Source organism: Podarcis muralis, chromosome Z (genome assembly GCF_964188315.1).
Source record: "Podarcis muralis chromosome Z, rPodMur119.hap1.1, whole genome shotgun sequence".
Taxonomy (NCBI): domain Eukaryota; kingdom Metazoa; phylum Chordata; class Lepidosauria; order Squamata; family Lacertidae; genus Podarcis; species Podarcis muralis.
In genome coordinates, this window is record NC_135673.1 from 48,070,422 (window position 1) to 48,192,317 (window position 121,896).

The 121,896-nt window shown below is 44.8% G+C and overlaps 1 protein-coding gene and 1 pseudogene across 12 annotated transcripts; one reads left to right on the top strand and one right to left on the bottom strand.

Annotated features, from left to right (window-relative positions):
* LOC114588895 (sentrin-specific protease 6 pseudogene) overlaps window positions 1-342 on the top strand; it is a 1,306-nt pseudogene extending 964 nt beyond the window's left edge.
* Window positions 343-43,197: 42,855 nt separating this feature from the next.
* On the bottom strand, window positions 43,198-121,322 carry KLHL13 (kelch like family member 13). Of its 12 annotated transcripts, XM_077922426.1 has the most exons (13): window positions 121,129-121,321; window positions 119,052-119,205; window positions 103,640-103,693; window positions 99,189-99,279; window positions 98,627-98,689; window positions 84,419-84,463; window positions 83,753-83,866; window positions 68,005-68,146; window positions 63,131-63,263; window positions 62,723-62,919; window positions 57,683-58,478; window positions 50,495-50,608; window positions 43,198-44,865 (listed from the first exon to the last, which is right to left on the bottom strand). In XM_077922426.1, the coding sequence occupies exons 5-13, from the start codon at window positions 98,665-98,667 to the stop codon at window positions 44,378-44,380; spliced, it is 2,070 nt and encodes a 689-aa protein (XP_077778552.1). In that variant the 5' UTR covers window positions 98,668-98,689; window positions 99,189-99,279; window positions 103,640-103,693; window positions 119,052-119,205; window positions 121,129-121,321; the 3' UTR covers window positions 43,198-44,377. The 12 variants fall into 12 exon arrangements, with proteins under 12 accessions (XP_077778552.1, XP_077778551.1, XP_028571368.1 ...); XM_077922425.1 differs by lacking the exon at window positions 99,189-99,279; XM_028715535.2 differs by lacking the exons at window positions 99,189-99,279; window positions 119,052-119,205.
* Window positions 121,323-121,896: the final 574 nt, after the last annotated feature.

Genomic DNA, 121,896 nt, shown 5'->3' on the forward strand with positions numbered 1-121,896 from the left:
AAGTCAGGAGAGGTACCAAAAGAAGTTTCTCTGAACATGTTGTGAGATGTTTATACCTGGAAGTGCCACAACAAAACAACAATAGCGATTGCGGAATTTATGTGCTACAATATGCGGAGAGCTTTTTTGAGACTCCCATTCTAAGCTTCGACACACCAATGAATTTAACTGACTGGTTTCCAGACTCAAGAGTGGAAAATAAGCGAGAAGAAATACGAAACTTAATCCTCAGTCTGCAATAGTTTCTGCAGGAACCTTTGGTTTCATTGTTGCTGTATGATTTATTTGGCCCCTTGGCTATGCCCATAATTTCTGAGACCAATTCAAGACCAAGGCAATCCTCTTTTAAGAAGGCTTTTCCTTTATGGAATAATGATCACAATCATTGCCTTTACTTCTGTTGTTTATTTCACTTTGTTTACTGTGCACAATTCTGTAACTTTAGGTTGTAAAGTACTTTTTAATAGCTGCAAATAAGTAAACATTAACTGCAAGTTCACCTTGCCATCTGTGTTATTGTTTTGATTCAGCACATAAATGAATAAGCAAAATAAATGCATAAATAAATGAAATTATATGGATGGGATGGATGGGAGTTGTAGCCCACCAGCATCCGTTGGTGTAGGAAGGGCCGGCCCAAGGTATTTCGGCACCTGAGGCAAACTACAAAATGGCACACACACACCTGGAAAAAATGTGTGAATGAAGAACAGGAAATCAGTAGTAGGAGATCTGCCACCACTTTGGGCTAGCCCTGGGTGCAAGGGTTACAGAGAAAACCACTCCAAGCATTGAATGGTGGTTCTTCAAGAGGCTGAGCCAGGCAATCTCAGGACTTGGTGGGAGGAATGGGCCTTCTCCATGTCACTTGCTCACTGCCCCACTAGAGGCACTGTCTATTTACTCCCCACTTTCCATGTTGAAACATTTAGAAGCCATGAGTGGATGGAATGAGGGTGGAAATACAGTCTCGTTTCCTAAGTCTTCTGCTGCAGGGAACATGCCTTGCCTCTGCCACAAACCACTCCTCGGCCCCACCCCATACTAATGGAGTGTAGAAGCGAGAGCATTTGATTGGGGAGACTATGTTGCAAGCAACATCCTTTCCCCCCAAAGCACTCTGGGCACTGCAGTTTAAACCCACCAACCCATCCTCCAGGTTGAAATTCCCAGCAACCTTTAGCAAACTGCCATCTCCAGAATTCTTTGAGGGAAAGGGTGAGCTTGAAATGTGCTTTACAGGTTAAACAAAAAACGGAAACGGGGAGGAGGATGAGTAGAGGAGCTCCGTCCTAGTTTGTTGTTTTAGCAATAAATCTGAAATAATTAACAGCCAGAGTCTCGCGTTTGTGGGAGAGACCAAGCCGTAACAGTAAACAGTAAACGGTGAAACCCACGGCTTTCAACAGAACATTAAAAACAGAACAAAACTTCAAACATTAAAAACTTCCCTAAACAGGGCTGCCTTCAGATGTCTTATAAAAGTCAGATAGTTGATTATTTCTTTGATATCTGGTGGGAGGGCATTCCACAAGGCAGGAACCACCACCAAGAAGGCCTTCTGCCTGGTTCCCTGTAACTTTGCTTCTCACAGCAAGGGAACCGCCAGAAGGCCCTCGGTGCTGGACCTCAGTGTCCGGGCAGAATGATGGGGGTGGAGACGCTCCTTCGGGTATACTGGGCCGAGGCCGCTTAGGGCTTTCAAGGTCAGCACCAACACTTTGAATTGTGCTTTGAAACGTACTGGGACCAATGTAGGTCTTTCAGGACTGGTGTTATGTCGTCTCGGCGGCCACTCCCAGTCACCAGTCCAGCTGCTACATTATGGATTAGTTTCCAGGTCACCTTCAAAGGTAGCCCCACATAGAGCGCATTGCTGTAGTCCAAGCAGGAGATAACTAGAGCATGCACCACTTTGGCAAGACAGTCTGCAGGTAGGTAGGGTCTCAGCTTGTGTACCAGATGGAGCTGGAAGACAGCTGCCCTGGACACAGAACTGACCTGCACATAGCCTTGGGTTCATCTTACAAAGCCAACCGAGTGACCCCAAGCTACTCAAAACCTCTCACACATGGTTGTTTTGAGGATGAAATGATGGCAGAGGGAGAACCATGCACATGACCTCAATCTCTGGGGTATTAGCCATTTCTCATTTTAACTAGCAATAACTTGCATTTGTTACGTTTGGCTGCTGATCTTCCCCAATAGCACAGCTGGGAAAGACCTTCTTCAGGCAGACAAAGGTTTCCTTGGTTTCAGCTTCTGCCTGTGATCCTGGGCACCCTACATTGGGAGGTGGTAGCTGGGATGCCACGAGGCCTGATCCCCATATAGTTCCCTTCAGGTTGCGATTTAGGTTGTGAAAGGAGGTGGGGGGTGTATGTGGTGCTTGTGAAGGACAGAGAAACAGGTTCCTGCTTCAAGGGGCTTATGATCTGTAAATAAACACAGTGGAGACAGAGGCAGAGGGTAAACAGAGGGAGAGTATGCCATTTATTTCTGTTACGTGCACTGTGTACTCATCCTAGCTGCAGTAGGGCAGTCGTCACCAAGCTGGTGCCCTCCAGATGTTGCTGAACTAAAGCTCCCATTCATCCCATACCATTGGTCTTGCTGGCTGCTGGGAGTTGGAGGAGTCCAACAACATCTGGAGGGCCACCGGTTCCCACTCCCAGCATCCCTGCCCTATACTTAGTCAAACTGTTGGTCCCATCTAGCTCAGCACAGTCTATTCTGACCAGCTGTTTGCTGAGATTAATGTTCCTCATTCTTCACTGGAGATGCTAGAGAGTCTTCATGGGACCTTCTGCATGACCAACAGATGCTCAACCATGGGGCTAAGGTGCTCCCCCCTCAGTAAGACAGCCCCGCCATTGCTTCTTACAGCATTGCTTCAGGAGCTGAATAGGTTAGCCAATTTATTTATTTAGAGCATTATTTGTTTCCAGTAAAGTGGGGAATAACTTCCTAATAAATAACTATGTAAAATGTATCCCTTGGAGCATTCTACTGTAACAGTGGCAGCAATTCAACCAAATTTCAGCTAGGGCTCAGGAACCGTATGCAGGGCATCAGTGGCGTAGCGTGGGTTGTCAGCACCCGGGGCAAGGCAAGTAATTTGCGCCCCCTAACCCGTGGATTTGCGCCCCCTAACCCCCAGATGTTGCGCCCGGTGCGGCCGGCCCCCCTGCACCCCCCACGCTACGCCACTGCAGGGCATGTAGTTGAAGGACAATATTTTAAAATGTGCATATTCCACCCCCAAATCCCACACAAAGGGCTCCCCCCCCCCCACTTTGTGAGAATTTATCATTGTAGTAACCAAAAGCTTCCACTTGTTAAAAAGCAGAAGGAAAAACTGTAATGTTTAAGTGAGCTAGCACATTTAAAATCAAAAGAATGGAAAAGTGGCAGCCTGACTATTTCAAAATGGGGGTCTGTACAATCACTTCTATTCCCCTGCTCAAGAAATCTCCATATAAAGTGGTACTTCTAGATTTGAACTGTTTACCCCACTGGTTCCCTGCAGCCTCTGATCAGAGGGTGGGATTCTGGAGGCTGCCATCTATGGCCTCTATGCCCAGAAAGTCAGCTGACACTAGAAGGCCAATCCAGTGCCACTCCCTGGTCCAAAAACACCCTGAGCTGCTACCTTCCCATCAGTTTGGGAAGCTGCAGCTGAAGAGCAGCTGGCTGGATCATTCTATGGCATCACCTTCAGCCTAGCTTGAACCCGGAGGCTCCAACCTGCTCTTCACGAGGTGCTTATGCCTGCCACTCACCCAAAGCATCAGAAACATGTAGAACAAAACCAAAAATGGCATGATCAGTCTGAACACACAAGACCTTAGAAACACTTGCCATTTGCCCAACCTTCCAACATGAGCTTATTTTTGGGACCAAACATCAGAACCAGGTGCCAAGGCTGATTGTGATGTATGAATCTGAACTGTGTAAGGTGAGTTTTGTTACTTTAAATTTCTGCTGGGGTTCTCTCGTCAAACTGTACCTGCCCCAAACTTGGATCTTTACATTCTGGAATTCTCCTTTTTTATATTTATTTTTTATTTTTGGAATCAACATATAGAACATAACATGAATTAACACAAGAAGGGGCCTTTTTTGCAGTGGCTCCCCATTTGTGGGGAGCCCCAGGAAGGTTCACCTGGCACCTTCATTATACACCTTTAAGTGCCAGAAAAAATGTTCCTCTTTAACAAGCCCTTTGGCTGATTGATATCTGATGCCCTTTTAAAATGTGTTGGGGTGGAGGGGGTGTTGGGTCCTTTTGGTTTTTATTTTGATTATGTATTTTGCATTTTTATATTCTGACTGTATCCTGTACTGGTGTAGGGTGGTGTACAAATTTTAATAATAATAATAATAATAATAATAATAATAATAATAATAATAATAATAATTTATTTATACCCCGCCCATCTGGCTGGGTTTCCCCAACAACAACAACAACAACAATAATAAATCCGCAGAAACTTCAGGTAAATTCCTGAGCAGCTTTGCTGGCAGAAGACTGGGAGTCCTTCAGGGAGTTCTCCCTGTGTGTTTCAGATATGACAGCTCCAATGCTTCCACCTCCTTGTGGAAAACTAGAGAGTTCCAAAGTGCTAAAGCAGAGGCAAGATATGATACTGTGAAACTCCTTGTTTTGAAAGGGGTGATGTAGTCCAACAAGTCACCTCTTTAGCTAGGTATGAGTTATGTTATTTCTTAGCATGCAGTGCTATCAACATGCTGAGAGCACCCAGCCCTATCTCTGTCTCTTCAGGATTAGAAGAGGCAGGAAAGCTCCTGGAGACAGTAATGGGCTGGATGGGAAGATAGATAGAGATAGATGACTCCCACTTCTCAGATCTGGTAGGGTTGGCCATTCTGGATGGGACTGAACTTCCACCTCAGGGATAGGTTGCTAAAAGCATCATTGTCACTTGAGGCCCAGGTGACCTCAGTGACGAGGATTGTCTATGGCCAGCTTCAGCTGGTGGATCAAGTATGGCCATTTCTAGACATGGATATCTTAATTACAGTTGTCCACACAATGGTAAACTCCAGGGTAAACTACTGTAGTGCACTCTGCATTGGGCTGCCCTTGAAGATGATCCAGAAGTTGCAGTTGGCGCAGAATGGAATAGCAAGTTACATGTGATAAACATCACTCTCAAACAGCTCCATTGGTTGCCAGTTATCTTCCAGGCCCAATTCAATGTCTTTAGGTTGACATTTAAAGCCCTGAATGGCCGGGGCTCATATATCTATTATTATTATTATATCTATTATTATACGTTCTCCTTTACCAACCTGCCCCTGCTTTTCTGATGTTCCCTGCGTGAAATGAAATGTGTGACATGGAGGCCCGTGGAAGCACCTTCTTGGTGGTGGCTCCACAACTATGGAATTGTCTCCCCTTTGAAGTGCCTCTCACCCCAACCTAATATTTTTTTTAGATGCCAGGTAAAACCCCACCTTATTTCTCAGGCTTTTAGAGGCTGATGAGTTACATCATATTGTTGTTAATTATGTAACTTACGATAATTCTTGTAACAATTCTGTTTATCACATATTATGTATTTACATTAGTTTTTGCAAACATCCCTGTGATTCTTTCGATGAAGGGTTGAATTGCAACCTCAACGAATGAATGAATGAATGAACAAATGAAGAAAATACAGTCCCCATCAGCTTTGCCCCCAAAACCCTCCTCAAGTGTATAATTAAATTTAATAGGAGCCACCCACATTTTCCAGCTGCCATGGAAAAGTACTTATGTCTAATCGGTGCTCTGGCTTCAGAGCGATAATGGCTTTCATTTCCTTGTTCTCCATTATTTATCTCTCACCTTCTTGCAACCACCTGATCTGATTTTGTATCATTATGAAAAAGAAAGATCACACAGGAATAGCAGAGAGGAGAGTGCGTGCTCAGCAGAATCACTTCAGCTTTTGTCAGAAAAAGGATCCCCCCCCCATAGTGCCACTGACTCATAAAATCGTGAGGGCCACTTTGAAAGTTGGGAGGGAGCCAGTGGATTGCAGGTAGCTGGAGTGTTGGCTTGATTCGTGGGTTCCCATCATGGAAATGCTGCTTGTATATTTCCAAAGCAAGGTCCCTGTTCCATTAATAGCTGTACGAAATGGGCATGGCTGGGAATAACAAGTGGGGAGAACATGGTCATTCAGTCATTACATTTATGCACCACTTTTATCTTCTAAAGATCTCAAAGTGTTTTGCATGCTTCTCCTGCATCCTCACAACAACCCTGTGAGGTCTCTCTCCCATTCATTGTTGCCAACACTGTGAATTCCTCTTCTTATCTGAGTCTGAAGTGGGGTCCAAGTCCTCCTGACAGCTCATGCTGCTGGAGGACCTGCTCTTCTTGCCTGATCCCTGCAGGGCTTCTAAAAACACCCTCTTTGGACGTCCTCCTCTGACTCTGATTGCAAAACTACAAAGCAGGCAAGGCACATCCCTCATTGTTCTAGCTTGGTTGCCAGCCTATAAGACACAGCCGAATAGATGCCTACCTGTCATTCAAGATGCTCAAAACTATTTCTATCTAGGGCAGCACAAGGATCACCAAAGGCGCTACATACTCAGGAACTGCTTGGCAAATGGCAGGATGCAGTGTTCCAGGGGCAGGAAGGTGAAAATTAAGAATCTGTTAGCTAAAGGAACAAAAGGAATGTAGCAAACACGGGGTTGGGTGCCTGCAGGCTTCTGCTCCTGAGATGGCACAGCAGCTTAAAGCATCCCAAGAATAGGTAAAGGTAAAGGTACCCCTGCCCGTACGGGCCAGTCTTGACAGACTCTGGGGTTGTGCGCCCATCTCACTCAAGAGGCCGGGGGCCAGCGCTGTCCGGAGACACTTCCGGGTCACGTGGCCAGTGTGACAAAGCTGCATCTGGCGAGCCAGTGCAGCACACGGAAACGCCGTTTACCTTCCCGCTAGTAAGCGGTCCCTATTTATCTACTTGCACCCGGGGGTGCTTTCGAACTGCTAGGTTGGCAGGCGCTGGGACCGAGCAGTGGGAGCGCACCCCGCCGCGGGGATTCGAACCGCCGACCTTTCGATCGGCAAGCCCTAGGCGCTGAGGCTTTTACCCACAGCGCCACCATACCTCTTCCTTATCCCACCACCACCCACCTCTGTGCATCATGTCTCTTGCTCAGGTTAAAATGAAACAAATTCTACATGTCCTTATGCTAAGGCAGGAAAGGGGTGCATAAATTCATAATTACCCATGCATAATTTAGGTATTATTTGCATACCATAAACAAGCCATCATTCTAATGAAATGTCAAGCAGACTGGGGTGTTAATGAGAGTAAAGGGAACCAGTGAGAAGAACAAAGAGGCTGCAATGAAGGAGAGCCTTAGAACCACGTTTGCCTTTGCTGTTGGTTCATAAACAGAATGGATAATTTAAATGCACTCATTATCTTGACTTTAAATGCCACTGACTTTGGCAGCAAGGAGAGAATGCTTTCCACAACCTAGCCCTGTGCTGGTGTGGAGGAGAACCTACCAAAAAAAAAACCAGCTAAGTTATGGAGAAGCTGAAACAACATCAGCCCATATGAAGCCCTTCACAATGCGGGTCTGCGAAGGCCAGCCTTGCCTCTCTCCAAGATTCCAGAAGAGATCTTGCCATTTAAGAACACAAGTAAAGCCTGGCTGCTGGATCAAGCCAAAGAACATAAGAAGAAGCTGCAGGATAAGGCCAATGGTCCATCTAGTCCAGCCTCCTGCTCTCACAGCTGCCAACCAGATGCTCAAATGGGAAACCCTCAAGCAGGACGTGAATGCAGCAACCACTCTCCCCACTTGTGAGTCCCAGTGAATGGCATTCCAATAATAATAATAATAATAATAATAATAATAATAATAATAATAATTTATTATTTATACCCCGCCCATCTGGCTGGGTTTCCCCAGCCGCTCTGGGCGGCCTCCAACCGAATATTAAAAACAATATGCAAGGTGGGGCCCTTTTATAAACCTCAAATGCCAGGGAGTCAGCCCAAACTCCAGCCTTCTTATTGAAAAGCCTCTCTCCCTTCTTCCCTTCTCTAATTTCTAGGTTTCGTAGCAGAGGGGCTCTGTAGTGGAACTACCTTCTTTCCAGCTGTGTAAACCAAGAAGAACCTTGGATGTGCTGCCTTGCTTCTGACTGAGCATATCTTGCAACCCTCCAAAACATCTGTTAGCTTGAAAGGGCCTTGCAGGTTCACTTCCTCCCAACACAGTTTCCCAGCTTGTGTTTCGGACACATAGATAATGAGGCAGCCAAGAAGAAGAGATGCTTGAATGGTCAGGTGTATCATATGAAACACAGGCCATGGGACCTATGGAAGATACACATCTCATACTTGCACCTCACTCTTCTGAGGTTAGTTTCAGTGTCATTTCCAACTGTGTTCTGGCCACATCTGTACACGTGTTACCAAAGCACATGCCAAGGTAGCAAAACAGGGTTGCCAAGCTCTTTGGGACCAACAGCACATTTGCAAATGTAGGTACCACCCATTCTAGACTTTCTAGAAAAGCTAACCAATAAACTGAAACTGACATGGGGACAAACAGAAGAAGATGCCTTCACCCCAGTATGGCTCCCCTTCATCACATATACAGCCCAACAAGACAATGAGAAGAATCCACAGACAGTGTTAGTTGATGCAGAGAAGGCCTTTGATAATTGAAATACTTTATTCTCACTTGTACAACTTGTATACAGTGAGATTACACAAGCAACCCCCCCAAGCAGCTCTCTTAGTCTTAATTCTCCTCGTTTACTGATGCACACCCACCAAACCTGAAATTCAGTTGCCCTGTTGTTATCTTTTCATTCAGCAGCCTAACAGCCCACGGATAGAAGCTGTTCTTTACCCTGTTGGTGCGACTAATCATGCTTCTATATCTTCTGCCTGAGGGCAGGAAGTGCCGGCCAGGATGTGAATCATCCCTGAGAATTTTCCTCACTCTCCTGAGGCAACGTTCTTCCGCTATTTCATCCACGGGACAGCCCATAATATCTTCTGCTGTAATTACCACCCTCTGTAAGCACTTCCTATCAGTTGATGTCAATCCCAGCGTACCACACCGTGATGCAGTATGAAAGGACACTTTCTATTGAGGATCGGTAGAAGGAGATCATGAAGTGTTGATTGACATTGTTCTTTCTCAATACTCTGAGAAGATGGAGTCTCTGTTGGGCTTTATTAATCACCTGGGTTGTATTTATTTTCCAAGTAAGGTCTTCACTGAGCTAAACTCCTAGGAATTTAATCTATCTTGGAAATTCCTAAAAAAGGTTATCGACTTATCTGAAATGGGAGAAACCCATCTATGAAATACAAAAAGCCAGCTTAATCATGAACAATGAAAAAGCAATTCATCTATAGAAAAAGGAACAAGACAAGGCTGCTCCCCCTCTCCTCTATTATTTATACTAATACTAGAAATACTAAATTCAGAAATAAGAAGGGAAGAAGAAATTAAAGGGATATCGCTGGGAAAAAGGCCCTTCAAACTAAAAGTCTTTGCGGATGACTTAATATTAACATTAGAAGATCCAATAAAGAGTATTCCCAAAGCTCTAGAAACCATAACAGAGTATGATAAGGTCTCTGGGTTTAAACTCAACAGACTAAAAACAAAACTCATGGTAAAAAAAATCTACAGAATCAGGAAAAATGGAATTGGGGGATAGAACAGCATTGGAAGTAGTGAAAAAAGGTAAGGATTTGAGGATAGAGGTTACAATGAAAAATTTAAATTTGTTCGAAGATAATTATAAAAGGACCTGGAAAGAAATTGAAAGATACTTGGATATCTGGTCAAGACTGAAATTATCTTTCTGGGGAAGAATTTCGGAGATCAAAATGATTCTGCTGGAAATTTTAGATATCCTGGACTTGGAGAGTTTCGGCAAGAGATTTGGGTGGCATGCCTACCTAGGTTACAACAAGGCAAAGGTCCACAAAGGCTTCATGAATCACATCATTAGAAGCTCTTTATATAAGGTGTGGACCACTTACCAACATTTGTTGGAACCGTATACAGCATGGTGGCTGTCACCATTAGAAGCGTTTTCAGTTAAAAAAATAAATATATCAGGGAATTGGGCAACGTATAACCAGCTAGTAAGTATTTTTTACTCTCTTTTTTGCCAATGTGAAGAATAAAAACAAAACAAAACACTTTTTTCCCTCTCCCCCCCCCCCACTTTTTCCTTTTTAAAAATATCTTCTTCTTTAAAGGGGGCACAGCCGCTACAACCACCTCTCACCCGTATTTTTACTTTTTAAATCTAAATTCCTTCCCCCTCCCTTTAAAAAAATAAATAAACAAACAAATAAAAAGTATTTCTTAAAAATACGTTTTTTCCTCCTCCCATTTTTTCTTTCTTAAATGCTTTCTTTTTTTTAAGGGGGACACTTTCACTACAGCCACCCTTCACGCATATTTTTACTTTTTAAATTTTAATTCCCTCCCCCTCTTTTTAAATAAATAAATAAATATTATTTCTTAAAAACACGTTTTTTCCTCCCCCCATTTTTCCTTTTTCCTTTTTTCAATATTTTCTTTTTCTGGGGGGACACCACCGCTACAACCATCTTTTACTCATATTTTTATTTTTTAAGTCTTAACTCCCCCCCCCTTTCCCCCCTTTTAAAACAAAAACAAAACACATTTTTCCTCTCCCCCCCCCCCCACTTTGAAGAGCTGGACAGTGGTGGGAGTAGAAGGGTCAAGGATCCAAAGAGGGGGTGGCCAGCCTGCAGCTAGGAGATGTTGGACAGGGTTTAGAAATGCCAAGGGAATATTGGAAAAAATCACCCCAAAATTTCTGATGCTGAAAAGAAAAAGAAACCATGTAGACACCTTCACTGTCATGGCTTCCCCCAAATAACCCTGGAAACTCCAGGTTGTTAAGGGTGCTGGGAATTGTAGCACTGTGACAAACAACAGGACTCCTTGTAGGGTGTTGGAAGGTCCCCCTAACAAACCTTCCATTGTTGCAAAGAAGCGGTGCAGGGAGGTGCTTGGAGCAGGTCTTCAGTTTTCAGCCACATCTGTGCTAATCTGGAAGAATCTGGCTGTCATCCCCCAATTTGGCACAATGGTTCCAACCTGCAGCAGTTTGAATGCCTCTTGAGATATCACTGCCAAACTGCACAAGGATTCCTGAGCCTGATGCTGTGTTTCTCAGAGGTGGGTCCCCAGCTGTTGTTGCACTAAAACTCCCATTATGCTGCTCACGTTCATTTAGCCGCCACACAAAAATTATGCCAGCAGCAGCTCAAAGTGGATTTTTGGTGATTAACTGCCATAAAAGGTTTGCGATAATGCTGGGCTTACATAATAAAGAACCACAGCATGGCTTGTTTTGTGCAGACCACAACCGTGTCCACGACAGCAGTTGCAGGGTTCTTTCACACTTCCACTCATCCAGTACCTAGAAAGCATGGGTCCAAGTTGTTTTCCCCTTGCCCCATTCCAGGCAAAGCTGCTAGATCAGAGCAAACATCAATGCGGAGGAAACCCAAACTGCTTTGTTCCAACAGAATGCTAAAGAGTGGTTTCCCCCGGGAAGGAGCAGTGGAACAAGAGGAATTATGGATAAGCCCCTGAGCGAGGCACCTTGGGGTTCAGTCTGCACACTCTGAACAAGATGGGACTGCCTTGTCTTTCTGTGTGAATCATTCTCCTTTATCTGCTTTTATCAGTACATAGGAAGAGCAGACAGTTGTGCTTCCATGGTGACCCTGCTGAAGCAATGTCAAGGATGGAGTCAGCTTTCATTCCAGCAGAGAGATTGCTCTTGGCAGTTGCCTCAATCCATATCGCCATCAATCCAAGACATCCGCCTGAACTGCATCCCCCGCCCCACTCGCCCACTGCATCTCTTGGAAAAAAACACCCTCGGCCTGACAAGGCTGGCCAGCCCAGACAAAGCCCCCTGTGTGTGGTGCTGCAGCGATGACGACGCACAATTCCCATCAAAATGGGGTTCTTTTATTAATTATGCAAAGCAGACGTAAGCAAATCCCAACAAAGCCATTATTGAAAAGGTTGCCCTTTCCTCACAATCCACAAGTTGGCTGTAAGTCACCCTCACCCCCACAAACCACTTTCCTTTTCTTGCACCCATCAACAAACACAGCTGGAGTCATAAAGCTGACATTTTTAAAATAGAAGATTGCAACCTTTATTGTGACTTGATGAGGAATTACGCTGAGATTTTTTATCCTATTAAGTTGTGACCCTCTAACAATTTGGCATGATTTGTTCAGCATTCTAATCTGCAGGGTGTGAACATCCCTCTCTCCCTCTTTGATCTGAACGACATCTCTGAATTTTAGTAGTTGCTGGGGGAGCAGAACTGGGGGGGGGGGGAGGAAAGGCAGAGAAAGATGAAAAACTCAATTTTCACAGGGGGAAAAGCCAGGGTTGTCGCCCTTTATCATAGATTCACGGAAGAGAAAATACATTCCTCCTGGATTCACCACCTTCATATCCATCATTCTCACTTCCCTCTAAGGCAGGAATGAGGAACCTGCATGGGCCTCCAGAAATTGTGTGGACCTCCGGCAGGGTCGTGGTCTGGGGTGATGGGAGCAGGGAGTTCAAGAAAACTTGCAGGGCCACAATATCCCCCCATCACCTCTCCTCTGTCAAGTTTTGCACCATAAACCTGACCCTGTTAATAATATTTGCCTGCCTCACCTCAGATGCCAGAGGCATCCTTAGCAGTGTCCAAGCCCCACCAGTAGCGGGCGTAGGCAAAGGGACCACCTTGCAAGAGAATGCAAATACCTATTTCAGCAGTTAAAAATCTCTATCCGCACTCAGCTTATCTATAGAACCTATTGGGACAAGGTTGCATAACCTTAAAAGGTAAAGGGACCCCTGACCATTAGGTCCAGTCGTGACCCTCTCTGGGGTTGCGGCACTCATCTCACTTTATTGGCCGAGGGAGCCGGCGTACAGCTTCTGGGTCATGTGGCCAGCATGACTAAGCCGCTTCTGGCGAACCAGAGCAGCACACGGAAACGCCGTTTACCTTCCCCTATTTATCTACTTGCATTTTGACGTGCTTTCGAACTGCTAGGTGGGCAGGAGCAGGGACCGAGCAATGGGAGCTCACCCCGTCGTGGGGATTCGAAATGCCGACCTTCTGATCAGCAAATCCTAGGCTCTGTGGTTTAACCCACAGCATCACCCACGTCCCATAACCTTATGGAACAGTTATTATATCCAGGAGTGCTTTAGGTAGAGTCGATCTTCCCGTTAGCAAAGAATTCACTCTCAGGCTGTTTACATAAAACAAGAAAATATAAGGCTAACTCACATCAAAAGTCTTGCCGGTTTTCAACAGATACAATGATAAAAATCAGGCAGACAGTAAGCCATAAAAATTACAAAAAGTTCATAGCCTAGTTCAAAATGGAGTGTGCTCTCTGAAGGAGATCTCACAGACATTCTCCTACCCCATTCCATGTAAGAAACAGTATGTATTGTGGCATGAAGTAAGAGATAGGGATTAGCCCATTTTCTTTTTCCCACCAAAGGTTGTGGGGTATAGGGTACCCACTATACAGGTTCTGAAACTCCTTAGTGCCTTTGCCCCTGTTTGTGACTCTCTAACCATCATGCATTTGTGATTTCGCCCACAGGAAGCCACCATTATGGGTGTTTGTACACAAAAGGGACCCTCCTCAGGCTCTGGCCAGCACTCCTGTGTCTAGTCCTTGATGTAGGATTCACGCTGCCTAATAGGAGGACCAAACCTTTTTCACTTGCTAGAAGTACAAACCTAAACCAAAAAAACAATATATTGGACAGGCCTCCAGCTCCAGGGAACAGCTGCTTCACACAAGGCAGATGTGAACTCCACATGGGAAGACAGAGACTGCCGTGTGAAGTAGCTTCACATCCCTGAGATGAAATACTTGGCACATTTTAAACTGGTTTTCAAAAATACTATATTTGCTAAAATATTCTGCAAGCTTCCTTATTCAGCAGGGGCTGTGGCACAAACAGCAGCTTTCAATCAGGTCCTCACTCTTGCTCAGAGGTAATAGCATGTGTGTCCCCTCCTATGGAAAACTTTCACTCCCCCCACAAAAAAACCCACTTTTCCTGAGCTAGTCCATTCACGTCAAGCTTATTTCTGCTTATTCACAACACCCTGCAGGCATTTAATCTCTTGCAGGGTGCAGGCTGTTGAGATCCAAATGCCACATTTGCCCACTTGCTGCTGGAAGCCAGCATTTTTGGAAACAAGTCTCCATTAAGTGTTGGATTATCCCATTGTCCAGGCTAAACTTTAATCACTAACTGTTCCAGGCTTTTAATAATAATTCTGGCATAAATCACCATGCAAATAAATGAACAGCTTCACTTGGCAGCATCATCCAGAACCTAACCCCTTCACAGCATAAATAAAGGCTTGAGGTACTGAGGATTATTACTCAAATGGCTCTTCCACATTGATTTTTCCTTGGAAGTATGAGCTCACACTGGCATTCGCCCAAGAAGGGAGAGAGCGGGTTACAGCCTGCTCTGCCTTCGGTCAGGTCAATCAGGATCAGGCCCCAGCTGGGATACAGCACAGCCAAAGCCAGAAAAGTTTCTAAGAAGAGCAGCTCAAATGATCAAGGGGGTAGAGGGACTCCCCTATGGGGGAAGGTCACAGCAACTGGGACTTTTTACTTTAGAGAAACAAGGTGACATGACAGAAGCTTATAAAATCATTCAGGGCTTGAGGGAAGTGGACAGGGGACGGATTTCTCCCTATCTCCGAATGCTAGAAGCCAAATGTCCAGTGAAGCTTCAGGGCAGAAGTTGCCATTAGTTAGCTCACTTAGGAAATTATGGCTGAGGAGAGCTGGTGGGCAGAAATGAGGAATTTGGGGGACTGGGCAGTAGGGAAGATTGGCTTTTCATGAGTCCAGTCCAGCTGCTTTTGATCATATAGCTGGGGGTGGGGGCGGTGGCGGGTAACAAGGAAGTCAGCTTGCAGAGCTTGTGCTCAGTCACTGAGTGATTCCCAATTAGAACATTGCAAAATAGTCACAGGTTATATACCTATAAGATGTGTATTAAATATTCCTAGAAGCTCACAGACAAAGAGTGAGCAATTATCTGAAAGGTGAATAACGGTCGGGGGGGGCTGCTGCAGTCCATGCTTTCATAGGAATTCACGGGTTGCAGGGAAAGGGGCCATGTGCCCCTCTTTACAGCACAGTCATCCCTTTGAAGGGACCCTCTGTTTAAAGGGATACCTTGTTTGTTTAGAAGATGACGAACCCTACAGAAGGAGTCTTGGAGTCGCTCATCAACAGTCAGTACCTGGATAGCAGACTCCCCTAGTTCTAGCGGTCAAGGATTTAGGGAGCTCTTGTGTTGTCCTGCTAATTAATTCAGAGCAGACGTGTGGACGGGTTTAGGGGTTGGATTTTGGGCCCTTTACATGTGACCCTGGTAACGATGCCAATTCCTCAGTCTGTGGGACAGCACAAAACGTGGGGTTTGCAGCACAAAACCAGCACAAAACTTTGCACCAGTTTGGAGTCACTCGGGGCAAGGTTGGAATGTTGTTGTTTTGTTGTTGTTGTTTTTGGCATTCACTTGTGACCCTGATTTGCTTTGTCAATTACTCTGTTTGGGGGGCAGCACAAAATGTGGGGTTCACAGCACAAAATGGCACAAAACTTGGCCATCAGTTTGGGGGAGGGGATCAGAATTTTGGGGTCACATATTCATGAGGCTGATTGAGCAGAGACTTTGGGCTCCTCCGCTCCTCCAAGTTTTCCCCTTGCATCTTCCTTTTGCAGATAAAACCCTCTCTTTAAATTGGAACAAACAGCAATCTGCAAAAAAGGACTTTTGCCGTTTGCCCCATTGAGCACTGAAGAGGAGTGGGGGTGGGAGGGAAACAGTGGAGCAAGAGGAGCTGGCAATAAGCCCTTTGTGAATGCCCTGCATCTTGCTGGTTGTTATCTGGAGAATTAAGTGTTCTGGAAACAGAAGCCGCCCCCTGTAGGAATGTTATTCTTTCATCTAAGTCAGGGGTCTGCAACCCGCGGCTCCAGAGCCGCATGTGGCTCTTTTACACCTTTGCCGCGGCTCCGGGGTGGATACTAGCGAGGGGAGGAGGCGCATTGTGTGCCCCGACACTCCCCACTGTTTTAAATGTCACAATGGTTTTGCGGCTCCCAGTTGTTTTTTCCTTCGGTCCAAGTGGCTCTTTTTGTCTTCAAGGTTGCAGACCCCTGATCTAAGTTGTGGCCTGACTGCTCAGACTTCGTATCTCGTGCAGAGCATCTTTTTCTTACATCCCACAATTCTATTAGTGCAACAGTTCACAGCTGGGGTGTCACCGAATTATCACGTGGTCAGGGCAGGTGTGCTGGTTAAGACCAATCCCTCATTCCTGCTCAGTACGTGCTATCTCTGCTGAGAGAAAATGGGTGTAAAACACTTTACCTCATGCTTCCTTTCTTTCTGCGGTGCTTTAAATCGGCAACCCCCCACCCATGTCAGCTTATATTGCATTGGGTCTTAGTATCCTCTTTTGTCTTTCTTATTCTAAATGAAATATCACTGCTATGAAAAAGTCCAATTTCCCAAAGTGCTGGTCCTTAAGCCTGCTGGGGGAGGAGTCCCCCATGCCACTTTCTCGTGGGAGCCAGGGGAGATGCTTATGTGAGCACCTGGGTTGACCCTGGGATCTAGGATTCTATACAGTGGTGCCTCGGGTTAAGTACTTAATACGTTCCGGAGCTCCGTTCTTAACCTGAAACTGTTCTTAACCTGAAGCACCACTTTAGCTAATGGGGCCTCCTGCTGCCGCTGCACGATTGCTGTTCTCATCTTGAAGCAAAGTTCTTAACCCGAGGTACTATTTCTGGGTTAGCGGAGTCTGTAACCTGAAGCATATGTAACCCGAGGTACCACTGTACTTTTAATTCCCACTGGCTAGTAAAAGCATCAGGGAGTGGCTTTAAATGAGAAACTCTCGTTCTGACAGTAGTTATTTGCACCTAAACACACAAATTAGCATATGCAAATTTCAGGCAAACCCGAGTCCCCCCTTTTTGGGGTGATGCCTAAGTGCTCCCCCATCCTTAGCTGCAGGATACCTGAAAGTTTTTCTCCTGTGGTTAAAAATGGCCTCTAGTTGCAGTTATTCCATCCCTGCATGAAACAGGCTATATTCACCCAAGAGGAATGCACTGGGCAGATGGGTTAGCAGTGATTTGCAACGAGCACTGACTTAGTTTGTGATGTGGATTCTCACTGGACATTTCTGATTGCTCATTTTACTTGAAAGAGGCAATGGGGAGAAGACAGACAGACAGACAGACAGACAGACAGACAGACAGTGACTAAGAATCTTTCCTCATGCCTTAATTAGACCAGAGCTTCCAGAAGATCAAAGTGAAAGTACATTTCCATATTATTCTGGTGTTGAGACACCATTATGAAAACTTCAAAGATGTGTGTGTGTGTGTGTGTGTGTGTGTGTCTGTTTTAACAGCCCGTCCTTATTTTATGCATAAATTAATTACGGAAAGTATAGTCACAGACCTCTGAAACAACAACTACCCAACATTCTTAGTTATTGTTCCTGAGAAAGACAAAGCTATTACTCCAGGGTGAGGCTGGGGGTGGAGGTGGGCAATTAACCCAGAAACAAGTGGATCAGCTGTTCCCAAATAAGACCGGGGTGGGGTGTGGGAATCTGAGTTTCCTATTCCTATGGTAAACAACAATAGACCCCAATAAGATTGAAGGCAGAGTGAAATTTCAGTGTCTATATTTGGATTCGGATAGCATGAGTTTGACCAAGCTGCAGGGGGCAGTGGAAGACAGGAGTGCCTGGTGTGCTCTGGTCCAGGGGGTCACGAAGAGTCAGACACGACTAAATGACTAAATAACAACAACAACAGGATGCCTCTGACAAGGACTCCAATGGACCAGGAAGCTCCATCTCTGCATGGCTCAAGCCAAGCTCAGATCTGGGAGGCAACATACAAAAAAGGCTCTATAAGACCACCAAGTCCAGGGTCTAAAATTATCGAGTTGTACCACTGTACATGAATCCATACCACCCAGAGCCCTAGCTCACGCTGTTGGTGGCACTGCTCCTGGGTATGTAACAAAAGCCTGGTGAATCAGGCCAATGGTCCACCCAGTCCAGCTTCCTGTTCTCACTGTGGCCGACCGGTTGCCCAAATGGGAAGATGCCCACAGGAAAGAGCAAGAGCAAGAGAAAGTCCTTCTCTGCAGTTTCCAGCACGGTGCATTTGTCCCCCTTATTATTAACTCTCAGGAGGAATCTAAAAACATTCCTGTTTATCCAAGCATTTTATGCTTAAGGGGTACTAGCTCCTGCCAGCCTTGAAATTATTGGCTATGAGAATATGTGATTGTTTTTGAATGTTTTAAATATGTTTGTTCTCAAATATATCTTTATTATTTAATCAATCCTATTTATTGGTAACAAGCCTTCCATATGTCAGAATTAAGACCCAGCCTAGAAAACAACATTAAAAAGTCCTCTTTGCATCCACTGTAAATGTTTTATAAGCAAACAGCAACAACGAAATGAACAGCTGCTGGGGGTGTTTATTATGAGATGGCAATTTGTGATGGAGGGCAGTTAACCCTTCTCTCACTCGCTGAGCTACTGGCAAAAACTGCACCCCTGACACTGTTATTTGCACCAGTGGTTGCTGTTTGCATTTTTTTTTTAAGAGCACTGAAGGCAAAGATGCATTTTGTGTCATATTTCCTTTGATTTGATGAGCTATGGGGTTTCTTCCACACTGCCCTGCATGACATATCTTCATTAGATGCAGAGAAATATACAAGGCTGACTTTAGATGACTGGAAGCTTCAACAGTCTTATCCTGCACCACAGCAGCTTATCTTAAGGCCACCATAAGGTTGAAATGTATTTGGAACTATTGTTCACCTTTTCATTCTGTGTCTGTACAAAGCATAGTTATCCAGACTCATTATGTACTCCAGACATTTTTGTACTAAATTGTTGTTTTATTTGCATCTTTTAACATTCTAGCATGGCTTGTAACAAAGGTTTATATGGTATTCCAAAGCAGTTTATTGTTGTTGTTGTTTTCTTCGAACCTTTACATTGTTGCTGCAGCATGAAATATCAGAACTGAAATTCATACATCTCCTTAATCTCTTTAGCCAAGAATTTATTGAAATTCAGAAAGGCCTTTTGCTCCTACTACTGTTCCAATGAGATTCAACTGAATAGTATCTCTCCACCAACTCCCTATTGCTTATCTCCAGGCTTGAAAGAAAATTGAATTGACTTTTAAAAACATTTCCTTTATGGGTTCCACTCCAGCCGTATCAATCATTATTCCAAAGGAGTGGAGAATGTCGCAGTATGTTGCAGTATCTTTTGACGTATTTTGCCAGGATATGCAGAAACCAGCTCATCCTGCTCATCTCCATCCATCCACGGGTCCAGAAGATGATCTTTGGGAGCTTAGAAAATAAATTGCCCACATTTCTGAGCGCTGCTGAAACCGTTAATGTTGAAGCACCTAATCCATGCACAGCGATCAAGAGTCATTTCCTTTTTCCATGAAAGGCTTGGCTGTTTTAGCGCAGCTAAGTGGCTACATAATCAAGTTGGATTTACGACCTGAATATTTTCTGGAATTTGTAATCACCTCCTGTTGGAGCAAAAACTGTACTTAGTGTGGCTCAAGCAGGAAAATTGCCTTGGTGCTTTGGTACTTGAGGACTGGCAGGGAGTCCGCAGCTGGTAGCTACTGGCACAAAATGAACTTTTGTTTCTTCTCTCACCTGGCAGCGCTTGGGCTCCTTGCAGTGCCAGCTATGGCCGGCCCAACTGTGCAGCCACCTCTCGTTAGTCAGGACTTAGCTTTGCTCTGCATTTCTAGGCACAGAAACGTGCTTTCCGGGTCCGTGGCTGAGCCCCCACCCCTTCTGCTTTCTTTGTGAAAACCCACTTTTTATTACTGAATCAGAGCAAGCAGCAATCTGCAGAAAACCTGAATTGATGTTTGCTCTGATTGCTCCGATTCTGTGGTAAAGATTGAGTTCTCCTGGGGAAATGGGGGGGGAGGGGGGACGGTCAGATTCAGACCTGGAAAGTGCAGACCTGTACCTAGAAAGCATGGGGCAAAAGATTGTGGATAAGCCCTCACTGAGTGCAAGTAGTTGCCGTAAGGCAGGGGTAACCAACCTTTTTCAGCTGTGGGCCAGTCCAACACATGGTGGGCCACACTATATTTGGGGGGGAGCGGATGAATGAACTCCTATGCCCCACAAATAACCCAGAGATGCATTTTAAATAAAAGGACACATTCTACTCATGTAAAACACACTGATTCCCAGACCATCTGCGGGCCAGATTTAGAAAGCGATTGGGCCGGATCCAGCCCATGGGCCTTGGGTTGCCTACCCCTGCCTTAGGGGCACTAAGGAAGCAGCCATGAGCAATATGAGAGGAAGACACCCCCCAAAAAACACCGTTTGGATTCTGTGCTGCTGTGATTGATCCAGGAATTGTTGCACCTGGGCACCATTGGCACCCGCTTTGTAGAATTTATATGCAACAGTAGGAGTTACCTTGAGCACAATGGATCCTTGCTTGGAGCACCCCATTGACTGGAGGCTTTCAGACTGAGTCTTCATATAAAATATGAAGTGTTTATTATGTGAAGTACAATCTTGATAGGAAAGAGTTCTATAGTCCTAGGTAACCAACTGTTTGGAGAAACAAAGAAGCCATGCTTGCCCCTTTGGTCTCAGCAGCTGAGGGGGGCTTAACCCTTTACTCTCCAGCCACAGCCTCTAGGACAACTAACAAACAACCCTCTTCTCTTCCCACAGCAAAGAACAGGGTAATTTCCATGAGCTGTTTAAAAACAGAGATGTAAACTTTGGCTAAATCTCATCCTCCCTGAGAAGGGAAGTCGATATTAAGCAGGAAGGGGAATCCCCCCACCCAGATGTTGCTGAACTACAACTCCCATCATCCCTGACCATTGGCCATGCATGATGGGAGTTTTAGTTCAACAGCACCTGGAGGACCAGAAGGTCCCCCACAGCTGATATAGAAGATGCCACATCTGAAAGACTGCAAGTGGTCTCCCAAGGCACCTTTTGTCCACTGTGGAGGATAATGGGGGTGGGGGTTATTCTGGGGTATACAATTTACACAAGATGTCAGGCGTTCACAGCTCCCATTCCTCACCCCAAAAAACCCTTATCAAGTGGCATTCCATGCACGATACAGAAGATGTCTGAGTCACACTGGGTCGCCCATAGCATTAACCTAACAGGGACACATAGCCAAGCTGTGTGTCACTATGCTGCCATGAAAACACTGCCCACCTAGCCGCTGAGAGTCCTGTTCAACTGTGAATGCTTGCATGTCCAGCAGCACTGGATTTCAGGTGGTACACTCAGCTCCCCTGCAGAGGATGCCAAGCCAAGGGGGCACAAAACCAAGAAGATCTATAATTGAGAAGATCTATTTGGGGGCACCAAATCTGGGGCTTGCTCAGGGTGCCATGTTACCCAGTGACAGGTAGATCAGACCTCAGTTCATGCAAAGCACGCTCACTTTTGACCTATATGAATTCAAGAGTGCCCCACCTTCCAAGCCAACCCCACACAGCCCACATAGCAGGAAGTGTTGCTTAAGTTTGCCCCCCCCCTACACCCCCGGGCATCAACAATATTTTTGCAAAGCAACTCACAGTTCTGCTGGCCCATAACTTGAGAGCTCGAGCGGCAGCCTGAAGAGGAAGGTTTTGCTACATTTAATGCAGGGTGGGGTGGGAAGAAAGCTGTTTTTCATAGGAACTGATTGCCTGCTCCCATGAAGCAGAAAATTAGAGTGACATTTGAAAGAAATGAACACTTGCTCCCTCGGTATATTTTTCTCCCCCTGCTGTGTTCAAATTACATACGAGCTACCTCTGTCTTGGCACGTGGGCTCGCTTAACGAACCTGGCTTCTGCCGTGGAGGGGGCTGCAGGCAGACAACGCAAATTTCTGTTGCTGGCAAGAAGAAAGAGCCCCGCAATCAATGAAGGTAGCTAAGGTCTGAAGGCACCAGGCTTAACCCCCGCAGAATATTGAGGATGAATAAGGTTTGACGGCAATGCACAAAGAAGTTTTGTTTACTGTTGATTTAGAAGATGAAGATGATGACGATGATGAAGAAGAAGAAACAACTGCGGAATTAGGGTCAGATGGATTTTTTAAAAATCATCTTAAGGCAGATTGTTTTGCCCATGAAGTTAAAATAGTGCAGCTTTGGGCAGCCTGAGGAATGTCATCCACCTTTGGCCTGCCCATATAAAGCAGAGAGAGAGAGAGAGAGAGAGAGAGAGAGAGAGAGAGAGAGAGAGAGAGAGAGATGTCCACTGTTCACTGTTACCAGGAATTCTCCTTGTGAAACTACAACTGCAGACATAAGGGAGAAGCAGAGTTGCGTGTCACCAGCATATTGCTGACAACCAGGGGTGCCAACTTGAATAAAATACTGGGAGGGGGCCAGGTAAGCCCCACAGTATATAACCAATCACAAGACATGGCACATGCACACAATTTGCATGACAATGCCAGTCAATTTTTGGGGGGACTTTTATTGGGAGGGCCAATTGGACCTCCCCCCCCCCCCCGAGTTGGCTCCTATTCTGACAGTGAGCTCCAAAACTCTGGATGACCGAAGTTAACCTTTCCTATTTGGAGAACATCTTTCACTCACAGATATGGACACAATTTGTGTGGACCCTGGGTGAGAACCTGGAGGCTAAGAGGGAGGGTGTGTCAGAAAATGAATTACAATGGTACCTTGGTTCTCGAACTTAATCTGTTCCAGGAGTCTGTTCGACTCCTGGAACCCTTTAAAAACCAAGGTGCAGCTTCCAATTGGTTGCAGGAGCTTCCTGCACTCAATTGGAAACTGCGCCGGACGTTTAGCTTCCAAAAAAATGTTCAGAACATTCCTGGGTTTGAGGTGTTCAGGAGCAGATTTGTTCTGCAACTAAGCCATTCAGGAAACAAAGTTCTACTGTAATACTGGTTTTTATATATTGGTAACTTTGTATTAATGTAACATTTTATATGGAACTGTGTATTTTTGTAATATTTTGTTTAAGTTGTTGCTTCTGTTTTGTATACCACTTAGATATATTTTAAATATATTGTTATAGAAATTGTGGTGGTTTTTTTAAAGTATTACTAAATGCCAATAAGCAACACATTTCCAAAAGGGAACCACACAGAGGGAAGTCCTCTGAACACTTCCCACCCTTTACTGTGAATTAGGTTGGTTCACATTAATGCAAACTGAACAAATTTATTGCTCACCTCTACAAAAGGTACTGCAGGAGGAGTAAAGGTAACAGAAAATGGGATGCTGCTGGGCTACAATGATGGAGAGCTACTGTTATTTGACAATGAAAAGACTTCTTTAGGATACTGAGTGCAAAAAAAGTTGCAGTGCAATCCTAAATGACAGAAGTAAACCAGACTGAGCTCAATGTGACTTGCTCTGAGGAAAGCATACATAGGAAGGCTGCAGTCCTCCCTCCATATGTGAAAGCTGAGTCCCACTGGACTCAACAGGGATTACTTTTAAGTAGGCAAAGATAAGATTGCAGTGCACAGTAAAAGTGAAATGCATCCACTGCAAACAAACAAAAACCAGCTATGAAAATTAATCTGGAGTGCAGGATATTTGTATTTATGCCTTTATTTATTATTTTCACATGATGCTTTCCAAGATCCCATTGTGGTGATATTGCAGATTTTTTTTTTCCCTGGCGTTTTATCAAAATGTAAATATACAAAACAGAAGAACAGCTTGAGGGAGCAGGCAGCTACTTCTTCAGTGTGTGTGGCAGTCATGAAAAAGGCAAATTCCATGTGAAAGATCATCAGGAAAGGAACTGAAAACGAAACAGCCCAGTCATAATTGTGGGAATGTTCAGGGAGGCAGGAGAGGATATATTATTTAATTATATCCTTTCCAACTTGCGTTAACAAGTTCTATAATTTAGCAGAGTAACATTCCCCTTTTAAACTTACACAGTGGATAGGTTTGCCAGGCTTGCTTAAGCCTCTAAAATAAATTTCCTGATAATTCCCCTTTAAAAAGGTAAAGGTACCCCTGCCCGTACGGGCCAGTCTTGACAGACTCTAGGGTTGTGCGCCCATCTCACTCAAGAGGCTGGGGGCCAGCGCTGTCTGGAGACACTTCCGGGTCACGTGGCCAGCATGACGAAGCTGCTCCGGCGAGCCAGAGCCGCACACGGAAACACCATTTACCTTCCCGCTAGTAAGCGGTCCCTATTTATCTACTTGCACCCGGGACTGCTTTCGAACTGCTAGGTTGGCAGGCGCTGGGACCGAACAACGGGAGCGCACCCCGCTGCGGGGATTCAAACCACCGACCTTTCGATCGGCAAGCCCTAGGTGCTGAGGCTTTTACCCACAGCGCCACCCGCGTCCCTTGGGAATAATTATAAAGGAATAATTCCCCTTTATTCCCTCCTAAAACGAATAGACACGACACAGTCTTGTATAAAAGTATAAAATAGTTTACTCACACATTTTGTTCACAGATGGATCCCAGAAGGCAGACTTAAGTTACAAAATATTTACACTTGGAATCTATCCCATAAGGAGATAGTCCATTTGTCCACTCTTGGCTGGAAGCCAAGAGAGCATCTCAGGCTGATGCTTCTTTGATGAAAGCAAAATGGAGAAGAGAGAGAGATGTGGTGGCCAGCCCTGTGCTTTTGTTACCTGCACAGGTGAGGTCACACCCACCTATGGTCAAATGTAGAGGAAGTTTGTCCCAGCCCAGGAGAAAACAGGAAGTTTATCTACTGGCTGGACAAACATCCCTCTTCATGTCTAAACATGTCCACTCTAGGAATGTTATATCTGACTGCTCTGTGTTTCACACTCCACAATAATGCCATTATATAAATTTATATGTGTGCCACATTCGGAGCCCCATGCACAGTTCTGGTCGGCTCACCACAAAAAGGATATTGTGGAGTTGGAGAAGGTTCAGAGAAGGACAACTAAAACGACCAAGGAGTTGGAGAAACTTTCCTAGGAGCAAACCTTGAGGTGTTTGGGTCATTTCAGTTTGGAGAAAAGCTGAGTAAAAGGTGACATGATAGAAGTTCATAAAATTGAATGTGGCATGCAGAAAGTGGGTAGAGAAAGTTTTTTCTCCCTCTCTTGTAACACTAGAACTCGTGAGCATCTAATGAGGCTAGAAGATTCTGGACAGAAAAAGGACTTCTTCACTGTAGAACTTGCTCCCTCAGGAGGCAGGCATGGCAACCATCTTGGACGGCTTTAAAAGAGGATTGGACAAATTCATGGAGGAGGAGAGGGCCATTGATGACTACTAGCCGTGAGGGTTGCTCTCTGCCTCCACAGATGGGGGTGGAAATGCTTCCAGATACCAGTTTGTGGAAACCATGGGAGGGAGAAGAGGGCTCTTTTGCTCCTGTTCTGCTCCCTTGTTTCCCACAGGCATCTTGTGGGCCACTGTGAGACCAGTACTTAGATGACCACTGGCTTTCCTTATGTTCTTGGACTCCACAGACTGCCAAACCTCTTGTTGGAAGAGAGTCACAGTTATTAAAGATGGAGTTACTGCAGCTGAGAAACAAACACAGCAGCAAAGGAGGTTGCAGCACTCAGATTAAAACCTACACGCCAACCTTTCTTACCCTTGGAGAAAAGTCCCCAGAGAAACAGCTAAGATCTTAATTAGCATGCTGTCTTTATTGGTTCCACCGCAGAAGAAGCTTCCCATGCACCAGCAGAAGACATGTGGGGTTATGAGTGGCTGGCAGAGAGAGAGGGAGGGAGGGAGGGAGCTAATTGTACTTGGGCAGTTCCCTGGATAAGTGGACAGTAAGTATTAATTATGATTACAGAACAGGATTCAGCCACCTTTGTTAAATTCAGCAGTGCAGAGAGCCTGCACTTTTCAAGAGGAAAGGAGAGTTGAGATTGGTTATTTGCAAAGTGTGTCTTTTCCAAGAACCAGACAGGACGACTGGCAACATGTAGGCCATGAAACACAGTGTGTGGGTAGTTGTTGGGGGGTGAGGGTGTTTGCCAAAATTCTGCAAAGAGAACAGCTGGGTTCTGCATGGGCTAGAGAGGGAAGGTTTTTTTAAAAAAAAATATTCAGACAACATATAGACCACTAAATTGCAACTATGTCTTGACTGGTGTACAATGAACATAATACAATGAGGATAAACCTATAAAATCAGGTTGCAGTTAAATGGCTGCTGGAAGGAGGGAAAAAAGACAGAAGACGCTGGAAGTGAAATAGAGTCTCAGGGGTCTTTTTTTAAAAAAAGCAATCTAGTAATACTTCAAAAAAGAAACTGATAATCAACAATGAGGACTAACCTTCCTCTGCCCTGGGCAGGATTGGAGAAGGAGAGAGGGCTGTACAAGGATTAATTTAGTCCCATGCTTCCTTGTTTGGGGCCAATTATTGCAGTACCTTTAAGCCAGAGCTGGGGAATAAATTTTATAACTGCAAAGATAACACAGGGAGGGGAACATCTGGCCAAAAGTAGTTCACAGCTGCTCAGCATTCCTAGTTAGAGCTTGCAACTAATTCAGTTTTCAGCCCCGCCCCCCAAACAACCTACCATTTTTCTGTTGTATGGAAAAGAAGCATGCAGTTTCCTTTTTGTAAGGCAGTTAAATTTCTGAGGATGAAAATCTGCCATTCAGCTGCACCTTCTATTCTACTTCAACTCCGAGCCCATCTGTATGGGGCCAGGTGTGCTTCCCAATGATGGATGGAGAACATCTATCAGCCTCCGGATTTTTCTGGGCTCCAACGCCCCTCAGCCCCACCAGCCAGCCTGACCAGTGGTTGGGGGATGATGGAAACTGTAGTCCAACCACCTTGAGAACCCTGCAGCCCCCATCTCTGCTATACAATACAGAAGAAAGCCCTTGGTACAGTGGTGCCCCGCAAGACAAATGCCTTGCAAGACGGAAAACCCGCTAGACGAAAGGGTTTTCCGTTTTTGAGTTGCTTCGCAAGACGATTTTCCCTATGGGCTTGCTTCGCAAGACGAAACGTCTTGCTAGTCTTGCGATTTTTTTTCCACTCCCCCCCCCTTTTTCTAAGCCGCTAAGCCGCTAATAGCCTTTTAGCAGCTTAGCCGCTAATCCTTTAATAGCCGCTAAGCCGCTAATAGCGCTAATCCGCTTAGCCGCTAATTGGGGTGCTTCGCAAGACAAAAAAACCGCTAGACGAAGAGAATCGCGGAACGGATTCTTTTCGTCTTGCGAGGCACCACTGTATATGATCAGATTGTCATCTTTAAGCAACCAGTGCTTATAGTACTGCCTTGTCTTGGTTTTAAGCAACTACATAAGTTTTCTTTCACTGTCATGCAAAATCTGCACCTGTTGGATTTTCCACCTATTTTGTTGGTAACACACTGAACCTCTCTTTTTGTGTATGTGAGGGAAGAGGATCAAGGTTGGAAGCAGCAATGCCACTAAGTTCCAGGACTGAGCTAACAGTTTGTTTAATAGGCAAGCACTGCAAACAAAAGGGAGAAGAGCTTCTGGTCACGCTCTGAAAAATCCAGCCCTCATCCAACTAATGTGGGTCACAAGTGTCATACCTATGGCAACTGCAAAGGAGGAGCATGAAGTGCAGTTGGTGGTGCCCATTGCTCAGCCATAGCAGGCCAGGTTCAAGGTTCTTGTATTAATTTACAAGGCCCTTTACAACTTGGGTCCAGGATAAGTCAGGGACCACCTTATCCCCTATATCTCTGTCCAATCACTGAGGTTTTTAGGGGGCTGACTATTAGTGGTTTTCCATGGCTTGAATGCACAGCTTGTATCCAACAGCCAACATACATTTAGTACTGTAGGCCCAGTCTTGTGGATCATGGTGCCCACTGAAGATTTTTTTGCTTCAGCAGTCATTTTAATTGACATCTCTTTTTATTTTTTTAAGTGCCTCTAGCACTTCCCGTCTCATGCACTTCGAACTGCATGGTCGACGGTTCGAATCCCTGCGGCGAGGTGTGCTCCCGTCGTTCGGTCCCAGCGCCTGCCAACCTAGCAGTTCGAAAGCACCCCCGGGTGCAAGTAGATAAATAGGGACCGCTTTCTAGCGGGAAGGTAAACGGCGCTCCGTGTGCTGCGCTGGCTCGCCAGATGCAGCTTGTCACGCTGGCCACATGACCCGGAAGTGTCTGCGGACAGCGCTGGCTCCCGGCCTATAGAGTGAGATGAGCGCACAACCCTACAGTCTGGCAAGACTGGCCCGTACGGGCAGGGGTACCTTTACCTTTACCTTTAGCACTTCCCGTCACCTTTGCTAGCTGCAAGTATTCTATCATTAATGTTGGCCAGTCTGCTATATTAGGTGTTTTAGCATTTTTTCAATTTCTTGCCATTAAAATTCTGGCCACCATTACCCCATACATGAACAATGGTCTTTTCAATTTTCCTATTTCAGTTGGCAATATACTTAAAAGAAATATTTCTGGTCTTTTTTCAAATGTTATTTTAAATATTTTTTTTAATTCTTCATATACATTACTCCAAAATTCTTGAATTTCCACACAGTTCCACCACATGTGTAAATAAGACCCATTTTCCTTATTGCATCTCCAACATATGGATGACCTGTTTTTATACATTTTGGCAAGTTGTACTGGTTTTTGATGCCACCTGTGGTATCTTCAGTTTATTTTCTGTTAACAGATCTTAGTATGTGGCCCAATTTTCTTTCATATATATATATATATAAAGATTTGGAAATTGAGTGGGTTTCTAAAACCTCTGACTGCCTCCTATTATTTATTAATCTTTGGTTTCTTGAGATCCTGAGTGTTTTATCCTGAACTTCCAGATCCTGGATATTTTTCAAAAGTTGTTCTTTTAACGGGTGCCCCCCCCCCCATATTCTGTATTGCATTTCTTGTACGCCACTTAGAGATGATTGCAGTTAGGTGGCATATAAATCAGTCAAGTAAAAATAAATAAAAACATGAATAGCATACAGATTACTTGGGCTAGAGAACGGCGCTGGAAAATCCAGATATGTACAGAGTTCCAAAGGAGGGCTGTGTTTTAGTTTGTGCATCATTTCAGAAAGTGTGGGTTTCATAGCTATGCCTTTAAATGCAACCTGGATTCAGACAGAGAAGCAGGGCTTGATGCCAACCATCAGCAAAGCCAGGCATCAAGCAAATGGCCATGTGAAGAAAAACAGGCCTAGCACAACACACACACACACCTGGAGCTGCTGCAGTTCCAGTTTGCTAGCTGGTGAGTGGCTGGAGCTGATGCAGCTCAGAACTGCCAACAAACCTCTACCTTGCTGAAAATGAGAGAGCCAGAATCAGCCTCTGCCAAGTCCAGCTGTGGAGATGGCTTTGTTCAACAAGCTCTGGCTGCCCAGATCAAGTTTCTCTGCACAGCGACAAGCGATTACCCAGTTCCACACTGGATTGAAATTTGGACTCTGGCCTATGAGGCCATAATTAACAAGAGAACTGTGTCTTCAGAGATACTTGCACCACTCCAAAGACTGGAACACAGAGTTGCAGATGGTGTGTAATCAGGTTATCAACCAGGTGGCTGCCTAGGACAGGGCAAGATAGTCAGCAGCCAGAAGGACATGGACAGGACAGATCAGAGTGGTGTAGGCTCTCCTGAGGTGTGGGGGGGGGGCGTTAGGAGAGGGATGGTACCTCTGGTGAGGGACATGGTGTGCTCCTTCTGAGGTAGTTTGTCCGCCTTTGGTCCCCACTCAGCTCTTACCTGCAGCTCCTAGAAGCCGTCAGCATTTGACAGTAGTCACAATCCTGGGAACAGCTTTGACTGGCCAGCTGAACCAGGTGAGAGTAGCCAATGGGTCTCAAACCCTCAATGAGTTAGAGACTTCTAAAAGACAGGCTGTGTCAGATTGAGCAGATGAGACTAAGGGTGGGCCCCACAGTCAGGAAGGTGGTTTCTGCATGTCCTGTAGAGGAAAATGAGGGGCCGATAGGCCTGGTCAACCTGGGAAGGCACCCCATCTAGGAGAAGGAAGACTCTCACCGTAAACCTCTGCTGCCTTGCATGATATATTCAGGAGAAGAGAAGACTAAGGAGTGAACCCTACACAAATCCAGAGTCGAGTTCCTAAGATGGTTGGGTGGTGCCTTGTAGGCCTCCTTCTGGCAACTCCTGCAGCCAAGCTGGTGCCAAACGTATTGTTCTGCTTTCCTTTGGGCCACATCAGTGAGAGCGAGTCTTGACATCTGGACAGCCCAGGACCTCCAGACCCAGTGCCCAGCTAGTGCCCAAGGGAGGTCAGTTTGGTGCTGCTAAAGCAACAAGTCTGGCTTCACCTTCAGAGGCACTCCATTGCCTCTTGAAACAGACAGATGCCGACAACAGCATCCTGGATTTCTTATAATTTGTAACTGGTTTAAACATTAAAAGGGGCAGGCAGGGGGAGAATCAGAATTTGAAATGAAGGCATTTTTTAAAATAGCTTGCAGAATTAAGAGCTGACCTCTGCTCTCTTTTTAGGATTAATGATGTGACAACAACAGAGCAGCAGACAGTTCAGTGGCTGAGCATCTGCTCTGCTCAAAGCAGGGCCCAGGTTCAATCCTCAGCAGCACCAGGTAGGACTGGAGATGTCCCCTCCCTGAAACCCTGGTGAGCCACTGCCAGTCAGTGCGGACAATACTGGGCTTGATGGATCTCTGTATAAGGCAGGGGTCAGCAACCTTTTTCAGCCATGAGCTGGCCCACTGTCCCTCAGACCATGTGAGGGGCCGGACTATATTGGGGGGGGGATGAACGAATTCCTATGCCCCACAAATAACCCAGAGATGCATTATAAATAAAAGGACACATTCTACTCATGTAAAAACACACTGATTCCCAGACCGTCCGTGGGCCGGACTGAGAAGGTGATTGGGCCACATCCGGCCCATGGGCCTTAGGTTGCCTACCCCTGGTATAAGGCAACTTCCTCTGGCCCAGACCTCTCCAATGAGCAACAAACAGCTCTTCAGAAGCAGGGATGCCCACTTTGCACAGCACTGCTGTAGCCATCCTGAAGATAAAAAGATATCTATGTTAGGCCTGTATGAAATTCCAAAACTTACAAACTTCCTTTGTAAGCCAGAATGCTCTCAAAAGCTGTGCTGCTTCCTCTTTGAAGTGAGCAGTGATCTCTACCTGTTCTGCAGCCAGGTAGGAATCCCTGACCAAGTTTAAAATCAGTCTTGAACTTTCTGTATTCCTGCTTAATGTGCTTTTGACTTCAGAACATTGAACGAATGATAGAGGGATTGCTTCTTCTGTTCCATTTGGAATCTGATCTGACACCATGCGGCAGAAAACCTTTGCAGTTAATAAGAGCAGGATATGAGACACTGAACAGCCGTGCAAATTACAGAACTGTAGAATTGTAAGGTTGGAAGGGGACCATGGAGGTCACACATTCCAATCCCCTGCAGTGCAGCCAAACACCAGGAAGAACTTCCTGACAGCAAGAGCTTTTAAGACAGTGGAACCGACTCTCTCGGGAGGTTCTGGACTCTCCTTCCTTGGAGGTTTTTAAGCAGAGGTTGAATTCCCTTCTGTCATGGATGCTTTAGCTGAGATCAGGGGCATAGGAAGGGGGCGGGGGGTGACAAAGGGGGGTGACAAAAAGGTGGCTGGCTGAGGGCTACACTCATTGTAGGGCGGCCAAGGGCACACGCGCGCCATCATTATAGGCGCCACTCGAGCACCATCCGTATGGGCACCACTCAAGTGCTGTCCGTATCAGCACCGCGCATGCCCCGCCCCTCGACACCCAGCACCAGGTGCCGGAGAGCCTTCCTTCGCCACTGGCTGAGATTCCTGCATTGCAGGGAGTTGGACTAGATGGGGGTCCCTTCTTGGGGTCCCTTCCAACTCTACAATTCTATGATTCTATGCTCTACCGACTGAGCTATCCCTTCATCTAAGTTATTCTAGATAAGGAACCACAGCCCAGAGGCCAAATGTGCTGCCCCTGGCCTCTCTATTTACCTTTGGAGCACACCACAGACTGTGCCTCTCCCTGGTCTTCCACAAACTGCAGAACTGTGCCAGAAAGAGAGTTCCTGGGCTGGCTTATGCAAACCAGCCTGGCCAAGCAAGCCGTTAAGAGAACAACAGAAGGCCATTGAGGCAATGCAAGAGAACTTTCCCCTGCCCTGAGGTGTGAAGAGAGAAAGGGGTTTGAAGGGTTGCCAAGGAGATGGGGTGTGTTTTTCAAGCAAGGGGTTTCTGGGAGATAAAAGGAGAAGGAAGGGCAGTAATCCATCTTAGAGAGGGAGATGAAAGGTTCTCTGCAATGCTTTGGGTCATGCTGTAGGATCTGGACTCCTTCCATGCAGACTGAAGGTGTAAATAGGTGAATAAACCCTATGTCTTAAAGCACAACAGTCTCTGCCGTGTCTTCTGTTCTCCAAAGGGACACAGGCCCTTTGTGTGTTCCTGGGACCCCAGGGGCTATTGCCACCACTTGGCAGAGAGAGGGGCAGGCACCCAGCTTTTGTAAGAAGTCTTGTGCATTGCTTTCATTAGTTCAGAATGTGATAAGCCAGTCCTGCCACATTCAGATCCTTCCTGCAGAGTGGAGTCCTGGACACGGCCCTGAGTCCTGCCCTGGCAGAACCACTGAGAGAGGGGCTGGAGTGGGGGCAGGCTCCGTTGAGTGTGGGAGCTGAATCACCATCTCAACACATGTGCAGGCTGGGGAGGAGACAAGGGCTGGAGTGTGGTGCTAACTTCACCCTTCTGTTTTCATCATGCCAGAAACAGCAACTGGCTTCTGGTCAACAGTTGCTCGACAGGGAGGTGCTGGTGCTTCTTCTTCTTTTGAGGTAAATCAGAGCAGCCTACGCACAAGCAGTGATTACCCACATTGCCTTAGCTGCTGCCACAACTAGGGTCTTTTTGTTAAAACCTGTCATTTGTTGCAAACTGTTTTTAATGCCACATTCGTAAATTTTCGATGGCTGCAAACAGCCCCAGGACATGGTGGTGAGCAGCTGGTTTCTTTAAAAAGGAAAAAATCAAAGCACTAGCAGCAAAGTTGTGTCTCTTGGCCAATTTGGAAGGCAAACACTAGCCAGCAGAAGGGAGGAAGACACAGTGTATAGACTCCCACAGGAAGTTGTGGTGGCCACCAACTTGGATTGCTTGAAGACAAACTTGGGCAAGTGCATGGAAGAGAAAGCTCTCAATAGCTATTAGCCACAAGGCAAATGCTTCCAAACAGCAGTTGCTGGAGCCATGGAAGGAGAATGTTGCTCTGGTGCTCAGATCCTGTTTGCAGGTCTCCCACAGGCTTCTGGCTGACCCATGTGAGAACACAATGCTGGACTAGGTGGGCCACTGGCTTGATCTAGCAGCACTCTTCTTAGGTTCTCAATGCATCTCCCTCTCAGACACCAGAACATTTGCTTGAGGTTGGGTATCCTCTGCTGTCAGGATCTGCCTTGGCACCAAGGCTTAATGTGCTTAATGTGCTTGCTGCATTGACCTGCAGCTTCCTAGTACAACCAGGCAGTTCTTTAGCTGGGGAACACAATACTGTGGTGTTTCTTTCTCCTTGGCAGCAAGCGGTTGCTTCCTTTTTGTGGGAGGAAGGCTGTTCCCAAGGGGAGAGGGAGGGAGGGAGGGAGGGAGGGAGAAAAGTGGAAATTCAGCTTTGCCTTGCTCGGTGGAATAAAGCGCTTCCTGTTTCTTTGGGGACATGACAAGCTGGGAGTGGGAAATCAGCAGCGGCTGCAGCATGCCAGGGGTGGGTACCAATCAATGTAGCAGCCAGCCATGCTTTGCCTCCAAAGTCAAAGGTAGCAATGCTTCTCAGTGTCAGTTGCTGGGAACCACAGGAGGAGAGGCTGCAAGTATTGTGCTTGAATCTTGCTTCCAGGTTTCTCATGGACATCTGGTAGGCCACTCTGAGAATGGGATGCTAGACTTAGATGAGTCAGTGGCCTCTTCTTCTGCTCTTTCCTTTGGTCCTCCAAAAGTTGTTTGACTCCACATTCCATCAGTCCCAGGCTGCAGGCCCAAAGCTCAGTGCTGATGGGAGAAGGAGCCCAGCAACATCTAAAGCCACATCTTCCCCACCCCTGAAGAATACCTCTCAAATATGGTGCCACTTACAAGCCACAACAGGGCTGCATCCACAGCATGTATTTAAAGCACACCCCTCCCCCCCCATAAAAAAAGAATCTGGGGAACTGCAGTTTAAGGGTGGAGGGAAATGCAGCTCTGGGTTCTTTTTTGGGAGGTGGAGAGAGATGCTTTAAATGTTCTTTAAATGTATGCAGTCTAGAATCCCAGCTAAGGGCAAAGGTTGAGGGCTCCATCCAGCGAAATAAGCAGGAAGCCCCTGTCCCAGGCTATCCCTTTGTGCGCCACAAGTTGAGGTCATTTAGAGGAAGTCGGCACATGCCTACAGGGCCAGATCTATGGAGGTGTGCAGCATTTTAAAATTTGGCAGTCAAATTGCACACCGAGGGAAGTTAAATTGGTGACCCTGCCTAAATTATGCTTGCTACCATCTCATAAACCAGGGGGGGGGGCTGAGCAAGACTGAAGGCCATGGGCATTTGCATCCCTTCCCCCACGCCTAGCAAAACCAGAATGAATTGTGCAAATCTTAGGAATCTTGAAGGAAATCCACTCCGCTTACATAGTCCAAACGGTTTCAAGAATCCCTTTTTGCTGTTTTAAAAGGTAGAAGCTGAAATTCTCAGGAAGCTGGACCCTGTGCTATTGCTACTTAGACAGAAGCATTCACACAAACATCAGAAGCCTGGGCTGACCACCAGAAGTTGCTGGATCCCAGCTCCCTTCATTCCTGACCCAGGGCCAGAACAGCCTGTCACAAACAGCCCTCGTTTGGAAGTTCACCATGCTTTTAGTTTCTGTTGCAAGCTGCCTTGAATTACCCCTTTAAAAAAAGAATGGCATTTGTCAGAACTTGGAGCAAACACTCCCCAGTTGTGCCAAAAGCACCAAAATGGAAGTATGGCCTAGTAGCTCAATACACCCAAAATTCATTTATTTGCATCACCTGCTCAGAATTCTAAAATATTTTATTGCTCAGAAAAGTAGAAAGGGGCTTGGAAAGAACTAAAGATCAAGCAGCGTCATCATCACAGAACAGTGCTTCTTGGATGGCAGCCCAGATAATAAAACTGGAAGATGAGCTGTGCACCCACCCACAGAGGCTTCCAGTATGTTTCAAGAGACTATTCTCGTCAAAAGCATGCATCAGTAGAGAAGCCATCAGCTGGGGTTGTTATGGATACGGACATCAAGGCCAATCTGAACAATAGGCCAAATGTTGTTTATTTATTGCAGCGTTAAATCAGATTTCACTTGTCAAAGACTTTTCCAAGAAAGAAACAATCGCTAACGGGGGTGGGGGGTATATTCCACACATGTTTTTGAGGAATAGGTGGGGAACCTGATATTGCGACTCCAGAGGATGCTATGCCTCTTTCTCCTAATAGGCTCCTTTGATCTTTCAGCATATGAAAGGGAAGCATGCACCTCGTGGTACCATCTGACATAGAAACACAGAAGGCAGCTGCTTTATACCAAGTCAGCTCATTGGTGCACCTGGCTCAGTGCTGACCTTCTGCTGCCTGGGAGTTGCTCTCTGGGGTTTCATGGAAGGTTGTCTCCTGGCCCCAACCAGAGATGGCAAGGATTGGGTGCAAAGCAGGGCCTCTGCTGCTGCAAATCAAGATTCATAACCAGGATAAAAATGTTTTCAAATAAATAAAATTGAAGAACGAACTCTTTGTTCTGCACCAAGGCAAACCAATACTTAGTCAAAATAATGATTTCATTTGCAAATTAATTAGTTAACTACCTCTGCTTATTCTTCTACGAATAAGTGGGAAGAGAAAGAGTTGCAGAGCAATCGCCCCTGGATCTGCATTCAGGTGGTGCTCCTTAGCATTCCCAAGGGTTCTAGAGCCAGGTGAATAAAGGTGTAGCCAAGGATACAAGTGACATGGGTGATGTTATGGCTCATAGGAGGCTATGCATTCTCCATCTTGGCTGATCTACTTAGCTTGGAGAAGTACTAGCAAACTTTTCAGCCTGTTTGAGGGTCCACCACACCAAATGTTTTGCCGCCGCTTGTCTATGGGGGGGGGGGCAGAACCTGTAGCCCTGCATGGTAATTTTATTCTTTTTTATTTAGCTCCATACATGACACAGCATTGTTTCTTATTTCCCTATAATGGTGAAATCCAGATTAGACTACTGAAATGTGCTTTAAAGACAGTTTGCAAAATGAAGCCACTTGGCTCCTGGCTGGAATAAGGATAGCTGAGCATATTACACCAATATTCTATATTGTAATGGTTCTAAGGGTTGCCCGTGCGTAAGCAGGTGCCCACACCTGGCTGGGTTGCCTAAGTGAACCTTTTCTGTCCGGACAGCCACTCCCCCGTGGCTGTCTAAATCGCTGGCAGAATCCGTCAGTGGGCGTTTCTTAAACGTCTTCCAACAAAGAAGTTCTTTCACACCCAGTCTCCTCCTACTCTCCCTGCGCGGAAGCCTTCTGCGCAAGGAGGGCGTAGGCAGCGGAGGACCCTTCCTCCCCCCGCTGGTCCCCGGCAAGGAGTCATGTGACCGCCTTGCTGATTCCCCCATCTGCCCCCCTTCTCCACTGGAGCTACGCTGATTCCCTTCCCCAGAAGATGGGCTGCCTCTCCCAATCCCGGGACGCTCTCTGGGATCCCTCTGGAGCTTGCTCTCTCCCTCCGGCACTGATGGCAGTTCCCTGACATATATTGTATGAGTTCCAGTGGTTGCCCGTCTACTTCCAGACCCAATTTCAAGTGGTTACCCTTTAAACCCAAAATGGTTTTTAAAAGCCACCTTCAACTGTGTAAGCCAATCTCTGTCTGTTGAGATGCCCATCAGGCACACATGCCGGGACTTTTTCAGCCATGGCCTGATTGTGGAATATGATCCCCCTCCCACACACACATATGGTCTGATATATGTCGTGCCTTTGCTGTTAGAACCATTGCATTTCTCATAACATTTTTTAAAAAACCTAAGCTTCATTCTTCCCACTATCTGTCTCATTTATGAATTGCTTCTCGTGAAACATCCCGAAGTGATTTGCAGAACCGTATCATTTATTTTAAAAAACAGTTGCACATTTTATATATGTTATTATTCTGCAAATCGCTTTGGGGGAATTTCACAGGAAACAATTTATAAATGATAGAAAACAGGGGAGGAATAAAGCCTAGTTTTTCACAAGTGGGATACAGCTTCAGAGCCACACACCCCACAAGCTGAATCAGAGCCTCCAGAGTGGGCTGCTTTCTCCAGGCATCAACTTGGGATCTGAACTGAATCTTGTGGTTGTTGTCCCCAATGGAGTAGCTGTGGCACTCCAGTTGCTGTAGACCAGGCTTCCTCAAATTCGGCCCTCCAGATGTTTTGAGACTACAATTCCCATCATCCCTAACCACTGGTCCTGCTAGCTTGGGATCATGGGAGTTGTAGGCCAAAAACATCTGGAGGGGCGAGGTTGAGGAAGCCTGCTGTAGACCCACTGCTCCCGCTATCTTGACCACTGACTGCACAGCTGGTGGAAGTTGGGATCTAGGGACTCCTGGAAAGCCACTGCTTCCTCGCCCCTAATGTGTGGGGTGGTGCATGCCGCAATACAAGGAGAATTTGGGTAGCCACTATGAGGACAGATGATGGACTAGAAGCACCACTGGTTTGATCTATCAGGCTCTTCCGATGTCCTTAGCTACTATCCTTGAAGGATTGGGAGCAGGGAGCTGAGAAAGGGGGCACCACTGCACACAGCAGGGCAAGGGCAACCGAATGGCTGCTGCCAAGAATGAGATCTGCAAACCTAAACAGAAAGTAGGCGGGCATACCAGAGGAAGAGCAAATTCTAATTCAGACAATTGGCATCAATCAAGAGGCACTCCTAGACCAACATATGATAATGGGCTGCAATCAGTCAGATGCCGAAAGGACTGGGCTTGGCTCTTTGAAGGTATCTGAATGTTTTCTTTGAAGCTTGAGAATTCTTACAACAACTGGGAAAGGAAGAGGGAGGGCAACGTGCTTTGTGGTTTATAGTTTATGGTTTATGTGCTTTATGGTTTTCAGATGGTATCCTTTCCCCCTGTCCTCCCCTGCATAATGAAAAAGACGTGTGCAGCTGCTGCTATGTTATTTTGTTTGTTACTTCGGAAAAAAGGCGGGAAGCTTTTAAGTTATGCTCAGCAAGGAATTTAACAAGGTTTTACTATGCCCTCCCCCCTCGACTGAGGCTGAATGGACTTTATTTAAAATTATTCCTGGACTGCCATTGGAGGAATGCAGTGGGGGGGGGGATGAACTGCTGCCAGGCACATGTGGTAAAGAGGCTGAATTTGAGAAAAGATATTGCTTTTAACTGTGTGCTGAGGAAGAAATCCACAGTAGAATTTGGATATGCATTCTGAGCTATTTATGGCTGCAGCCCATACGCTAGTCTGTAAACAGCAGAAGGAATGGAATGTGACCTTACACCATCCAGATAAACACTGCAAAAGTGTTAACTCTCTCAGCACACCAGGTCTGCAATAATGTAGTACAGTCATACCTTGGGTTAAAGTCGCTTCAGGTTGAGCGTTTTCAGATTACGCTCTGCGGTGACCTGGAAGTAATGGAACGCATTACTTCCGGGTTTCACCACTCGTGCATGTGCAGACGCTCAAAATGATGTCACGCGCATACGCAGAAGTGGCAAATTGTGACCCACACAGACACGGGTTGCGTTCTGCTCTGGATGCAAATGGGGCTCCGGAACAGATCCCGTTTGCATCCAGAGGTACCACTGTAAATGAAGGACTATACCTGTGAAATAGATTGTTTATTTATAAGATGTAACAGAGGTGCTGTTTGCAAGGTGAAAAAAGAGGCCAGAAGGAAGAATGGTTTAACGGCAAGTGAAGGATGTCAACTGGACTCTAAATAAGAGATAAGAAATAAGACTCTAAATAAGAAATGATGCGACTATGCAAGAAAATGATGATCATATGTTTGGAACAGGAGCAGGAAACCTGATTTTAAGAAATTATATTAAATTAAATTAATTTGGTTTGATTTGATTTGTAATAATTTGGAAAATTCTCTTTCCCTCTACTTCATCCTTCATCAGCTCCAGAAGATCCGGTGTCAACAGCTGCTCAAGCTACTTCTTGCAGCTGCACTCAGCACCACGCATGAAACAGCTGCAACTTTAAACATTGCGCGTACAGGGTCAGAGAAGCCCCCTCCCCAGTAGAGCACGCTTCCAGAACAGCTGGGTATGCAACAAATGATTGTGTGAGTTGGCAGGGGAGAGAGAGGGGACAGCATTCAAGTTTAAATTGGAACAACAGAGCAGAGCAACGGCTGAAGTCCTGAAGCCTGTGATAACCTTGCCAAGTGCAGGAGAAAGATGTTCTAGCCTACCTTTTGTGAGCACATAGCTTAAAGGGGTTAGGGTCAAGACAGGGAGCAGTCCACTGGTGGACAATGCATGTGTCCAGTGGGCCACCTCCTGTTCACTGAGGTTCTTAGAAAGGCTGCTAGACTAGAATAATCTTGCCCTGATCCTGCAGGGCACTTGCACCCTCGAGTGAAAAGTGAAGAAGCCACTCCTGGCAAAACAAAACCGCTCAGTTACACCCTTGAAGATGGGGTAGGGGAGCTGCAGCCTCTCAGGTGTTGCTGGGCTGCAGCTGGTCCACCATCTCTGACACCTGGCTGGAGATGAGGGAAGATAACAGCCTAACAACATCACCAAATGGCTGTCAGCTCTGCTGTCTGAGATCCCAATTATGCATACTCTTGCTTTTAAAATTAGCATACATATTGACAATGGAAATTTCTAAGGAAGCCAGAAACCCACCACACAGCTCCCTTACAAAGGATTAAAAAATGCACAACCAATAAATGATCACTGAAGTCTTGCATTTTCCAATGAGATAACAAGGCAGCCTTTGACACTGGTCTCCACTACAAAAGGTTCTCCTGGAATCCAGTTTGACATTTCTTCAGCCAGGCGATGACCCTCCCTACAGTTTCTCCAGGCTTTTTAGATCTAATTTTGGTCCTGTTACTGTCATGTCAAGAAGCCTTATAAACCAAACATATATACAAAAATACCAGTAAATCCATAAAGCAGATATTGCTACTGAGTCCTCACCACAAATAATTCAGATCTAATTTCTGCGACTGATCGTTAACTGACTTTCAAGATCACCTTGCCTTTTAATTCTCATGATTATTATGACAATTTGAATTGCACTCTCTGCAATTGCTTTCCATCTGTAAGCCACCTTGGGAAATTTTGGGGAACAGCAGGATTAAAATATCTGTAGCAAACAATAAAATGGGGGGGGGGATGCAATATACAAAACAGCAACTGGCCTGCCTTCAAACCTTCAGAATTCTGCCAGTTGAACCACACTTAAAAAAAAAAAGAACGTAGAAGCACAGAGACAAACTTTTAGAGTAGGGGGCTGTAAACACAGAGCATGGCTATGCTTTGTCTTGTCATTGTTCTTGGTCTGCCTCCTCACTGATAAACCTAGAGCAGTTACACAAGCAGACACAGAACTTTGGATTCACATACTTTAATGCTTATATCATGCCAGCAGTGGTATTCGGGTTTCCTGGGACCACCATTGAGAATTACAGGTCCAGCAAATCCATTTTGGCATTGCCCTTATAAAATGCAAGAAGATGCACCCACCTCAATGGGCAAGTGCAGAGTATTTGCAGTGCAGAGTGCCTTCAGGCAACTTGTCATGAATGGACAGCAAGCAATGGGTCTCCACTATCCCAGATGTCAAAAGCAGGAGTGCCAAGGGGCTTAGAGAACAGAAGAGCCTGCGGTACCAGGCCACTGGGTCCATCTGGCCCAGAATCCTGTTCCCATAGTGGCCCACCAGATGGAAAACCCACAAGCAGGATCTGAGTGAAGCAACACTCTCCTCTCTAACAACTGGCATTCAGAAGCATGCTGCCTCTAACGGTGGAGGCAGAACATGTCTATCAGGGTTAGTGGCCAATTTTATCCCCATGCTTTTGTCTGGTCATTTTAAAGCCAGCAAAGTCTGTGGCTACCGCTGCCTCTTGTGGGAGTGATTTCCATAGTTTTAACTTGCCACCTCTTGATGAAGCATGCCTCTTTCCTTTTTGAGAAGAGCCATTCAGGATGACATTGAATGTTCTGGGAACACTGCAACCCTAGCAAAAAGAGTTTTGGCTGCCCCTGCAGATACACTTGTGCTGGGCTCTCCCAGAGAACTGCTTACGAAGTAGATCTATTTGCTTTCTGCAGACTTTTTGGCCTTCTGTGCAAAATCCTGCCAATGCCTCGCTTCTGAGAAATCCGCCCTGCCTCTGAACCTTGAGAGCAATCCAAACCCAGTGCTCAGAAATGCTGCATTCCTGCAACCTGCAAACATTATGCAATGAGAAAATGGGCATTGCTGATGCTTAATCTGGTAGACATAGATTTCCAGTCTTTGGAAAAACTTAAGTCACCACTCTCATCCCTCAGAAGAGAGCAGGCTTTCAAACACATATTTGCACCCATACGAACCACTTTATTTAATGAAAAAAGGAGGTTCTCAGAAAGCTCAGTTATGTAACCAATGCTTTTTCAATAGCAGTGCTTTTTCTCTGCTGCTGCAGAAGTCTATTGTTAATTTTAATGTTATTACTTCTTGTCTCACCTTTCCTCCAAGACCAGGATCCTCTCAAACCTTTTATCCTCACAACCCTGTGAGGTAGGCTGGGGTTAGGCAGGTAATACCCCCTCAGGTATTATTGGACTACTGTACCCATCAATCATGACAATTAACTCTGCTGGCTGGGGCTGATTGGTGTTGGTAGCCCAACAACAGCCTCTGGAGAGCATCCCACTGGCTGCCTCTGGATGAGCCTAGAGATTGGCCCAAGGTCCACTAGAGCAGTGTTTCCCAACCTTGTGCCTCCAGCTGTTTTTGAACTACAACTCCCATCATCCCTGACTAGCAAGACCAGTGGCAAGGGATGATGGGAATTGTAGTCCAAAAACAGCTGGAGGCACAAGGTTGGGAAACACTGCACTAGAGAGCTACGTGCTGCATCAGATCTAAACCCAAGTCTGCCTTGTCCAACTCTGCAAACCACATTCCTTCACTACACTGCCCATAGGAACTCAGGAAGCTGCCATGTACCAGTCAAATATCTCAAGGGCTGTCCCATGGAGGATGGAGCAAGCTTCTTTTCTCCTGCTCCAGAGGGTAGGACATGAACCAGTGGCTTCAAGTTACAAGGAGGGAGATTCCAACTAAACATCAGAAAGAACTTTAAGAGCTGTTCGACTGTGGGATGGAAAGGTGGAGGACTCTTCTTCTTTGGAGGTTTTAAAGCAGAGGTTGGATGGCCACCTGTCATGGATGTTTTAGGCGTTATACCTGTATTGTAGAGGGTTGGGAGAGATGACCCTTGGGGTCCCTACCAACAGGATCCATCTAGCTGTTTTGACCGCACTGGCTGGCAGTGGCTCTCCAGTGTTGCAGACGGGGCTCCCTCCTAGCCCACAACCTGAAGGTGCCCCCCACCACTGAACTCTAGCCTTTCCACTTGAGAGCCCTGTGTGTGCCTCAAAGCCACAGCTGACAAACCTCTTCCAAGCATGCCCCAGAGATTCTGCTCCACCTTGTGGGGTGGTTTATTAAGCTCAGCCAAACCGGCTTTCTGCGAATAACTTTTCAGCCCCAGTGCCCACCCCACCCCCTTGCAGACACAGAATTCACAATGGGCTCAGCCTGGGCTTCCCAGGGGAGCTGCTGGAAAAGTAGGTCAAGCATTGCTCTCCCCCCCAAAATTTGGAAGCTCTTACAAAACTGGCTTCCCAGCAGGTTGTGCTACCCACACACAAAGATACATACAGACGTTTCCTGGCAACAGGGAAGTGGGAGAAGGGAGAGAAGGTTAATGAGCCCTTTAAAACAATTAAAAATTTAAAAACCACCCAACTAATTGCCGTTAAAGATTTTATTGAACAAAAGAAACAGGGTAGTCTGAATTCTCTGAGCAAAAGCAGCTCTCTGTAAAAGCTGCATTTTGTGCTAAACAACCGTATTAACTGAGATTTTATACAGAGGTGTAAGAAGCAAGTTCTCTTAACCAACAAAAAGGTATTTGGAGGGGGGTTGTGGAGGGAGGAGGAAGGAGGAGGGGAAAGTAGGGAACCATTTGCTCAAAATTTTAGTGGCTTCAAATTAAGAGATTCTAGCCCTTGTTTACCCCAAAATCTAGTACAGGCACCGCACTGGGTTGCGCAATTGAACCAAACCCCCTCCCTCCAATGTATGAATTGCTCAGGCTCCCATGATGAATCAGAGCTTTTATTTTGGGGCAGAGTAAAGGAAAGGAGGAAGAGAACAGAAAGTAAAAACACAATTACAAATCTCCAGCACATTTCACTTTGCATGTGGAGGTTCAGAAAGGAAAAGGAAAAGAAAACCCCTTAATATGTTATTTAGAAAAACAACAACCCTGGTTTATAGATTCAGGGTCTGCTTATTGTATATCTATTAATGGTCTCAAAAAGGCTGTGTTTCTCTTGTCTGCCATATCCTCTGAAAAGCACCTCCAGTGTCAGGTCAGTAAACAGGTCTGAAATACTCCATTAGAAGAGGGAGGTAGCTGAGGCCAGATAGCTGCTAAAAGTTGTGTGCATCAGGGGCTCCCCCTCTCTCCAGAGGTGCAGCGAGGAAAGATGGTCCTCCAGCAACAGGGCTTAGCAAACAAGGTTCCCCATTCATTGCACACACACCCCGCCCCCCACTGGCTCAACTTACACGGCTTCTTGATCTATGTGACCCGTGCACCCAGTAGAGAACATCTATGCGCCTGATGCAAAGGTTTTTCTTTTCCTAAGACAATACCTCATTTTTTAAGCGTTTGCCTCAAAAAACAAAATGAAACAATAAAACCTCACTTTGCTTGGCACTTGGCTGTCCACTCGATAAAACTTTCTAGACCAAACCCCACAAGTGACGCCCATCTTCTTGTTACATCCCACCCCCAACTGTGTTACTGTGCCAGCTGCTTCAGGGTAAGCCTTGTAAGATACTACTGAAGACAAATAGGCGAATCCCTGATGCAGTGCAGTGGTATTGGAGCGACAACATGGTAAGTCCAGCAATGCCACGTCTCAAGGGGCCGAAAGAGGTGATTCTCTAGATGGTGAGCCTGTATTATCCTCGGGAGGGAAAACTGTCAGAGTGCAAGCACGGATGCCTCCAAGGGATTCTGGGAGGTCAAAGACTTTGTGCCACTCATCCTTTTCTGGGTCATACTTCTGGACTATTTCCACCATACAACGGTTATTCCACGAATATCCTCCCACAACGTATATTTTATTTTCGAACACAGCCACCCCGACATCACTCTGACCACGCAGCATAGCAGCGATTGGTGTCCACTGGTCTAGGCTTGGCGAGTAATATTCACAGCTTAGAACATCATCGTAATCACTGGTTCCTCTAAAATGGTTTCCACCAATGACGTAAAGCTTGTCACCGACAGTACACATGCAGTGAAGGCCCCTAACTGTGGTCATCGGAGCCTTCTGAATCCATTTGTCTGTGTCAGGGTCAAAGCACATTAGTTCCTTCTGGAAAGTGTCATGGGTGATGCCTCCTAGGACAGGGGAGAAAAAGCAAACACCTCATGTAAGAGGAATACTAATGAGATCAACAGTTAGAAGAACAGAAAGCTGCCTTACACAGTCAGACAACTGGTCCATCTTGCTCAATATTGTCCACACTGACTGGTAGCAGCTATTCCCAGTCTTTCAGGGGATAATAAAAAAATAAAAAAATAAAAAATACCCCACCCATCTGGCTGGATTTCCCCAGCCACTCTGGGTGGCATCCAACCGAATATTAAAAACACAATACAGCATTAAACATTAAAAACTTCCCTAAACAGGGCTGCCTTCAGATGTCTTTTAAAAGTCAGATACAGTGGTGCCTCGCAAGACGAAAAGAATCCGTTCCGCGATTCTCTTCGTCTTGCGGTTTTTTCGTCTTGCGAAGCAACCCCATTAGCGGCTTAGCGGCTTAGCGCTATTAGTGGCTTAGCGGCTTGGGGAAAGGGGGGGGGGAGGGAAAAAAACCCTGCAGGAACTCGCAAGACATTTTCGTCTTGCGAAGCAAGCCCATAGGAAATTCGTTTTGCGAAGCACCTCCAAAACGGAAAACCCTTTCGTCTAGCGGGTTTTCCGTCTTGCGAGGCATTCGTCTTGCGGGGCACCACTGTAGTTGTTTTTCTCTTTGACATCTGGTAGGAGGGCGTTCCACAGGGCAGGCACCAATACCGAGAAGGCCCTCTGCCTGGTTCCCTGTAACCTTACTTCTCGCAGGGAGGGAACCACCAGAAGGCCCTCGGTGCTCAATCTCAGTGTCTGGGCAGAACGATGGGGGTGGAGACGCTCCTTCATGTCTACTGGGCCAGGGCCGTTTAGGGCTTTAAAGGTCGGCACCAACACTTTGAATTGTGCTTGGAAACGTACTAGGAGCCAATGCAGATCTTTCAGAACCGGTGTTATATGGTCTCGACGGCCACTCCCAGTCACTAGTCTAGCTGCCGCATTCTGGATTAGTTGTAGTTTCCGGGTCACCTTCAAAAGTACCCCCACATAAAGCGCACTGCAGTAGTCCAAGCGAGAGATAACTAGAGCATGCACCACTCTGGCAAGACAGTCTGCGAGCAGGTAGAGTCTCATCCTGCATACCAGATGGAGCTGGTAGACAGCTGCCCTGGACACAGAATTGACATGCACCTCCATGGGCAGCTGTGAGTCCAGAATGACTCCTAGGCTGCGCACCTGGTTCTTTAGGGGCACAGTTACCCCATTCAGGACCAGGGAGGGGCATGTTTGAATAGGTGAGATCATATGGACACTAAAGGCAGTGATTTGGAATGTCCTCCTCATGGAGATCTGCTGGGCCCCTTCTACTTTAACCTTCAGGCATTTGACAGAGTTTTATTTACAGGCAATGACCGATTAATGCACGACTGAATGATGTGTGATCGCGCATATGCGCACATCACTGAACCTGGAAGTGACCAAAATGTCATTAAACATATCACCAAAACAGCAGAACGGGGCAGGGATGTGTTTATGTATGCTTTGCTGATGCAAAGAGGGGCCAGGAACAGAACCCCCCATGAAAAGGATGCCAACTGTATTTATTTCTGCGTGCTTTAAAAATGTTTACCATTTCGTCCTTGAATAGGTTCTTTCTTTTTAAAAAAAATGTTTGCTGGGTTCTGCTCCTAACACTTTGTTGATTAGTTTGTTTTGTACACAAAAAAGTATTTGATGATCTATTAAAAAGTATTTGATGATCAACATTGTAAGCAGCTTTAAACACACTGCAATTTTTCCAGCATTAAGGCAAAACTATTTTCATTCACCCAGTCATTTTGAGCTTTCAGGATATCTTAAGTTTTGTTTGTCTACTTTTATTACTGCTTATTTGTACTGTGATATAAACTGGTTGTACACCACTCTAAAATACAAACAGGATGAAGGGCTACATATAAATACGCAAATAGCAATAAATGCATTAAATAACTACCTATCAAAACACACACAAAAAATAATGCAGACACACTTGAAGATGGCACAAGTGCTAAAAACATGCCTCTGTCAACCTGTTGTCAACTCCCTACAATGAAGTGCAAGACTAAAAACATAAGATGATGCTGGATGAGGCCAGTGGCCTGTCTAGCCCATCATCTTGTTCTAACGGTGGTAACCCAGATTCCTGTGGCAAACCAAGAAGCAGGATTTGAGTACAACAGCACTTCTTCCTCCTGTGGTTTCCAGAAACTGGTATTCAGAAGCAATGCTGTCTCCAACCACGGAGGCAGCGCATGGCCACCCTGGCTGGCAGCCACTGACAACTTCATCCTTCATGAATTTGGTCCAATCCTCTTTTAAAGCCATCCAAGTTGGATGCCCATGAGTTCTAGGTGTCAAGTGAGAGGGAGAAAAACTTTTCTCTGTCCATACTGTGCATTATTTTACAAACTTATTATGTTACGTCTTACTCACTTTTCCTCATTCCCCAAAATGCAGCAACCTTTCCTCATATGGGTGTTACTTCATTTCCTTTATCATGCTGTTGCCCTTTTCCAACTCCACAATATCCTTTTTGAGGTGAGGCCACCAGAACCGTACACAGTATTTCAAATGCGGTCGCATAATCGATTTGTATTATATCATTACGATATTGGTAGTTTTCTCTTCAGTTCTTTTCCCTAACATGGAATCTGCCTTTTTAACAGCTGCCACACACCTGGTTGACATCTCCATCACGCTATCCACTATGACCCCAAGCTCTCATTTATGGTCAGACACTGCCAGTTCTGACCCTAGGAGCATATATGTGAAATTAATATTTTATGCCAGATGAAAAGGGCTTTGCATAGACCTTGAGTGCTGTGCGCACCATTTGCTGCCATAGTTATAAAGGGTTCTGTGGCACATTTTATGCTGTTATGGCATTCTCTGTAGAAGATGCTGCTAAAAACAAAAGGGCAGGATTCCTAATTCTGTCCAAAAACACCCACAGCCAGAGTAGGTTGCTAGAACCAGAGGCAGATACAAACTCATTTGAAACAACACAGACTTCTATAGGATCAGCCCAGAGTTGATTGGCAGCTGCCCTCCAGGGTCTAAGGCTGGGAAGGGGGGTCCCTCTGCACCTGCCACCCATGTCTTTTAGCTTTGAGATGCCAAGGACTGAAGCAAGGGCTTTCTGAATGCAAAGTACGTGTGCCATCAACTCGACCCTGCTTGGAAGCAGTACAGTACTCATGATTGCAGCCTGCTATGGGAGGAAGACATTTCTTTCATGGAAAAACTGATCCAAGAACAAGGCAGCTGAAAGGATTTGGGGGCCCCACCCTAGGCATTCCGCTCTGACACAGGTGCATGTGGCAGACGGGAGGCATATGCTCCTCTGGCTTCCAGCCCTCTCTGGGGGAGACAATTGTTCAGAGAATTGATAACACTGAGAGAATAAGCTAACTGCTGCACTGCTGCCAACTAAAATAGGTTTTTAAAATCACAGTGTTTTGATGTGAATCAGGCAAAACAGACTCTGTAGGCTGCTCTCTCCCTCTGATGACGTGTTTGAAGGATGCAATGATTTACATACGCTGGCTAGACTTCAAAGTTCTTGATGTTTACCCCAAAGATGCAGTATTTTTCTTAAAATGCATTGGATTTGCTAGGCCTCCCTGAGGTACAACTTATCCCAGTCAAAATGAGTCAGTTCTTACAATAGAGACACCTGTAGGATTAGAGACAGCATGGTGGCTGAGTTTGTGATTTCCTAATAAACCCTTTTTTGAAGGTTTAAGAAGAAGAAACACAAATAAGTTATTAAGGAGGTTGTTTCAGAAAATAATCACCTGCCAGCTGAGATAACTGTATCTAAAATGAAATCTGAAGATGTCATAGCATGTCCTGTTTGGAACAGTTTTGAAGGAAATTAGGATTTGTGGGGGGCATTAGAAACCAGTGCTTGGAAAGAGCAAACTGATCTTGATACAAGTTACTGGAATTACATTTTTAAAAAACTATGGGAGTAGTGGGGAGCAATCTCACTCAGAAGTAATAAGTTTTATAATAAAATGTTTTTAAACGGTTTTTAACTTGTGGGTTTCTTAATTTGGGTTTTTTGTTGAGGCATAGGATGTGCTTGCAAAGAGAAGAGTTGGGAAGAGCATGCCATGATTCAGGGCAGGGGGAGGGAAGGTGTGGGAGGCGGGGCAGGCCAGGTAAGGGGCACAGGGCACAGGCAGTTGGTGACTGTGCCGTGCGCTAGCCCCTCCTCCAACCTGGGGAATTATGGTTGCCAGACCATGGGTCTGTGGATGCTGTTGCCGAATGCTAGGTTGGCTTGGAGTAAGATCTGCTTCATCCACCAGTATCTTAACTCTGCTGTTGTAGCAGATGAATCTCAAGAGATGTCCAGAGCACTCCACAGTTTTGGAGTACAGTGGTACCTCGGGTTAAGTACTTAATTCGTTCCGGAGGTCCGTTCTTAACCTGAAACTGTTCTTAACCTGAAGCACCACTTTAGCTAATGGGGCCTCCCGCTGCCGCCGCGCCGCCAGAGCACGATTTCTGTTCTCATCCTGAAGCAAAGTTCTTAACCTGAAGCACGATTTCTGGGTTAGCGGAGTCTGTAACCTGAAGTGTATGTAACCTGAAGCGTATGTAACCCGAGGTACCACTGTACATTGTCAGCAATATGCTGATGACAAACAACTCTATTTCTCCTTTACATCTGCAGGTGAGGCAGTGGATGTGCTGGACCGTTGTCTCGTCTTAGTAATGGACTGGAAGAGTGCCAACAAATTGAAGTTCAATTTAGGTAAGACTGAGGCACTGTTAGTGGGAGGTAGCCTGCTCTTGATGGGGTTACACTCCCTCTGAAGGAGCAGGCACATAGCTCAGGGGCACTCCTGGATCCATTACTGTTGCTTCAGGTTCAGCTGGCCTCAGCAGAGTGCCTTCCATCAGTTTCAGCTGGTGTCCCAGCTACGCCCCTATCAGGACAGGGATAGCCTAACAACTGTTGTCTATGCTCCGGTAACCTCTAGGTTAGATTACTGCAACATGTTATACATAGGGCTGCCTCTGAAGACAGTTTGGAAATCTCTGCTGGTGCAGAATTCAGCAGTCTTGTTGCTCACTGGGTCAAGGCCATTTGAGCATATTACACTGACCCTGGCTTGACTGGACTGGCTGCCAATTAGGTTCTGGGTCCAATTCATAGTACTGGTTTTAACCTATAAAGCCTTAAATGGCTCAGGACCACAATATCCCAAAGACCGCCTCCCCCCAATTTATCGTTGGGATCATCATTGGAGGCCCTTCTTTGTGTGCTTTCTGTCCAGAAGGTGCCAACACAGTAACAGGCCATTTGTGGAGTGTTCTCCCCATGGAATCTTGCCTGGCACTTTCATTATGCACCATTACATGACAGGCAAAAACATTGCTTTTCAACAAAGCCTTTGGCTGATTTACATCCTGTATGCTTTAAAATGTTTTGTGGGAGGGAGGGATTATTGGTTTCTTTTGTTCTTGTTTTTATTATGTGTTTTATCTTGTATTTTTATGCTGTGAACCACTCTGAGATCGTTGGATGATGGGCAGTATACAAATTTAGGAGGAGGAGGAGGAGGAGGAGGAGGAGGAGGAGGAGGAGGAGGAGGTGGTGGTGGTGGTAATAGGAAGGCTTACCTGAGATATACATCAGCCCCCCATACACTGTTCCAGCATGGCCATAGTGAGGCTCGTTCATTTTTGCTACGTAGCTCCATTCGTTCATCCTTGGGTTGTAGCACTCCACTGTGGCTATGTAGAAGCAACAACAAATGAGCAGAGTGAGACATTTTAAAAGCAAAACAAAACCCATTGGGTTATGATTTCTCCCTTCCTTTCCCCCCAGATTACCCTCCACTCTACTTAGATCTAGCATGAAGGCAGTCTAAACTCTAATCATACCTGGAAGGGGAGTGCTGTTTGAATCCTGAAATCATTATCATTGGAACAAATGTTTCACAGACCTATGCATCAGACCAACCCAGGTGGGAGGTGGAACCAGAGCAGGGGGAATGTATTGGGGGAGGGGGAATAATGCTGGTTGTCAACAGTACGGATCACAAGTGGATGACTAAAAGGAAGGTCACTGGGGGCTTAGGCAAGAACCATTGCAGTTGGACTGTACCATAACAATGTTTGGAAACACAAGGTTCCTGCTATGTATAAGCATCTAATTATCTTTTGTAAGGCATCTTGCTAGGGCTTTGCCTTGAAAGATAGCATGTAAGTACTTTAAATAAAATATTATGTGTGACGCATTTTTAAGAAGTGTTCCCCTAACACCTACTTCAGTGTCTTTTTAGCTCCAGAAGCAGACCTTTCTATTATTCCAGGTCTTCTGATATTAAACATTAATATCTGTCAACTCTTTTCATGTGCTAAATTATCTATTGCTGGTGGCCAGTATTAGTCTTCCTTTTAGGCTGGGTTTGGGTCTTGGTACTGAAATTGATTGTATTCTTGAGTTTTTAATCTAGAGAATGCATTTTATTATTGTTGTTGTCGTCGTTATTTATTAAATTTCTATAGCACCTTTCATCAGAGGATAACGGAGGTACATTACATTACATACTGAGGATCTGGGAAGAGGAGGCGGAAAGCACAAATAGGCACCACAATTTTGCAAAAATATGCTCAAAAAATAATTCCAATTAGCAGCTGACAAAAAAAATTACCAGTAGCTTTACCAAAAACACAATCTTGTCCAGGTTTTTAGTGGGGGGAGGAGAAAACGAAGAGATCTAATATGAGGCTTTAATAGAGTAGGGTGTTTTTTGTTGTTGTTTGTTTTCTTTTAGCAATAAGGAACATCCTGTACAGAACAAGGCAGATGGTTACGCAGGTGCTAGATAGCTATGAAGCAGTTCTTCAGCACCAGCCATTTTGTCTTGCTCAGGGAAGAACGACTCAGCCCTCCGCACAACAAGGCACATTAAGTGACCCTGTGATTTGGTGTTTCTACTTCAAACTGCTGAATGGTATTTCAATATGGGAAATGCAATCACTCACGGCCTTTCAGAACCACCATTATTTTATTCTTCTAATTCTTTCTGCTACTGACATGAATGCAGACATACAGAAACCTTCCTTTTATGTTTGCTTCTGACTAATGAACACACGCCTAGTGTGTGACCTCCTTAGCTTCAACACAGTTGTATCCGCTTAACAGAGGGCAAAAATCAAAACTGCAAAAGCAAGTCACGTGCAATCACATTGGCCTTTGCATACACCACTGTGAGGGCTAGGGCATTCAAATATAAATACGTCTCATGGGATATCATAGCAGAAAGCATCAGAATTCTATGGCGTCAGATGCTACCCACTGGTAAAACGAAAAAATAAATAAATCCTGCACTCTGAAAAAGTGCAGACAAGGTTCTAGACAAACCTTTTTCCTTATATGCTACTATTCTAAATGCTGAGAATTTCTTTAAAAAGAAAAAAAGGTCGTGGCCTTTCAACCACATACCTGTAATTTAAAACGGTACAATCCAAACCATATTCTACAGCTAATTTGAAGCATCATCCACAGTCATTCACTATGACTCCTTCCCTCACAAATTTCTATGGAGGGAGACATAGAGGAATACAGACTCACACATGCACTTCACCAAACCTGCAAGAGGATCAAAGAAGGGAATGTGCACTGTCATCCAAAGGACAACTTCACGTTATGTGGCTTGCATCATAGAATGCTCCACAGAACACATGTTTGCTCCACGTCTGTGAGAAACATCTTTTTAGTGCTTAATTATTAATATTATGGAGGCACTTTTCTTCCACAGTTTTAAGTGCCTGCTAAAAGCTTTGTTTCAGCTAGGCTATCTGGAAAAATAAGAAAAAATATGATATTTTGCTAGGAGCCATGTGTAAAGGCAGATAATATATTCAAACAGAAATTCCAGCTTTTCCTTTTAAGCAAAGACCTATTCTCAGACTCTAGCTTGGACATAAAAACTTTATTTTTCATATCCCCCTCCCTGCTGGATCACATATTTAGCACCCTTGGCCAAAGATCACTTCTATTTCACAACTGTGAATGCCAAATAGATTTTGATGTTCAAAAACCAAACCCAGCAAGCCTCCTCTGGCTTCCCTCTGTTAATAGGTAGCAGTGGAGCAATTAGTGGTCCTGGATTGGTTTTCATTTTTTAAGGATTTCAAGGTGGCTCATTTTGTGCCTCCTTTGGTTCTCTCTCCTTTTGTAGAATACACAGGCATTATAATATCTGTGTTTATTATAGCAATTTGATATCTACACTTAATGAACAATTTGGAGGAGGGCAACCTGCACTGACAGTGCCCTGGAAAAATACCAGGGAGCTAAGATTACATTTATCCGAAATATCTCATTCTCTCTATCGGTCCCACTTCGTTTTCAAAAGGGAAAATAGTTGCTAGTCACTTGGAATACGTCTCCACATCTGGTGCTCACAGGTCTACCAGACCGCAATAATTTCCACTCCATTCCAACCCAAACCCTAGATCAGTTCACACAGCTGCAAGGACACAGACGGTGTAGCTCTGCAAGAACTGTTTTAAACACACACACCCCTTGCGCAGGAAACCCACTTACCACCCATCCCCGTTTTCTGTGACTTCACACAACCCACCATGTGCAGCCAATGCTTACAATACAAATCTGCTCGAAGCCCTCAGATAGGAATACACAGCCAAAGGATTTATCACAGGAACTCTTGGCGCTAAGCCACCTTCCAAAAAGAAAAAGAGCAGACTGACAATACCATACCGATACAGAGGGATGGCTCCAACTACGAGAGCAGCTCAGAAGAAATGCAACCAGAACACCTAGTGCAGAGACCATGGGGTCTCTGCAGAGGTTAGTGATCTACAGCCTAAAGAACACAGTCTCTTCATGCCGGCTTTGGGAAAACCTGACCCTCCAACTTGAAACATCTATCTATCTATCTATCTATCTATCTATCTATCTATCTATCTATGGGCTTATGTATCACTTTTCAGCTAGCACAAGAAAGTGGTGTGAATTATAATAGAACAAGAAAAAATGTAAAAGCACAAAATCATATAGGAAAGTAAGTGAGCTAGTGATCAACAGCTAGTGAAAATTTGATCACTTTCTTGACTGGGAGACTCCTAAAATATAGAAGTAACACACAGAACCTAGTGTATGTGCATTCATCAGGTCACCATGCTTCTGCAAAACACCTTTAGTGGACAGACAGAATGCAAAATTGAAGTTGACAACACATTTGCAGAGGGGTAGCTGAGAAAATTATGGCATACACTTTCGTGGACTATATTTACAGCATCATGTTATCCTTTAAGGCTGCATAAGACTGCCGTTTTCACAACATGACAACACTTAGTTCTTCATTTGAATAAGAACTAAGGGTGGTTTATCCATTAAAACTAATAACAATTGCACTTGTGGTAAGGTGCCTTTTGACAGCGATGAGCAAGTCAATTTTACACAATTCCCATTTGCTAAGACACATTCTTTAACTTTTAAGGTCACTTTGTAACATTCCCACAGTAACATTCTGAACATGTGTATACTGCATGTATCACTAAGCTGCTTTACATATGTGATGAAATAAGCATGTGCACAAAAGCCTATTCTGCAGTTAGTTAGTCTTTTAGGGAGTCAGTAGATTTAACGCCCCAATTCACACCCTTACCAAGCTGGCAATTCCTTTTTAATATGAGGGAGCTGGCACTATCCTCCCACCCACTATGTACAAATCTCGGCATGTAAGAAAGGGACTCTGCACACAAATCCTATGCATGTATCAACCCAGTTCACATAATCTTCCCACTATCATCGTGTGTGTGTGTGTGTGTGTGTGTGTGTGTGTGTGTGTGTGTTTAAATAACTGCAGATATTGGGCCACAATGCAGAACCATCAAGTCTGTGCATGGTCTAAGACAAGAACCTAGGTCTGTTCTTCCATGTCATAAAGGTGGCAAGTGTATGAACCAGTTCTTTGATCACCCTGTTGAAGAGAGAAACACCATGCACTCACTATCAGAGGCTGGTTGTTTCTACAAGCTTTCTACAAGCTTTGCCACACTCTTCAGCCTTAAAGGTATAGGGAACCCTGACCATTAGGTCCAGTCGTGGCCGACTCTGGGGTTGCGGCACTCATCTCGCTTTATTGGTTGAGGGAGCCGGCGTACAGCTTCTGGGTCATGTGGCCAGCATGACTAAGCCGCTTCTGGCGAACCAGAGCAGAGCACGGAAACACCGTTTACCTTCCCGCCGGAGCGGTACCTATTTATCTACTTGCGCTTTGACGTGCTTTCGAACTGCTAGGTTGGCAGGAGCAGGGACCGAGCAACGGGAGCTCACCCCGTCGTGGGGATTCGAACCACCGACCTTCTGATCGGCAAGTCCTAGGCTCTGTGGTTTAACCCACAGCGCCACCTGCGTCCCAGTTCTTCAGCCTTAGGGGCCTTCAAAAATGTTTTCCGGTTGTTTGGGTCCAGGTATAAAAGTTTATGAGGGGAGCTACTAGGCACTAAGGCTACCAGCTTTGGGATGCAAGAGGACTGGATATTGTTAACTAACCTATTTATGCTCACTGAGATTTGCTATATTTAAAATGATTTGTTAATGGTTGAATTGTGTGTTACAGAGCTAAAAATATTGGATGTGCGTCGAATATTACAGCAGACAATGCAGTTAACTTGTTGTAATCATATTTTGAGAGGTTTTCCACTTTCCACGGCGTTATTCTATGTATGACTAGTGATGGCCTTTGGCTACGCAATAAAGAGCTGCAATTCACTATAGTGAGATTATACCTTTTATTTATTATGACTTTTTTTATCTAGACTGATTATTTTCTGCAAACCATCCTGAGCACAAAGGTATCTCTGGAAAACATGATATATAAATAAACTGGTTCCAGCTATGTTGCAACCGACCAGCACAGACGAATGCTCTGCAATGTTCCTGGGACTCCAGGTACACACACCTGCTGCCCTTAACTCATCTTGCCTGAAACCCCCCGGCTTAGTTTAGCTGGACAAGGCATGCCCACAGTCAGGGGACTCACTCCTCAAGTGACAACATAGCCCTCAAATCATCTAACCATCCTAGATTATACTCGTGGCTGAACCGAAATCCAAGAATGTGTTCAAAACCAGCTTTCTACAGCTTGGTGCCCTCCAGATGTTATGGACTACAACTCTCAACAGCACCAGTCAGCATGGCCAGGGAAGATGGCAATAACTGGCTATTAGTCATGGTGGCTCGGCTCGGCCTCTGTATATGGAGGTATTAATACTTCTGAATACCAGCTTATGGAAACCATAAGAAAATAAAGTTTTCTTCTGCTTGAATCCTATTTGCTGGTTCCCCATGAGCATCTGGTTGGCCACTGTGAGAACAGGATGCTAGACTAGATGGACGACAGGCCTGATCCACAGGGCTCTTCTTATATTCTTATGCTAATTGTAGTCCAAAATATCTGGAGGGTATCCAACTGGGGAAGGCTTCTCCCATCCAAAGTGGGGTCCATCTGAACAGCTTCTGTTGGAAAGAGGACTCAAGACTTTGAAGCTGTGAAAACCCCGAAGGTCAGCACTGACAATAAGCATATTATCTTTCACTGATGAAAAGTGATAAAATAGGATTAGTTCAAAGTTGCACTCTTGTAGGTCGAGGTCAGTCCCACATGTGTTTGCTTGCTATGCTTTTGCACCAAAAAAGTGAACTCCAAATCCATTGTTCTCCTGCCATGTAATGTAATGAAAATGTACCCCTGTCCCTTCTGCTTATTTCTTTTATGACAGCAAGAGAAAGATCATGCCAATTCTCCACCCTTTTGCAGCAAATATATATGAAAGCAGCAATAAAAGTGAAAAATAACTTGTGATGCAATTAAATGAGAAGGGGGGAGCATTTCAGCCACAAAATCAAAAGCACAGTCAGCCAAACACTGATTTCCATACAAATGGATCTGACCCCTTACAGAAAATTGGTGCGGTTACTTGGCAATCCATAGAACATCCAAGGTAACTGTTTACGACAAGAACTCCGTGTCAGGACATATCAAGTAAGAATAAATTAAATGAGGAACATCATCAAGTGATATAGAATACGTGGGTGGTTTCACCTGCACAATTTCATTATATACATAGCTGTCTGCATTCTGCACTTATCAAGGAGATGCCAAGTGAGCAGAAACAGGAATCTTGGGCTACAATCTTTTACTCATACATCTGGGAGTAAGGGCCACTGAACTCACTAGGACTCACTTCTGGGTAGACATCCACAGGATTGTGCAATTTGCACAATTACTTCCACTGTCTCACAGAAACCAACACAATTCCAGAACAGAATTTCACAATGTCACCTCATTGTCCTTACAAATCAGATGGCGAATGTAGAGGTGAACACATAGGTTATATTTTGGCATGGTGGATTTGGTAATTCAATAATAATCTCCTGATACACACTTCTTAACACATTACAACCAAAAACATTAAAAAATAAAAACAAGGTGCCAGTGTGGTATACTGGTAGAGGGCCAGACTTGGACCAGGGAGACTGGAGTTCAAATCTCCCATTGAGCCATGAAACTCATTGGGCGATCTTGTACCAGTCACTGCTTCTCAACCTAACCTAGCTCACAGGGTTATGGGGGGGGGGGGGAATAAGGAATGGGACAACCATGTTTGCCGTCTTAAGCTGCTTGGAAAAAAAGAGTGGGATACAAATAGTAAGTAAGTAAGTAAGTAAGTAAATAACGAATTAGTTCTTATTTGCATACAACAGTAAATAATTATTACTGTACAAGTCAGGAAAGGGGGATTTTTTGGACCAAGGTGAAGACTTACCTAACTCACCAGCTGCGTTTCGACCACCAACAGCATACAGATGTCCTTTGAGGGCACTTAGGTGGAAGAAGGTTCTCTTTTCATTCAAAGAAGCCACCTGCATCCACTTATTATACCGAGGGTCAAACCTAAACACTGTGTCAACCGCTGTCTTTCCTTTCGTGTCATAATTGCTCTGTCCGCCAACAACATAGAGAAAGTTCCCAATAACAGCAATGCCATGCTGGTAGCGGGGAGCGTCCATAGGTGCCAGAGACCTCCACTCATGTGCTTTTTCATCGTACATCCGCAGCTCCTTGCTGACAACCAGCTGCTGCCGGAGCACTCCCCCTAGCGTGACCAGGTGAGTGCTGTCCGAACGGATGGCCGTCCTTTCCGACTGCATCACTGGCTGCATGTAGGGCATCATTTGGTAATTGCTGGCTTCCAAGAGCAAGTTGACGCAAGTGTTGTCAGTCCTCATGAAATCCACAGTTTGGACGTAGTTGATAAGATCCTGCGGAGTCATCAGAGGGAACCGGATGTTCTTCATGAGTTTTGCTGCGCATTCCATCCGTGGCTCCTCGTACCGCAGCCAGCGGCAGGCAGCCTTGAAAAGCTCCAGCTCCGTGCAATGCTTAAGGCTATTACTTGAAAGGACAAAGGCAAGGCGCTCAAAGGGGAGTTTCACAAACTCACCAGTACTTAACAGTGCTGGGAAGTTCTTGAGGATGAAGTTGTTCACATATTTATCCACTTCTGTGAGGTTGTACGTGTTGGCAATCCGCCCCACTTCGACACAGTTCTCTAAGGAAACCTATGATAGGAAGAGAAAAGTCACTTCCTCCATTTTAAGCTCTGGCTTTATGTTCACCTGCACATTACAGTAACACAAGGGTTGCTAATGTAGACATACCACCACACTCGGTGTGCTTTACACAAACTGTGCATTTCTTTGGATTGGTGTGTGCAAGTGTGGACCCAGCTAGACTGTGGAGAGATGTGCAAAGAGACTGTCCACATAAAGTATAAATAGACATTATTGTGGGAAGATGGGAGGTTGCCTTATGCCAAGCCACACCATTAGCCCATCCAATTCACTGCTGTCTACACTAACAGCAGCTCTCCAGGGTTTCAGAAACAAGTCTTTTCTTGCTGTACCTGGAGATGCCAGGGGTTGAACCAAAGATCTTCCTCTGTCAGGAGCACCTTGTGGCACAATGGGTCAGCGTGTCTGGCTGAATGAGAAGGTTAGTGGTTCAAGCCCAGCCAGGGACAGATGTGGGCAGGATTTCTGTATTGCATGGGGTAGAAATAGATGACCCTCAGGGTCCCTTCCAACTCTACAGTTCTGTGATTCCTCTTCTGCCCTCCCAGGACAAAGTCCTGCATTTGGTTCCTGGGGCTGCGGCCATGACTGTCTTAAGAGCCTTCAAGATGAGCCAGTCATTTCTTATTGCTTTGTAATTTTTTTTAATGCATTTAAGTTCTATTGTACTTTTGCTATACACTGCCTCGATGTTTTATATGAGAGGGTGAGCTATAAACAGTTTTATAAATAAAGCAAGTCAATAAAGGCCACACATCCTCCACAGCTCACACCTCACACTTACTCCTTCCTGCTGCAGGAAGCCACCCTACCTGGCAGCTCTTCAGCTGTTGGGATCAGGGGTCCTTCTGGTTCTGGGACTGATGGCTCAGCTACCCCTCTAAAACCTATAAATGGCACTTTTTACTTGCACTGAAGAACTGGCCCTCCTCCATTTTTTTCTCCCTCCAGCCCCCGCTTTTATGAGTTGCAACTCTCTTGAGTGCAAGAGATTTAATTTTGTTGTTTTCTTAAAATCCAATATGCTTTAGGAACCACTTCTCTGAGCCCAAGGAAGTATGTTATGGTGGATTTTATTCAACTATACAGTGGTACCTCGGGTTAAGTACTTAATTCGTTCCGGAGGTCCGTACTTAACCTGAAACTGTTCTTAACCTGAATCACCACTTTAGCTAATGGGGCCTCCTGCTGCCGCCGCGCTGCCAGAGCACAATTTCTGTTCTCATTCTGAAGCAAAGTTCTTAACCTGAAGCACTATTTCTGGGTTAGTGGAGTCTGTAACCTGAAGCGTATGTAACCCGAGGTACCACTGTATTCCTGCATTACAGCATGCTATTAGCTTTCTCATTCCCAACTGACAGATTCCCAGTAAATTACCAAATTACTATTGGTCATTGCTCATGAGGCCCACAAAACAGAAGAGTATAACTGATTGGGTTCTCCTTAATTATTTGAATTATCTTATTAGATTAGCTTGCTACATGGCTTCATGTTTCTTCTAGGAAGCTCTTGAGACTGAGCAAAAATCTGAAACATGCATGCTTAAGAAGTCTTCAATTTCCATACAACTTTATTACAAGTAATTACTTATGCAGCTGTAATAGTCTAACTATGCACTGGACGGAAGGCGAAACAGCAATAATATAGTGCAGCTTGAGAAATACCATCAAATTATCAGAGTACACTTTAAAGTTTTAACAAGAACGCCAAGCAAGGCATTAGAATGCTGGACATGAATATAACCAACATCTCAGAATCCAGTTCATGTCCAGCACTTCGGGCAAAATTATATTTGCAGAATTCAACAACACACACTAGGTGGCTGCATGTGGGGCTGGGGGAAGGCACTCAACCTCAGCAGCCTGCTTTTAAAACTAAGAAGAGGATGAGCAACCTTTCATGATTGGCTGTTTGGAGGACAATCGTTTTTAAAGGGATTTTAACATCCCAAGAGGTGGTGAAATGATGTTTCACACCACTGCTTTATACAGAAAAACATGAGCTGAATGGATAAGTAATTATTCCATGAGAGGATGATGGAGCAGTTCAGCACTGCTAGAACTGATCACAACACCCCAAACAAAAACCCAGCAAAGGACAGGAGGGCACCACCCAAATCACTGAAAGCCATTCTGAGTCACTCAGGTGGGCACTAAGCCACTAAGTGTGGCATGTTAACTCCTCCTGTTTAACTTATTCTCCATTAACTTTCCCCTCTCTCTGCACCCCACTGAACACTATGCACAGCTGTGCCTCCATCTTTGTTAGGTCTCCTTCTGAGCATCTCTTCAAACACAGAGCTCTCTTTTCTGCACCCCAGGCTACTTCTACCCATAGGGATCTCTGCACTCTTTGCTCTGCTACAGGTTGCTGCATCCTACGTCCTCCACCCATGTCTCTGCACCCCTTACTCTTCTTCCCAAAGCTTTACTACTACTACTGCTACTGCTCCTGTCAAGTCTGCCAGCCAGAGGACACAAAGCTTTCGCTCTCCTGGAGATTTCTACAGATGCAGGCAGGCTAGCCAGCAAAGGTGAAAAATGGGTGAAAACTCCAGCATGTGCTTTGAGTCCAAGGAGAGAAGCAACGCCCTCCCATCCCTATTGCCAAGAAACCTAGAAGGCCAGAGAGAGGGTGATCACAGAACTCCCCCACCCATGGGTCCAAATACTGTTTGGGAGGGGGCTGCAACCTTTTGCAACTTTAGGGCCTTCATTCTGTTATTACTGAAGAACTAGCAAAGAGGGGGAAAGGAAAATTGAATATAATTTTTCCTGTAACGTGGCAGAATCCTCTCTGCTGCAGAGCTTAGATGCACAGGGAAGGGTGGCAAAGAGCGTCAGATACAGCAACTGCAGCTAAAATGAAAAGCTAGAGAGATAGGATAACTAATGACAGCAGTCCCATATAAACAGAGCTGCAGTTGGGAAATTGTGAGAAAGAAATTGAAGTGGCAGTAACAGAAATGAAAAAGGAAGAGATGCCAGGAGTTAATGGGCTTGCAAGCATAACCAACGCACAGATAATCCTGTATCCTCACTGCTAAACCCAGGGATAAAATGTGTGGATTGTTCTTTACCTCTTGGCTGTCCTCTGGACCCCACTGTCCAGGTGACCAGAATTTATATTTCGTTTTCTTCATCTGAGATTTCAGACTGCCTTCAGAATTGGAATCCTAAGTGACTGACCTCTAATGGGAAATTTGAGGACTTAAACACATTCAGTTCCACTCAGTTAGTATAGGTAACCTAAGTTAGTTGTGTCCATTAGATTGAGTAAGTCTACTCTGAGTACAACTAGCACTGGATACAATGCAGGATCTAGGATTACATAACTCTTAACAGAAGACCATATAACCCTCAGCACGAAAAGTGCTTCACAATCCTTTTTCTCCTTATACAGCTTTGGGGCCATTTGAAACAGCCTGCTTTCTCTCACATTGATTCTAAGACACATGTCTTAAAAATCCATGAGTGCCATTTTTTAATAGTTGCACATTAAGTCAATGTCATTCCACACACACCCCTTCTCACAGGGCACTTTGCAAGCAATATGCAAAATGGCACAGAAGTCACTGGCTTTTTAAGCACAACTCATTTAATAGTAATGAGGACTCTAGGCCCATGTGCAACTAAATCAGAGATAAAGGACCTTACGTAAGTGCAAGATGCTCTCACCCAAACAACAGGAGACACAAAACCTGCATAGCACCTCTCAGTGTGACAAACCCCAGCTGTTCCAGACATAGAAAATGCCTGTCTTGGCACAAGAGGACATTTCACAACCTGGACTTTCAGATCTCTCTCAGCTGAAATCCTGACAAATGCCTTAAACATTCAGCCGGCCCAACAATACAGCAAAGCCCCAAGGGTTGGAATCCTAAATGATAAAAGCATGAGGCAAATTACTGGGCATCAATACGTTTCACACGATACTCGTGGAAAACCTGCTCTCATCCATCTCTCTATGAAAGGCAAATCATTACCTGATGGAACTGTGCTTTAATTTAAGGGGCAGGTTATAGGTTTTTGTTCCTCGAGAGCTTGAAAGGTGGTGAACTCTCATTTGCTATAAGTTTTTGAATCAAGGTCACATATCAGGGGTGCTACAGAACTACTGAATTTCCTGCGTTGGTCCCAACTGTATCAATCTTTCAGGCTGACAAACTTACTGTGATTTTAACAGAGAAAATAAAAAAGAGGCAAACCGAGCAATAACCTAAGATATCTTACCCCAGATATAAGAAAAACTTTACAGAAGTCCAACACAGGCAATATCTGTAAAAAGCTTGCAGCTTCTAGAGTATCCTGAAGATTGTCCATGTTGAGAGAAAGTTTTGCAGTATAAATAAAATCAATGATCTTCTTTAAACCTATTTTGTTCACGCCATGGAGCTTAATGCACATTAAGTCTTGTTCTTTCATCCCACCTGAGAACAAAATTTAGATAAGATATAGTTAAAGCTTGAAAGAACTTCCCCTATAAAATTTCTTGTTCCAGAGACAAAGCCACTTCACACATAACCATTAGCTGGACAGGATAAACACACACCACAAGATTAATTCATGCCAAACACACTCTTACGAGGCAGAACTTTTTTTTAAATGCAGAATGCACCTTATCACTGCTATCCACTGTACCTGTGAACATGGCCTTGAAGTAATCACTAGCAGATGCCATCATTGCCCTATGAACAGGAAACACTTCGTCACCATCGCCTGGCACAAGTGTCACATCACAAAGCAAACCTTCTATTCGCAGCTGGTCAAAACCCTACAAGAGAAAATATGGCATCAACAGCTCCACCCAGCTGCAAGAACGAGCTTTCTGGGCTGCAAAATAGAAAAACCACTCCACAATGGTTCAAATAAGTCCCACACTATTTTCTTTTTTACTTTAATCTATTTTATTTTTTTAATCTAAATATTTATAAAATCAACAAAAAAGAGAGAGAAAAATACAAAGTCCTCTATTGGGGTAGATCCTTACCCCTGACTCACATGAAAAGGGGATGAACCCTCCCCAGTTCTCACCTAGACGGTTTCCTTTCTTCTCCCAGCCTCCCACCCTGGGAGACCTTCCCTTCCCTGACTCTCACACAGGGTCTTTCACCTTTTATCCATTACCTTCCTGTGCAATACCCAGAGTAGAGGACCTCAAAAAGGAAAGCCAAGCATAAGCAAATGTAAGGTGGATAGGAGAAAAAGAAAGCACAAGAAATAAAGATCATGAGAGAGAGAGAACAGATAAAGAAATAAATAGAACTTCCAGTTCTCAGTCTGTCAAATGTGTGTGTGTGAGTCTGCGCGCGCGCGCACATAGGATGATATCTAGCTGTATTCCAGGATAATATCCAGCTGTTCCTCAATCTGCTAGGTGGCCTTTTCCCAATCTTCAACCCCAGGCATCTCAAGTCCATTCATTTTCCTTTCCACACAAAAAGTCCAAAAGGAGCTCTTCAATTGTTACTATCGCTAAATGTCAAGAACAGCCTTCCCCCAGCCCCATATAACAGTTATATCTCCAATAAATTCTATTATCCATTATTAGAATAATAATCCATAGTTATTTACTTGTTGTATATTCATTAAATAGTACCCAGTTCCATATCTTCCAATCCCATTTCCTGCTGGCCATGATTTCCCAACCTAATATGGAAATAAAGTTCCTTCCATTTCTGCTTCTTCCACTCTTTTTCCATAAGGATCGCCAGATGCCATTTTCCTCTGAATTCACTCCAACTTGCACACAGGATCCTTTCTCTCTCAGCTCTATCTCTGCCATATCAGGATGTTTCTTAATGTTTCTGTCCATGGTTTCGTTCTGCTCCCCAGCATCACAACTCTGTCTTTTGCCTGTTTCACTCCTCCAGGCAACTGTGTGGAGGTCTTCTCCATTCCATCATCTACTACCATTCCACTCTCATGTCCCAGCAGATCTTAATCAGTATTTTTTCCAAAGATCTGTGTTTTCTTTGTTCTGATCTTTCTCTGATCCATTTCCATTCACCATTTTATGCATCTCAGCTCTGAGCTCTTTCAGTTGCTCATTCAATAATTGCCAAATCATACCCACAATCTTTGCCGTATTGGGTTCTGTTAGTTTCCACCTTAACAGTCTGGGCCTTGAAAAGCTTCTCTCTTTAAGAGAAAAGTGCTTTCCCATGTTCAGGAATGTAGTTTGTCTTCTGCCACCAACACACCACAGAAATGACAGAGAGTTAAAAGTAATATAAGGTAACGATTCTTAACCAGCAGAGCAACCTTATCCGTTTGTTAACTTTCTTAATCTCAAATAGATATACTTTTTGTATTATTTTTTCAGTCTGTTTGTTAATATTAATTAATGTCTCTTCTTATGCCAACATTCAATTCGTGTTCCAGGTGAAAATTAACTGGCAGACAGATTACAATTTGGGTAATTCATCCCAATTGCAGAAGTAGTTGAAAGTGAGGTTTCGCTGACCTGATGCCCTGAGGGCTAGCCTTGAGGGCTATTATGTGGTGTCTGGCAGTTCCTCGCTCTAAGACAGGAGCCAGCAAACTTTTTCAGCAGGGGGCCGGTCCACTGTCCCTCAAACCTTGTGGGGGACCGGACTATATTTTGGGGGGGAAATGAACGAATTCCTACGCCCCACAAATAACCCAGAGATGCATTTTAAATAAAAGGACACATTCTACTCATGTAAAAACATGCTGATTCCCGGACCGTCCACGGGCCAGATTTAGAAGGCGATTGGGACGGATTCGGCCCCCGGACCTTAGTTTGTCTACCCATGCTCTAAGACATTCCCCACATCCAAAAACCTCTTGTCTCCACTGTGACGAACAGCTTTCTTCAGTAAATGTGAACTTAATCCCTTATTTTCCTCTCTCGAAAGAGAAGGCATGACAACCAAGATTTATGTCTTGGCTATCACCAATCACCACATAATTATTTCTGCCAATCAATTACTAGTTACCTATATTTCCCCCAGAAGTCTCTCTTGCCCCCACACTATTTGATAATCACTGCAACCCGAAGGAATGTCCCTGGTACTCAGTCCCTTAGAATTAGCTTTTACTCAGTATAACCAAAATAATCACTCAAAAGCTGTTGATTTGAAGGAGACTAGGGTGGGGGAATGGTTTCGCTAGTTGCAAAGTAAAATTGAAGATGCTGCAGAATTGTTCCCCCGCTAAGAAAAGGATTCAGGTTGGAACAAGTTGCCAGAATGCAGACATGCTTACACAGGGCACAAACTCAATTTCTTCATATAATTAGGAAGACTTATTTTTGTCCCTACCAGAATGTGAGCCCAACAGCACTTTCCAAGTCCACTCTACAGGTCCACAACTTATGATAATCCAAGGTTCGACAAGAGAGACATCTTCTAGCTCTGGTGGTATGTGTGTTACAAATCCAAGCTATGAACAGAAAACCCCTGGTCTAAAACCCACTTTCACCATGAACTCACTAGAAAAGACTTAAGCAGGCCATTCTCTTTTAGTCTCATCTTACCTATCTTCAATATGAGGGAAATAATAATGCAAACCCACCCGCTAGGCTGCCATTAACAATTACTGAGAGATGCACGTGAAGTATTTTGAGCGCATTAAAATGCTCAAAACTGCGGGAGGCAGTGGAAGACAGGAGTGCCTGGCGTGCTCTGGTCCAGGGGGTCACGAAGAGTCTGATACGACTAAATGACTAAACAACAACAAAAGTGCTATATAAATGATAGGTGCTGGCACTGCTATTCCATTCTCTTTCTCTCCCCCATACCTGCCAATTTCTCCTACACACTAGGAGCTCCTTCTGCAACTTACTTCCTTGAACTGCCCCAAACCATCATCATTTCCTCTAGGGCCTCTATGTGAAGGAGTGGAGAAAGGTAGGAGGAAGAGTCTTATTCAGCCCCAATCTAGTATGCATGCACATTAAGGGATTCTTGTGGTAGGAGGAGTTATTGTTTTGTTTTTTGTTTTATTATGTATTCTGCATTCTTATTTGTATTTTTGCAAATACAAGCAAATACAATCTTCGGATGAACAGCGATATACCAATTCAATAAAATAAATAAATTCTTTTCATTCTGTTTTAGGCTGTCTGAGAACCACACATGCCTCACAAAAGCTTTTGGCTATACCTGCAACATTCCATTTCTAATACGAAAATCAGCAGAGCACAATGCGAACATTCAGCTGGAGCAAGTTCCCAGAACACAGGCATATTTCCATCCCAATACTAACTCTCTTCCTCCATTAAATCAATGAGAGAGCAATGCGACCTATCCAAGGTGTGGGATTTAGCCTCATTTCACAGTTATTTGAAATGCAAGTCAAAGACCACACAGTAACAGCAGCAGATGGTTACTATAACCATGGTCACAGGATGTGTCTGGACTCCAGCACAGTGCACTGATGGATAATGAAATTGAATTGCCCGTCGAAACATGCTCTGAGCCAAGGGAACAAAAAGGTAGTAGGAGCGAAATATTAACACAGAGAGACCGCTTCCCCTGGCAGATTCCCTGGAAGGCATCCATGTGTGATTCTTGGGCAAATGGCTCTCCCTGCTCGCACAATGTCAAACACACACTGTTGTCTCCTTTAATTCTAGCAAAAGGTCAGGTTTCCTGTTGCTGCTGCTAATCTGATCAGAATGTTTAATTGGCAGAAGAGGGAGAGAAGAAATTTCAGAAGCTAACAAGTAACAGGTACCCATGTGCCCTAAGGAAGGCAGAAGAGGAGAAGCATATATCATCAGCTACTGTAGAGACCACCACTAGTCTGAGAGAACCGTTGGGGCAGGAGTTGGCACCTCCCTGCTTTCATGCGGCTACTTAAGATTTGTATGCCCTGTAGGAAGGCAGAAGAGGAGAAGCCCTGGTTAGGAGCACATACCTTCAAGCTCCCAAGTAGACCATGGGTTGGTGAGGAACTCACTTCTTTCGTATTTAATACCATTTGTTTGTTTTTACTACTTTTAAGTATCACCTTGGGTATAATAATAATAATAAAATAATAATAATAATAATAATAATAATAATAATAATAATAATAATAATAATAATTTTATTAGGGTTACATAAATGCAACAAACATACAACTATGTACAGTGGTACTTCTGGATACGAATGGGATCCGTTCCAGAGCCCCGTTCGCATCCTGAAGCGAACGCAACCCGCGTCTGCGCGTCTGCACGTGCATGGGTTGCGATTGGCCGCTTCCACGCATGCGTGTGACATCGTTTTGACCGTCTGCGCATATGTGAGCAGTGAAACCCTGAAGTAATGTGTTCCATTATTTCCGGGTCACCGCAGAGCGCAACCTGAAAGCGCTCAACCTGAAGCAACTTCAACCCAAGGTATGACCTGTACTTAATTACAAATGGCTGCAATGGCACTGGCAAAGCACACCAACAGAGAGATAAGGGATTCAACCTCAATGAGAACTTGTCAGAGAAGCACCCGTGAAATAAAAGGAACTCTCAAAAGGATGATATGGCTGTTCAGATCATGGTGTCAACTTACCTGGAGTACTACAGAACTATGAGTGTTGCTGGTGAAAAATCTTGTGGTTCCTGCCTTTGATGATTGTAGATGGGCAGACACACCCATATCGCTGCTCCCAATGGATACTTTCATGTGAGGGTCTTCCTCTTCAACCAGAGATCTAAAATGCAGAGCAGAAGGAAGCAACCTTAATCCAAAACCTGCTTTTCATTCTGCCACATGAATGGCATGTCGAGCCAGAGACTTGTGGGAGGATCTAAAATGAGAACTGGGTCAGATTCCTGCTAGACAAATGTAAAGTTTTCAAATGTGTCATGACTTTTTTTAAAATTTCCACGCTAGGTTTTGCTGTCAGCTGTGGTGGTGCTGGCAGAGTAGGATTCGTGGGGTACAAGTCCAGGACGATGCTCAGCAAAATGAGTAGGAGAGCCCTCAAACGCAGCACAGTTGGCTTACCAATCCTGAAGTAAGAGATTACATACTGCCATCTAAAATGCTGGGGAAGAACCTCGTAAAACCATTAAGTCCAGAGTCTAAAATTACTGAATCACTGCCAAGACATTAAAAGCTGTAACTGCATCAAGCTCTGGCAACCTTTCTTTAACAAAAATACACCCTTTGTGTACTTGTAAAGGTAAAGGGACCCCTGACCATTAGGTCCAGTCATGTCCAACTCTGGGGTTGCGGCGCTCATCTCGCTTTATTGGTTGAGGGAGCCGGCGTACAGCTTCCGGGTCATGTGCCCAGCATGACTAAGCCGCTTCTGGCGAACCAGAGCAGCGAGCCAGAAACACTGTTTACCTTCCCGCCGGAGCGGTACTTATTTATCTACTTGCACTTTGACGTGCTTTTGAACTGCTAGGTTGGCAGGAGCAGGGACTGAGCAACAGGAGCTCACCCCATCATGGGGATTCGAACCGCCAACCTTCTGATCGGCAAGTCCTAGGCTCTGTGGTTTAACCCACAGCGCCACCCGCGTCCCCTTTGTGTACTTAGGAGGTGTCTAAAGAAAGTTTATTTACTGTTGGAAGGTAGACCATGGGTCTTTAGGAGGAAGAAAGCTCTCCATAACTTGTGTAACCATTAATGCCCAAGTGGAAAACCATGCAAGTTGGCACCCCCTTATATAGGGCAGTTTCATAACATGTCTGAAGCACAACTGCCATTCTTACTGAGAAGTTATCTGAAGACTGTCAATATGCAGATAAAAACATTGGCCTCCAAATAAGTTTCAGAAATTACTTTAACTGCCCAAAGATGCAAGTGAATTTTAAACTAATCCTTTTTCTACCTGCACTGAATAATTCCAATTCATATATCAATTTGTATATTAACATTTTTACGGAATTCTTGTGAACATTCATTTCTTGCTTTGAGTCAGGGAGACCACATCTATTTAAAGCCATTTCTGAAACGTGAGAATTTTTCAGGGGTTAGTCAAAATCAAGGATAGTTCGGAGAGGGATCAACCTTAAGAAATACTAAACAAGTAACTTGGACCAAACAGTGAACACAGGTTCAAAACATGGGTGTGAAATACATAGAACGCACACTACAGAAATACAGACCGTATTTAGCAAGCCCATCATTTATCTGTACATGGGGACAGGTGGAAAGTGGTGCTTCTTTTAGCACACAATTCTGTTAATTGCAATTAACAATTCAGAAGCAACCTGGGTGGAAAATCTCTAGTCACATTTTGATTAATTGCATAAAACATTTACACAACCCTAATCTAAGGATTTGCCTCCTTCCCTGTATTCCATGCCAGGAAATAAGTGTGACAAGTATAAGAAAGCAGGCATTAACATACTGGCGGAGAACAATTCCTATTAAAAATATCTTCAAAGTCCATAACCTCCCTGTACATTATTAAGCTACTCCAGTTTTGCCTTTCATAGAAGCAGCAAGTAGACAATATCAGACAGAAAAAGTTATATCCATATTAAAAACTGTTTGCACAAGAACTTAAGACTGGAGGTGGGGGAAGAATGGGAGCAACTAGCTTAACTTGCTAAATTTAACATGGTCTCAACAAAATAACTTCATAGGTAATGATTCATAGACAGAAACATGTCTTTGATAGAAGACCCCAGCAGTGACTCAATTAGGTGCTGAACACCCAACCGGCAGTCACATGTGATGCATCTTTGGTTGAACTGCAGCCTTTCAGCAGTCTTGTTCAGTTTCTAGAACACTGATTCTAGAAATCCTGCAAGAAAATTCCTCAGCAAATTAAAAGTAATATGCACTGGATTTTTTTCCAGTTTGCTCTGGAAATATTTCTGATGCCCTTGAGAGCAATTTGTCTATTTTACATGTATTTGGTAATCAAAAATAAAAACTTTGAAACCTGTGCCATGTTTGCCTAATGTTGTTGCAATTGCCATCTATTCACATTACTAATTAAATGGGGACTCCCCCTCCCCCTGCCCGGAGGAAAATAAAAACACTGGGGAAAAGTTTCCACCCCACACAACTGCAAGACTAGCATGGTCTGGAAAAAGGAAGCTGTAGTACTAACCTTCTCCTCATGATCCTAACTTCCTGTGTGCAGGGCATCCCTGATGTGTGGGAGCACCTTCAAAATACAGTGGTGCCTCGCAAGACGAAAAGAATCCGTTCCGCGATTCTCTTCGTCTAGCGGTTTTTTCGTCTTGCGAAGCAACCCCATTAGCGGATTAGCGGCTATTAAAGGCTTAGTGGCTGAGCTGCTAAAAGGCTATTAGCGGCTTAGCAGCTTAGAAAAAGGGGGGGGAAGCGGGGGGGAAATGGCAAGACTCGCAAGACATTTTCGTCTTTCGTCCCATAGGGAAATTTCGTCTAGCGGGTTTTCTGTCTTGCGAGGCATACGTCTTGTGGGGCACCACTGTAAAGTTTTTCTGACACTGAATTGCCAGTTCTGCCAGGAGGAACCTAAAACACGGAAGCCCTCAGAACCTGAACTAACCTAGAAGAATTGTGGATAGTTGGCAGGCCCACTAATCCAAAATTATACCTTGGACTTAAAAGGCAGCTTTAGAGTAAAGCAACCCCCCCATGCCCCGTTTCAGTCATTCTGACAACACAATTTCGAACAGTGGAAAAGAAAGAGGGATTTTAATGGCATGGATAAAGATGCCAGGAAGCCACTGAGACAAATTCTACTTGCCAAGAGGAGCCAGCCCTCACATTCTGAGTCTACCCATGTGTGGAGCTTCTCTCTCTGCAGTGGTGAAGAGGCTTCAATGTGCCAAGTCAAGCTTAGCATATCAGAACCATCTCCAATTTATCAAGCTGTGGATGAAGCATGCTTGGTACACGGCACAGAAAAGGAGGTAGGAGGAGAGCAACATCAGAAGAGGCACTTCAACAGAAGTGCATGGAGCAGAGGAAGAAATCTCTCTTGCAGGGCACGGGGAGCATCCTTACATAAGGCTGTGAACCTTATGTGATGGAAATAACCTCATTGCCGGTCTCTGTGTGTAAAAATATTGGCTGTTAGGATATAGACATATGCTTTCTTCCCTTGGAGCAGTGCCTCCAAAATCTTAGACCAAAGCCAGTGGTAGAGAATTTTCTCTCTTCATAAGAATTTAACATCATCAGTAAAATACGGTTCCAACTGCGAGCTAGGCATTCAGATTTTATTTTTTACATTCCAAAACTGAAACACATCCTCCACTTTATGCATCAGCTGCAAGTTATCAGGACAAATAAAACTAACCAGCAGGTGATTAATTACCAGCAACTCATACCTCAATGGCCACAAATCAAAGAATTAGAATTCTTTTTTTTAAAAAGTCATTTCCCTCCACCTAGGCTATACAATTAGGTCAACTTTGCATGCACTTTCTGTGGGTTTATTAGCATGTTTTCTGAGGTGCAAATTAGGTACTGTTAAGAAATGCATTTTATTTCTGCTCATTAATACTGACATGACAAATATTACAATTTATTAGGTAAATGAAGAATGTAAAAATATTTATCAGTGTTTCCTAGTGTGCATATTATATCAGAACTAGGAATTCCAAAAAAGAGGGGGCGCTTATTCACTTTCTAATTAATTCTACTGCTCTGATCAATAGATGCCATTACATTAAAATGGGGGGGGAGCAGCCAGTTGGATTTTTAATCAACATAAAAGTCTGCAAAATGCAAAGGTAATATAAAGATGTGTAGCTAGGACAATTCACAACAGCTGCAGATGAACAATATGTAATGAGGTGGGAAGAAGTCTGCTAGGCCCCAACAGTCTAGTTGGGCAGGGAATGCATGCACCTCGGTCTGTATTTTTTAAAAAACAAAATACCCCCCCAACATACATTCATACCCTGAACACGCCATATCACAAACTACTTTTGATACACCCCTCATTTCATCACATGCATGGAAGACTGTTGGCAGGAAGGCAAGGTTTAAGGCCCCCCTTGGTCATATGGAAGTGTAGGCACACCTTTTCCTCTCTATCTCATTGGGCAATCATAGCTTTTAACATTTGATAATCTCTTATCCTGTTAGGGTTTAAAGTAGAGGTGGTTCCCTATTGGACACCATTCCTATACAGCCCTGGCTTTTCCATATCTCATGAAGATGAAAAGCTCAAACAATAAGCAGAGAAGACTGGAGTTCAGTTTGTGGTAACACAGAGTGACAAAAGGAAAGAAAATACTTTTAATAGAATTATTCAAGTTATATACCTATTTAAAAGTCGTCGTCCCCCGGTCCCCCCCACAATCTTTGATAGTAAAACCATGAGCCTTGAACAGAGAGCTAAGTAGGACTTGGGTGGCTCAGTCTAAAATGCAAATTAGGCAAATGGGTTCGATGCCTAAATTTGAGGATGCATGCCTCAGCTATGTAAAAAGCACGAAAAAGAAACATGCCACCTACACTTTTGGACAAGGAGTACAGAGGCAGCATGGCAGAATAATCTGTGCATTTTAAAGAGAAAAATCCTCCTCAAATAAATATTTTAATACACATTTAAAAGATGTATTCTCTTTCAGAGGTAGTATTTAATGCATGCTTGGTATATTTAAACGGCTGAGAATTATGCTGCAGCACTGAAAGTAGTGCAGAGCTGTCTTCTGATTCAGATCAGGTTGTTTTGTGTAAGAGTTCGCAAAGACTGGATTCCTGCAAAATTCCTAGCTGATGCACACCTCACCCTCCAAGACACTCAAGCTCAGTACCTTCTGAATGGTTGAGGGCTGACTTAGTTGTGAGGTGAAATAACAAAGTGACAGAATTTAAATGCCCAGAGTAGGAACACTGTAAGTCTTTTGAAGCAAAGCAAAATTACTGGGCACCTTAAAGTCTATTAAATTTATTATGGTACATACGATCATGGACTACAGCCCCCACTATCACATGCCATGAAGACTCGTGCTAATGGTTTGGGGGAGAGAAGTGTCAAATCGTCATTTAAAATTAAAAACCAATGGTGCTTGTACTGCTGCTTGATGAAGTAGGAGAGGAGAGGAGCTATTTTAATTCAACAAGGCAATACAGTGGTACCACTACAGTACTTACGAACACAATCCATTTCAGGGTACCGTTCGCATCCCGAAAAGTCGGTAAGTAGAGCGCTGCTACTGTGTTTGCGCGAAGCATGCAGATTGCTTCTGGGTGTGCAGTGAACCCAGAAGCAAACACTTCCAGGTTTGCCACGTTCGTAACGTGAAAAGCCACAACGTGAAGCAAACGTAACATGAGGTATGAATGTAAAAAAAAAAAAGAACATCAACCTTGTCTGGCCCAAATAATTTCATATCAAAATAATTTTTAAAATCTGTGATTTGTACCTTCTAGTTTGAATCACCACTCAACTTAGAGGTTTGTTTGTTTGTTTGTTTGTTCTGTTCTATCATCATCATACTTTATTCTTCCATTTCTTACCCACTTTCACAATGAGGATCCAGGGTGGGTTACAAGAATACAATCCCAAAAACAATTAAAACAGATTGCAATTAAGAGAATAGGGTAGGTCCTAAAATACAGATCTCTGACACCGTAGGTAAGCATAAAGAGGCATCTCTTCAGCTTACAATGAAAGCTGTGTAATGAAGGGGCCAGACACACCTTTGTGCAGAGGGAATTCCACAAAATTAGGGGTTGCCATAGTGAATGTCCTCTCCCAGGCTATCACACACATACACAAACTTCTGAGGGTTGTAGAATTTCCAAGAGGGTTCCCTCTGTTTATTTCATCACGTAAGAGGGCCTGTAGAGGAGGAGGTGGTATTTCAGATATTTGGAGCCCAAGTAATTTAGTGCTTTAAACACTAATGTGGGTACCTTGAACTGGGCCCAGAAACAAATAATAAGCAATTTCTAGCTGCAAAGCCACCAAGATGTTCTAACTCACATGTTCCTATGCCATGGATTCTCTTGTTATGCCTGGGCAAACTTCACTAATACTTTCTGTTTTTTAATGAATTCTGAAAACATGCACAAATTAAGCATTTGGACATTTATTTGCTTTGTTGTACAAAACTTGTTCTGGAGTCAGTGATGCGTAACAAGATTATCTGCCCATGAATGCCTCTTCTACAGCAGATCCAGAAGCTGTGGAGGCAGAGAGACTAGCATGCCGAACAGCTCCCTCATTTTTGTAAAACCAACTAGGAAGCAGGTTGAAGAATCAAATTTCAAGTATTATTAGAACAACTTTTATTATCACAAGCTACTGCAATGTAGTCAAGTCTTACAGTAATTACGGGTGCAGCACACTAAACACATTCATCTTATCACAAGTCTATAGCTATCTATGTAGAACAGCATCAGCCCTAGACTAGCACAGCTGTTCTAGCTGGGGCTGATTTTTGTAGTCCAAAGCTTCTAGAGCAGAACTTTCCCAACTTTTCATGTTGGTGACACCCTTTTTAGACATGAATCGTTTCGTGACACAGTAATTCAGTTTTACTAGCAAACCAGAGGTTAAACTAACCCCTTTCCAGCCCCGGGAAAAGCGATGGCAACATTCGCACAACACGCCAACACACTAACGTGTCGCAACACAGAGTTTGGAAACCTCTGATCTAGAGGGTAGCAGGCTGGCAAAGGCCAAGTAGAAAGAGAAAAGGGTAAACTGTGGGCACACAAGTGCACCAGGAGGCATTGTGCAAGAGTCACTACTGTGAACTTACAGACCCCCTTCCTCACCTCAGGAAAATAATAGTCTCATTTAAGGAATTTCATTGACAGTGCTCCTTATACATGGGCAGCAAAAAATCCCACTTGATCTGTAAAGACCAATGAATTTCAGTCAATTGTTTTATAAGGAAATCCATCAACAACAGCTATTTAGTAAAAGCACACAACCAGCAATTCTAGCTGCAAAATTCAAAACCAACCTAGAATCAAGAAATTCATATACTGTAGATGCAAAAGGGAAAGTACATTTCTGAATGAGGCAGAGGAGGTAGAATGATGGCATGTTAACCCTTTTCAAAAGTGTGGGCAATTGACAGACAGAACTTTATGTCTGTTTTGCTTGTGACATGCTGTTGTCTGGATTGGATCGGTTGCTGGAGGAAGGACAGGTGCATCTATCACACATCTGGGATAGTAGATGGATACTGAGCTCTTCCACATTGCCAGGTATGCTATGGCACAATACCCTTCTTGCGTTAGTAGTCATGTGACCACCACCCTCTACTGCCTGGGGTTGATGGGATCTGGAGAGTGCCGCATTGGCTACTGTTTTTGTTTGTTTTTGTGTTGTTTGTTTGCAAACTGCTACTAGAGAGGTTACATGTGGCATGTTTGAATTATCTCAAGGTAGCAGAGTTGAGAATCTTTACAAAATGAGATGTTGAATCCTCCCCATTTTAGGGCATAAATGACTAGATGCATTGGCAGATTGGGCAGTAACTTAGTTGGATTTTTTTGAAAGGAGGCTTCTTCAGTCTATGAACTGTGCTTTCAAATAGCTCTGCCTCCCTCAAGCCTACAAGAACATCTGTCTACAACTCAAACACTGAATCTAAAATACAGCATTTGGTGCACCGTAAACATTTGTTTGCTGGTGAAGTAAGTTGGAGGGTCAAGCTGCAAGTAATTTAATTAAGACAAAAAGGCTGATGTAATTTTTAGCTTCACATTGTGTGACCAAAGTAGGCAGAAACCCTATAAGGAACAAGCAGACGCAGACAGATACACACACACACACACACACACACACACACACACACACACACACACATGCTACAGTTAATCCTTCCCAAAACCGAATAATAATAATGGTTTACTATAGAAAAATAACTCTGAACAGGAGAGAATGCAATTCTACTAGTGATTGATTATTGCATTTCAACTATGACAAATTAAAATAAAGGCTCTTTTTAAAATAACTGACAAAAGTCAATGCTTCTGTCAAGTGCCTTGATAAGATAGGAGAGAGGCCAACAAGACTACACTGGGGAAAAGTTCATATCAGCATTTCCTAAGCCACTTTCTTAATTGGGCATTTGCTGCACTTCTCTCCCTGAAAAATGAGGATGACTCACAGTCCCAGCCAGGAAAAAGTGCTTGCGCTAAACCCAAGAACAATTACAGCACAGCACTTGCCTGCAGAGCTAACCGATCAGAACTCTGTTCTTTTAACCTTGTCACAGGCAGACTGGGGACAGCTATTTGGCTGGCCAGCACACCTCCTCCTTATTGCCTCTTGGGTCACAATCTCTCTGCCTCCAGAATGCTCATGTTCATGTGCTAAAATCGAAGAGACCAGCACAGTCCAGCAGCAACAACAGTTTCCAGTGGGAGGAACGAAAGAGAAACAGGTCAACCTAAAAAGATGGAGAACAAACACCACGCAAGCTGTAAACCGAGTCGGTACATATGCAGGTGAGTTCAGGGCTTTTATGGCACAGCAGCCATAAGCAAGTTTTTGCTGTGAGCAACTAACTTCCTTCAGCTTATGCATAAACTTTACTTCCAACATATCCCATTCATTCCTAAGGATTCAAAGGAAGGCAAACATGAATCTAGGCTCCCAAAATGCAATTTAGATCAGGTGACTGCAGGCACAGAAAAATTCAACACGCAGATGAAAAATGTGGACACATAACTCAAGATGGAATGCTACAGAAAGAGAAAGTGTAGAAGTTAAGTGTTCTCTGCTCTGATACAGTTGTCATATCTCAAAAAGTAAAAACCAGGACACCCTGAAAGTTATTGAACTTTTTTTAGACAAACCCCAAAGTCGTTGAGCCAAATGAACAAAAACGCCAATTGAACGCAATGTTTTGGTTTACTTGCTGAAGATCCAAGATAAACTGCCACCTTCCAGAAATCCCCCCCAGACATCACTTCTGCCCTTGAAATCCTGGTTATGTCCAGGAAATCCTAGACTTATGGCCACCCTAGCTCTGCCTAGCCCACTGCAGTCCTCATGCAGCTTCAGCTCAACCCCACATGCAGGGAATGCCCACCTGTTGCCCTTTACTCTCCTACCATTTTTCTTTGTCTCAGTAATACATGGAAACTGAGGTAGAAGAGATACGCAAAGCAATGGGATGGGGAAGGCAGAGCAAAAATGCTTTTCCTTCAGAATTGGAAACTGCCTTATATTAGGCAGACTATATGGCAACCTAGCTCAGTAGTGGATACTCCAACTGGCAGCACATCTACACATCTCCTCGGAAAGGAATGTGTGAGGTAGGACTGTGTCTGGTGCTCTACACATTTTGTATCAGGATTATGTACAAGTTTTCCCTTTGGTTGTTATGTGAAGTTCAAAAACCCAGATCCACACGTCAACTACCGTATTGGCCTGAATATACCATATGTTTCTGTGTATAAGACACCCCTGTGTATAAGATGCCCCCTATTTTGGGGGACTCAAAATTAATAAAATGGGGGGAGATTGCCCCTCTGTATAAGACTACCTTCCTTTTTAACATTATCCTTTAGTATGAAAACAAAAACCTAATCTTATACACGGAAAAATATGGTAAGCCTCACTTTTTCCCCCAAATTCTGACTGTGAAAAGTTAAAGTGTAGCTTAAAGTCACAATGTTACAAAAATTGGCTTTTACGATATCGCTGCTAAAACAAACATCCAGTAAAATGGAATAGGTGTGAGTGCTTGCTGAATTTTAAGGGAGCAGCTTATATTCAAGTATTGTCTTTTTTTCTTTCCCCCCTTTTAATTTTAAAGGTGTGGCTTATATTCGGGTGCGGCTTATATTTGGGCCAATACAGTATATATCCACCACCTCTGCTATGAACCTGCTGAAGTAGCACTGGGTAATTTTCAATCTTTCCATTTAAAAAGCACTCAACCATCTCAAGAAAATAACTGGATTGGAATCTAGTACTCTCAAAAATTATAGATGAGGTGCAGGTCTGATAAGAACAGGTATAAAATCCAGCCAAAAACTTGCTGAAAAGGGAAGATCTAAACTAGGAGATGGAGAACCACCAGAGATGAGGCAAGAGTAAAGTTTTCCTGGGTAGGAAGTGCCATAACCCAGATGCAGACACAGAAAAGGCTCACTGCATTCCTGTCAATCACACCTCAAGCACTGATGAGACATGAAGAGCAGCCTTCAAAAAGGTTCACAACAGAGTAGTCCTTTAGTCATCTTGCACCCACTCTTCCTTTGATCACCCTAACATACTTTGCTGTTCTATTCAACAGGGGCATCTGAGACACTTACCGTATTTTTAGCCCTATAGGACGCACTTTTTCCCCTCCAAAAATGAAGGGGAAATGTGGGTGAGTCCTATGGGGCGAATACAGGCTTTCGCTGAAGCCTGGAGAGCGAGAGGCTCTCACTCTCCAGGCTTCAGGAAGCTCTGCGCAACCCTCCGGAGGGTCGCGCAGAGCTGCCTGCCCTCCCGGGGTCCGCGCAGCACTGCGCAACCCTCCGGAGCCCAGCGCCAAGCCGCGCTGGGCTCCGGAGGGTCGCGCAGAGCTGCCTGCATTCTGAAGCCTCGCACAGCTGTCCGCAAGCCTGGGGAGTCCGGCGCGGCTCCCTAGGCTTGCGGATAGCAGGCTGTTCTGGGGGCTGGGGTCGGGGGAAGCTCGGGCTTCCCCCGTGCTAGCCCTGTGCCTGGGGGGGGGGGGAATATTTTTTTTTCTTTATTCCCCCCGCCCCAAAAAAAACTAGGTGCGTCTTATAGGGCGATGCGTCCTATGGGGCGAAAAATACGGTAATTTTTATTCAAGTCACAGAATCTGCCTTATTTCTCATCAGCACCTCTTAAATAGGGGAAACAAGAAAGTTTATGGCACTATACCATGCACATCTCAAACCACAGCAATACAGTCAGTACTGAAGCAGCTCATCCTCTTGTAACTCCAAAGATTTGCCAAGGTGCAACATCTTTGCTGAAACTTAGGTGAGGGAAGTGACTGCATATAGATGAGATTGTGCTGGGGCCGTAAACAAGCGGACTAGCAGTCTTTGTCTTTGGGGACGGGACTGAACAAATGTCTAAAACCAGAAATAAAAATAAACTCAGTGTACATCACTCAATGCCAAAACACGTATTTACTGAAAAACAATTTTTATCTTAGCTTGAATGACAGCATTAGATTTTCAACTGACAAAGTGCAAAGCAGTTTGCAAGGTAACACTGGGAAGATAGGGACAATATTTGCCCACAAGGGACTACACAAGATGTGAACTATGTGCTAGTGTGAGGGGGGGATGGGAGAAAGACACTTCATTAGAGAGCCTGATAGAGCCCAAGAACAACAGGGCTGGCTTAAAGTACTCCCAGCTCCATCTTCTGGTCTGCTGCCTTGGTAGTACAGGGACTATGACACTGGAGTCCAGCTGCCAAGGTTTCCAGGCATGTGACCTTTAATCATCTATAATCCCCCTGACTTTGTGCAGCAACAGTGGCAGAGAACTCCACCATCAATAGCTTGAGGCCAGGACTCATGTTCATAGCCTCCAGGACTATGATTGATCTACAGTCTCTTACTCATAGCCACAACTAGAAGACAAAAAAGCTCCTGGACCATTTTTGAGAAGCTGTGTCTGGATTTCTGTTTGATGTGGAGACTTCCCAACAGGAAAGCTCCCCTGTTGTAAGGCGGCAGTCAACCTTGTTCACTCAGTTGCTTTCTGGATTCCCTTTACATCTGTGGCAGGGAATGGATGTCTGCAAGGGGACCTGAAGGGAAGTGCTGGCATCTTCAAAAGGACAATTCACCAGTCCTCTGTTTTGGCTGTCATAGTTAAGCAGGAGGATTTCACCTCTGAGTTTTACTACAGTGATTCCACTAGCATTCCACAGAAGTATCCTTTCCCATATTGGACACAGATAAGGCATGATCTGGAGGGATAGCCCTTTTTAAAAGATTTCTACCAGACCCATTTCTGGACCTCACTGAATCCACACTAGCACCAGTTGGATAAGAGATAGGGAAAGTTTTCTTGGTAATCATGGTATTTAGCTTTTCTAACTCTGATAATTGGATAGCTTTTAACTGATCTACATTGCACAGAGAGAACATAGCAAAAAAAACCAACAACAACGACAACCCCACAGGATATCTACTAGGCAGATATCTCAAAAGGTTTCCCCAAGTGCAAAATCCATTCTCATCCACTGTATTCTTCCGGGGGGGGGGGGGGGGGGCGTGGGACAGTCATTTCTGGCTGCAGCAGCTATGTAGAAACAAAAACACTGCATTCTATTGGGGCAGGGAAGAGGCTAAGGAGAAGTCTTCATAGCTTTAGTGAGGTTTAGATTAACTAGCACTGCAGATCCTGTTCGTTCGCCCCCAGTCTGTGACCACCTGAGTTGGCAGCACTTACAACCACCCACAATTCATATTTTGTCTTAACTTACTTGCTTTCCACTGTTTGCTGTTGCCACTTTCCACTCTCAAGTCCTCTGGCACACAAAGAAGAGACGTGGACAAATTGAGACACAGGAGTTTCACAAACAAGAATTAGAGAGCTGTGTGTTCTGCTCACCTTTGGTGAACAGACTCATGGAGAATTGACACTCACACAATCCACTGAACAAACCTACATCACAATGATAAGGTATAAGGAGAGGCTGCCCATTTTTTTATTCCTTCTGCCCTACGAAAAAAGGAGTGCTTTCCTATCAATAGGATTTCCAGGCAGAAAACATTCACCCCACAGTCACAAAGAGTAACTGCACACAAGCTGTATTCCTTCTGTGAGTGCATCCCTCATACCCAGTGCTATTTTTCAAAAAAAGACACCAAAAAAACCAAAGAGGTGCCAGAACTCACCATGAACACTTCCCCGGTGCTCTTAGAATGGCAACGGCTCCCACTTGAAAGCTGAATTGGCGAGTTCCAGCTAAAAACAGCCTTGCTCATACTACCCCGCAAACAGAGGGTATGAACAGGTAAATCTTTTATTCCCAAAGGCGTAGAAAGTTTTCTAAAGGACATGAAAGACCCCAATCTCCTACAACACACCCAATTTACTCTAAGAGGAACAGCTAGATACAGAATGTTAAGGGGGGAAACCTCAGCCTTGGTAACCTTCTGCCTGCCAAAATGAAGTGAGTCTTTTTGGAAAGAAGCTGACCTGGTTGCAAAGCAGGTTACATGCAGCATACAGAGTTTTGTCAGTCTTAATCAAGGATTAAGCTCTTACAAGAAGCAAGATAAATTAGGCATATGGTTCTTGATTTGGAAGGCAAATTCTATGCATTAACACAATATTGCTGCTAGAAGAATGGCAAAAACAGGGCTTCTTCCTCACTTCTAAAATTGCAACATTAAAGACCAATGGATATGACAGAGAATGGCATTTAACCAAAGCACATGTTTTAAGAAAACCAAGACAATCAGAGCTTTGGCACTGAATCATAATGCACTACTGTTTAAAACTGATAATGAGCAAAGTGATTCTACCAATTCCTAATGGCAAACTGCACCATATTTGTAATCATCACTCTGGTCACCCTAGGATTTCAAAGGGTTTTTAGCTTGGGGCATTCTGAAATCCTATTGTAGAACAAAAACTTGAAAAAAACATTTCAGGTCTGCAGTAGCCCTCATACACTGTATTCTGACATTAAGTGGTTGGTCCTTTTAGTCCTGATTTAATACGTTTTGAATTATAGCCCACCAGACACCAAGTGCTAAGGGCAGGTAGCAGTGGTTTGGCATGAGCGTGGGTATGCCAATAAACATATGCATGGCATAATAGAAGTTTTTAGTCACCAGTATAGCAATGCCAACCCCCTCCCTAAATAGAATGCAGAATGGAAGACAAAGTTACTTATAACTAAAGTATAAACACCTATCGCAGGAATATTTACAACAGAGCAGTTCGTAAGGACCTCTAGAGAATTTTTATATGATTTTAAAACAATACTTAAGCAACCTTCTACAAGCTGAAGCTTACACACCTATGAATGAAACCCAGTTTTCACAGAGACAATTGTGGCTTCTCACCTACAGTTGAAGCTGCCTCCTGAAGATTTATGCCTCATGTATTGCTGTATAAGAGCTGGACAATGCACCAACCATGCACAGTTCTATTCAACACTGTATTTTTTATATGCTGCCTCTACAGAAAACAATGGCAGCAAACTCCCTTTGTGTAAGTGGTAGGCACACCAGAAATTAGCCTAGAGCAGAGTTTCCCTTTCTTTCCAATATTTTTTAAATCCACAACAGTGCTGATCACTAGGCAATGCAGGTTCTCTCTGAAATATGGAAATGCCTGAAAACCCTTAGCACAAAGCCATTTCCCCCTTCCCATGCGTCACACTCAACAATTTGCTTTCAAGCTTCAGAATTATGATACTATAATTTTTAGATGCTCCAAGTTAGTAAAAAGCTTTTTTTAAAAAAGGTATTTCAGCAAAATGATGCTGCTAATCATATTTGCCCAACAAAACTGATGAGCCATTTGCTCCTTTGTGATGTTGGTAAGTATACAAGCTGAAAGCATCAAGTTACCACATTTCATTCATGCAACCCTCAAGGAGAACTGCCTCAATGCTGGCTGAGCATATATTTTGTGTTTTATAAGTATGAACCATGGAAGCTGTTCCCACCATGGCTCATTTATTAATGAGCACTACCAGAACCAAGTTAACTTCTCCTTACTGCATTCATTTTTTGCAGGCCATGTGTGGTGCTCAATGTCAGCCAGAAAAACACAGTCTATTAAAATGCCACAGTGCCCTTTAAGAATATGAATCCTAAGCCCAATCAAGGCATATCTGGCAGTGGCAACATTTAATTTTTGACTTCTGCTTTGACTTCTAAGGAACAGCTAAAGAACGAGTAAAAAACTGCAGTCACAGGAAGCAATTCCAATATTTCACAGTGCCACACACACACACAATACAGAAATGACATAATGGTAGGCATTACATACATATTCATTTTTAAAATTAGCTATAAAAAGGAAGATCTGGGTACTGATGATTCTGACTTGCTCACGTAAGATCTTTAAGGACAAATGACCACACAAACTTTGACAATAGGCACCGAAAAGGAATTATGAATGTGTCCAAATCTGCACCATTTCTCTGCTTTTTCAACAAAGGAACGACTCAACACAACATCCATCGTTTGGGGAGGGGAGAAAAAATGGGAAACTGACAACAAAAGGAGTGCTAAATTTTAGAGGTTCTAATGAAAGAAATGCAAGGTTAGAAATAAAAATCCTGAGACCAATGTCACATCAGGGCACCACGTAAGAAAAAGGGGGGAAAGGAGGGGGGTTATGTCTCACAAAACAAAAGCCCGGGGAGGGGGGGTGTAATCTCACAAAAGAAACCCCACCTTAAAATAGCCTCAGTTCTCTCACTTACATGTATGCTGGAGAAAGTGGCGACGACCTGGATGTTTTAAGCACAGGAACTGGGAATTTCCACATAGCAGGAGAACTCGTTTTCCATTTCAATGGCATGTTGGTCACCACGATACTACAATAACAGCAAACAGCGTTTCCATAACAGACTACCAACTTGGACTTCCATTCCAGACACACGCTACTGGCACAACGGTGGCTCCTGAAGCTCGGAACAAGCCAAGCGAGCTTGCCAGTGAGCTTAAACCAAAGCTTCCAGTCTGAAAAAAGGGGTTGAGAGGCATCTCATTTTAAACCCTGCTGTCCCCTAAAGCAATAAGGCGATTCTATCACTCCAACTCGAATAGTGCCACCTCGTTAGAGAAGTGTTGACTGCAGTATATGTTCAACAGAAAGAAAGAGGGGGGGGGGAGAGAGAGAGAGAGAGAGAGAGAGGAGCTGCACTTTACAAGTCACCACAATGCAGCTTTTTTCTATAAAAAGAATGCCTCTCCACCCCCCCACCCCAAGAACAAGCCTGTAGTGCTATTGTTCTACCTTCACAGTCACACTGCAGCACCATACTACATTCTGTACCTATTAACCTGATTTCTGACCAATAGTAGCAGGGTGGGAAAGGGGAAGGAAAAAAAAAGATGGGATCCATAATGAAAACGAAGCAACATACCGACTCAGTACACACTTGTCATCCTCTGAACATTCTTCATTTGAGCTGCAACAATACAAGTGGGAGAGAAATCTCAGCATAGCCCTGGGCCAAACGACAAAGAGATCAGTGACCAAACAAAGCAGCCTGTTTTGCTTCCGTGCAAGGCAAAGAATGCAAGGATGCCATTGTGGCAAAAGCCTATTGCATAATAACAATAGTATATTTTTGCTTTTCTTTAAGAAGAAAAGGAAAATAAATGGGAAGGAGAAGAGAAAAAAACCAGTCTTTCCTAATCCATAGTCAGGGTGACCGAACGACCGAACAAGGATACATATCTGCAGATTCCTGCATGTTCTTCCACACAGCTTCGGATTCAAGGCACTCTCATTTTCCCTATTCTCTGCTTCCAGGTGAGATGAGTAAAAACCCCATGCATTTTTACAATATGCTCAGGTGACATGAATATTGCTCTCCGTCTTCTGTCTGCAGCAAATGGAGAGCAATGTGCCGCTAATAACTGTCCTTGCAGGAACGCGATCAACAATCAAATAGAGCAGCCCCCCCCCCCCCAAGAGCTCACAAACTGCCTGAAGTCCTGATGAAGCAGCCGGACACGCAGGTGTCCGTCACACATACCCAAACACAGCCCCTGTGGTCTGGTGGTGACCTCCAGGGGCAAGCAGTTACCATGTGTGAGAGCGCGTGCGCATTTTTTAAAAGTGCACTTAAAGCACACACATAAATTTATCTGCTTTATGAAGGCATCTCTGACAGAGAGCTTGTTAGGGGAAGAGTAGGGGAGAACAGAAAGGAATTTCACCCCAAACCAAGCAGTGGCTTGACTGACCCGTTAGGTGTGTCTACAGCAGCTCCCATGAACAAGTGCTAACCATTTGCATACTATTGTAGAAGGGTCACAAGTGGACTCCAATATTGATTTTTATGGACTTGATGTGTCTCTTTCTCTCTCATCTCTCGGTGGTGAGGAGCCACTAGAGCAGATTTATGTTCAGTAGCATGCATGACCTGAATGTTTCCTCAGCGAAAAGTCTAAATACTGTATAATGGAAAAGGCTATGAAAGCAAGAATGCTTTTTATTTAATAAAGCTATTTCTGTTCAGCTTCATTTGCATTGCAGGAAGGAGGCACTAGCAGAAAGGGCTCTAAGATTTTGTGTTCAAGTCCCAAGCTGCAAGGAGAACTGTAGTTATGGGCAGGTATCCAAGGTACAGAGGCATATGACATACCAACACAGAGAGCTGAACTGAATGCTGCTGGGCCTATAGCCCTAACCCAAGGAGAACAATCTTTTAAGCAGCCTTCTTAAAGCAATGGAGGAGGAGGACATGTTAATATCACAAACGCTACTGAAAATTAGCAAGATAGAGAGTTCAAAGATGTGGGGGTAGAAGGCAGATGCACATGCCACATGTGACACTGTGAGCATATTCAGCTCTGGATTTTCATTCTAAGGAAGAAAACTTGACACTCCAGAGATCTGGTTTTGCTGATAAGACCAGCCAGATTTATTGCCAAAAAAAGCAGATTTACTGAAGCATGCAGCCAACGCCAAAGGCTGCATTCACAGAACTGGATAAAGTCACACATTTACATGCTGACTGATGCCTACTTTTCAAAGCGTGTACTACCAACAGTGTATGAACTGGTCTCATTTGCATAGATCGCTCCACACTGGACCCTGCCGTCACTCATGAATCCTTTGCATCATGCAGCCAAGCACCATTGGCTAAACTTAACACTGTACACATTACATAATCATTGCTTCTCTGCCAGATCACTGGTGTGTTTCACACATTTATTTTTTAAAAAGCAAGATTAATGATCAAGTTCAGTACTAAAAGAGTGCCTTTCATCTACTGACACCTACAGAAGACAAGAGCAGCAAGGTCACTGCTGTTCAACCTCAAGCGCTGCCTAGTTGTGGCAAGCAAGACAGAAGACCTGCTGCTTGTGGAGTAACAGAATATGGTAATTCTGCTATGTGCCAGTGCACTAAGGGGTGGTGGTGGTGGTGGTGGTAAATTGATGCTTTCCAATCTTCCTCAGTGCCGGAGTCTGGTCAAGTCTGGTCAAGAAGGTGCCATAAGAGCTATGCAGTTACAAGGGCACTGTTGCCAACCAGGGGCCTAGATCCTCACTGCTCATCAGCACTGACCCCTTGGAGGCACTGCAGGGCAGAAAGCCACCATGCAATTTGATCAGGGAAATGGCTTGTCTACCTTGTTTTCCCTTAGAGGCTCCCAGTCCTCCTCCATTACTGTAAATTAAACAATTGCTATTTCACATAGCTCACCAATACGGTGGTACATCGGGTTACATACGCTTCAGGTTACATATGCTTCAGGTTACAGACTCCACTAACCCAGAAATAGTGCTTCTGGTTAAGAACTTTGCTTCAGGATGAGAACAGAAATCGTGCTCTGGTGGCGTGGTGGCAGCAGGAGGCCCCATTAGCTAAAGTGGTGCTTCAAGTTAAGAACAGTTTCAGGTTAAGAACGGACCTCCGGAACAAATTAAGTACTTAACCTGAGGTGCCACTGTATTAGTATTAACAGTTCCAGCAACTCATCAATTCTGCTCCTCTACAAACAGACCTTTGCCTTCAGCCCATACTACCAATGTGTAAGAACAATAAAGCTGTACAGCCAACTGAAGCAAAGGATAAAATGCAAGCCATTTCAGAACCTACCCCTAACCCCCCTCCCCCAAAAAGAGCTGATCTCTGAAAAGAGGCAACACACCTTCCTCAAGGCAACACATTGGTTTGGAATCTTCTGGAACAATTACCAGTACTTCTTCCAGTGGGAACAGAGTTAATCAAGCCAAATAATCACCAACACTGCAGAAATTCAAGAAAATGCTCCACTCGGGAGACTAAGTGATTGGGTTGTGTTTCAACTGTTCTATATATTGGGAAGGGGCGGCAATGTTTCCCCCAGATGAGACCATTATTAACACTCTTCATCTTGGCATGGGATTTAGCTCACATATCTCAGCTGCTCGGTTTTCTAGATAAGCCTTTTTCAACCTGGGACCCTCCAGGCTGTGTGGACTACAACTCTCATCAGCCCCAGCCAGGATGGCCAATGGTCAGGGAAGACAGCAGCTGTAGTTGAAAACATCAGGAAGACACCAGGTTGGAGAAGCTTGCTCCAAACAACCAGGAGCATCTATTATGCTAAGGAGAGCTGTAGGTGCTGGAGCCACCTAGAGATGGGCATCATAATTTCATCATACTTCAGGAAGACCCACTGAAATCATTGGACTTGTTACTTAAGCCCACTGACTTCAATGGGTCTACTCTGAACATGATTTAGCTGGATATCACTCAATATTTCTTGATAAAAACATGTATTGCACAACTCAGTTAACATATCTGATCAGATGCACCATATCATCAAAACAGTTACAACTTAGTAACCCCATCTGAAATCCTCACTCTATAAAGAGTTATTTCAAAATAGGGCTCTGTCTTCTGTCAGGAGGACAGACTAGATACACTTTTCAGTCCCTTTCAACACAACAATGCTAAATCACAATGAAAACCTTGGATATATTAGCTGAGACAGCTGCTGGCTCATCTTTCTTCCGGAAAGCAATCTGAGCAGATGTTGGCCTGCATTTATTTACATGGTGTACATTCTTCTACCACATGCACAATAAACTGGGGGTGCAAATAGCAGTGCCAAACTCTGGTCAAGACATGCTTCAGCTGCAGATGAAACAAAATGTTCATAGCAGATTGCAAGTCACTAGGATGCCAAGCACCGTTTTTTTTCAGTGGCCAGTAGCTGAAATCTTAAAGGTGAAAGGCCAAAGGCTATGGAAGGAGGGTAAGTTTAGCAGCGCTCATGATAGAAGGGGGCAAAGAGAGATCCCAACCAAGAAAACAGCATCAAGGGTCAGTGCACTGGGCATCCATGCTCTGTTTACAGTCTTCCTTGCTTGGTCACATGGCATAGCCTCCAAGAAGTGGTCAAGGGAGGGGTTAAAAGAACTCCCAGCAATGCTGCGCCTTCTGTAAGCACTTGGTGTTTTATTCTTACTGTACTTAACAAAACTTATATGACAATTGATTGTGATAAAGCTTGTAAGTAATTTACAAGAAATATTAGAATGATGAATAAAAAACAGTTAAGCACATTTAAAAATAATTGAAATCAACAGTAAAAGAGATGACATCACGTCAACAGCTGCATACCTGCATAGGCTTGCCTAAGCAAAAATATTTTAAGCAAGCGCTGAAAAGAGTACTGTGAAGGCGCCTGCCTGATTTCAACAAGCAGGAAGTTGAAAACTGTGGGTGCCACCACAATGAAAGATCCATTTCTTAGAACTATCAAATGAGTGTTACATGGCACCTGTAAAAGTGATAGCTGCAGAGAATGAAGCGGTCAAGTTGAGATTCCTGCATTGCAGGGGGTTGAGCTAGATGACCCTTAGGGTCCCTTCCAACTATGACATACAGGGAAAGGCAGTCGCACAAGAAAACTGGTCCCAAGCTGCTAATGGCTTTATATACACCGATAGTAACACACTGAACATGAACCAGTGTATACGTCTCATCAGAGCTCTCACTCCTGTCAGCAACCTGCTGCAGCATTCTGCACTATCTGCAATTTCTAGGTCAAACACAAGTACTATACTAAAATGTAGACTTTGTTTTCCATTTGGAACTCAACAACATGCAGAAATTAAAACACAAGGGAGTACCTCTTCTTTGCATCAAAGAAAGTTCTCATATAAGGGGGATTAAGGATGGAGTTGCTATATTTTAAGCTACTGCTACTAGCAGCCAAAGAGCTAGATCCATCATCTTTCCAGAACTTGCAAGATCCAGGTGGCAATAAATGCAACTATGCATAGGCACTGCATGCTCTTTCAAAAACACCTTCATCTCTAGGACAATATAAAGCGTGCCAGAAAAGGAAAATCACACAATTATCAATTAAGCAATAACTAAATATGGAATCTACTCAATAAAACATTAATTAATTAATAGAACTGTTGAATTAATGCATCCTTATACACCAGGGATCACATTTATTTGCTTCTCAGATGACATGTCACTGCTATTGGAATTATAGGTTAAGATGGCCTCAAATTGTGACCTTTTAATCATGTAAGATCTAGACAGCTTGAGGTCTTAAAAGGTTTTTCCACAGTACATTTGTCCTTTCCAAACACCATTAAATATAACACAAACACACAATTCTGTTCTATTCAGCTATGTAATGAAAGCAAGGATTAGATGAAAACTTCAACTTCACACTGTATCCTCCTTCCTGTTCCCCCCACCCCACCGCCCAAAAATCATAGGAAAAATACCCTCATACTAATTTCCTCCTAGTCAAGTTGCCTGCAGGTGTGAGACTCAGGATCATTAAGAAGTTCATTACAGTTTGGGGACAGAGCAATGCAAGTGCGCGCGCACACAAGACACAGAGCACCTGCTGAGAGTCTGAGGGTCCTGCTCCTGCCTCTCTCCACCAGGCCTAGGACAGGGCCTGATAGACTATAAAAGGACTGCTGCTACCCAGCAGAGAATACTGTTTACATTCTTTAAAACTGCTTTTTAATTTTGTTTTTAAATTGTTTTCTGGAGGTTGGGGGGGGGGGTATTCGGCTGACATGCTGGTAACAAACAATCCAAAGCCATGTTTCTGTTAGATCCACCTCTGGAAGATAAGACATTTCTAGCAAAAGCAGACTTTACAGAAGACGTGATAGTCCACAGGCATTTCTCAAGAGAGGAACTTACCCAAAAGTATAGTGTCGTTTTCAGTTTCTGAATAATAAAGCCTTAAGAAGTCAAAAACAAGGCACTATCAGTAGACCAGGGTTTCTCTGCTCCTCCGCTCCAGAAGGATGTGCCCCCATCATAGTGCTTATAGCACCAAAATGAAGCTAAAGGAATTCAGAATGTGCAACAGGATCTTCTGGAAGGGATACTGCACTCAGTGGAAGGTTTAGGAGTACTTAATGCTTCTATACCAGCACTTGCATGGTCACAGAAAATTCAAATTAAAGACCTGTTCAAACTTAGTTACAATGTGTGTGACTACTCAGGTTGACTTTGTGTAATCTATGTGTTTAAACAAAAGATGCAAGTCTTATCAAGGGGGGGGGGCTTACTTCCAAGTAAACATATGTATTATCAGACTGTCAATGATGCTGTATAATTTTGGTGCTACAGTGGTACCTCGGGTTAAGTACTTAATTCGTTCTGGAGGCCCATTCTTAACCTGAAACTGTTCTTAACCTGACGCACCACTTTAGCTAATGGGACCTCCCACTGCTGCAGCGCCGCTGCTGCGTGATTTCTGTTCTCATCCTGAAGCAAAGTTCTTAACCTGAAGCACTATTTCTGGGTTAGCGGAGTCTGCAACCTGAAGTGTATGTAACCCGAAGCATATGTAACCCAAGGTACCACTGTATATTCCTGCTTTCCAAAGAATTATGATTTGGTCCAATCCCTAGGTAAGCCTGCTATAAACTTCACATTTGGGGGAGGGGGGAGTGAAGCTTTGTCAATATGACAGAAGTGAATTAGACGGCAGCTTAGGATAAAAACAGATCAATATGGCAGCTCCCTCTACATTGAAGAATCTTAGCTGCACAAATTTCTGTCAAACTCTGCAGCACCCAGGGGCAAAGTTATTACACAATGAAGTTTAAGACCCAGAAAGTAAGGTGATGTTTATTCAAAATCAGTAATGCCACCTTCTGGTGATTATGTGAACAGATTAAGAGCATGCATTTAAACCAGGCATAGGCAAACTCTGGCCCTCCAGATGTTTGGGACTACAATTCCCATCCTCCCTGACAACTGGTCCTGTTAGCTAGGGATGATGGGAATTGTAGTCGGGGGGTTGGCCACGATGGAAATAAGATAGCCAGTTAAACTCAGAGCTTTCCAAACTTTTCATTTTTAGACATGCATCATTTCACGACATGGTAATTCACTTTTACTGTACTAGCAAACCAGAGGTTAAACTAACCCCCTTCCAGCCCCGGGAGGAGCATGGGGAGCATTCATGCAACACACCTACACACTGCAGCCGACACGCTAACATGTCACGACACACAGTTTGGAAAGCTCTGCTCTAAGCTCTGCTCCAAAGCCCAGAAAAACAGCTTGGAACAAAAGCCCCTGCTGCCTAAAAAAAACCAAACCTTGAAGAAAGGAGAGGGGAATGCAAATGCATTCAGAAAAGCTGAAAGTAAAAGATGATGTCTCTTAATTCTTCCTGCCTGAGAGAGGGCAGCGATGAAGACAACAATGGAGACAGCAGCCAAGATGGCACCACCCTCAAAAGAGGCCTCTTCCTTGTTTGAGAAAGAACATGGAAGCAATAACTTAGAGAAGAATTTGCAGCACTATGATGCTATAAAGGAGCTTATTAAAAACACTTGAAAAGAACTAATGCTTCCAATGGAATCAAAACTGACAGAACTTAACACAAGGCTTGACTCTTTAACAGAAAACAACAAAAGAATTGAGCCAAATCCATTACAAAAATATCAAATAATTAGAAAAAGATATACGCAACATGCCTGAAGATGCAGAAAATTTAAATAGGAGAATAATTTTACATTTTCATTCTTTTGAAGAGGGCATGGAAGGAAATGATCTTGCACATTTTATTGTCACATGGCTTAAATCAATGCTTCCAGACCTCATAATCTCTGCAGCTGGTTTTGAACAGGCACACAAAAGGACTCAGACCCAAACTGAGGGTACTTCCTCCATGATATAATTGTCTGCTCTGCCCGTTACAGGAAGAAAGAGGAAATGTGGAACAAACTGTGGAACCTAATATCCTTATAAAAACAGTCCAGTTATGGTAATGAAGGTCTGGCTTCTGAAACACGGGGCTGGGGGGCTTTATGTGCTTACAGAATTAAACTGCAAAAAGCTGGAATTAAATATTGCTGGGGCTTCCTCTTCGATCTTATCACAAGAGGATCAACAAAGATCACAACAACAAAGAGACTAGAACCAACAGAACTCCCCAACACTCTTGGAACTGATCTACCTCTGGAATGGCAGCAAGGAGAGGCAATGGAAGAACACACCAAACTTTCTGATGGAAGCTTGGAGGATAGATCTGGCAAACACCTCACACATAACAACAGAGATCATCACTACAACACATTAAGCAGATTCCTTCACCCTAGACCCTCCCTACGTCTCAGGCCAGGTAGTCAAAGCCTGATTGCCTGGAGTGTGAGCACAGCACTGATTTGGCTCTACCACTACACCTACACAGAGCTCCCCCTGTCTTGCCCTTCCACCCGATCCTTGTTAAGTAGTAGCAACATGTGGCACTGGGAAGACAGGAGAACAATGCAGGCCTGGTGGCTGATGTTCTTTATAGCACCAAAGCCTTCCTAATGAGAAAGGTTTCTGCCATGCAGCAGAAGTGCCATTAAAGAAAGGGCAGGGCAGCCTTTCTGCAGGAAGGAGCTTCCTCACCCTAATCCCAATCAAATGTGCTTCAAATGTTAGTGAAAAGCAGAGTGCCTCTGCTGATAAACTTTAATAAAGATGCTGGACGGGGAGGAACGGTCCCATTGTACCAAACTGCACTGGACTTGAAAGATAATCACTAACCCTTTGAACCAAGTTCACAAACACATGGGCAACTAATTCCGGTGAAATTTTAAGGGGGAAGGAACAATTTCAATAACTGAATATTTGTTGAAAGCGACACAGAAATCCTTTCCACCGGAGCCTTTAAGGGCAGGGCTGGATCTGCAAAGGTCCTAAGGGTCTTTCCCAACAGTGAGAATCTATTTTAACTGCTCTGAATGCAGCTTGGGCCTTCTGTTCTGGACTGTGTTACTAAAGAGAAACGAAAGAGTTCTACACAGATCATATTTTGATCCCACTCTTTCTTCAAGGGGCTCAATGTCCTCAGACAAATTTAACTTGGGGAGGGGGTTGCCCTTCAGAAATATGCAAGCATGACAGGCTGAAAGCTAAAATTAAAAGTTATTAAAAACTGAAATGCATCTAACAGCCAACCACCACTCCTTCCTCATTTCTCTTTCCCCAAAAACAATTAATTTGCCATGAACAAGCAACTAAACAGCAGCTACTCCCACAGAAAACGCTTTAGGTTACATGATCTTATCCAGCTGACAGAGAAGCAACATCCTTCAAGAGCTGAATATCAATTTGACAAGAAAATTAAGGAGTAGGTGGCTAATTAAACAGCATTCATAACTATTCAAGTCTATGCAGAGTGTTAAGTAGAGCTCCACAGTGGGGTCATTTGGGGGGGCTAGTTTTGGAAGTTTGTTTCTTCAAGCCAGGATTGCAGAAAGCTGTACGTCTGATGAAATGGCTAATGAAAGTGCACCAAAGGTTTCTAGTACAGGATTTTAAGACTCAGTTTCACAAACTATCGCAACCTGGTGTTCTCCAGTTGCACTCTCTCAGCTGTTGGGAGCTGCTGTCAAACATATGGAGAGAACCTGTTTGAGGAATGCTGCATAGATTATACCTTTCTCTCCACCCCCCTTTTCACAGCCCACCATTTCTGTGAAACCTTTAGCACTGCCATCCTTGCTAAGCCAAGTGAATACCCAGTACAGTCAACTTCATCTGACTGACCAAATCCAAAGACAGCCCACTAATGGTTCCTGGGGAGAAGCGACAAGAGGGCAGCTGCAGGGTTCTGTCCTGGGCCCCTTGTTGTTCAACACCTTTATAAATGAGGTGAATGAAAGAATGGAGGGGATGCTCGTCAAATTTACAGAGGACACCAAACTGAAAGGGGTACCTGATGCCACAGAACACAGAATCAGAATTCAAGATAACCTTAACAGATAGGAGAACATGGCAGCTAACTAACAAAATGAATTTTAATAGGGAAAATTTCAGAATCTACACTTAGGCACAAAGACCAAACTGCACAAATGTAAGATGGGGAAACCTGGCTTGCCAGTAATACATGTGAAAAAAATGTAGGGGTCTTTGTAGACCACAAGCTTAATTTACACGAGCCAACAGTGTTATGCTGTAGCAAAAAAAGTTATTGCTATTCTAGACTACATCAACAAAAGTAGAACATCCAGATCAAGGGAAGTCATAGTATTGCTCTATTCTGCCTTGATCACCTTGGAGTCCTTTATCCAGTTCTGAACACCACAATTTAAGAAAGAAGGATACTGACAACTGGAAGGTCTGACAGAGGACAGATGGCTACTTTTTGGTAGTGCTCTCCCAAATCATCATGTGCTGACTAAAATTTAAAGAAGCCATGACAAGATAATGTTAGGATCATATAGTTTAGGCAGAGAGTTACAAACTGTGGTCCAAGGATCACCAGTGGTCCACAAGCTTCATTCAAGTGGTCTGCAGTGGGTTCACATTAAATATTTATATTATTTTTAACTGTATTTTTATTGCTTCTTTTACTTCTTATATTGTCTTTCATTATATTACAATTTGAATTCTAGGAACTGTAAGAAATAAAAGCAGCAATAAAAAGACAATTTAAAATCATATGGTACCTAGCCCAGCACATTACAATTGGTACAACAGGCTGAAAAATGATGTAGTGGTACGCCAAGACCCCTAGCAGTTTTCAAGAGGACCACAGGGGGGAAAGCTGGGGAACCACTAATTTAAGCAAGTATATCTATCTCTGATAACCTTCTCATATTGGGACAATTTATTTTAAGATCAGAGAGCTGTTTGTCTGTTTAATACCAAAGCTACATAGGACATCAGAATATCCTGCACAATCTTATCGCTCTTTGTCATGTCACTTGAAAAAACTTACTATCAAAGATCGAATCAACTGATTTCCAATGTTAAGAAAAGTTTACATGTTAACAAATAACTTTTCAGACAAATAAATATATATGCAATTTTGACATGATGTGAACTTCAGCTTCTGTTCTCCAAGATGTTCATCTGCAATCAATTTCACTGGGAAACAAAAATTTTGTTGCACTGACACCTGCAGTTGTTCTAACCTAATTTTGACATGCTGATTTCATATCTGAAGTTGGTTTTGTTCTGTAAGCTCTAGGTTTTTGTTTTTTTTGCAATTCATGTTTTTCACTTTTCACCATAATCTTTGTTTTTCACAATGCAAGAATTCAATATTTTATTAAACACATAGCCAAAGTAGCACAATATGAGTATAAATGTAAGTGACTTATATAGCATTGAATGTGACATTGAATGTGCTACTTGAAGAAGCCATGGTCCAATCTGAAAAATACAAATATTTAGGTTACAAAACTATAAAAATAAAGAAAAATTAAGTTTGCAAAACAATAATTACCATGTGGTTAGGGTAGATCAACGTGTCAGTGTCCACTTATCCCCAGTGTAAATATGACATATCGGCAAAAGTCGGAAATTGAAAGATAACTACAGTGGTACCCCGCAAGACGAATGCCTCGCAAGACGGAAAACCCGCAAGACGAAAGGGTTTTCTGTTTTGGAGGCGCTTCGCAAGACGAATTTCCCTATGGGCTTGCTTCGCAAGACGAAAGCCCATAGGGAAATCTCCGGGGACCTGTTTTAAATTGCTGGCGGTCGGGAGCAAAGACTTTCGCCCACAGCCGGCCTTCAGAAGAGGTCCTGGACCTCTTCTGAAGGCTGGCGGGGGGCAAAAGTCTTTGCTCCCCCCGCCTGCCTTCCCGGGACAGCGGAGACTTCTCCGCTGCCCCGGGCGATATTAAAATGCTGGCGGGCGGGAGCGAACGCTTCGCTCCCAACCCCCAGCATTTTAAAATCTTTGGGCGAGTGTCTGCAAGCCTCGCGCGCCCGGCAGGAGGTCCCGCCGGGTGCGCGAGGCTTGGGGCGGCAGCCTGTCACCCGAAGCACGGGGAGCCCTCCGGAGGGCTTCCCCTGCTTCGGGCGAGTGTCTGCAAGCCTCGCGCACCCAGCAGGAGGTCCCGCCGGGTGCGCGAGGCTTGGGGCGGCAGCCTGTCACCCGAAGCACGGGGAGCCCTCCGGAGGGCTTCCCCTGCTTCGGGCGAGTGTCTGCAAGCCTCGCGCACCCGGCAGGAGGTCCCGCCGGGTGCGCGAGGCTTGGGGCGGCAGCCTGTCACCCGAAGCACGGGGAGCCCTCCGGAGGGCTTCCCCTGCTTCGGGCGAGTGTCTGCAAGCCTCGCGCACCCGGCAGGAGGTCCCGCCGGGTGCGCGAGGCTTGGGGCGGCAGCCTGTCGCCCGAAGCACGGGGAGCCCTCCGGAGGGCTTCCCCTGCTTCGGGCGAGTGTCTGCAAGCCTCGCGCACCCGGCAGGAGGTCCCGCCGGGTGCGCGAGGCTTGGGGCGGCAGCCTGTCACCCGAAGCACGGGGAGCCCTCCGGAGGGCTTCCCCTGCTTCGGGCGAGTGTCTGCAAGCCTCGCGCACCCGGCAGGAGGTCCCGCCGGGTGCGCGAGGCTTGGGGCGGCAGCCTGTCGCCCGAAGCACGGGGAGCCCTCCGGAGAGCTCCCCTTGCTTTGGGCGAGAAGTCTCTGCTGCCCCGGGCGATCTTAAAATGTTGGCGGGCGGGTGCGAAGCGTTCGCTCCCGCCCCCCAGCATTTTAAAATCGCCCCGGGACAGCAGGGGCTTTTAAAATGCTGGCGGTCGGCAGCAAAGCCCTCCTGTCCCCGGAGCTTGCGGGGCGGGAGGTGGGAAGAAGGGCTTTTTTTCCCACCGCCAGCCTTCAGAACAGCCTTCTGAAGGCTGGCAGTGGGAAAAAAGCCCTTGTTCCCCCCCCCCCCAGCCTTCAGAAGAGGTCGGGGAACAGACTGTCCCCGGACCTGGTCTGAAGGTGGTTTCCCTAGGAACGCATTAATTGATTTTCAATGCATTCCTATGGGAAACCGTGCATCGCAAGACGAAAAACTCGCAAGAAGAAAAAACTTGCGGAACGAATTAATTTCGTCTTGCGAGGCACCACTGTATAGCACGTACACAAAAATCGATTTCAGATTTGAAATCAGCATTTAAAGAACATAAGAACAGTTGAAAAATCTCATGCAACAGAAAATGAAGAAACATTTTTTTCCTGTGTTTTCAATGTGTGCATTTTAAATTTATGATGAAGGAATATTCATAACCAACCTTTCTGTTAAAAATTGCCCAGTGTGTTTAAACAAAATGTAATAACCACCATCACAAAAGCAGGTTTTTTTTAAAGTAGGTGATGTCTCAAAAAAGGTGCAACCAACAAATGAAGCTCTCCTGCCACCTCAAAATTGCACCTGTGGCCAAGGAACAATACCACAAGGGTACAAACTAGGATCCTGCATCTGCTGTTTATGCAAATAATGCACGGAATGCATTTTCATAGAGCAAGAATATTCAAAGGAGCTCCTCAGCTAGTTGTCTCATTCCTGTGTCATGTTTTCAGAAGAAACAGTTTCCTTCCCCGTTAGGAAAATGGTAGTAATAACTCCCCATATACCTCAAAAGCCTCTGAATTCCAAATGCACATGGATATTCTTTGTGAGGCAGAAACAGCTTCATAGCAAGCTGATTTCAAGCAGAAAATACAAAACAATGAGAATTAAGTGTTGGCTGAGTAAAGAGCAAGAAGAAAGGGGAAGGGCTACGTGCCAGCGAGGTACGATTAAAAGAAACAAGGCTATTGGGAGGGTTTTAACCATTTTATAAACAGCAGACAGCTGCAATCTCACTGACATTCTGACTAGAAGTAATTGGCAAATAAGAGCTGCCTCTCTAACAAAAGACAATCAAAACGCAATTGAGGGGAAAGGTGGAATCCTTCCCAACGATACTGCCAAAATTACTGATATTAAAAACTATGGCAACACTTGGATATGGCAACAGAAATATGCTAAAAAGTGATGGGAGTGTAACATTCAGCCCCTTCTGATCCATAAATTACAAGCATGTGCCTCAATTCTTTTGCCAAACCCATGATTCTCTCATCAGCTCATCAAGTTTCACATCCTGTTTTAAGACCAAACAGGCTTTAACAAACATTGTACATAATGTAATTGATTTGGCAGAATCCTCACAATAGGCTACATGCTAAACAAGTTTGTCAGTGCATGAGTGATGAGCTTCTGTACAACTATAACACCACCCACCAGAGGTTGATAAACAAAAGGCAGAACATCCAAAACTCCGGGGGAAAAACCTTATTTGTCTTGAGAGAACAAACAAGCACTGAGCAGTGTTAATATATTAAACATGATTCATTTTGCACCAAAACGCATACCTCTCATGATGCACCTCCCTTCGGAGCACAGAATGATCCATACCGTCAGTATTAGTAGCTCCCCTGTTGACAAAACAAGATAAAGACTTAAAATGCTCTGGTTTTTAAAAAGGAAGCATAGTACCCTAATGCGCCATGTCATCTTAATAAATCATGTGAGCATAGCTCACTGGAGTGGGGATTAATTGCCAGTGAAGTCAGTCACAATGCCAAGACCATCCATTGTTTAGTTGTGAAAATGAAGCATTTGTTTCTCGACAATAGGTTTGCTATTCACCAGTGGTGTCCTGGCAAACTTTGAAGCACAGGAGCTCTCCATGGCAGCCTCCACAGCCCTGCCCCCAAGCAACATCCAAAACATACAGGCAGTTTGCGTCCATCCATTTTATACATATAACAAACTAATAGCAGTACATAGCATAATGCCCAGTGTATTAGGACCTGCTTACTGTCCTCCAGAGATGAGTAGGGATCTAGTGAAGGGTGGTGGGTGGCTAGCATGTTGGAACTTAGCTGGTGGGGTTCACATCTCTGATAAGCTTTGGGGCAGAAACATAGTTACCTCGGGAATAGCCCTATGAAACTCAGTGTTCCAACTTCTCAGGTCCAACACTGAGCTTTAGCAAAAGGTCTTCAGCCAGCTGAAATAAAACCTTTAAAATTCAATTAGAAATGTAAACAAACTTGCATAGAAATATTACAATGGCTACCATGAAGTAGGAACCCCATCAAAGGAAATAAGGGCTGTATCCAACCAAGTTCTACTCAGAGTAGACACAATGAAATTTATGGGCTTAAGTTAGTCGTGCATATTAATGACAATGGGTCTAACTCCAAGTAGAACAAGAACTAGATACAACGCTCCGTATCCAGGCTCTGCTTGAGTATTTTCCTCCATCTCCAGTTTCCTCTATGCGCTAACCTGTCAAATGGTAATACAACTTAAAAGATTTGTTATCATCTTATTCACTTGTCACAGCTAACAGTCTGTCAAATACCCCGGTGCACTCTCAGATGGCATCATCAATCCTGGTCTGAAAATAAGCCAGTGTGGAAGAGCAGGGTTCGAATCCCCATTCAGCCATTAAGCTCCCTGGGTAACCTTGGCCAATCACCATCTCTTAGCCTACCCTACATCACAGGGTTGTGGTGAGAAGAAGAGAACCATGTACACCAACTTGAGCTCCTTGGAAGAAAAAGCTGGTATGTAAATGTAATAAATAAAAGTCCGGGAGCTGTACTCCAACTGTTCTTGCTGTACCACATTCATTGCAGTACATTGTAAAGCCCCTTTCTCTTCTTCAAACACATACTTGTAAGAGCCTTTTCCTCTCAAGTGGGCCCAGAACTGAAGATCTGGCAAAATAGCAAACATCCCATCTGCTTTAAGAGACACATTAAGATTATTCAAATAACAAGAATCCCCTTGTGGAATAAAAGGGGGGGGGCATTTAGCAGAATAACTGTCAGGCAGAGTCAACAGTCAGGATCAGAGAATGTCATCCTTCAAGAGTGAGACAGCTCTCTGGGCTGCACTTTCCTCTTCTGAAAATCCGTATGTTAAAGCAGCTTAAAGGAGCTTTGATCAGGTTTCCTTTCTACTGCCAATGCAGACCTATAGCGATCCTCACAATATCACCTACGTCCTTATTAAGAGCTTCCTTCCCATAAGCAATGCATCCCTTCTCCATTTTGCCGCGAATGGAATTTTACATAGAATCCAGAAAGACCAAAACCAGTTATATTTCAAAGCAAGCCTGAATAAGTTGGTGCTCATCTGAAACTGTTTTTCATGTCCGCTGCTAATATTCTGGAAATAAAAATCTCTAGTGATGGAACTGAATTTCAAAGCAGAGGTAACATAGGAGATTGCTGTCTCTGCCTTTCCCCCTCCCTGCTCATCTGCTTGAAAAAGCAGTTACAACAAGGAGACAGTCATACAAAAACTCCTCCACCCCAATCTATATGATTTGCAAAAACTATTGTAAGAAACAAGTATTTCTCGTCAGGATACAATCTCTGCTAACAAGAGTCATATCAAAGGACATAGATCTTAGCAAGCAGGAAGCTTTTGTTTCCCTACCATCAATAAGTTAGAACTCACCCTGGATGTGAGACAAAACTGCTTTGCTACTTCTGTGGTGATCTATGCAAGCAAGAAAGGCTGTCTCAATAATCAGCTGCCTTTCACTGGCACACTACCAAGGATCAATGAGTTGATTCATATGTGCAAGGGAGAAGACTTCGATCTCCATGCAAAGGGGGAAAACAAGCAAGTAAACACATGCTTATGATTATAAAGCGCAGCTCATTTTATGTTGTGCAATTTGCATGAGCTGGGAAGCTAGTGAAGGGCAGAGGAGAGAAAGCAGTAGGGTCAGGCAAAACCATCTCCTATCACATTATGAAATCTCATTACTGTACCTGTGTTCCAAACACAAGATGTTTCATCCCTGTTATGCATGGAATAGAATTATGCTGCATATCTGTCAGGATTTTAATCTCTCTCCTCACCCTCAAGATTTTTTCATGGAGCTCAGGACAGTGCACCTGGTGTCCCCTATTTTCTCCTCAATACCACTCTGGTATTAATTGACAGGTTGGGTCAATTAATGCTATCTCTGCCCAAGATGATCCAATGAAAGCCACAGAGTGGGGGTTTTAAAATATTCTAGGTCTCTTGATACCTTGTCAAATATTCTATTCCCCTACACCAGATCCATTTCAACAGACTAGTACCGTCCAATGTTTCGGAGGGCATCAGGTTGGCTATCTGCATTTGCTGTGTGACTGAGATGTAGAGATGTGCAAACTCTCAAGGGATTTCATCTTTAAAAGTTCACTACTAGGATACTGAAATGCAAGCTTCAAAATAAGTTCTCTTCACACCACCACCCTGCATGTGTATAAACCCAAGCCTGACATATCTGTTCTGCAATGTTAGAATGGCTGACTGCTCAGCATTCAAAACTGCATGTGCCAAACCTCTGCACTGTTTCACCATGAACCATCTGGCCTACAACTCATAAAATAGCCTTAACAAGTGACCAGAACCCCACACATTATAATGTTATTTGCCTAGACATATTAAAAAAAATGAAGCCACACATACAATACATATGCTGGGGAGAAGTTAAAACTTTTGCAATGTAATAAGTGATCTGACTCCACACATGCAATACTCTCCAAAAATAGATATAAAGTTGATGCAAAATGAATTCCAACACCTGCTTTAGTCTAGGAGGAAACAGAGAAATCTCTGCACAACCTTTTTAAACTTTAAAAAAATACCATGAGACAAAAAATATGAGAGACTTGAGACAGCAAATAACCCCTGCCATTAAAAGCAACGAAGGTACTTAGTATTATAACCAAGATAGAAAATTGAAATTAGACATTAAAGCTCTTCAGCCCTCTAGAGAGGTCCCTCAGTTTCTACTATACTGCTGAGTTCTTGAAAAATAATGTTTTTATATTCTATAATCCAAAATATACATTTCATGGCAACTCCAACAGCCATAGTGTAAACCAAACTTACGCTTCCAGCAAAAGCAAATATTCAGAAGCTTTTAACAAGCACAAAGAGGGGAAAGGGGGACACTTTCCCCTCTGTACTTGGAACCCTCTAAGCTCAAAATTGCTCTTGACAAACCCAGCTGCTGCACAGCAATTTGCATTTGCTCTGGCGTGACACTCTTCTCCAGCGCCAAGCTAAAATTGGATTATTTCATTGTCTAAGTACACAGGCATCTGTACCCTAAAGGATCCAGGCTTTTAAGCATGTCTCCGTCACAAACCTTACAATGTGAAATCATCATGGAAAAACCCAACTAAATATTTCGGTTGCCTTTACAATCAAACGCTAAAGCAGGATTATGAAGACACACTCACCTGATAATAAGTAAAAAGGACAGGGCAAAATTCTTAACCTAGATTGAAATTCCACATTCTGGGTGATAATTCACTTACAGAGATGTTAGAAATTTAAAAGGTCTTTTATTTTCCCCACAGTGTGTGTTGGTTTTTATCCTGTGGACTGCAAGGTAAGATACAACTATAAAAGCCAGCTTTTTAAGACCATCAACCTGTGATTGTTCTGTTCTACTGCCTTTTTTCCCCCTAGCCTTTAAGCACAATGAAAATTAAGGGAGGGATTATAGGAGGGCCTGCCAAATTCATATACAAGAGCTCATGCTAATGTTCAGAGATGAAATGCTCTCTATAGAGAAAATTAACACATTTTAATCTTACAACTGAAATATTTTAGAACTCAAATGCTAAATTAATGTGCTGTTTTTTAGTAAAATTGTACTGTCATCTTTGTATACTATGAGCTGCTTTGGGCAATTTGCTGGGGTAAGAAAGAAGCTCCAGAAATTACAGTGGAACCACAACTTATACGTATGTGTTCATAGCTTTAGGCATAACATCAAAAAATAAACATAAATAAATAGAGAGAGGGCAGGAGACCCTTGCTTACTAGGTTCGGGAGGCCCTCACATGGATCCAATTGCAGGCATCCAATGTATCTTCAGACCTCCCCAAGAGATCTTTCGTGAGCCTCCAGAGCCTGGTAAGCCAGGCAGAGGGCTTAAAAGTGTTTCCCATGTGAGGTTTTCCTGCTCTGGGAGGCTCCCGTGAGATTTTGGACAGCCCTGATCTCACAACATGTTTGATAGTGGGGGCAGTTGGGGGGGAGCACTCTGAGTTTGTGCAATTTTGCCCTTGCACACAATCCCCAGATTCTATGCCATCTCAGTCTTAAAATGGGCTACTTTGATATTGGTCCAGCCACACCTGATATTCACAATTTCTGTAACCAAATCAAAGTTTGCTGTGCAGTTAGCTTTCACACATTTATGAAGGACATGGGGGGGGGGGGGAGGATAGGTCTGGGTGACCCAACTTTTCATACTAAGTGGGCGGCAGGAGTACTTTGACACAGAACCTGCAGGCTGCGCGTTGGACCACCAGTTACCAGTTTACATAACACACAAATATTTAGATACTCACAAAACTTCTCTCCACATCCTCTCCAACATATGCCCTTCTTCCCTCCTTGCAAACCTGCAAGTTGAACAAAAACAGATGGAAACTCTCAGACATGGGGAAGAAGGCACCCTTGCACAGCAAGCTCTACATCAAGAGTCCAATACCAGAACCAGCCTACATTCCTTCCAGACTACTAGTGCAGATGTTCTTCATCACTCTCTCAAGGGAAAGGAGGTAGACTAAAGGATTTTGGAGCAACATCTGCACTGTGGTTCTCAAACGGTGTGGCACAGTGCACTGGTGCAGCAAAAGAGGATGGCAACTGTGGCAGGAAGATTCAAAGACAATCAGTACTATAACTTGTGAATGATTTATGTTCATACGTAGCTGCATTGTTTTATACTTTATGGATATCCTATGTGTTTTATGTCATATACTAAGCATTATTAGGAGTTGTTGCTTTTCGTTTTGCAATGTACTACTTATTAATAATAATTATTAATAATAATTATTAATAAGTAATAAGCGCTGGCCCCCGGCCTCTTGAGTGAGATGGGCGCACAACCCTAGAGTCTGTCAAGACTGGCCCGTATGGGCAGGGGTACCTTTACCTTTACCTTTTACTTATTAATAATAATTTTAAAAAAATGATGTGGAGTGAGCAATTTTTTGTTGTGAAAGTGTGGCCCAGAGAAAAACATTTGAGAACCACTTATCTACACAGTATGTCACACAACACCCCAGAATATGTTCCAAGCAGTTATCCACATTTCCATTCAAGGCACACATAAGGATTCTCTTTGATCCGTTACCAGCTCATTAATTCTTATGGTCTTAAGAAGGCCCATCAGCTGTTAAAGAAAAACAAAAAACCAGCAAGTTTGCAAATTAAAATATTTGCCCAGAAACAAAGCTAGACCCATTATGGCACAGGGGAGATACCTGGGTTTGAAAAAAATGTTTGAGAATCAGTTAAAGAACATGCACACTAAAGCAACAGGTGTTAGAATAGAAAGGAAAACACTGGAAAACACGCCCCCTTCAGCAAGCACGACAGATATAGCCCCATCTCCAGTTCTTAGCAAAGCCTCAACAACTTCTTGCCTGCCTGCCTATTCTTGAGGGATGTAAATGGTCATAACTCAAGTACTGGGTTGAGCAAAAAAGCTTCTACTGCTTTCGGCTTTCCAAACTGTGCTATCAAGTTTAGGCTTGAGAAAGGGGCTGGCATGGCAGAAATCATAAAAGCCTTTGCTTTATGGGGAAGGAGAGTAAGTAAAGAGCATAAGCCTACCTTCATTTTCCAGCCATCCCTAGCCTATTCCCCAGCTGGGTCAGCAGTCATTCCCTCCCAACCCTACAGTTACGGGGGGGGGGGGAACCTTTCACAAAGCTACCCCCCAGTTTGATCTCTTGTGGGCATATGCAGTGGCAACCTTGGCCAACTTCACTGCAAGGCTGGGTGAAGCGGCAGATGTGTGCGCACACAACCTGAGCCCTGCTGGCAAGGACGCCTGTCTCACAACCATCTCAGACTTGAGGAGGCTGAAACAAACAGTTCCGCTCACAACATGTTGCTACAGCAAACAGCGGAGGCGAAGAGAAACGGGTTGGAACAGTTTTATTTTACTAACTTAAATTCCAGCCAACTGCTTTAATTACTTCACAAACACTTCTTCCTGAAAGAAGTTAGCTGCAGGCAATTTTGATAAATGGAGGGAACACAAAGCAGGAACCATGGAAGAGTTGGCAACATGCATCACTTCCTGTCAGTGGTGGCCTCTTGGTGATTTCCACTCACCCCAGGTGCCCCCCAGTCTCAGCCCTTGTACTCAGTCTTTAATTTATCTTACTACTATAAGGGAAACATACAGTACAGGAGTACAGAAATTAGATTTCATGAAGTTTGAATGTGGCTGTATGTCAGAGGTAGCCAGGTTGTGGACCTCACAAAATGAGGTCTGCTTGACCAGCAGTGCATCAAGCATTCCCTAGATCTACCTGTTAATTTGAGCCCATTAATTCAGCCTCTTTAATATTCAGGGAACACTTTCCACTTACTGACCCTTGCTGAGAGTCCCTTGCACATCTGCCATAGGAACACAGAATTTTGCAGCAAGTTCTTAGACATGCCCTAAGGCAGTGGTATTCAACCTGTGTCGTGGCCCCCTGGGGTGCCTTGAATGATGGTGAGGGGTGTCACAGGCAACCCTGGCCTCGGTCCCTCTTTCCTTCCCTCCCTCCTCTGATGCCATCTCGTGTCTGATTCCCAAAGACTTGCTGTTTGTTGAAGCCCTGGTTACAAGCTCCCCAGGCAAATGGTGTCTCTGGGACTGGTCATGGGGTGCTGGTTGCCAGGAGCTGAGGAGCCTCAGAGTAAGCAAGCAAGTGGGTGAGGGAGCCCAGACAACCAGTCCACCAGCCCCTGCTTTTGAGACTATTCCCAAATAAGTGACAAGTGAGAGGTCTGGCAGGTAAGCGACACACTGGCCTTTCTTCTACTTGCTGTGTGCAAGGCCTGCCTGGGAGCTGAGTGCCTGGAGCCAAAGGAGAGACTTTCCGCCATGCCTGGTGGCGCCTGCAGCTGCCACTGCTGCCTCCCAAGGTGAGTAAAGTGCTGGCGTCACATTCACCTTTGGCCAGTGTTCGTCAGGCTGCTAAGGCTGGGGGCATCCTCTTCCCAGCCCCCCCCCCCAGGGGGTGAGGAGGCTCCTCTCTTTGCGGGGGGGTGTGTGTGTGGAAGCAGCTGCCCAGAGGACTCCCAAGGGGAGGGGAGAGGAGGCTGAGGGAGCACTCCACCAGGGAGGGTGTTTGAAAAAGGGTGAGAGGCTGCCAGCTCTGCAGGCAACGGGAAGAGGGGACATAACTGAGCTCCTGAGCCCCACAGGGGAGCCACAGAAAGAATGTAGTTGGTCAAGGGAGCAATGGACCCAAAAAGGTTGAAAACCTCTGCCCTAAGGTGCGCACTTTGCTCAAATAGAGCACTAGCCAGGACTGTTGTCACACTTGAACCAAGAGAGTCACCCCTAAAACATGCCCAACACCCTCCTGAAACTGTGCAGTGTGGGGGGAGATTGGTAACAGTGAGCAAAGCATCTATTCAAGGGAGCTATTTGACCATCACTGCTCTTTCTGTTGAAAGCCTCTCAAACAGGCTTCTTCTGAGGCACCACTAGAGCCCCAGAACATTGTAGGAAAACCACAGCCATAAAGGAATAAATATTTAACAATCTAACCAGGAGGCAAGTGCTTTCCTACCATGAGGCTTTGGGTCACTCTCAATTCCCATGCACTCAAAAACATTTTTCAGACTGATCGCTACCATATACAGGCACTACTAAAAAGCGAACCATAGGAGAAAGCAGGCATAATAATCGCTCACAAGCAAAGAACCAAGTAATTCACATTTGCATGCAACACTGTCAGAGTGTTTAGACCCACAGCTTCTCAGCTATTGTCATGACAGCAGATGATTATTATAGGCTTGCTGTAGCAGACAATACTTTACCATTCCCAGAAGCTGAGCTTATTGCCAATACACTGAACACAACTTGGGGAAGGGAAGAAAAATATATATATTGGCAAAGAGGCCTTTGTGCTGCCATTTAAGAAACTCCAGGGCACAATATTGTCAGTGGAGTTGAATACTGACCCTTGCCATTATATAAGCTACAAATCCACTTGCAATAGAGGAAAACTTAGTCCTGGCCAGGAGCAATTAAGGAATTATTGCAGATCTCCCCTATCTTATCTCATTCATATTGCCCCACACATTAAATGCTACGTAAAACCATATGACTGGTTTTGCAAAAAGGGTGCACATTAGCAGTGAAAAATGTATATATTTGTGCACCATAAGTTTTTAAAAGCAAGAGGAAAAAGATCTAAAAACTGGGAAGTACTCTGCAAGTACTGGCAAGTACAGGACAAGACCCCCCCCCAAAAAAAAAAATATTCACTGCACTAGGACAACTTCCTGACTATGGTTGAATGACATGTCTGTCTGTCCATGTTTCCTGTGGTTTGTGCTCAAACATTGTACAGTGGTACCTTGGTTTATGAACTTAATCTGTTCCAGAAGTCCATTCTTAAACCAAAGCGTTTTTCAATTTACACTCAACAGAAAGCAGAACATGCTTCCAAGGCAAAGTTCACAAACTAAAACACCTACTTCCGGGTTTGCAGCATTCTTAATCCAAGTTGTTCATAAACTAAGCTGTTCTTGAACCAAGGTACCACTGTACTGTATAGGCTTTCCCAGAGCACCAGCTAAAACTGATATACCAAGGAAGATACAACAACTTAAAACCAATGGCTTTGCATATTACTAACTATTATTCTTCCCCACTTACTTCTACCAAAAAACCCTCTCCTTCCTTTCTGCAAACAGCAACAAAAAGAACCAGGACATTTAATGCAAAACTGAGAACAACGGTCAGCCCAACAATTGCATACAAAAATTGGCCAGTTCTGAGAAAGCTTGCAGGTCTTGTTAGTTCTTTTAAGGCTGCACGAAGTGCTACCTATTTTTCTTGTGAAGCCCAAAGCATAAGCAGAGCAGAGCAGAGCATCTTAATTGTTGTTGTTGTTTAGTCGTTTAGTCGTGTCCGACTCTTCGTGACCCCATGGACCAGAGCACACCAGGCCCTCCTGTCTTCCACTGCCTCCCGCAGTTTGGTCAAACTCATGCTGGTAGCTTCAAGAACACTGTCCAACCATCTCATCCTCTGTCGTCCCCTTCTCCTTGTGATCTTTCCCAACATCAGGGTCTTTCCCAGGGAGTCTTCTCTTCTCATGAGGTGGCCAAAGTCTTGGAGCCTCAGCTTCAGGATCTGTCCTTCCAGTGAGCACTCAGGGCTGATTTCCTTCAGAATGGAGAGGTTTGATCTTCTTGCAGTCCATGGGACTCTCAAGAGTCTCCTCCAGCACCAGAATTCAAAAGCATCAATTCTTCGGGGATCAGCCTTCTTTATGGTCCAGCTCTCACTTCCATACATCACTACTGGGAAAACCATAGCTTTAACTATACGGACCTTTGTTGGCAAGGTGATGTCTCTGCTTTTAAAGATGTTGTCTAGGTTTGCCATCGCCTTTCTCCCAAGGAGCAGGCGTCTTTTAATTTTCGTGACTGCTGTCACCATCTGCAGTCATCATGGAGCCCAAGAAAGTAAAATCTCTCACTGCCTCCATTTCTTCCCCTTCTATTTGCCAGGAGGTGATGGGCCCAGTGGCCATGATCTTCGTTTTTTTGATGTTGAGCTTCAGACCATATTTTGCGCTCTCCTCTTTCACCCTCATTAAGAGGTTCTTTAATTCTTCCTCACTTTCTGCCATCAAGGTTGTGTCATCTGCATATCTGAGGTTGTTGATATTTCTTCCGGCAATCTTAATTCCGGCTTGGGATTCATCCAGCCCAGCCTTTCGCATGATGAATTCTGCATATAAGTTAAATAAGCAGGGAGACAATATACAGCCTTGCCGTACTCCTTTCCCAATTTTGAACCAATTAGTTGTTCCATATCCAGTTCTAACTGTAGCTTCTTGTCCCACATAGAGATTTCTCAGGAGACAGATGAGGTGATCAGGCACTCCCATTTCTTTAAGAACTTGCCATAGTTTGCTGTGGTCGACACAGTCAAAGGCTTTTGCATAGTCAATGAAGCAGAAGCAGATGTCTTTCTGGAACTCTCTAGCTTTCTCCATAATCCAGCGCATGTTTGCAATTTGGTCTCTGGTTCCTCTCCCTCTTCTAAATCCAGCTTGCACTTCTGGGAGTTCTCGGTCCACATACTGCTTGAGCCTTCCTTGTAGAATTTTAAGCATAACCTTGCTAGCGTGTGAAATGAGTGCAATTGTGCGGTAGTTGGAGCATTCTTTGACACTGCCCTTCTTTGGGATTGGGATGTAGACTGATCTTCTCCAATCCTCTGGCCACTGCTGAGTTTTCCAAATTTGCTGGCGTATTGAGTGTAGCACCTTAACAGCATCATCTTTTAAAATTTTAAATAGTTCAGCTGGAATACCATCACTTCCACTGGCCTTGTTATTTGCAGTGCTTTCTAAGGCCCATTTGACTTCACTCTTCAGGATGTCTGGCTCAAGGTCAGCAACCACACTACCTGGAGTGTACGAGACATCCATATCTATCTGGTATAATTCCTCTGTGTATTCTTGCCACCTCTTCTTGATGTCTTCTACTTCTGTTAGGTCCTTACCTCTTTTGTCCATTATTATGGTAATCTTTGTACGAAATATTCCTTTCATATCTTCAATTTTCTTGAACAGATCTCTGGTTCTTCCCATTCTGTTGTTTTCCTCTATTTGTTTGCATTGCTCGTTTAAGAAGGCCTTCTTGTCTCTCCTTGCTATTCTTTGGAAATCTGCATTCAATTTCCTGTATCTTTCACTATCTCCCTTGCATTTTGCTTGCCTTCTCTCCCCCGCTATTTGTAAGGCCTCGTTGGACAGCCACTTTGCTTTCTTGCATTTCTTTTTCATTGGGATGGTTTTAGTTGCTGCCTCCTGTATAATGTTGCGAGCCTCCACCCATAGTTCTTCAGGCACTCTGTCCAGCAAATCTAAATCCTTAAACCTGTTCCTCACTTCCACTGTGTATTCATAAGGGATTTGGTTTAGATTGTATCTTACCGGCCCAGTGGTTTTTCCTACTTTCTTCAGTTTAAGCTTGAATTTTGCTATAAGAAGCTGATGATCTGAGCCACAGTCAGCTCCAGGTCTTGTTTTTGCTGACTGTACAGAGCTTCTCCATCTTTGGCTGCAGAGAATATAATCAATCTGATTTCGATGCTGCCCATCTGGTGATGTCCATGTGTAGAGTCGTCTCTTGTGTTGTTGGAAAAGCGTGTTTGTGATGACCAGCTTGTTCTCTTGACAGAACTCTATTAGCCTTTGCCCTGCTTCGTTTTGATCTCCAAGGCCAAACTTGCCAGTTGTTCCTTTTATCTCTTGATTCCCTACTTTAGCATTCCAGTCCCCTATAATGAGAAGAACATCCTTCTTTGGTGTCACTTCTTTGGTGTCACTTCTATAAGCATCTTCATACTCCCATCCTAATTCTGTTGCTGTATTTGAACAAGCAGCAAACACCCTGTGAGTTGGCTCAGGTGATGCCTGGCTGCTGGCTCGCAGACCAGTTCCATTATGATTGTTAGAGAAAGCAGCTGAAACAATTGCCTATTTGGTCATCCTTCCAATGCAGCTCTGTCCACTCCCCCCTCCAGCCCAAAAAACCTGTCTCAGGCATGTACCCTGTAATGCAAAGGTCAGGCAATATAACAGAACAGAAATCTCTCAGGTAAGAGCACACAAGAACTGCAGCATTTGCAAGCAAACTTTGGGCAACCAGGGATAGATGCAGATCACCACCTAGGGCACCCTGGTGGGCGCTAGATGGAGATTAAGACTTTGGTTATGACACACACTTAAGGCAAGTTATGTTTCTTTCTGGAGGTGCTACTGTGTATTAGAGATTTATGAATTAAAGATATCCCCTTACAGAAGGTTTCACTATCAAAAGAATGCCCTTAACACAGGCAGCAAAGGCAAGTACAAAACAGTGACGCAAACAGGACAGAAAATTAGCCAAGTCCTTTCCTCTGGCAAGAAACTGCCTGGAGCAACCATAAGGAAGCAGTGAACTCTTTTTCACCCTGTTCGAAGCAGACTCTGCAGGTGGCCAGTCTGTGTGAGGAAATGTCATCACTCCCCTCCACCACCTTTATGAAAGGCTGTCTGTGCAGAACAGTTAACACAATGCCAGGCCTTGTCAGATGTATCGTGCAAGGCAACGAGATGTGAGATGTCACGTAAAGATGCAGGGCCTCTCTCAAACTTCTTCCTCCCCACCACTCCAGCCTTCAGCATTCATTCTTTTTCCTCCAACACAATACTCCTCCATCTCCAGCCTCAACTCCAAGGATGGGGAACCTGTGGCCCTTCAGTTGTTGCTGGGATAGCTCAGTTGGTAGAGCATGAGACTCTTAATCTCAGGGTTTGAGCCCCACTAGATGACCCTCCCTTTCAACGCTACAATTCCATGATTCTATGATCTCCCCCTTTCATCAGCCCCAGCCAACCTGCCCCATGGTCAGAGATTATGTGAGTTGTAGTGCAGAAACAAGGCCTCAGGTTCCTCATTCCTGCTCTACTTCATGCTACATTCATATTGTCACAAGACATGCCACAGCTGATCACGCAGCTCAGATTTTGGGCGGAAATGAAGCCACCCTGTGAAATGCTGCAACCTCAGACACCTTTGGAGGTAAGCTCTTCACATTCTGCAAGAAAATAAGAAGTATCTGCGACCCCTGGAGCCAACTGCTAATTCTAGGAACAGGTAATACCGTATTCTTTGCACCATAGGACGCACTTTTTCCCTCCTAAAAAGCAAGGGAAAATGTGTGTGCATCCTATGGAGCGAATGCAGGGGGGAGGCAGGCGGGAAAAGCCCCCAAGAGCCGCACACAAGCTCCATGCGCTCTTGCGGGCTTTTCCACAGGAGGGAGAAGGGACTGACTGGCCGCATCAGTCCCTTCTCCCACCTCCCAGGAAAGCCAGGAGAAGCCGCGATCTCTTTAAAGGAGTTGCGCGGCTCCTGCGGGCTTTTGCGAGAGGTGAGGGAATCCCCCCACCTCCCAGGAAAGCCAGAAGAAGCCGTGCAGCCCTTTTAAAGTGCGAGCGGCTTCTGCCGGTTTTGCGGGAGGTGGTGGAATTCCCCCACCTCCCAGAAAAGCCAGGAGAAGCCGTGATCTCTTTAAAGGAGTTGCGCGGCTCCTGCGGGCTTTTGCGAGAGGTGAGGGAATCCCCCCACCTCCCAGGTAAGCCAGAAGAAGCCGTGCAGCCCTTTTAAAGTGCGCACGGCTTCTGCCGGTTTTGCGGGAGGTGAGGGAATCCCCCCACCTCCCAGGAAAGCCAGGAAAGCCCTGTGCAGCGTCTCCCGGGAGGGGGAGGCTGCACGGGGCTAAAGGGGAAACCTAAACAGCGAGCGGGATCCATCCCGCCCCCTGCCTTGGCTTGCTCCATAGCTGCGCGCAACCCCTCCGGCAAGGAGAGGCTGCACGGGGCTATGGATTCTTTAGCCCCACGCAGCCTCTCCCGGGAGGGGGAGGCTGCACGGGGCTAAAGGGGAAGCCAAAACAGCGAGCGGGATCCATCCCGCCCCCTGCCTTGGCTTGCTCCATAGCTGCGCGCAACCCCTCCGGCAAGGAGAGGCTGCACGGGGCTATGGATTCTTTAGCCCCACGCAGCCTCTCCCGGGAGGGGGAGGCTGCACGGGGCTAAAGGGGAAGCCAAAACAGCGAGCGGGATCCATCCCGCCCCCTGCCTTGGCTTGCTCCATAGCTGCGCGCAACCCCTCCGGCAAGGAGAGGCTGCACGGGGCTATGGATTCTTTAGCCCCACGCAGCCTCTCCCGGCAAGGAGAGGCTGCATGGGACTAAAGGAGAAGCCAAAACAGTGAGCGGGATCCATCCCACCCCCTGCCTTGGCTTGCTCCATAGCTGCGTGCAACCCCTCCGGCAGGGAGAGGTTGTGCACAGCCTGTACGCTGCTCTTTTGGGCTGGGGGGGGGAGAAAGATTTTTTTCTTGATTTCCCCCCCTAAAAACTGGGTGCTCCCTATGGTCCAGTGCGCCCTATGGTGCGAAAAATACGGTAATTCTTAAACTGAAGCTTCACATGCAAACATCACTAAGAAGCACCCAGTTTTCCATGGTACAGCAGCCACCAATCAAATGCACCTCTTAAGATGCCTCAAGAACATCTTATAGGACGCTTATGAAAGCCTATGAGATGGCTATGAAAGCTGCTAAGAAATCTTACTTTGCAGCTTCCATTGCATCCGCTAGCTCTCGCCCGCCACAACTTTTTAGAATAATTAGGTCAATAACGTCCTTAGGAGGACAACCAAATTTAAGCACAAATTCGACCCACAGCTGTGAGGCATTCGCGAGCTTTTTTGCGGAGAAAGTCCTGTTGCTCCGCCATGACCTCCCTGCCAATTTAGATACAGTGACTGAACTGGAGGCCCCTCGACTGACTTCAGGTCCAGTGTTGGACCATTTTGATCGGATACTCCCTGCTGATGTGGATAGACTCCTCCAAGTTGGTAGGCCCACCACCTGCCTCCTTGATCTGTGCCCATCTTGGCTGATTAAGAAGTGCCCAGATGTTGCGTGGACCCCCCTGGTTGAAATGATCAATTTGTCCCTTGACACACGGGCATTCCCAGGGGAACTGAAGGAAGCAGTGGTGTGTCCACTCTTAAAGAAAACTTCATTAGATCCCTTAGACCTATCCAATTACCGCCCAGTTTCAAATCTTCCATACCTGGGTAAGATAATTGAGAGAGCGGTTGCTGAACAGCTTGGTAGGTTTCTGGAGGAAACATCGGCATTAGATCCATTTCAGTCCTGTTTCCGTCCTGGTTTTGGGACCGAGATGGCTCTGGTTGCCCTAACAGATGATCTCCGTAGACAACTGGATCGAGGCGGGTCAGGACTGCTGATCCTTTTAGATTTGTCAGCAGCCTTTGACATGGTCGATCATGATCTTCTGGACCACCGCCTCGCAGACGTGGGGATACAGGGCATAGCCCGTAACTGGTTGTGCTCTTTTATCTCTGGTCGGGGACAGAGGGTGGCACTAGGGAGGGAAATGTCGTCGCACCATTCCTTGGTGTGTGGAGTGCCATAGGGCGCAATTCTCTCCCCGATGCTTTTTAACATCTTTATGCGCCCCCTTGTCCAGATTATCCGGAGCTTTGGGCTGGGCTGTCACCAATATGCTGATGACACTCAGCTCTATCTGCTAATGGATGGCCACACCGACTCGGCCCCGAACACACTGACCAAATGCTTGGAAGCTCTGGCTGGATGGTTTCGTGGGAGCCAATTGAAACTAAATCCTTCGAAGACAGAGGTCCTATGGCTAGGTCGGGATGGCATGGGGATGAGGGACCAACTCCCTTCTCTTGCGGGGGCCCAATTAGTGCCATTGCCTTCCGTTAAGAGTTTGGGTGTAATCCTTGACGCCTCCCTTTCCATGGAGGCACAAGTTACATCAACAGCCAAGGCGACATTTTTCCACCTTCGCCGCATCAAGCAGTTGGTCCCTTACCTTTCCCGCCCCGACCTGGCCACAGTGATCCATGCGACGGCCATCTCCAGGCTTGACTACTGTAAATCGCTCTATGCGGGGCTGCCCTTGAAGCTGTCCCAGAAACTCCAGCGGGTGCAGAATGCTGCAGCGAGGCTCCTCACGGGGTCTCTGCCATGGGAGCATATTCACCCAGTGCTTTTCAAGCTGCACTGGCTCCCGGTGGAGTACAGGGTCAGATTTAAGGTGCTGCTTTTGACCTTTAAAGCCCTTCACGGCCTAGCACCCTCGTACCTATGGGACCGCCTCTCCCGGTATGCCCCACGGAGAGCCTCAAGGTCCATAAATAGCAATACTCTAGAGGTCCCGGGCCCTAAGGAAGTTAGATTGGCTTCAACCAGAGCCAGGGCCTTTTCAACTCTGGCTCCGGCCTGGTGGAACGCTCTGCCTCATGAGACCAGGGCCCTGTGGGATCTGATTTCTTTCCGCTGCGCCTGTAAGACAGAGTTGTTCCGCCTGGCCTTTGGCTTGGAATCAGCCTGATCCCCCTCCCCCTCTTTCCTTTTCCTTCTGTGATGGAACCCCTATTTGGGGACTTCCCTGGCTTTTTTCTGGCCCACGTAGGAGCAGTCTGGAATAGCTGGCTTTGGTGAAGATTTGACGTTTTATCCACCCAAACAGTTCTTGATCTGAGCCAATTTGATTCCCTCCCTCCCTCTCTTTCTTTTTTCCTTTCCTTCTCCCCCTGCGATGAGGCTACATTTTAATATTTTAATGTTCCATTATTTTAATGTTGTATTTTATTTTTGTTTTTAAGTTGTAATCATTCTTCTTGTTTTTATTATTGCTTGTAAGCCGCTCTGAGCCCAGCCTTGGCTGGGGAGGGCGGGGTATAAATAAAAAAATATTATTATTATTATTATTATTATTATTAACAGCACAATTTCCTCAGAACACACAGAGAGGTGTTCTTCTCTGTAGAGCGCTTAGCACATTATGGGTGAAAATTCAATGTTAAGTAACAGCTATTACTTCTCAGGAGCTGCTGCTATATAACCAATCACTGTCTTCTTCAGAAGGTCTGTAAGAATAGGAGCATTTGGAATTTAAAGATGCTACCCAACACACTTCTATGTAGGCTGGCAATTGGAATTTGGGAGTTAATCTATTTGGGAGCTTCTAATTGAGTATCTATGGCCATCTGTACTGTGTGCATTTTTATACATTCTTCACCCTTTTTATATTAGAAAAGTTGCACAACCTGAGCTTCCAAGAACAAGTGGGGATATGGATGTCAGTAAATGGCCCACCCAGAGAAGGGTGTGTACAGGATTCCTATACTGACGTTCAGGGTCCCCTTCTAACTCTATGATTCTATTATTCCTGAAGCAAAGGAGTGTATGTAACACAGCTAAGTTCACTGGCATTTGCAAGGACACCAACATTTAAAAAATAGCTACATTTAAAGATTATTCTTACACACCACGGTATAGAAAGCCTTACTAACAACACATCTGTTCCTCTGCAAACTCTGGTGGAAAGTGGGAATACCTGAAGCAGGCTTATGTTATGAGACACTACGAAAGTCCAGAACTATACAGACTACAGCAATTCAGACACTACTTACAGGGCCAAGCACACAGAGCAGGCATATTCTAAATGAGCCCCTTGAGAATCCATCATAAAACCTATGAATGCAACCTCAAATCCAGCTTCAAAAGCATATGCTAAGCAGCTGCAAGTAAAATGAAGCCTCATCTTTCCTACAGTGCAAGTAAATACATCTTGGGTAGCAAAGAAACATTCACACTAGAATCCCAGAACACAAGGCATTCTCATTTTCAATATTCTGGAATCTATTTTGCCACAGGAGCGACTTTCTCTGCAGATGGGTGAACAGGGATACCAAGAGTGCTGGAATGGAACCATGTTCATGACATGTGTTTTCATTCCCCAGTATGCACTGGACGGGATAGAGGAAGACTTCTCTGTCCTATTCATCATCACTGCACCCCTGCCCACTTTTCTTTTAAAAAAATGCTGCTGTGTGAAGTTAGAAAACATTTTTAAAGGGTCTGGAGTCTATTCATTAAGACTAATTCCTTTAATGGAAATACAGCATAATATTGATTCATATAACTTTGTTTTACTCACAACCTCTGGTGAGAATTGAAAATGGAGTGGGGGAGAAAATATTATCATCCCCAGTCCACTTCCTGTCCCCCCCACCTGTCCTCCCCCCTCCTCCTGCCCCCAGCACAGCAGAGATCAACCTGAAGAGAATATGAGGTGGGATCTTTATACTCATCTAAGTGTTTTTTACAGACCTTTCTCTCTCAGCCATATCCTCGCCCAATGTGGAACAGGGACCACACATATAATACACTGTAACATAGCCTAATGCATCTATACTTTTCTCCCCTGCTTGCTTAAACCACACACATGTTATACCACTTTGTTCATACTGCAATAGCTTTAAACTTTAAAATAAAAATGGTCAGGACAAAAAAAAACCAATCGAGCTTTCCCTCATCACCCATGACTCTTCATTCCCTCCTATTCCCTGAACTGCAAGTTTCAACTGCAAGCTCCCTAAGCTTCTGTGTCCATTAACTATATGAAACACCACATAATTACTGCCACAACTGTACTGTTAACCTCCCATAATTTGCCACAGCAAGATTTGCAGAAACTACAAAAATATCACCGACAATTTTGCAAAAAACGACATCCTCCACACTTCAGCCATGGAACCAAACACCCTTTGTGAAGAAAGGAAGGGAAAGGGCCAAATTCCCATTATTCAGCCCTAATAAAGACAAGAGGGGTCACGGCAGGTGGGGCAGGGGGAGAGGCTGCTCTTAAAGGGGGAAGATAGGTATATGGGATGTTGCAGAAGGAATAGCAAGGCTGGTTGATGTTTTTAAAGGGACAGCAGCACTTTAAACAGCTGTGCAGCAGAAACTGAAGGAGGGGAGATATGTTTTAGTTTCCATGGAAAGGTAAATGAAGGTGAGGAGCAACATCTGTGCATGACCATCAGAGTAGGATAGCTGCCTCAGGCAGCTGATTTTGGGAGACATAGAAAGGGCAGCAAGCTGTTAATGGTTTTAATGTATTTTTTATGGACAAAGAGCAAGAAAGTGCCATAGCTTGTTGGATTTTCTTCTTCATGTGCTAGAAGAAAGTGGCAAGCCTTGGCTACCATGCACATTGATTTGGGGTGTAGGATGAGGCTCATTCGCCACCCCTCCTAGGGCAGCAAAGTGTTTTAGTCTAGCTCTGGATAATTGTGTGAGACTATATTGTCTGCATGTCTATGTGCAGTAGACCTTAACGGCTCTGGTTCAGGATTTCCCACAATTTGGTTTGCAGCACTAAAGGAAAAGTCAGAAAGAGAAGAGACTGTGAGGTGGATATGGGCTAAAGAAGCCACAAATCCAATTCCTGCCAATTCTCATAAGTTGGGAAAAGAAGCATGATTTCATAAAGTGGACATTTATCAAGTTTGTGCTTGTTATTCTGATGCTGTCCCTACCCTCCACTTTTGCAAAGAAAACAGTATACACTTAAATTCTAAGAATTAACCAAACTATAACGTTTAAGTGCCTTGTCTAGGTTCAGAAGGTTCTCTGCTTCACAATTATTATTGGTTTTCGTATGAATACTGAACAATTAATTAGATTCCATTTAGTTTTTTACTATTCTAAAGGTAAAGGTACCCTTGACTGTTAGGTCCAGCTGCGAATGACTCTAGGGTTGCATGCTCATCTCGCTCTATAGGCTGAGGGAGTTGGTGTTTGTCCGCAGACAGCTTCCAAGTCATGTGGCCAGCATGACTAAGCCGCTTCTGGCGAACCAGAGCAGCACACGGAAACGCCATTTACCTTCCCACTGGAGCGGTACCTATTTATCTACTTGCACTTGACATGCTTTTGAACTGCTGGGTGGGCAGGATCAGGGACCGAGGAACGGGAGATCACCCTGTCGCGGGGATTCGAACCGCAGATCGGCAAGCCCTAGACTCTGTGGTTTAGACCACAGCACCACCCGTGTCCTTGTTACTATTCTAGACCAGATTAAATCAGCAAACCTAAAAGTATATACTAGCATGTCCAATTGAATTCACATTGGGGTTACTTATGGGGTTACTTATATTATAAACCTGCAGCACAATCCTAGCCATACTAACAGTGTAATCCTAACCAAATCTATTCTAAAGTAAATCTCACTGAGTTCAGTGGGACTTACTCCCAAGTAAGTGGAGTTAGGACTGCAGCCTAACCTGGGAATAAATCCCATTAAATTTAATGAGACACCTCTCAGTAGGAAAGGGACGCGGGTGGCACTGTGGGTAAAACCTCAGCGCCTTGGGCTTGCCGATCGCATGGTCGGCGGTTCGAATCCCCGCGGCGGGGTGAGCTCCCGTCTTTCGGTCCCAGCTCCTGCCCACCTAGCAGTTCGAAAGCACCCCTATGTGCAAGTAGATAAACAGGTACTGCTTTATAGCGGGAAGGTAAACGGCGTTTCCATGTGCTGCGCTGGTGCCGGCTCGCCAGAGAAGCTTCGTCACGCTGGCCACGTGACCCGGAAGTGTCTCCGGACAGCGCTGGCCCCCGGCCTCTTAAGTGAGATGGGTGCACAACCCTAGAGTCGGACACGACTGGCCCGTACGGGCAGGGGTACCTTTACCTTTACCTTACCTCTCAGTAGATATGCTATGGATTTTGCTGTAGTAAGGAAGTAAGTTACAATGAACTTACTGGGATCTACTTATTGAACTCTGGTCACCCAGGTTTTACCAGCTCTCTAACCGCTACACTCAAGTGGCTCTCTTTGTGACCAAAAACGCAACAGCTCAATAACTAGAGACTGGTTGACAAGAAAAAACATGAATTACCACCTCACTGCATCCTCCAACTTCCTGTGGCCTCTAACTGGCTGCTGGCAGCCTTCATGGGATATCAGAAAAACTCAGGCTGTCCTATGCAAGTACAGTATTCCTTAGGCCTTTAGATTCTGGGTAGCAGAGCATAGTGTGGTTGCTGTTGTTTTCAATTATTGCACACCAATTATTATTTTTAATACGTATTTTAGGCAAGGGGAGAGAGACTGTCCTGAGCAATAGTGTGCTTGGGAAATGAATGCAGAGCAATTCTATTCGTGTATACTCAGATGTAAGCTGCTGTTAACTCCAATGGGACTATAGTGTGGAGGGCATCCACCTGTATTGAGTGACAATGGAGAGTGCCTCCTCTGTGGAGCACAAGACTGAGCAGGGTGTATGGAGGCCCTGGGTAACTGAAAGCTAATTTCAACCAGGGTCCCACAGTTTGACTTTTAAAAAGGAGAGTAACCCACACCTAGCGCATGCAAAGTGACACCTCCTCCCTCCTGCATAGCTCCTATTTCGCTGAGATTAAGGGCAGATGACAATAATGGAGACAAGAAGTGCTCAGACTCCCTGGAAAAGACCCTGATGTTGGGAAAGATTGAGGGCACAAGTAGAAGGGGATGACAAGATGGTTGGACAGTGTTCTCGAAGTACGAACTTGAGTTTGACCAAACTGCAGGAGGAAGGAAGACAGGCGTGCCTGACGTGCTCTGGTCCAGGGGGTCACGAAGAGGCGGACATGACTAAACAACAACAAAACCCAGAAGGGCAGCTGGTCTCTCCAAAACAGCCATCCTAAACACCTGATGTCCTTCAAAAATAATTACAAATTTCTGCCGAAGCTCCAGCGCCTTTCTGCATCTGACGATCCTGCCCCCGTACCTTAAAACAGCACTCGCCAACCCAGTGCCCTCCAGATGTTTTGGACTACAATTCACTCTGGATGCACTTAAGAGTACTTGGGTAACATTTTCTTTTTATTTCTGGGGGTTGGAGATACAGCTTCTTGCAAAGAGTGCACTTGATCTTAGCTACGCTCTGATGAAAATCAAAGGGGAGGGATCTAATTCCAAGCTATTCCTCCTCCCTCCCAAAAAACCCAACCACCACCCCAATCAGCCTCTGCAAATGGAGTGAGCATTCTAAGATTCAGCCCCTCGCTATATTATTTTTATTATTTGGATTTGAGGGGAAGTGGACTCCCCCCCCCCCCATGAGCCAGTGTATGGGGTAGGGGCCAGCCCTCCTCCCTTCGCCCCTCCCCTCCGGACGGAGAGAGGGAGGTGGACCGACCGCCCAGCCAATCGTATCGCCCTCCTTCCCTCCCCGCTCCCCGGAGCGCGCGCAGCCAATCAGCGTCGCCGTCCTTTCCACGCTGCCTCCCTGCTCCAGCCAATGGCGCAGAGGGACACAAAGCCGCCGCCGCCGCCGCCGCGGCCCTCCCCCTCCGCGTCCCTCACAGAGAGCGGCCTCCCGCTCGCCCCCCCGCGCCGTCGCCTCACCCGCGGCTGCCGCCACCTGCTGCCGCCAAGTCAATAAAGGGCCCGGGGTCCCGAGGGGGGGCGGCGGGGGAGAGCGACCGTGGCCCGATCCGCCGCACCTGATCCGCCTCCTCCTTCCCCCTCGGCGGCTGCGGGAGCTTTTCGAAAGTCCTCCCGAGTCCGGAATCGGGAGCCACGCCCCCTCCGTGCCTGAAGCCACGCCCTCCTGCGTCACCAAGATGGCGGCGCTGCGCTTGCGCGACGCTGGAAGGGAAGGAAGCGTAAAGGGGAATTTAGAGGGAGAGCAGCGGGCTGCGAGTTCGAATCTCGACGCCGCCGTTAAGACGTCGATGCTCGACTATTTATTGTAAAAGTAATGTATCAGGTCCAGTTTGAGACAGGCAAACTCAACTCCACACCAACACAAATAAGCTTTTCTTTTTTTCTGGTCTTTCCTATTAACATCTGCATGAAACCGCTACATGAAATGGGGTTATCTGGAGGTTCGGAGTGCGTTGTCAGCAATATGCTTCCGTCTTGGCTGATTAGGAAGTGTCCAGATGTTGCGTGGACCCCCCTGGTTGAAATTATCAATTTGTCCCTTGACACACGGGCATTCCCAGGGGAACTGAAGGAAGCAGTGGTGTGTCCACTCTTAAAGAAAACTTCATTAGATCCCTTAGACCTATCCAATTACTGCCCAGTTTCAAATCTTCCATATCTGGGTAAGATAATTGAGAGAGCGGTTGCTGAACAGCTTGGTAGGTTTCTGGAGGAAACATCGGCATT

What these genes read in the sequence shown, in the direction of transcription:
- KLHL13 (XM_028715535.2), bottom strand. Translation starts at nt 103,668, where the DNA reads ATGTTGGAGAGGATGTGGAGAGAAGTTTT. An exon ending in AGGATGTGGAGAGAAGTTTT is followed by an intron (nt 98,690 to 103,639) that starts GTGAGTATCTAA and finishes TTTTGTCAACAG; the next exon opens with GGGAGCTACTAATACTGACG. An exon ending in GACAAGTGTGTACTGAGTCG is followed by an intron (nt 83,867 to 84,418) that starts GTATGTTGCTTC and finishes CTGTTATTGTAG; the next exon opens with TATCGTGGTGACCAACATGC.